The sequence below is a fragment of the Pezoporus flaviventris genome, unplaced genomic scaffold (genome assembly GCF_033815535.1).
Source record: "Pezoporus flaviventris isolate CSIRO_AGI_PZ_B2104156 unplaced genomic scaffold, CSIRO_AGI_Pfla_v1 ptg000215l, whole genome shotgun sequence".
Taxonomy (NCBI): domain Eukaryota; kingdom Metazoa; phylum Chordata; class Aves; order Psittaciformes; family Psittacidae; genus Pezoporus; species Pezoporus flaviventris.
The window spans coordinates 273,015-413,188 of NW_026892763.1; the positions used below are offsets into that span (position 1 = coordinate 273,015).

Sequence of the window (140,174 nt, forward strand, 5' to 3'; positions counted from 1 at the left end):
CTTATGAGGAATACTGGGTAGGGTTTCCTTGTCCTCTGACACTGGGATGTAGAACAAGGAAATAGAGCTGTGCAGTAAGTTAAATCCTGTTTCTTACCTGGTTTCACATAAGGTTGAATCCTGACCCGAGATTAGACCCACAGGTCACTGTAGTAAGGGGAAAGCATTCATTCAATCTGCTCTGGAGACTATAACATAGGGTAGAGGTACCTAAACTGGGAATACAGGAGGTAGCTGGGTACCAACACAAGCTTGCTGCACAGAGTAGAGCAAATCTCTGTGTGGATCTTTCCTGCTTCCTGGCAGGATAAATGAGCCCAGGAAATCTGAAGCCTGTGGATGTGCAGAGATCACGGAGGGGAATGCGACGGCTCATTTTCTGGTCTGGGATTGTGAATGAGGTTGTGATGACACAGTTGTGTGGTGCAGTGACACGCTGGAGAGAAGGGCTGGATCCACATAGACCTGGACACGCTGCAGAGGTGGGACTGTGTGAACCTCATGGAGCTCAACCAGGCCAAGGGCAAGGTCCTGCTCCCGGGCTGGGGCAACCCCAGCACAAACCCAGGCTGGGGGAGATGGGATGGAGCCTGAGGAGAAGGACTTGGGGTGCTGGGTGAGGAGAAGCTCCCCATGACCCAGTTTCAGTGTGCGCTTGAGCCCAGAACCCCGCTCTGTGCTGGGCTGCACCCCCAGAGCGTGAGCAGCAGCTCAGGGAGGGGATCCTGACCCTCTGCTGTGCTCTTGTGAGCCCCCACTTGCAGCACTGGGTGCAGTTCTGAGGTCCTCAACATAAGGACATGGAGCTGTTGAAACAAGTCCAGAGGAGGCCACGAGGATGCTCAGGGGCTGGAGCAGCTCCTGTATGGAGCCAGGCTGAGAACATTGGGGCTGTTGAGCCTGGAGAAGAGAAGCTGCGTGGAGACCTCAGAGCAGCTTCCAGTGTGTGAAGGGGGCTACAAGGATGTTGGGGATGGACTCTTCATTAGGGACTGCAGTGACAGGACAAGGGGTGATGGGTTCAAACTGAAACAGGGAAGTTCAGGTTGGAGATAAGGCAGAAGCTCTTCCCTGTGAGGGTGCTGAGGCGCTGGCACAGGGTGCCCAGAGAAGCTGTGGCTGCCCCATCCCTGGCAGTGTTCAAGGCCAGGTTGGACACAGGGGCTTGGAGCAAGCTGCTCTAGTGGAAGGGGTCCCTGCCCGTGGCAGGGGTTGGAGCTGGAGGAGCTTTAAGGTCACTTCCAACACAAATCAGTCTGGGATTCCATGATTTTCCCTCTCTGCAGTTACATTCCCATGTTCTTTCAGTTAAGCTTATAAAGCAATTTGACCTGGGAAAAATGTGCAGAGCAGTAAGAGGATAAGAGTGTTTATCCTCCACAAACTGTTGTAAAATATTTCCTGTTTTTTCCACTGTTATAAAATCTTTCTTTTTCTTTTGTTTTTCTAACTTCTATTTGCATTTTTCAGTGAACTAAAAAAAAAAAGGAAAAATCTAGAAAATGGGATTGAATATTCCAAAAGAATTAAAAAAAGAAGAGGCTTTTCGAAAAAGCTGAACTTTAGGACAAAACACCCTGAACTTGGACAATTTTAGTTTCAAAATGTCCATGGAAAACCTCCCAGGAAGGATTGAAAACTCTTCAAGCTGGAGCTGCCCTTTGGGGATGAGAGGCAGCAAGCTGTGACAGAGCTCTCCTCACGGATCAGAGCCGATTTGCTTGCCTTACCTTGCAAGTTCTGCCTGATGCCTGAGGAACGTGGCTCACACAAAGGGTGGTAAGCCCTGCACTGTGAACCCCTGACATAAAGGGTTTCCATGGAAGGGGATGCTGAGAACCTTGGTGAGAGGAGGTGGGATGTGCCTCAGGTTTACCTGGTGATGTGGAGCTCAGTGGAGATGGACTCACCTTCGGAGGCAGCGAACAAAGGCAGCCCTCTTGTGCAGCAGGAAGGCCAGGATGAAGAAAAGCATCAGTCTAGCTGTTTTGACAATGTTCCTTGCAGATGTGAACGCTTGGGATGGAAGAGAGAAAGGAAGAGCATGATGCTCATGATGCTGTGTGCACACTGGGTATCCCTGGCACCGCGGAGCTCTGGTGGGAGCAGCACTTGTCATGGGTGTTCAGGTAGTCAGGAGTGTACAACCCTGGAGCAACAGATGCTCACTTGGAAGTGGTGACTCCCCACAACTGGACACCGTTAAGATTGGGCTGGATAGGGTGGTGGGACATTGAGTCTAGGTCATGCTGTGCCTGGAAAGTTTGGAGCAGGTGATCCTCGAGGTCTCCTCCAACCTGATGTCTATGATTCTATGATTGTCTCTAACTTCTGCTCCCAATCTGGGTCTCCTAATGACCTCCAGCACGCCCTGCTTGGGAGCTACCATTGTTCCTATCCTTCTGAGAAGCAATGAAAAGCCTTGAGGTATACAGTGTAGAGACTGAAGTAATGTTGCATAGACCTGGAACCAGCAAGTGTTTGGGGCTGCATGGAAGGAGTTTGTGGACATAATGAATGGGCAGGAAGGTTTCCTGTGTGGTTCCTGAGAAGGACACACAGATGAAGGATGTAGGGTGCCCAGAGAAGCTGTGGCTGCCCCATCACTGGCAGTGCTCAAGGCCAGGTTGGACACAGGAGCTTGGAGCAAGCTGCTCTAGTGGAAGGGGTCCCTGCCTGTGGCAGGGGTTGGAACTGGATGAGCTTTAAGGTCCCTCCAATCCCAATCCAAACCAGGTTGGGATTCTGTGAAGAGTACAGCACTGAAGGAAAAGGTAATGTGAGCTGAACATCTCCTTCAGCTAATGGCTGGTGCTTCACTGTGCCATTAGTGTATGGATAAGTCATGTAATCACAGAGTGGTTTGGGTTGAAGGGACCTTAAATCTCATCCAGTTCCACCCGCTTGCCACGGGCAGGGACACCTTCCACTAGAGCAGCTTGCTCCAAGCCCCATCTAACCCTGCTTTGAGTATCTGAGAGGTGAATACCACAATGGGTTGATACTTGACGAACAGCTGATTTGGCAAATCAACTGTTACCTGCTCAATGGAGTGTGGTTTCTGCCATGCCAGTTACTGCCTGAGCAGTGTGGCATTGGCCTGGTGAAATGAAGAGCAGAAAGACCCAAAAGTCCTTCAGCAGCAGAAGTGATGAGCAGAGAGGGGAGCTCTGCTGGGTGCCTGGGCTGAGAGGAGAGGAAGGTTCTAGAAGAAGGACACCCTCATAAAGCAGCTTCCTGAAGTGTGTGCTGGCTGCTGGGCCTCGGGGCTTAATGGAATCGATCTGCAGCTCGTGTGGGTGCACTGGGAATGGTCTGGAGAGCGGGGAAAGGCAAGTGAGTGCAGCTGGAGTGATGGAAAAGAGGTGAGGAGAGGAGGGAAGAGAAGGGAAAGGATGGGAAGGGAAAGAGAAGGGAGAGGAAGGGAAGGGAAAGGATGGGAAGGGAAAGGAAAGGAAGGGAAGGGAAAGGAAAGGAAAGGAAAGGAAAGGAAAGGAAAGGAAAGGAAAGGAAAAGGAAGAAAAGGGAGAGGGAGGGAAGGGAAAGGATGGGAAGGGATGAGAAGGGAAGGGAAGAGAAGAGGAGGGAAAGAAAGTGTATGACAAAGGTAAGGTAAGGGTAAGGTAAAGTAAGGTAAGAGAATGGTGAGGTAAGGTAAAGGTAAGGTAAGAGAATGGTGAGGTAAGGTAAGATAAAGGAGGAGAGAAAATAATCCAACGTGGCTAAATAGCAAGGGACAAAGAGCTGCCCGAACAAAGTCTGAACTGATCTTTAAGTATCGGATCAGAGACTCGAGGAGCTTGGAAAAGACCTGTAAGATCGTCGTCAAGCTGAGACGGGCAGTGGGATGCGCAGGGAGGTCCCAGCGCACGGTACTTACGGTGCTGAGGAGGGGGTGGCCCACTGTCAATGCTGCCTCCGAGCCCTTCCAGCTGGCAGTCCGGAGGGGCCCACCCGAAATCACAGTGGCAGTTGTCATTGTTGTTGCACACCTGAAAGCAAGCACGTGCTTTATGGCATGAAACCCAAAGAGATCATGATGGGCCCTGTCTGTCTCTGGGGATAGGCTGTGAGCGCAGCAGAGCCAGGCTGGCTGAGATCTGTGTCTGAGATGCATTTGTTGCTCTGCTTTAGCTCCACTGTGGCAATGTTCAGCCTGTTTTGGGCAGAGGTGATGGACTGGGGGCCCTGGTCCCAGGCTGTTGGGGGCTGTGGGCTTGTACCCATCATTAGGTGACTGCTGCACCCGTGAAGTGAGGGCACTGCAAGTCCCTGATCCATCACTGAGGATCCAGCAAGAGGTGCTACAACGACAGCAAGGAGATGACAGCGGAGAGAATGAGTAAGTTGGTGTTTTCTTGAAGTCAGGACCGTGACTGCCTTGGTTGTGTATTCATGTGTCTGTCCGGGCTGGATTACTCAGCTCCTGCGTTTCTTGGTGCTCACTCATGGTCTGTAACAGTGGAACCTCTCATGGGGTGCAGCAAATTGTCCCCTACAAGTGCCTGAGAGGAGGATGGAGCCAGGAGGGGCTGGGCTCTGCTCCCAAGGAACAAGGGATGGGACAAGAGGAACCGGCCTCAAGCTGCACCAGGGCAGGTTTAGATGGAGCTGAGGAACAATTCCTGCCCCAGAGGGTGCTCAGGCATTGGAACAGGCTGCCCAGGGCAGGGCTGCAGGCACCATCCCTGCAAGGGTTCACACCCCGTGGAGACGAGGCCTCAGTGCCATGGGGCAATGGTGGCCTTGTCAGTGCTGGGAATGGTTGGACTGCATGAGCTTGAAGGGCTTTTCCAGCCTGGCTGATTCTGTGATTCTAAGAATGTGGTGGGATGACCCTGGCTGGACAGGGGGCAGGAATAATGGGAGGCTGGAAAGGGGCAGCTGCTGGAAGTGATGCCATAAAGAGATCCACATATGAAACAGTTCTGCCAGCATTAATGTCCCAAATGTAGGTTGTCTATAAGATGACGTGCAGCCAGTGTGGTACAAAATGGGCCATCTCTGTGCTATTTGTAAGGAAAATGGATTTCTAGACCTGAACATGGGTTTTTTAGATGCTCTTTGCAGTTCCACCCATGTTACATTCCGTAGCACTGACGGGTGCAGTGAAGGATGAAACGTTGTGATGTGGAAGTGTTATTTAAGGGAACAAAGAAGTAAAAGGGTAAAAGGAACCAAGAGAAGAGTTTTGGGTGGTCAGAGCTCAGTCATGGGTGCAACCCAAACGAATCTCTGTGTTGCTGAACCAGGGATGATTCTGGACTTCTAATAGTGCTTTTGAGAGGCCAATTGACACTTCATGCTTTTATAGTCAAAGACCACTCTGAGGTGTCCTACGTACCCCTCTGCCATAGCATTTGGTGTCCCCACAATCATTGTTGAGGAAAGCTGCACCAACACACGTCCTGTTCATACAGATCTGCAGGTAGAAGTAGGTTGGGATTAGTGGGATGATAAAAGGGCGGATGAAAGCAGTGAGAAACAGTCAGTCCTTTTGTGTTGTTCCAGACTTTTCTTTCTCTAAACAAGCATTAGGGAAGCATAAAATGAAGCTCTGGGGTTCCAGGGCCAAGGTAAAGCAAAGGAGAGACAGAACAAACCCCGTGAGGGTGACAAAATGCACAGCAACCACTTGTACCAAAGGAACTGAGTATCTAAGAGCTGAACATGGTTGAAGGTAGGGCCAATGCTAGTGGGAAGGACCATATGTGCCTGTTCTGTTCATACCCTTTCCCTAGGTAACTGCCCGAGGCTGGTGGAGGGTTCTGGATGGATGGGCTCTTGGGCACAATCATCCTGATCTTTGGATAGAAATCAACACATTTCCCCCAGCTCCCAGCACTTTGTGGCTCTGGTCTTGTCCTGTCCATGATGTGAACCAGACCTTGGAACTCCACTGAATAACCTGGAGGTATCTTCCAAATTTAGCAGGCACAAACTCATCTCCTCTGTACAGAAGGAGAACGAAGGAGATGCAGTTTCTACTTTTGGCCTTGCAAATGAGTTCTTTTTTTAATGACCCTTTGCATTTGGTGATGTGAAACCCACGTCTCCTGAAAGGACAACGCTACCAAAGCCGGCCCTCAGGAGCTCCTTCCCTTTTGGTGGAACTCAGCACCTCTGTTTTCCTCCAGAGTATTTTCCCTGCCATGTAATAGCAGGAAACTCATCCTTCAGTATGTCAGCAGCTCAACAGGAATTTGGTTTTCTATGTGGGCCAAAGGGAAGGAGTGAGTCCTGCTCTTGGAACAACACTTCAGATTCTTTTGTATGTGCAACAAATAAAGGTTGGCTTTGGCAATAACCTCAAAAGAAGAACAAAATGCATTTCTTTTCTCTTCTAATGGGGACAAAAATACCAATTATTGTATTTTTTCTCTTAATCTGAGGGAAAAACCCACAAAACCAATACGAGATGTTTTTTTTTCCAGCTGCCAAAGGAAGCTTTACCAGAAGGCACGATGGGGTTTGGATTGGAGACCATGAACGTCTCCTTTAGGATCAAACTCCTCACGTTTCATCTCCACCCCTGTACTATCCACGTGTCCTGGTGCTCACATGGTACCTTGTTCCTGCCGCACGATGTCCCATCTTTCACTGCCCCCTCGTCGGGAGTGTCTGGATCCAGATGGAAGTCGAGCCCCCAGCAGAGCACGTTGTCGATGGCGGTCTGCACCACGGTCTCACCATCCTCCCTGACTGGTACCCTCTTGATGTTAACACACTGCACCCTTCCGCACAGCACGTTCCTGGGGCAGACAGACGGCTCTAAGGGTTTGTAGGGACAGCTGGGATGTGGTGATCCATGGTGCTGGTGCACACCCTGGTATCAGTTTAACCCGCTCCAGCTCACATGCTTGGAGCAACCCTGGGCATGGTCAGAGGTTCCAGATGTGCAGGGACAATCCTGTTGGACATTTTGCACCCAAACACCCCTTTTCTGAGGTTAGGACACTTAAACAGCATCCACACTGACTCTTTTAAGCCAGTTGGTGTCGGTGCCTTGGGCACATCAGCGCAGCCCTTTGGTGTGTCACTCCAGAAGCTGCAGAGATGCTTCCATTTGTCGTTTTGAGTCTCAATTTCATGTGTGTTTCCCGTTTTATATGCTCCTGATGGAGTCCAACAGGGACAAGTGTAAGGTCTTACCCCTGGGAAACCTAATCCTGGAGTGCAGCCCAGGCTGGGGATCTGCCCATGTGGAGCAGCTCTGGGAAAGGGCCCTGGGGCACCCCAGCTCCATCGCAGTGAGCAGCTGAGCAAAGAAACCCAATGGGGTGCTGGGGGACATCCCCAAGGGCATCACCACGGGGATGAGGGTGCCCTTGTGCCACTGTGCTGGGCGCTGCTCAGGGCACCCCTGGAACATGGGCTCAGGTTGGGTCCTGCTGCACAGCAGAGCTGTGGATGGGAGCAAGTTACTCCTGGGGACATTGCCACTGGACCCCAGTATCCAGCACTTACTCTTCCAGGCATTTTGTGAAGTGTGTCCCGTTCCAGCCACAGTTCCCACACCGGTCACCTCGGACATTCACCTCCAGGAAGCAGCTCAATGGAGCACATTGGGCGGCTGTGGAGCAAAAGGAGATGTTTATGGAGGGACAGGGACTATGGCATCCCTTTATCCCTCTGGATCATTTCTGTGAGTGCATTTGACCTGCCATGGTTTATGTTCTGGTCCTTTTCTGGACCAGAATAGTCAATGTAAGAACGAATGGACTAAACAAAGAGGTTTGCCACCAAGACATTGACCAATGGTCACAACGGACCATGGTCATTTATACAGAAGAATATGGAGCATAAATTGGATTCAAAACCTTAAATCTCTTCCAATCCTGTTTTTCTCTGTAAGTCTTTAACTGGCTGCGTGGCACAGGTCACTATATCTGCCATTGACCATGAAAGCAGGATCGCCACCATTATATTCCATATCAGAAACACTTAATTCCTGTTAGAGGTCAGAACCAGCTCAAAGATGTGGGTTTCAATAAGGCAGAACCATTTCTAGCCCAGGGGACTCCAGTTTTGTCAGAACATCTTCATGTCCATGGAATACCAGAGGATGGAGGGAGAGCATGGAGAGCCTGAGGTCAGGGCAGGGCTCCCAAGTGCTCAAGCATCTAAAATGCTCTCAAAGTAAACCTCATTGCCCACATGTTCTGCAGAGATCACTGCTGGTGATCTTTACATGGTGGTAGCGCCATGTAAAGGCTGGTGTGGCAATGCCTTTGGGTCCCATGTCGAAATGAGGACAAAGATGTTCTGCCTTATCAGTATCTTTGTCTTCCCCAGCAATGCCTTCCATGAGAAATGCTACTGGCTTCATTTGCAGGGGTTCTCCAAAGTGCTCATAAATGGGGTAAGGCCACAGAAGAACCTGGTTTTACTTACAGAGGGCTTTTGTATGCTCCTATTCTTCCTTAGGAGGGTGGTGAGACTATGGAACAGAGAAGCTGTGGCTGCCCCATCCCTGGCAGTGCTCGAGGCCAGGTTGGACACAGGGGCTTGGAGCAAGCTGCTCTATGGAAGGGGTCCCTGCCCATGGCAGGAGGTTGGAAGTGGATGAGCTTTAGGGTCCCTTCCAACCCAACCCATTCCATGATTCCATGAGCTCTCTTGCCTTTGCCAAATAAAGCTTTGCACTGGGCCTCGTGGCTGTGGCAGCTGCCTTCATAGCAGTGGTCATTGTCTCCACATACGGTTCCATCTTGCTTGAAGGTGTCCAAGGGGCAGACCGCTGAGGAGCCGTTGCAGTACTCGGGGAGGTCACAGATGTTGGCCTCTCCTCTGCAGATCTTTCCTGCTCTATGAAACTGCAAAGAAAAGCCCCAAGATGAGCTTTGGTGGATTCATTTTCCACGGGGTCTGGCCCAGTTTACTGACACCCCTGTGGCAAGAGCTTAGGAAATGCCCCAAAGGGGCAGCATGAAGAACAGCAGCTTGAATTTGCAATGAGTGAGACAGAATAAGGACTGGAGGACTGAAGTCCTTGCTGCCCTATGGAAATGGAGCCCTTGCACATGGAGATTGCTCATATTCCAGCAGAGAAACTGGAATTCTTGGTTTGTTGAATCCACAAACACCACGTTGCTGGATTTCCCGAAGACCTCAACATCAGCAGGAACAGAAAGGAGGTTTTGGAACCTCCTTGCTTTCAGCCACACTTGTGATTGTTGGACGTTGGGTGCGTGGCACCAATGCTTGTGTTGGGTCAGTAGGTTCTGGCCTCACCCTCCCTCTTTGCTGCTGTTGCTGATGGCTTTGGTCTGACCCAGTTTGGTGCTTCTAAGCTCTTTGTTTCCTGCCTAAGCATGAGCAGTCTCCAGTCAGCTGGATACAGCCCCAGGTCCTGCCTTAACCAGTGTCCCAATCCTCATTGAAAGCATTAGAGAACAACCTATGAGGGGTTCCTCTGGTTGAGTTTGGGACGTAGGAGGGGAACAGGATGACCAGGAAGGGTTTGTTTCCTAAGGAAGTCAATGTAACCGTTGCCTCTTGCTCTTGAGGTCTGACATTGCTTGTGAGGGGAGAAAGGCTTCTTAGGAGGGGCTGTTGGGACAGGACGAGGGGTTATGGCTGTAAACTGAAAGAGGGAGATTCAGGCTGGACGTGAGAAAGAAACCCTTTACAGTGAGGGTTTGAAACCCTGGCACAGGTTGTCCAGAGAGGTGGTGGATGCCCCATCCCTGGAGACGTTCAGGGCCATTGGATGTGGCTCTGGGCACCCTGCTCCAGTAGCAGATATCCCTGCTCGTTGCAGGGGGTTGAACTGGATGAGCTTTGAAGGTCCCTTCCAACCCAAACCATTCCATGATGATTCTGTGATATTTTCAAGCCAGATATAGTGAGGAATAGAGGAAATAGGTGTTAGAGCACCTCAGAGCTGGGAAACCCAAATCCATCAATGCTTTCCCATCCCTTACAAAGCCAGTAGCAGTTGTTGCACTTGAAATGTACCTGGCAATGGTGACAGCATTCACCTCTGTAGCAAGAAGCCCCCGGCACAAGCATGCAGTTGGAGGGGGAGCAGCATCCTTCGTGGAGGCATTCCTGGAAGGACACAATGCCGTGTCATCGCAGTATGAGGGTTTCTTATGTGCATCATTTTCTCTGGCTTAAGAGACCAGAATTAAAGGAAACGAAGGGGGAAATGGTGTTTGCTGGTGCTCTACAAGCTCTGGACCTTCTGGAGTTGAGGGAGATGCATCTTATGGAGATGCTTTTAAAGCAATTCACATTTCCCTCTAAACACGAGCGCTTCCATCTCATCTCTGTGGTGGGATTTGGGTTCTCCTGGTATAATTCCTTAAGGCAGGTGATTCTCTTTACCAGCAAGGTGCAGGATGCTCAACCCAAGCCTGGATCTAACACACCCAGAGATCACTCTGTGGGGGAAATGGCAGTGCAAAGGCTGGGGCTTGACAGCACCTTTGTACAAGTAATGATCCCACAAAGGGCAAACAGGAGTTTCCACTGGAAAACTCCAACATCCCAAAGTGGCACAGCCTGGAGCTGGAGCTGAGGAGGTACCAACGTGCAAGCGCTTCTGAAAAGCCCTTTTCCCACTGACTTCAGGGTAAATGAAGAACACAAATAGCAAGATGGACATGAGCAGAGGCAGGAGGAAAAGCCCTCCCCATGCGGATGAGGTATGGAGAGGTCTCTGAACACCTCGACGGCAGGGAATTGCGCACCTCATCGCTGCCGCAGTCGCATTCCTCCCCTTTGTCCAGGATGCCGTTGCCGCAGTGTTCAAGGAGAACTGGTTTTAAGGGGGGGATGTTGAGGAGACAGGGTTTATTTCTCCTTCTTACTTCATTGTAGTACTGGTCTGAGCTGCAATTGCTGAATGCCAAGCAAGTTCTGTAAGAGAAACCATTAATATATGTAACCACAGCATCTGCATGATGAATTGATGGAGTTAAAGAACAAGTCGATTAACTGGCAAAGAGGAATATGGACAGAGAGAGGGAATAAGCCTTTTTCATCTCCCTTTTTCATGTATACATCATGGAATCATGGAATGGTTTAGGTTGGGAAGGGAGCTTAAAGCCCATCCAGCTCCAACCCCTGCCACGGGCAGGGACCCCTTCCACTGGAGCAGCTTGCTCCAAGCCCCTGTGTCCAACCTGGCCTTGAACACTGCCAGGGATGGGGCAGCCATAAATGAATGAGAGCATGGGAGCTACTGTAGCCAAACTGGAAAGAACTCAACCCCAAGGCTGCATCAGATGATCCTTGAGGTCCCTTCCAACCTGGTGTTCTATGCTTCCACCGAACATGGTGAATCATTGAACTTAGGAATTCTGGAGGAACTACGGGCTGAAGTGAGAGGTTTGGAAACCTCTACATTTAATGAGTAGGTTCAGGTAACAGGGCTCCTATTGGAACGGATGGCAGCAAAACTGAAGGATCAGAGCTATGAAACACAGTGCTCTGTCTTGCTGAGGTTTTCACTCAAGTCTTTGTGTGCTTGGTGCTCCTATCCCATGACTTCCATGTGCATGGGACGGGAGGACCATCCTAGGAGGACCTGGCAGTGTTCAGGTCTTGGGTGACATGGTTTAGAGTGTGGTGTCCCTGCCTGTAGCAGGGGGTTGGAGCTGGATGAGCTTTAAGGTCCCTTCCAACCAAAACCATTCCATGATTCTATGAGATATCTTGCCTGTGCCCAATGAAGCTGTGCATTGCGGCACTTACCCCGGGCTTGATCTCATGATGCATCCTCTTTGGGTGCAGTTGCAGCTGCAGTATTTGGTTTTAAACTCTTTGGAGTCATCATGGGCGAAGCCCAAGCTGTGCCCGATCTGGTGGGCGAGCGTCATCACCTCATTGACGGTGTCATTGCCAGGGAACTGCAGGTGGGAAGAGAAACCAGAGCCACGTTTTCCCATGTCAGTGTATGGTGATGTGGGGACCTTCAGGTCCAGATCTGTCCCCCTGCACTGGGCACTGGTGAGGCTGCACCTCGAATCCTGGGCTCAGTTCTGGGCCCCTCACTGCAAGAGAGACATTGAGGTGCTGGAGAGGGGCCAGAGAAGGGAATGGAGCTGGTGCAGGGCCTGGAGCCCAAGTGTGATGGGGAAGGGCTGAGGGACCTGGGGGGTTCAGTGTGGAGAAGAGAAGGCTCAGGGGGGACCTGATGGCTGCCTACAAGTGCCTGAGAGGAGGATGGAGCCAGGAGGGGCTGGGCTCTGCTCCCAAGGAACAAGGGATGGGACAAGAGGAACCGGCCTCAAGCTGCCCCAGGGCAGGTTTAGATGGAGCTGAGGAACAATTCCTGCCCCAGAGGGTGCTCAGGCATTGGAACAGGCTGCCCACGGCAGGGCTGCAGGCACCGGCCCTGCAAGGGTTCACACCCCGTGGAGACGAGGCCTCAGTGCCATGGGGCAGTGCTGAGAGCGGTTGGACTGGATGAGCAGGTCTTTGTCATCCGGTTTTGCCTGGATGGACAGGTCCTTTCCAACCTGCTTGATTCCGTGGTTCTAAGTCCAGCATCGCCTCCTTTAGGTGCAGTTTCGGTGTTACTTCCTAGAGGATGCAAAGCTGAGCCCAGGGGTTATGGAGGATTACCTCCAAGGTTTCACTGTCAGTATGGAAGGTTTCTCTTGCCTTTCAGGCAGTGCAAACCCATCGGATCTCCCCTTACCGAAACAACACCCATGGAATTCGGCTTGCACATTGTCCCCTTCCAGGCAAATCCCCGTTCCTTGTAGTTCTGGCCACTGCAGGGGAAGATTTAAACGTTAAAGGAACACGGAACAGCTTTGTCTCAATAATGGGATGCATCCTCTGAATTGCAGCTGGGAAATGATGCTTGGGGTGACAAAAAGCTTCTTCTTAAAGAAAAGCCCAGCATCACTCATTCTCCTATGGCAACCCCATATGGGGTGGTACCCGCAGATGCTAGGGGGGGATATTAAGGAGGCAGAACCATGGTTGATAAACTCATTGCTTCCCCACTCCTTGAAGAGTGACCTAAAGGCTATTTCAATAAAATACAATTATTCAGAATGATTTCTAAAAGGTTTGGCAATATAATACGTTGAATTTGAAAAAGAGAAGTATTCATTACTTTTATGTATCTATGTTTGACTCTCCAAAAGATTTCTTGCCCCCAAAATGAAGGAAAAAGGAACAGACAAAACAGACACAAGGTGCTAGGTCTGAGAAAGCAAAAGAGTGAAATAAGTGCTATTAAACGGCGTCATTCTAGCAGAGAGGTTTGAGTTGTAAACGGTGTAACAATGGGTTATTACAGCTCAAAAACCAGCGGCTCCTCTAGGTGAAAATGAGTAAGAAGTGAAAATGGGATGAGGATAACTCAGTTGCAGTCAAGTGTATGGGAGCTGGAAATGAGCCGAGCGCTGTGTGCGCGTGGGGGGGAACTGTAAGAGAGGGCAGTGAAAGGGAAGAGTGAATTCTTGTAGCAATTTACATGACAAAACCCTGCTGATTAGTACATTAGGTGAAGCCGTTGTGCTCTTTTCCACCAGATACCACCAGCACAAAAGACTTATCAGCAGACAGGTGTCAAAGCGAGAAGAGATGGGGATGCTCTTGGTGCTTATCTCCCCGTGGCCGGCCTGGGAGCGCGGTGATAGAAGGCACATCTCTTACAGCAGGAACTGGAGGTTGTCGAAGTTGAGGCGAGCGGCGGCTTCCTTCTGGGACCAAGTGGAAAAGGACCTGAGCGTCCGGGCCAGGCTGCGGGACGTGGCCACGCGGTCCGAGCCGGTCCACATCTCCACCGCGCTGATGACGATGCTGAGCTTCAGGCGCCTGTAAACCTGGGGAGAGCAAGAGCTGGCAGGGCTGAGAGAGCTGGGGGAGAGAAGGCTCCTGATGAGGGGGGGCCTGAGAGCAGCTCCAGTGCCTGAACGGGCTGCAGGAAAGCTGGAGAGGGGCTTGGGACAAGGGATGTAGGGCCAGGCCAAGGGGAATGGCTTGAACCTGCCCGAGGGGAGACTGAGCTGAGCTCTGAGGCAGAAGCTCTTCCCTGTGAGGGTGCTGAGGCGCTGGCACAGGGTGCCCAGAGAAGCTGTGGCTGCCCCATCCCTGGCAGTGTTCAAGGGCAGGTTGGACACAGGGGCTTGGAGCAAGCTGCTCTATGGAAGGGGTCCCTGCCCGTGTGCTGTTTTGGAGGGCTCAGAACAAGGAGGAAGTGAAGAGATGGGAGATGGTACTGAGCTGCCAGAAATCTTCCAGTAACACTGATGTGTGCTCCCGATCAGGTGGTTTAAAGGGGTGATTTCAAAGTGATCTTTAAAGTGACTTCACTCCTGTCTGAAGCAATGTTTTAACATTGAAGTGGGTTTTACAGCGCTGTGGAACACAGATTGAATCATGGAATCAACCAGGCTGGAAAAGAGCTTTAAGCTCATCCAATCCAACCGTTCCCCAGCACTGCCAAGGCCACCACTGCCCCATGGCACTGAGGCCTCGCCTCCATGGGGTGTGAACACTTGCAGGGATGGTGCCTGCAGCCCTGCCCTGGGCAGCCTGTTCCAATGCCTGAGCACCCTCTGGGGCAGGAATTGTTCCTCAGCTCCATCTAAACCTGCCCTGGGGCAGCTTGAGGCCGGTTCCTCTTGTCCCCTCCCTTGTTCCTTGGGAGCAGAGCCCAGCCCCTCCTGGCTCCATCCTCCTCTCAGGCACTTGTAGGGAGAATCCCTCATCTCTTTCCCAGGGGAATTTGCCAATGGGGCAGTGACTGTATTTAACCGCATCATTAGAACTCACCGTGTTCAGGAGGTTGCTGATGGAAATGAACATGTGAAGCATCAGGGTTTCATTCTTCTTCTTAATTTTAAACTGAAAGGGGAGAAGGGTAACGGGTTAAAACTGAAACAGGGGAAGTTTAGGTTGGATCTAAGGAGGAAATTCTTCCCTGTGAGGGTGCTGAGGCACTGGAATGGGTTGCCCAGGGAGGTTGTGAATGCTCCATCCCTGGCAGTGTTCAAGGCCAGGTTGGACAGAGCCTTGGGTGCCATGGTTTAGTGTGAGGTGTCCCTGCCCATGGCAGGGGTTTGGAACTGGATGATCTCGAGGTCCTTTCCAACCCAAACCATTCCATGATTCTATGATTCTATGCAGAGGCTGCGTCCCGATGCTGGGCCCCAGGGTCTGCCTCCAGCAGAACCCCACGCTCTGATTCCTCCTGCTTACCAGCTCTTTGTTCGTGATCAGAGCCAGCTCCAAGTATCTGGCAGGCACGGACACTGGCCTGAGAGCACCGACCTCCTGCAAGAGACCAAATGTGGTTACTGAGGAGCTTGGAAAGCTCCCACCTCAGTGCAGAGAACCAAAGAGGCATCGCTCAGCCTAACCCAGACTTCCCCTTTGGGACAAGAGCACGGGGCAGTTACACATTGGAGAAGGACTGAGTGCAATGTGGAGCTGGGGTGAGAGCAGAGAGATGCAGAGACAGAGCAAGGCTGTAGAGGGGGGTTCTTGGTAGCGGGGGGATTCCCTGGCATTGCTGAAGTCGAATCAGCTCCCTACAAGGATTCAGAGCCCTTCCGAATCCTTATCCAGCTGCACTTGGGTAACGGGTAACCTGCGGGGTTGTCCTGTCCTGGGAGCATGGTATTGCCCCGTACAGCATTATCCCATCTGTGATGGAGGGAGCGGACCTTGAGCCACGGAGAGCACCCAGAATCAGCAGGTTTGGTCAAACAACAAGGGGAAAAAGGAGCTGACCCGGCACAAGCCTTGGTGGCAGCTTCGGCACTGGCTGGGATGGGAATGAGGAAGACAACTCCTGAGTCATTCCAAGGGGTTTTCAGGTAGAAGAGAGGAGGAGTTGCTGTCTCTCAAAGAGACAGCTCCCTAACCCCTTTGGCTGCTGCAGAAGCACGCGTGGCTAACCAAATGCTGTCGCTCCAGTCATTGTAAGCACAGGGCCTGGTGGCTCTTCCCTGGTGAACGAATACCACTTCATTATTACTACTGTTATAAACCCTCCTCTTTCCCCGATGGCTTCTCGCTAAACCCAGCGCAGCTGTAGCCATGTAGAAAGCCGTCTTCCCCCCATGGGAGCTGGTCAGGAATCCTTTCATCTCAGTGCTTCATGTTCCTCTCAGGAGGCAGCATCCCTGAATGGCGCTCTATTTCTTGCACCGAGTGCAATACAAGGCCAGGCTGTCACTATAAATAACCCATGCTCGTAGGTACAGACATAACACGGTATCTCAGGTCTTTGGGAGGCAGGAGCGGCGACGGCAAAGTCCTCCCCAGCTCAAACAGCATTCACCAATCCCAGCAAATAACCTGCTTTTGCATCCAAAGGGAAGCAGATCAGGAATATCCAATATCGAATGGTGCCAGAACGAGCTGAGTTTGTTGCAAGCGTGCAAAGTGTGTTTCCGAAGAGCAACAAAGCAGCAGATGGGTGAACCCGGACATCACTAAAGCTCTTTTTGGGTGGGATTTGAGCGAATTGGGGCGGTAGAGTTTAGATTCAGTTACTAGAAGGTGAGTACTAAAGACACGGAGAGGGCGGTTGTTGGATCTTTACTGTTGAGATGCGTGGATGGGTTAAATGAAGTCCCAGGGGAGTCAGACCCGGAGGAGAAACTGTTCAACATCTATCCCAGCAGCCTGTGGCTAACGCAGCGTGCCAGCAGGTTTGGGGACAGCTCCATCAGGGAGGTGCAATGAATCTGATGGGACTGGAAAGGATTCTCCTGCTCAGTGAGGGAAAAGAAGAGCAGACAAACAGAGTGTAGGAGCAGGGACTGTGTCAGTTCAGCCTGGAGAAGAGAAGGCTCCTGAAGGGGAGACCTGAGAGCAGCTCCAGTGCCTGAAGGGGCTGCAGGAAAGCTGGAGAGGGGCTTGGGACAAGGGATGTAGGGACAGGACAAGGGGAATGGCTTTAATCTGCCCGAGGGGAGACTGAGCTGAGCTCTTAGGCAGAAGCTCTTCCCTGGGAGGGTGCTGAGGCGCTGGCACAGGGTGCCCAGAGAAGCTGTGGCTGCCCCATCCCTGGCAGTGCTCAAGGCCAGGTTGGACACAGGGGCTTGGAGCAAGCTGCTCTATGGAAGGGGTCCCTGCCCGTGGCAGGGCTTGGAACTGGAGGAGCTTTAAGGTCCCTTCCAACCCAACCCATTCCATGGTGCTATGGTGGGATCACACCCAGCGTTCAACATAACGGGTTCCTGCACACAGGAACGCGCAGCATCAACCCGAGCAGCCCATGGGTCCTTACCTCAGTAGCGTGGATCTTACTCCCATTGGCGAGCTCCCCATCCAGGGGCAGATGATCCTTGTGCTCTCCAGGCACTTGGCACAGCCGGCGCGAGCCGCCTTCCAATGCCCTTCGGAAGAGGAGGTGTTGGAACGTTGTGGAGTTCCTCAGGGGCTCGATCTCGTACCTCAGGTCTCCCATCTGCAGAACCCCGCTGTGGGTTTGCAAGCAGAGGGCTCAGTGAGAGGGGTGGACTCCAGGACCCACCCTGATGTTCAGGGCTGTTGGGATCAGCCCGGATTTTGTGTTGGTTTCCTTTTGAAAGAGGGGTAGGGGAAGATTTAGCTCTTTCTTATCAGTGCTCCTATGGGCAGGGATCCCATGAGAATAAACAAGGAGCTCACCTAAAAGATGCTTGATGGGATAAAAGGGTCATGGCCGATGTTTGGGACACATAAGAGCCTTGAGAGGCCAATCATGCGGCTTGGGGGAAGAAGGAAGAAGCTGCTGCTGAATGCTATGTGTTAAATGAGAGTGGGAAGGCAATAAAAGCTCTTTGAAGGAGAATCCATCTCCAAGACGTGTTTATCCTCACACAGGCAGTGTTATAGATTGCATCTCCTAATAAGTGCATCCTAAAAGCCTGACTTAGCTTGGACACCTTTTGGGGTGCTTGTTGGAGGAAGAAGGTGCAGGTAGGTCTGCCACATCTCAGCCTCATGCCTGGTCTTGGAAGAGAAGCTCACTGGGTCTTGTTTGAGTTAATACAGCCCTAAAATGATCCTAATTACTGGGGTGTGCATGCCAATAGGAAAACGTGGCCTCGTCAAACACTGAGCTGGAATCCCAGAAAGTTTTGCTCAGGAAATTGTGCCTTAAAATCCCTATGGAGACAGCGTAAAATCTGTAATGATAAAAGATGTCTCGGCTCTGGTTGAAGAGCTGAATGTCTGTAGTGAGATGCACCATGAAGGAATGAGGGCTCCTGCTTTAGCAAGGCCCCATAAATCCCTCTCCCAGTTAACCACGTGCTGCTGGGCAGCCTGGTCTGGTTGGGGATGGCCCTGCTCATTGCACGGGGTTGGACGAGATGAGCTCGGGAGGTTGCTTCCAACCCAACCCATCCCATGGTTCTATGCTTCATTTGGGGCTGACCCCGCATTCTCCCTTGGGAAGAGCCCTACCTCATCCCAAAGCAGGTGCTGATGGAGACGACGGAGCCCGGGAAGCCTTCCACAACCCCCTCGTAGTAGCAGTCATCCTGCAAGGTGCAAATGTGGCTTCAGGCTGTGGGAAACCTCCCGTGCCCCGGTCCAAAAGGCCCCTACAGCAGTAAAGGGACAGAACCCCCTGCCCACATCCATCCTTGAGCTCCTTGAAGGGGCTGTTCGTATGCACAAGTAAAGAGTGAAGGCATAGAATGACCTGAGAGCTCATCATCTGGGTTCAAACTGAAACAGGGGAGACTGAGCTGAGCTCTTAGGCAGAAGCTCTGCCCTGGGAGGGTGCTGAGGCGCTGGCACAGGGTGCCCAGAGAAGCTGTGGCTGCCCCATCCCTGGCAGTGCTCAAGGCCAGGTTGGACACAGGGGCTTGGAGCAAGCTGCTCTATGGAAGGGGTCCCTGCCCGTGGCAGGGGTTGGGAATGGAGGAGCTTTAAGGTCCCTTCATCCCAAACCGTTCTGTGCTCCTATGATTCTACAATCATTGCATCATGATGATTTTTGGGGGGTTATTTTGTGATTTCTCACACAACGGAGGTGGACTTTTGATGGACTAAAAGTACTTTAAAACCTTTCATAATCCGGCAGGGAAATCAATGTGCTGAGGACTCTGAAATGGTTCTTCCCATTTTTTATCAGTCTCTTTACCATTTCCTTCCTTTTTCTTTAAACAAACAGCGTAAAAATAACCTATGTTTTCGCAAACAGACAGCCACCCCTTGCTTAGACCCACGAGCATATTGGAATGAGCTGAGGAGGGTCATCTAGCCCTGGCTTTTGATGCAACCCTGACCTAAACTTACCTGAATATATGGAAACTCAGTGATCAGGTCTCCCTCCTCACTGTACTTGAACACTGGGACATCCCTGACTAACAGATTCCTGGAAAGCAAAGCAGGAACATTCCCTGTCATGGCCCCAGGCGGAAAATAACAGAGGAAGGAAGCTGGGGAAGAGCCTTACTTGGCCTGTCTCAGATGGACGATGTGGTGGTTTCCTTCTGCTGTTATCAGATAGGACCGGCGCCCCTGGTATGGTCAAAGCACCCGTTAATGCCGCGTATTCATCCAGTGGGAAGCGTCCCAGCCCATGGCAGGGGTTGGAACTGGAGGAGCTTTAATGTCCCTTCCAACCCAACCCATTCCATGATTGGGTTGGGAAGCTGGAGCCATCTCCTCGCCCTGTTCTCCCTTTGGCACCCACCCACAGCCCATTCGGATGCAGTCCCTGCTCCAGAGCTTCCCTAGGGTTGGAAAAGCCAATGACCTCCGGGAATGCTCCGTCCTTCGCCTCCAGCCGCCGGGGCACGGTGACTTCGGTGTAGACGATTCTCGCTGCTCCAGTGGGACGCGAGCCTGGTTCTGCGTGGAGGGAGGAAGGGGGTCAGTCACAGCAGCGGCGATGGTTTCCCAGCGCAGGAGGAGGGCTTTAGGGGAGAGCACTGAAGGATTGGGTCTGGTCAGCTCTTCGTGCCCATCTGTCCTCAGTGAGGGCTGCAGGAGGTGCCTGGGCAGCTCTTTGCTGTCACCGCTGGCTCCTGATGAAGCTTAGGATGCAAACCCACCAAAGAGCCCCAGCAGCTCCAGAGAACGCGTTATAAAGGGGGGGAAATGAGAGCACTCCTGTGGTTATGGGGTGCTGAGCACTCTGCCCACCTCCCTCCAGGCTTGTTCCCATCCTGCATCCCCTGCCCGTGTCCCCCCCCACCTTCATCTCTGCCCTTGTACCCACATCCTCCACCCTTATCCCTAGGATGCATCCACCAGCCTGCACCCCTCATCCCACATCCCAATGCCTGTGTCCCCACATCCCATGTGTCCCCCCATGTGCCTCCCCATGCGTACCCCCCATCCCGATGCCTGTTGTCCTCTGTGTCCCCACATCCCATGTGTGCTCCCCATGTGCCTCCCCATGCATACCCCCCATCCTGATGCCTGTTGTCCTCTGTGTCCCCACATCCCATGTGTCCCCCCATGTGCCTCCCCATGTGTACCCCCATCCCAATGCCTGTTGTCCTCTGTGTCCCCACATCCCATGTGTCCCCCATGTGCCTCCCCATGCATACCCCCCATCCTGATGCCTGTTGTCCTCTGTGTCCCCACATCCCATGTGTCCCCCTCTGTGCCTCCCCATGAGTACCCCCCATCCCAATGCCTGTTGTCCTCTGTGTCCCCACATCCCATGTGTCCCCCTCTGTGCCTCCCCATGAGTACCCCCCATCCCAATGCCTGTTGTCCTCTGTGTCCCCACATCCCATGTGTCCCCCCATGTGCCTCCCCATGAGTACCCCCCATCCCAATGCCTGTTGTCCCCTGTGTCCCCACATCCCATGTGTGCCCCCCATGTGCCTCCCCATGCGTACCCCCATCCCAATGCCTGTTGTCCCCTGTGTCCCCACATCCCATGTGTGCCCCCATCCCTGACCATTCCATGATGTTCACCCCATGCACATCCCTCTGCCCCCTTCCCATCCCACCCCCATGCCTGCCCCAGCCCCTTACCTGTGCAGAGCAGCAGGCTCAGGGCCATCACCCACGTTCCTCCTGTGCTCCCCATCCTGAGCCCGCCCTGTGGGGATGCTCCATCGTCCTCATCCCCCCCCGGCCTCGTCCCCCTGTTCCATCCCCACCGCCATGCTTGGGCCCTGCTCCCCGTGCCCCTCAGCCCCTCTCTGCCCCCCACCCTCCAGCGCCCTCAGCCCCCCCATTCCCTGGCTGCTGCTCTCGCCCCCATCCAGCCCCTCTCCTGCTCCTCGCCCTGTCCCTGGGGTCCCCCCTGCCCCGTCCTCCCCACAACCCCTCACAGCCCCCGGCCCTGTGCCTCCATCTTCCCCCTGCCCCCAGGCTCCATCTGCCGCCTCCGGCCGCCCCAATCCCCTCCCGCCTGCACTAATCCCATCCCCTGGCATTCCCGGGCATCCCACAGCCCCCCTCCCGCAGCTCCCACCCCTCCCATCCCCATCCATCCCCATCCATCCCCATCCCTCCTCCAAGCACCACCTCGGCCTGTCCTGCCACTGGTGCCACACGCACACTTCCCACTGCCACCGGTGCCCCTCCACCCACACCCACACACACCCTGCCCTCTCCTCCTCCTTCTCCTTCTCCTTCTCCTTCTCCTTCTCCTTCTCCTTCTCCTTCTCCTCTCCCACCTCCACCAACCTCCTGGGTCCTCCCCTCCGTCCTCCCCCCAGCATCAGACTGAAACAGGGGAAGTTCAGGTTGGAGATAAGGCAGAAGCTCTTCCCTGTGAGGGTGCTGGGAGACTGGGGTGGGATGAATGGAGAAGGTTTGGATGCCCCATCCCTGGCAGTGTTCAAGGCCAGGTTGGACACAGGGGCTTGGAGCAAGCTGCTCCAGTGGAAGGGGTCCCTGCCTGTGGCAGGGGTTGGAGCTGGAGGAGCTTTAAGGTCCCTTCAACCCAGCCCATCCCATGATTCTGTCTGATTCTGTCTCAAAGCAGAGGCAGGCAGGGAAGACCGAAGATTTCATGGAACCAACCAGGTTGGAAAAGCCCTTTAAAGCTCATCCAGTCCAACCATTCCCAGCACTGCCAAGGCCACCACTGCCCCATGGCACTGAGGCCTCGTCTCCACGGGGTGTGAACACTTGCAGGGCCGGTGCCTGCAGCCCTGCCCTGGGCAGCCTGTTCCAATGCCTGAGCACCCTCTGGGGCAGGAATTGTTCCTCAGCTCCATCTAAACCTGCCCTGGTGCAGCTTGAGGCCGGTTCCTCTTGTCCCCTCCCTTGTCATGGCCACTGGAAGATGCCCAGCTCCTGGTGGGGTTTGCAGCTGGGTGGATTTCCAAGGAAGCAATGAGGGAAGCTGCAGTAAAGCCTCACTTGGGAATGGCTTCCCAGCTGCTCCCTGGGCTCCCTGGGGTTTGGGCCATAGGGTTTCACTTCTGTGTACAAAAAAGCCCTTTCCCCCCTGGCCCTGCCTGTTCCCGACCTTCACAGCATCATGAATACAGAGCAAATGCCATGGAGCTCTCCAGGGGTGAAGGAATGCAGGCGAAGGCAGAGAAATCTATGCCAAGAGCAGAGGGAGAAGGCAGATGTTTGCGTCCCCAGGTGCTGCGGGTGCAAACAGCTCAAATACGGTGTTAAAGCCCCAAGGAAATGATGAATTCCCGCTCCGGCCCCTGGGATCTCTGCTCTGATGTGTCCTGGTGGAGCAGCTGGGTGAGGGGGGCCCTGCCTGCACATAGAGCCAGTTCTCAACCTGCAGTTCCTGTTCTAGTGAATAAGAAATGAAGGTGTGCGTTGCTCTGCTGCAGATGCGACGTTCCCAACCCAGATTCCTGGCTCTTGGATCCATAAACAGCCCCGGAAACCTTTGTGTTTCCCTGCTGTGATGCTGCAGGGAGATCCCCTGTGAGCTGACCAGAGCTGATCCGATTGAAAGAGAGAAGAAGAATCCAAGGCAGTCACTCTGACGCGTGCCAGCATTTCCAGGTGCAGAACATCCCACGTGGAGAAACACAAGAGGCAAGATGACTTACCCGGGAATAGGGCTCTGTTTTCCATGCTGGCTATGGAGGAGCTCAGCTGCAGAGCTTGGCTGATGGATGGGAAAGGGGGAATGTCAGCTCAGGGGGACAGGGGATGTTGCTTGTGGTACTCAGGGGCTTCTTTGGAGGCTTTTGAGTGTCCCCAGCAAGCATTGTGCTTTGTAGTGGGGAAGAAGGCGCATGAGGGTACCCTTGGGTGCCCTCTCCATAGAGCATGGTGGTGGGTGTGGAAAGCTGTCATGGGATGATGGAATGGTTTGGGATGAAGAGGGAAGAGCTTCTGCCTAAGAGCTCAGCTCAGTCTACCCTCGGGCAGGTTCAAGCCATTCCCCTTGGCCTGTCCCTACATCCCTTGTCCCAAGCCCCTCTCTGGGTTTCCTGCAGCCCCTTCAGGCACTGGAGCTGCTCTCAGGTCTCCCCTTCAGGAGCCTTCTCTTCTCCAGGCTCCATCCAGCAAACCAGTGCTCAGAGGCTGCAGGTTCTGCTGCTCAGTGTAATGCTTATTCACGGTTTTCTGTTCCACCTAAACCAGAGATGAAGGTTTGGAGCAGAAAATGCATTATGTGACTGCAGCGCCTTGTAAAAGGCAGCTGCGTGACCCTCTGGGTATGAGTGTGGTGCTATTGCTGCTGATAACAAATGATAGCAGCTGGGAACGGTTCCTAGCTGTTAGGTGGAGTTGTTATATTGCCAAAGGTGATGAATGAGGGAAGGGGAGGAAGCTTTTGCCTCCTGTCTTGGTAGCTCTATTCTGTAATGTTATTCAGAATGCTGTACCCTGCGTGCTCTGACCTTGGCCTTGAATGCGGATGCTCAGCCAGGAGAAGAGAAGGTTCCGGGGTGAGCATCTCACCCCTGTGGCTGCAGGAGCTGGTTTCCATCATTCTTTGGGGTTATGAGCCATCACCCAGGACCATCATGGGCATTTAATGGCAGCTGGTTGCATCCTACTCACTGGCTCTGGGGGAAACCCAAATACATCCTTTCTCCGTGGGTTAATAGCTCTTTTCCTGATGACTAGCCAAGGGAAGAGCTCAGCATTCCCCCTTTCCTCACAGACCATGCGCTTCCTCTGGATTGGAATTGTTAATCCCTTCCCAGTATCCCATCCCAGGGCTTTGGGAGCCTTTTCAAGCTGTAGATGAATGAGGATGAGTTAGGTGATACCTCTCTGGGCTTGAGCATCTCCACAGTGCCGGGCTCTGCACCATTCCCTGCTCACTGCTGTGGCTGCTTCCTCTCATTGAGGCACTTGGAAAAGCAATGCGATCAAAATAATAGCTAAAATCCATATATTTAGGGCTTTTTTACTTGGCAACAGAATGACTTGTCGAGAGGAGTAAACCAATCCTATATATATCAGGAGGGGATGCTGGAAGCGTTAGGTGGGGATAATCTCTGTTTGATGACGGTGCAGCCAATACAGGATTATTCCATTGAGTTTTTCTAATTATTCTCCAAGAAGAATATTCAAACATAAAGAGGTTTTGGGGGAAAAGCATGGCAACAGTGAAAAGTTTGGGAACTGTTACAGTGAGAGCCTCTGAGCAGTCATTCCATGAGGAAGAGATGGATCATCTCGTCTGTGAACTCAGACAGGCAGCAGGGATCTGATCTGGCATCAGACAGAAAGTGAAATGGTGGGAAATGAGTAGCAATGAAGTGGAAACAAGCCTTAAATATAAGAGTAATAAGAAAAGAACATTTATTGATCATTATGAGTGGTTCTTTGCTGCTAAACTCTGTTAGGAGGGGATCTGAGCTGAAAACTCCACTCTGGTTGGCCTAGAAGTGATGGAGCTTTGTGCTGTCCGAGACCCAAAGGCCACATTGGACAAGGTGGGTCCAGGGGTAGGTTAATGATCCATGGTGCCCACTCTCTAACACAATCTAATCCTGAGAGTCCCCAAAGCTCATTAGAGACCTCTAGGTCCCTTGGAAGCTCTTCAGGCACCTGAACTTGGTGTGGTTCTTAACGCTTCTGCAAGATCCCTGGTGCAAACCTCTTCCTTAACACATGTGTAGGTCTCCTCTCATGGGGACAGGGATCAGTGCTGGCTTTTCACATGCTAATGGCCTCATGGGCATCCCTGTTCCCATCTGCATCCTGTGGTGCCTCCTCATGTGGAGCAAGAGCCTTTGCCTGAGCTTGGTGGCCACTTTAGGCAACCAAGGCGATGCCATGCCAATGTCTTCAGTGGCTCTTCCAAGCTCATAGCTCCTGCTTGCATGATGATGATAGGGAAGATGCTCTGCACGCTGGGGACTCATGTAGTGGGAGTCTCATGATTCTGTGATTGATCCTCACCCAGGAGTAACAGCCCAGGGTCACCTCTATCACTCACAGGGAACGTAACTCCATCCACCCTGGAAGTGTTGAACGGAGGAGTCAAAATAGCACATCCTCCGTGGTGCAGTGGGGAGGGCGATGTGTAAAGAAAGGTGGCACTGCTCTAGTTCAGCTTTATTCAGTGCATTTCTACCCTTTAGTGCATTTTCATTTTTATTTAATGCGTTCACAGCTTTATATAGTGCATCCATGATTTAGTCACTGAAGGATAGAAACCAAAGAAGAAAATGATAAATTTTACAGCAACTCTACTCAAGCCTTCACAGAAATAGGCTGAAACACATTAACATGAGATACAGCACAGCTCAAGGAAGCAGAACTCCAAAGATGATGATACCTTAATGAACCAGAGGGCTCAAGTAATAGATAGCACGAGGCTTCCACACTTCCACACATTCATTTTACCCAAATAAACAGAACTTTTTAGAAAGGGGAGAGATTTTCTGGAAAATGGACTTTTTAACAGCAGATTTTACCTCCTTGTTGCGTAAGGTGTAAATGATGGGGTTTAGCAAAGGAGTCAAAATGGAGAAGACAACGTTGCTCATGATGTGGACATCAGCGGGGATGTCCGCTCTGTAGGACACATATGCCACGGTGATGGAGGAGTAGTAAGTGCCCACCACGAGCAGATGGGAAGTGCACGTTGAAAAGGCTTTCACGCGTCCTGCTTTGGAGTTGATCCTCAGTACAGAGAGGATGATGTGGACGTATGAGACGGTAACAAGCAACAGAGGGACAACTGACACCGTCATAGCGATGGAGAACCCCAAGAAGGTCTGGAAGTCGGCACTGGAGTCCAAGCATGCGGCTTGTACCACTGCCAGGTGGTCGCAGAAGCAGTGGTGAACCCTGGTTGTGTGCCCATAGGCTAGGTGAGATGTCTGCGTGACGACGGGCACGGGGATGAGCAGCGCAGTGATCCAGGCACTTGCTGCCAGTTGGATGTTCATCCTGGTGGTCATCTTGGCTGGGTAATAGAGGGGGTTGCAGATGGCTTCGTAGCGGTCGTAAGCCATGACCACGAGGAGAAGCGCCTCGGTTACGGTCAGGGAGTGAAAGCTGTACATCTGCAGGAAGCAGGCCTGGAAGGAGATGGTTTTAGCGTTGGCCAGGAACATCAGCAGCATTTTGGGGATGGTGGTGGTGGTGAACAGCACGTCTAACACCGAGAGGTTGAGCAGGAAAAAGTACATGGGCTTGTGGAGCGTGTGGTCTACCACAACCACGGTGATGATAACGGCGTTACCAGCCAGGATCAGCAGGTAGAATAGCAGGAACACAATGAAGAGCAGGGGCTGGGGCCCCTGGAGAGCTGAAAACCCCACCAGGAAAAAGACTTTGGTGGAGGCATTGCTGATGCAGCTTTCCATGGTGGGACTGGTCAAAATGCCTGCAAGGATGAAAAGGGAGCAAGGGAACAGGGTGATGTGCAGGAAGACGTTTGTCTAAAGAGCTTTGCAGAGGTTCTGCAAGGAAAATACGTGTTGGATGAGCTCTCACAGAGCTGAGCACACTGCAAGCCATGGCTCATTCCCTCTTGTCTCTAACCCCAATTAAGATGATTTGAATTGGCTTTGGATGATGCTGGAGGAGCTCTGCTCTGGAGCCAGGCTGGAGAGGGGCTTGGGACAAGGGGAATGGCTTGAACCTGCCCGAGGGGAGACTGAGCTGAGCTCTTAGGCAGAAGCTCTTCCCTGGGAGGGTGCTGAGGCGCTGGCACAGGGTGCCCAGAGAAGCTGTGGCTGCCCCATCCCTGGCAGTGTTCAAGGCCAGGTGGGACACAGGGGCTTGGAGCAAGCTGCTCTATGGAAGGGGTCCCTGCCCGTGGCAGGGGTTGGAGCTGGATGGGCTTTAAGCTCTCTTCAACCCAAACCACCCTGGGATTCTATTCTATGACTCCATGCAATGTGAGGCAATAGTTCATCCTCAACACCTTTCCTGTTTCCTGAGGGAAAGGGGCATCTGGGAGGATACAGCTCTTCTGCCCTATTCCGTACTGAGGAGGAGCGGAGCCGCATTACAGACATGCCCATCTCTCCTTGCCAAGGCAATTCAGGGCATCAGCTCAGCAGCACTCAACCATCCATCTCTCCTTTGCGAGGTTCTCACAATCCTTCCTCCCCAAAGCCGTTCTCAGTGCCCTTATTCATACCCATCTTACCTCTGGTTGGCTACTTGTGGCTCACTGGTTTTCCCATGGCCATTGCAGCACCCGCTCGATTCCCGCTGCTCTTGCTGCAGTTCGGATGGAAATGTTGAATTTTCCCAGGTTGTTTCCTGCTGTATGAAAGGAAAGGAAGTTTCACAGTGGTTTCTTGGGCTGGTGTAGGTCAGCGTTGTGTCTTTTACATTAACAAATGGTTTAGACATTCGTGAAGTTCAAAGACACTGTAATAGCACAAACCAGGAGCACGTATCCACCAGTGGCTTGAGCTGGGGTGGAAGGGGACTCTGTGACAGCTTTACAGCCCTTCTGTCTCTTTATTTTACATAGAGTAGTTTTACAATTGCATTGTCCATATAAACCTGTGATCCTGATTGGATTTCTCCAGGAAAGGAGCTTGCTGTTCTTTCCCTTTATTTCACATTATGGGCTCATAAGATTCCTGAGTTATAAGGATTTTCTTTCCTGTTGACAGAAATACTTCCTTTGTTGCTCATAAAGGTTTAATGCAGATTGGAAAGGACTCTGCTGCCCAAACTGTATGGAATATCCTTGTTTGCTGTGGCAGAATAAAGTAGCCTTTTGGAAGCTTCCAGCATCTCCTATTCAAGCCATAAAGCACCCACTGCATTTCCATGGGCACAAATTCCTTTGTAATTTGTCTGTTTTCTTTAACATCAGATAAATCAAAATGAATGTTCAGAAGGAAAGAACACCCTTGTTTTCATGAGGTTTAAGCTAAAAAAAGAAGCTTAATGAAGTTTTAATGCCTTTTCTTGCTTTCCTCATCCCAGTGTAAGAGAAGGGAAATAAAGCTCTCTTGGAAGTGGTTCGTGCTTGCCCACAAGTAGTTGAGACGAATGGTTGGTCTCCAGCAATTTCCTTATATTATTAAATCTCTGCTAATTCTCAGGTAGTTTTACCTTTCCCCCAGAAAGTCATCTCCAGAAGCAGATGGGGAAGATCCATTTAATATTACAAATAGACAGATTTGCTGCTGCACTGAGATTTAAATGCAATCAATATCTGCTTACTCCCTACCTCTCATCTCAACTCTCCTCCTCCATTTCTCCTTCTTGTTACTGTGTGTTCCAAACTGCTCAGCTCCAAGGATGTCATTTGTACAGATAATGCCGTGCTATTAAAACCCCCTAAGAGAATTTATTGTGTTGAATTGAAATTGCCAGCGTGGAATATCCTTAAAATGGTCATTAATTTGAAGCTGTTTCCTGACAAATTCCCGTTTTTCGGAGCCTGTTGACATGTTTTACAATCATCTGAGAAAACAGTAAATCAAAGCGAAACACTTCATTAGGCTGAATAATCTTGTAATAAAAGAAGAGCGGCAACAATAACTCACACTCTGAAGTTACAACGAGGTCTTCCCCTTCTTGAATGCCATCCTCAGTGGGAAGTGGAAAACTCCTGCGCTACATCAACGGGCAGAGCTGCTGCTGCCACTGAATACGTTTGAATGTGCCACTAGAGATGCTCCTCAGAGACGTTCTCCATGAGGTTTTCTTGCCTCGAGCTGGGAGACCCACATGTCGTTTTCCTGACGGAGCATCTCCTGATGGAGCATCTCTCCCTGTTGCTCACTGCAGCTCACAGCAGATGGAGATCGTAACGACACATTTGCACAGGCAAGAGCAGCAGAGGAAGAGTTTTCGCTACCCAAAGTCTGTCGTGTGATGGACGTGGGCTGTTGTGTCAAGGCTGGTGGAGAAACACTGCAGGAAGACCAGCCTTTCCTTCCCAGATCTGGAGGAGCTTCCCATGCTTCAACACTGGCCTTTCCTTTGGCGTTCCCTTTCCAACGTGTGGGTTGCACTTGGAAGGGTGTGAAAGTCCCCATCTCCCCCTTCACACCACCCCAGGCACACCCTGAGGATGCAGTGCATGGCCATGGCAGAGGAGCAGCTCTCGGGTAGGGCCAGCAGCAGCTCTCCCAAATGTGAACACAGCCAAATTCAAACGCAACCACAGAAGATCCTGACCTGTATCTGTTCTAGCTCTGTCTCCCTTCTTCAGGTCAAGTGCATGGTGCATGGCTCAGCCTGTGCAGGAGGAGTGGGCAATCATAGAATGATGGACTTGGTTGGGTTGAAGGGAGCTTAAAGCTCCTCCAGCTCCAACCCCTGCCACGGGCAGGGACCCCTTCCATAGAGCAGCTTGCTCCAAGCCCCTGTGTCCAACCTGGCCTTGAACACTGCCAGGGATGGGGCAGCCACAGCTTCTCTGGGCACCCTGTGCCAGCGCCTCAGCACCCTCACAGGGAAGAGCTTCTGCCTTATCTCCAACCTGAACTTCCCCTGTTTCAGTTTGAACCCATCACCCCTTGTCCTATCACTGCAGTCCCTGATGAAGAGTCCCTCCCCAGCATCCTTGTAGCTCCCTTCAGACACTGGAAGCTGCTCCGAGGTCTCCACGCAGCTTCTCTTCTCCAGGCTCAAGAGCCCCAACTTTCTCAGCCTATCTTCATACTGGAGGTGCTCCATTGGCTCACTGGTGCTCCTTATGGTTTCAAGTCCTTTCCCAGAGCCCAAGCCCTCATGTCCCACCTTCACCTTCCCTCGACCTGCACTTTTGGGGTCAGATTTTCCAAAATAGCCTATATGCAGATCAACACCATCCCCCCTCACCCCTCACACACTCATCTGGTTTCTACAATCACCTCTTGGTGCAAGAAGACCACGGGCATGTGTCCCCTTATCCCATGCAGGAGGCAGGATCTGGCCCTGCTCCATGAGCATGAGAGCAAATAGCAGTGCAAACAGGACATAATGACTCTGCTTGTTTCCATGCATCTTCTGACACGGACCTTCTGGAATGATCTCCCACTTGAACTTCTGATTGCGTCAAGTGGATGTGGGGCCCCTTACGGCAGCGCTCCTGGGTCCTTGTGTTGAAGATACTGCCCAGGAACACCAGGGAGAAGTTCTGTTTCCAAACATGTTTGTTTTGGAACGCTAGTTCATGCGGTTGGGTGGCAACGCGAGGGAAACCAGAGCAAATTGGTCTCTCGGTGGCTTGCAGATCCCTCGGGATGCACAAGTGGCTGTCAGCATAATTAATGCCCAGGGATGCTGTAATCAGAGTTTGCGTGTTCAGCGCTGGAACCTCGGGGAGCACAAGCCTCAGATTGCGTGGAATCATAGAATAGAATCCCAGCCTGGCTTGGGCTCAAGGGAGCTTAGAGCTCAGCCGATCCCAACCCCTGCCACGGGCAGGGACCCCTTCCATAGAGCAGCTTGCTCCAAGCCCCTGTGTCCAACCTGGCCTTGAACACTGCCAGGGATGGGGCAGCCACAGCTTCTCTGGGCACCCTGTGCCAGCGCCTCAGCACCCTCACAGGGAAGAGCTTCTGCCTAAGAGCTCAGCTCAGTCTCCCCTCGGGCAGGTTCAAGCCATTCCCCTTGGCCTGTCCCTACATCCCTTGTCCCAAGCCCCTCTTCAGCTTTCCTGCAGCCCCTTCAGGCACTGGAGCTGCTCTGAGCTCTCCCCTTCCCGCAGCAGAGGGGCAGGATCCCCTCCCAGAGCTGCTGCTCATGCTCTGGGGGTGCAGCCCAGTTGTGCTGAGCATCCCTTGGTCCTGCTGTTGGGGTGGTTCATACATCAGCCCTGCATTCGCTCTATCTCCATCCCCTCTCACCCTGCTCAGGCTGCGAGTGATCCTATATATGATCAAATCAATGTTTTTGGAATAGTGAGCCCAACTTCTCCTAGTCTAAAAGATGATTTCCCACCCCATTGATCCCGAATTGCAGAAGTTCTGCGCAGGGAAAAGCTCATTTCTCTGTGTGCACAAAACGCTGGATGTCACCCTTCAGCTTCCCCATTTCCCTGGCTGTGCACAGTTGATTCTTAACAAAACAGCTGAAAAGGGGAAGATTAATAAATGGATCTGCTCTGACACATGTAGATTTAATCACTGTTTAGATGCTTTAAGAATTCATTTCCCAACAGCACATGAATACCATATAGGTCATCCCCATTCCTCAAGCTGTAAAAGCAAGAGCAGAGAGGGGATATTGAGGCAGGGTGAGAATGCAACCTTCCTTTCCTTATGGTCTTTGTGTTCTTTCTATGCATGAGGCACGTGCCATGCATTTAGAAAGGGACGAAGGACCCGGGGATTACCCAAAGCCCCGTCAGCCTCGTGCAGGTCGTACCCTGCATCCTTCGGGATGCTCCTGAAGTGAGAACCCCCAGATTCATAAGCAGGGCTGAGGATTTCTGTGCAGTGGGTTGAGAAAATGGGTGTCGGTGACTTAATTCACTTGGAAATTCAGCTGAGCAGCCCTGGCTTTGCTGATGGGGAAACTGAGGCTGGTGGGAAGCCGGGATGTGCCTAGGACCTGCTCAAGGCGATCCCAGCTCGCACAGAACCGGGAGCAGCAGGAACCCAGAGCTACTCTTTGGTTTTTCCTTTTGCCTCAGTGGCCCAAAGGAAAGTCCAATCCGTGATTGTATCTCCTCTCTTTACCCAGAGGTGTGCACAGGAATTAAAGTCATCCCTCGCCCCAGGACCCTCTGAAGAGCTGCTGGGCTGTGGGGTGAAGGATGCTCAGGGCTTGGGGTATCCCGACTTCAGGACACTGCAGGTTCCCTGCTTGCATCCTTCTTCTCTGCTCTAACACTGCCACCCCCAGGCACACCAGCACACAGCTTTGGGGAGCCGATGTCCCCAGGACCTGATGGACACCTCCTCTTCTCGACCAGTGGCAGAAGAGGTCAGGCAGCCATCCATCCATCCATCCATCCATCCATCCATCCATCCATCCATCCATCCATCCATCCATCCATCCATCCCCTCCACAATCCATCTCCATATGGAGATGCTAAATACCAGAGGATGTGCTGGCTCTGCATGCTCCCACCAGCTTTTCAGCAGGTGAATAGCACCCACTTAGTTATTTTGGGGGATACAGGGCCCAGAGTGCTATGAGACAAGGAAGGGTTTGGGGTTGTATCGCAGTGGTACCTAGCAAAGGGACTTGGACAGATGTGCTGGTGGAGCAAGGCTCACCAGGGTTTGCAAGGTCTGCTCTGGATTCATGGTGCAGACCTTGGTTGGATTGAATGGAAAAACCTCTAATGTCACCAGCCAGGCCTCCCCATCCAAACTGGGCTGTCACCTGCATGGGGCAGGGCATCACATCCTCAGAGCATCCTTTTTTCCCCTGTTGAACCCAAAGGAGCTACCTGGAGGTGGGAAAGTCCACTTGGTCAGCTTGAGCTCTGCTGTGAGGCACGGGCTGGCCAGGGTCCTGCAAAGCTTGTGTGAAGATCATAGAATCCCAGACTGGTTTGGGTTGGAAGGGACCTTAAAGCTCATCCAGTTCCTATCTCTGACTCCAGGGACATCCAATGAAGCCACCACAACTTGCATCAAGCAAGCAGGAGGAGGTGGATCTCTATGTTGGGGTCCCATCTGCCCTATCTTGAAGCTCCCTAATATGGGATGCTATGAGATAAAGCAGACACAAGTCCAAGGAAGGACCTGGAATGCCAGTGGAAGAGAAATTGAGGCTTGCTAAATAGTTAATGACTGTTCTGACTCAGGGAACGTTGAGCTGTTAATGGTTATACTCTCGGGGCCACTGTTGGACCATCTCCTGGGTGAAGTGGGCTTCTGGCCACCGGGGTATAGGTGTCCTCTTCTTAATTGCTCCTGCAGCCTGTCAGGGTTGCTCACAAGCAGGGAATGGCTCAGAGGTGGACATTCTCCTCTCCTGCAATTGGTCTGGTTTAATGAGAAGGTGTCTTTGTGCCTTGGGGGTATTCTGATGGTGCCACAGCTGAGCTCAGCCCTTTGAAGAGGAGGCCAAGCGTCCTGCTCATGGGAGTCTCTGTTGGTGTAAAATGGAGATCAGTGATGGAGAACATCAGCTTTGCTGTGAGACTGCTGATCACTGGGAAAGCAAGAAAAAAAACCATTAAATTTTAATACTTTGAGGCTATTCTGTGTCACCCAAAGAGAAGGTGCTGGGGAGACCTGAGAGCAGCTCCAGTGCCTAAAGGGGCTGCAGGGAACCTGGAGAGGGGCTTGGGACAAGGGCCTGTAAGGCCAGGCCAAGGGGAATGGCTTGAACCTGCCCGAGGGGAGACTGAGCTGAGCTCTTAGGCAGAAGCTCTTCCCTGGGAGGGTGCTGAGGCGCTGGCACAGGGTGCCCAGAGAAGCTGTGGCTGCCCCATCCCTGGCAGTGTTCAAGGCCAGCTTGGACACAGGGGCTTGGAGCAAGCTGCTCTATGGAAGGGGTCCCTGCCCGTGGCAGGGGTTGGAGCTGGAGGAGCTTTAAGGTCCTTTCCAACCCAACCCATTCCATGTTTGATTATCCAAGCGTGCCCAAAACTCCTCTTCCATCATTTCTGTCTCTGTCCATTCTTCTCCACTGTAGGTGCCTACTTCGCTCCAAGCTGTAGCTCACCTTTAGGGGAACCTTGATGTGAAAATCCATATGGATCACAGAATCCTAGAATCCCAGGTTGAAAGGCCCTGAAGGATCATCTGGTCCAACCTTTCTAGGCAAAGCATGATGCATGAAGATGCATCCTTGCATTAAGATATATCTGGGATGTTGGGTAGACTCGATCCATCATTGCCTTTATCCCTCGATCAACCTTTATTCCAGGTTGTTTTTTCTTGTCACTTGGCTGTCCTGGTGAGGACATGGTAAGAAACCACAACCATCCTTAACCTGCAGTGTTTGCCTCTATGGGGAAACCCAGCTTGAAGTGTGCTGGAGACCATCTGCCCTTCCCTGTCCCCTCATCCTTGCAGCATCGCTCTCCAGTTTCAGTGATGTGCAGCTGGTGGCATCACAGAGAGCAAAATCCCCAAGTCCTTCTCTTCCCATGAGGGTTTTCCCATCTCATTCCTTCCATGGGCTGCATTTATTGGAATGATGGTATCTCCCAGTCACACGGAGTGCGGACTTGGTAATCCTAAATGTCTTTCCCAACCTATTTGATTCTCTGATTCCCTGATTTGGGCTGAAATTCTCCCAGATGGGTTTTTATAACATCAAATTGACTTTTTAAATGACTTCAGCCCAACCAGGACGAGTCTCATTGCTGGGCCATAGAGCCTGGTTTTCCTTCCCAAGATTTTTCCCTTCTAGAAGCCAACTGCAATTCTTCCTCATGCCTTAAGATTTGACTGGGTCTGGCCTTGCTGGGATTATATTTCACTTGATAGGCGATAGCAAACACCTTCCAAGCTAGAGAAAAAGTGGTGAAAAAGGGAGGAATTCAGTGCTTTATCAGGCCTGAAACAACATTTATGCACCGAGCAATTTATTCGGCCTCCTGTAGTAAACACAAAGTGCATTGTAATTAGAATTGAGCTGATAACAGCACAGTTCTTCTCAGGATTCCTGTCTGTAAGTTAATGTAAAGCTTCACTCCAATAACAACTGCAAATCAGATGCTTCCAAGAAGCAGGAACTCACTGAATTATTCAGCACCCAGTGGTGCCCGCAGTGAACCGGGTGCGGAGTCTGGCTCAGGAGCTAATTGCTTCTCATCCTAAGATCCTTCTGAGGAGAGGCTCTGCCCCTCCTCATGGCATTGCTATCAGCAATTAGGGCATTCGAAGCAATTAAGACTAATTGGAAGCCTGCACAGATAGAGATGCTTTAGGGAACGGCAGGAGATATCAGGACCTTGCATCTCCTCATTAGGTGTGGGTCAAGCTGCTCACACTGGACATGGTCAAGGGGTTGTTTCCCATACATTAAGTTCAATTAGGTTGGATGGGGCTTGGAGCAAGCTGCTCTAGTGGAAGGTGTCTCTGCCTGTGGCAGGGGGTTGGAACTGGATGAGCTTTAAGGTCCCTTCATCCCAAACCATTCCATGACTATATAATCCTATGATTCTCTGATTGAATAAATCTGCTGCCATCACAAATGCCATTAATTTGACTGGAGGACTGTGTGGACAATGAAGGTGTTGCAAAGCACCTTCTGCATTTTAAAGCTGTGTTGAAAGGGTGACAGGTTTCAGTTGACATCCTCGACCAAGGAAAAACCTCGTTTTCCACGATGTGCTTTGTAAAGAAAAAAAGAAAGGAAATAGAGAACCAGATGTTTCAGGGCACTCTTGTGATTTATATGCTCGTCTTTTAGCCATATGCCCTTATATCAAGCCATTAAGTCTCGTAATTAACACCTAGCACTCAGATGCAGCGAGCGATGGAAACCTGGACCGGCCTGCGAAGGATCATGACTTGCAAGCTGGTTTCTCTTTTAAAACTGAATTCCAAGCAGCGTGCCGGGCTCTGCCCATAACTCAGTGGCTGACACCAGCTCTCCGAGGAGTGAAGTGCATCAATAGGCTCCAAGCTCGCCCAGAAGTGCATCTTGTGCAATTATACGGCCCCATCAACGCGCTGAGCTCAGGCAGCCGCCGAGCGCGGCGTTAATCCCCCCTGGAAGGCTTTCAAGTCCAAGCACATCCTTCAGGAAGCGTTATTCCTTCTGCGTTGTTCCTAAATACAACCACCCCCATTCTCCCCTTTGGAGAGGGGTTTTTTCCTGAGGCTGGAGGCATCTCACACGTCAGGCGATGCTCTCCCAGAAGAGCCGTGCCCATGGGAGCGGGCTGGCGACAGCACAAGGGGAAAGTTGGACTTTTCCCCTTTCTCTTGCTTTCCTCTGCCTTACCCGGGGCAGGATTTCTCCCTGGCCCTTCCCAGCTGTTGCTGCAGATGTTGAAACCCAGCTCTGCTGCAGTTTGCTCTCTATAGCACTGCCCGCTCACGCGGATTGCTGTTTCATTGAATACATCCCTCTTGGCTGCTCTAGAAGAGCTGTGGGGTGAAGTTCAGCAGCAGGACAAGGAGGACACTTCCCACTGCATGCGCACAGCCCGCAGGATTCCTCTTTCTCTGGGACAGGAAGGAAAGTCCTTGCTTCAGGGACAGGAAAGGGAACCATGGTTTTGTCCTTGGCTTTCCTCTTCTGAACCCACCCTGCCTCGGCGCCCGCGTTGCTGACAGATCTCACTGCAGCTCCTCCATGCATTAAAAGGCAAGGCAAGGATTCCAAGGCAGCCCCCCATATATAGGAAGTGGCTGTTTACTGTTGGTGGCCTCCAAACACTCAGTTTAGAGCCCATCTCTGCAAACAATTCCTGCAGGATTCCAAGCATTTGCCCTTGGATTTTGGCTGGCTCCCTGTACGACGTCAGCAGAGCTCAAATGGGAAATCCCAGCCCTAATCCAGATGGTTTTTTACCTAACCCCGCATTCAGAAAAACATTGGTCTTAGCCCCACATGTGGAAATGGGTGCCATTTCCCATGCAGGTCATAGGGCTGTTCCTTAACTCCTGGACCAAAAGCAGAGCTGGAGTAACCAGCAGAGCCTGGGCAGATATGAGCTCACTAACGTAGCATCTTCCAGGCTGGGAGACTCAGTTTCTTCATGTGTGGACCCGTATAATCCCAGACACGTGAGGTTTTATGATCCCTTTGCACAAATCAGGGTTGGACCAGAGGATCTTTGAAGGTCCCATCCAGCCCGAACTGTTCTATGATTCTATGGAACCGAGTGCTCCTATTGTTGGCTGCAAACTGGTTTTGGTTATTCCAAGAACTAGTCCTTCCACCACGTCCTCCAAAGGATTTAACACCACTGAACGGACTGCAATGAGGTCGGTATGAAAGCACTGCCTGTGGCTGGTTCGGGTTGATCCCTGAGATGCTCCTGATGCTCAGCTTTCAATAGGACGGATCCTTTCGCTCAGCCGGGATGCTCCTGGGGGTCTCAGGTGCAAATATGTGAAGGTCAAATGCTTGCAGTGACCTAAAAGCTGAGAGAGCTGCAGGAAAGCTCTTGGTCAGAGAGTGGCAGCAGCAGGCAGGAGACGGCTCCGAGCCGGCACCCACGGGGCTGCTGCACCGGGAGAAACGTGTTCCTTCTCGGGGCTTCTTTAGGATCATGGAATGGGTTGGGATGAAGGGACCTTAAAGGGACCTTAAAGCTCCTCCAGTTCCAACCCCTGGCACGGGCAGGGACCCCTTCCATAGAGCAGCTTGCTCCAAGCCCCTGTGTCCAACCTGGCCTTGAACACTGCCAGGGATGGGGCAGCCACAGCCTCTCTGTGCCAGTGTTCCAGCTGCATCCCTTTCCCACACGACACAGCATCAATCCATATATACCTGCATAAAGCTCTTTGCATCCTACAAGGGAAAAGAGCACCCTTTGGGGCTGCACGAAGAGCCTGTCTGAACACAGAGATGCAACCCAGTGCTGAGCCGTTGAGCTTGGACCAGCAACAAGATGATGCTCCTCTGCCTTTGAGGGTACAAGCACCCAGGGTCTGGGACGGAGCAGCAACCTGTGCACTGGCAAAACTCGTGCTGGCTCCCAGGAATGAGGCGCTGAGGAAGAGGAGTCAATAGATGGTGCTCTTCTTTCATGCAATATCACAGTGTGGTGGTGATGCTGAAAGGGGTGTCCATGCTGCTTTATAGGCACGGGGGGTGATGAATCCCTCATCTGGACCACTTTGAGCGTCTGCCCCTTGCTCCTCTCTAGGTAAAGTCTCCCCTGTTATCCCCTGCTTATCGAGGGGCTCCCACCCCCAAATTAAGCACAATTTGTGCATCCCGGGGGACAATCCTTGCATGCTCTGAATAGAAAGGAGTTTTGTCGCTGTGAAACATTAATAATGCATTCTTTAGATCTAATAAAGCCTTCCTGAGATACTGCAGAGCCAACGGGAGCTGATGGAGTTTCTGCTGCCTGACACAGCCCTGCTTGGGAGGACAGCTCAGGGTCACTTGGGCAAAGAGCATCTTTGAACACGCTGGTTCGGCCGACTCCTACTTAGCAAAATGTGTTTCTGCTGCTCGAGCTAATGAAGTGCTTGCTTAATTGCTATTTAATGAGCTTGAGCAGGAAAGCAGATAATCTTCCTTTGGAAACATCAAGGCCCTCTGCCCAGCGTGCCGTGTTTCCCATGGCTTGGTCATCCCACCCTTCAGACCCTAACAAGAAATGGCAGGGGAAAAGTGTGTCCGTGCCTTTCTCTGCTGCTAATAGGTCAGGAGCTGAAAGTATCCCATTTGGAGATCCCATCTGGGAGCTTGTGGTGGCTTTGGGGATGGAGGGAGAATGGGGAACCCACCTCCTCCTGGTACCTTATGTTCCCCTCGGATGTGACTTTGCAGCTGACCCTGCTCCCCACAGTGCAGCATCATAGAACCACAGAGTGGTTTGGGTTGAAGGGACCTCAAAGCTCCTCCGCCTCCAACCCCTGCCACGGGCAGGGACCCCTTCCACTGGAGCAGCTTGCTCCAAGCCCCTGTGTCCAACCTGGCCTTGAACCTTGTCCCAAGCCCCTCTCCAGCTTTCCTGCAGCCCCTTCAGGCACTGGAGCTGCTCTCAGGTCTCCCCTTCAGGAGCCTTCTCTTCTCCAGGCTGCCCCAGCCCAGCTCTCTCAGCCTGGCTCCAGAGCAGAGCTGCTCCAGCCCTCGCAGCATCTCCATGGCCCTTCCTCTGCCCCAGCTGGAACAGACACCCTTTCCCAGGGGGTCCCTGATACCCCAGTGTTCATGCTGCAGCTTTCAGGTTTCACCCAGGTGAAACCTCACCTATGGAGGCATCCCCATCAGGGGCTTCCCGCAGAAGGGATTCATTTTTAACTGGCTTTTTCCACATTCACACCATTAAACCCACTGTTCCTTATCCTGAGAGGTGATAGTAACTGATGGATAGAGACATCTTCTGTGGGCCTGCCTGGGTTTCGCTCGGTGTGCTCTTTCTGTCATCCCTCCAGCATTTTAATTGTGGCCTTCACTCACCAAGCTGCATTTCTGCTGCTTTATCTAGTAGAAACAAAGAGACATTTTTCACCCTGGCCTCAAAGCCTCTGACTGTGGCCACATTGGCAGTCAATGGAGGTGGATTTAGGTGGCTTTCAAGCAGCTGCTCTCCATGGAAGATTTGCCAGCAAAGTGCAGAGCATCCACCCCTGCCCTCTGCAAACAGCTCACAGACCCCTCAGCCACAGTGAATGGCTTCTCTCTGGGAATCATAGAACCATGGAATGGTTTAGGTTGGGAAGGGAGCTTAAAGCTCCTCCAGCCCCAACCCCTGCCACGGGCAGGGACCCCTTCCATAGAGCAGCTTGCTCCAAGCCCCTGTGTCCAACCTGGCCTTGAGCACTGCCAGGGATGGGGCAGCCACAGCTTCTCTGGGCAACCAGAGAAGAATCCCTATGGGAGAAATCCCAGTTTTCCTTTGACAGCTTTAGCTGGGGCTGTTTGTTGACTCCTCTGGTTCTTATCTGGAAATGCCTCAGTGGTTGGTGCAGAAAGGAATAGGGAGAGCTACTGAGAAACAAATAATCCACGTTTATGGAAAGACCCTGATCACAAATCCCAGGATAACACCAGAGCTTTGAACGTTAAAGGAATAAATGCGGATAAAGCGAATGGAATGGGTGAATGGATAAGGAAACCACTGCGGAAGGATGGGACCCTTGCATGGAGGGGATGGGAGCTGTCGTCCGGACTGGGGCTGGGTAAGCAGTCTGCAAAGCTCTGTCTCAGCAAAGCACAGGGGCTGCCCTGTCCTTTGGGATCGTAACTTCAGGAGAGCCCCAAAACACCCTATAGAGAGGGGCTGCAACAGTTTGGGTTCAAACGCGCTCCGGCTTTTGGAGCTGCAGCCTAAGCCCCACCTCCCCACAGCCCTCCCCACCTCCAGGCTGGAAGTTAAAGTGAATGGCCCCAGCAGGCGCTGCCAGAGGGAAAGTGCTCCCGGTGCAGTGGGATTGGGATCGGGAGCGCCCTGGAACTGTGAGTATGGCAGCGGCAGCCGGGGCGAGGAGGGAGCTGAGGCTGAGGCTGGCACGGAGCTGCAGGACGGGATGAGGGATGAGCCGCCGGGGAGTTGCTCACGCTGCTTTCCCCTGGGGTGTTCTGCGAGACTCCTTGAACCGCCCGGCTCCGGAGCTGGACTTTTCCAGCAGCTTAAAAGCTGAAGGGGAGGAAACCCAGGAGCGACGGCAGCGTCCGTGCGCCTCTTCCATCCATGGCGCTTTCCGCACTTGCGTTTCCTGGCTTCCTCCCTGCTCGCTCTTATTTACCCGAGCCCTTTGTGCCACTGGGGCAGCTCCGCTTGTTCTTCCCTTGGCAGGGACCTTGCCCAGCCCCTGGGGCTGCCACAGGTCATTTCTCTTGCTGCTTCTCCTATGGCAAAGCCTCTTCTCACCCCAGGCCTTGGTGGGCGCTCGGTGGGTGCCAAGCAGGCATGGACCTGACCTGGCAGTGCTGGCACCTTGGGCGAACCCAGGCGTCTCCAGCAGTGCATTGCTTGGACCGGAGCCGATTGACACCCATCCAGAGCAGGACTTGCTCCTGCTTAATGGTTGCACTTGGTGATCCTGAAGGTCTTTTCCAACGCAGCTGATTCTATGGCTGGTTACGGAAAGCTGATGGGAGCTCCTGGCTCTGGGAAAACTGGTGGCAAGGAGCAGGAAAGGGTTAATGGTGGTGGAAGAGCCTTTGCGCAGCTCAAACAGGCCAGTGATGGGTTGCATTCCTCTCGTTTGTTGTGCGGTTGTAAACCTCCTGGGCATTTGCTGCTCAGGGGAGAGCCTGGGGCCAAACCCTGTGTTCAGGGCTGAGCTGCCTGCTCCTGCAGCATCCTGCTGAGCTTTTGTCTATTGACCCAGGGGGGAAAGCAGGCTTCTTGGGTTTGCCTGGGTCTTGCAATGGTGGAGCTGATGCATCCCTGAAACCCTGATTTCCAGCAGTTAGAGATGGGATTGATCCAGGATCAGAGATATCAGACTGAGCTGAGCTCTTAGGCAGAAGCTCTTCCCTGGGAGGGTGCTGAGGCGCTGGCACAGGGTGCCCAGAGAAGCTGTGGCTGCCCCATCCCTGGCAGTGCTCAAGGCCAGGTTGGACACAGGGGCTTGGAGCAAGCTGCTCTATGGAAGGGGTCCCTGCCTTTAGCAGGGGTTGGAGCTGGAGGAGCTTTAAGTTCCATCCAACCCAAACCCTTCCATGGGATTAAAAGCTGGAAGAAGGCTCTGTGCTTCACACAACCCAGCGGATCACGCGTTGGCCGTGCTGATATGGAGAAAACTCCAGGAACAAACTCACCAACAAAGTTTTCAAGCTGACAAGCAGGTATTCCTTATTGGGGCGCCCGGAGACACGGGGGAGAGCTGCTCCTAACGCGTGTCTCCCCATTGCCACACAAGCCGTCCTTCTATAGCCCCTGGGCATACATACATAGTCATGAGGCCACGGATGGATTACATCGTTTTCCAGAGAGTTCCTCACACGCATACAGAATTGTGGGGGTGGTCTCTGAGGGTCGTTTGCTTCCTCCAACGATCTTCATCACTTCTGGCAGCCTTTGAAGCACTCGCAGTAGATGCTCACACCAGTTTAATTGGTTCGTTAGCACCAGAGACATAACAATCCTCCTATCCTCCTACTGATCAGGCAGTTTAACTGCAGCCCACCCTGGACACCTGCTGTTCCCAGATGCTCCTTATCCTGTGTCCTGTCCTTCTAGACTGTTTTTCTTAGACTATGTCAACTATAAGGATTTATCTTGTGAGAATTCTCAGTGTGTTCTCCAGCTGTGCTCTATTTTTCTCTGTATCATGCACCTCAGTAATTTTCCATTGCTACTGTTACAAAGCCATCAAACTTAACATTACTTAAATTTAATTCTAAAGGTTTCTAGATTCCATTTGGTGATTTTGTGCCCCTTGTTTCAGTGCTCGGTGCTTCTGTGGGGTTTTGGTTGTCCCAGGTGGGCATAGGGACAATGAGGTTGGCTGCGCAGGGATGCTGTAGGGAGACATCCCACCCTGGCCGGGGGCTGCTGCACCCTCTGCTTCCACCCCGTGTGGTTCAGTGTAGAGCCATAGAATCCCAGACTGGATTGGGATGAAGGGAGCTTAAAGCTCCTCCAGCTCCAACCCCTGCCCCGGGCAGGGACCCCTTCCATAGAGCAGCTTGCTCCAAGCCCCTGTGTCCAACCTGGCCTTGAGCACTGCCAGGGATGGGGCAGCCACAGCTTCTCCGGGCACCCTGTGCCAGTGGGATCTGCCCAGCCAGGGGCAAGGCTGCCCCATCCTTAGCCGTGCATCCAGCCTGCAGGGAGAGGGAGCAGGGGTTTATCAGGGAAAGCTCAGGGCGCAGGCTCCGGGTTGCTCAAGGATCCTTTACGTCCCTCTACAGAGGCTGTAGAAGCTGTTACTGCTCCAGCTCCTGGGCAGGTTTCTCTCTTTGCTGCCTCTGCACGTCATGCGCAAGGCGATTGCAAGGCGCATGCAAGGATTCACCCTGCATCTCCCGTATCCCTGGTGCTTTTGGGCAGTTGATGTGTCAGAAGGGCACATCCCTCCCTCCCTCCCTCCTGTCCCACCTGGGTATGTGCCTCTCTGCAGGCTTTGCCATGGGCTTTCTCCAGTGGAACCCCTGCAGTGCACCTTAAAACAGATGGGATCTCTAGAGCATGATGCTCTCAGGTCCTGCTGCTTCATGCCCAACCTCTGGATGATCTTAAGGTCCTTTTACATGATTTTTAGGTACTTTCAGATAATCTTGATGTCCTCTCCAACCCCAACCATTGTATGGTTCTATGAGCTCTTCACTGTTGCACTTAGTGCTCCAGGTCCAAAAAGGAAAAGGCCAGTCGAGGATGTTGGAGTAAATCCAAGAATAAGGACAAATGGGGCAAAAAAAGGGACATTTTGGGCAGGTTATGAGCAGCACCAGGGATACCCAGCTACAGGCAGGCCAGAGCTGAGCTGCTTCAGGAGCTTATCAAGATGCACATCTATATTCCACCCTCCCAGCAGTCTATGATAACCTTCCACAGCTCCCATTCGAGGCAGTGCAGTGCAGCTTGCCTGCTGCTGCTGGTACAGCTCCAGCGGGCAATGGAGCATCCTTTCTTCAGGCTCCCATCAGGATCTGCTTTCTCACCAGTGCTCCAACCACACTGATCTGCACCAAAAGGCCTTTCATCAGCTGAGTGCAGGTATTTCATGACTTACACTTTCTTTTCCACTCCCTCCCTCCCTGCACCACTCTCTGGTGTCTTGTGCTCAGGCAGAAGATGCTGGCAAGGGGAAAAGCATTAGAAAGGAGCATCTCCTTCCTGCTGTGGACCCCATCGTTGCATCTGTCTGCTATGAGAGCCCTCCTTCTAGTTGTTGTTTGTTATAGAGTCATGGAAGCATGGAATCATTTAGATTGGAAAAGACCTTTAAGAACATTGGGTCCAGCCATTAACTCAGCACAGCCGAGTCTACCGCTAACCCACGTCCCCAGGTGCCACATAGGATCATATTATTTGGTTATTTTGCAACATATCCTCATTTATCCTCATTTTCCCTCCTACTCTTCCCATTTCCCACCCATGCTGCTGGTTTAGGTGGCATTTCCAGGCTCTGAATGCTTCATCCTGGCTCACCCCAGCACTCAACTCAACTCAGCCTTGCTTGGCTGCTGGCTTTGCTGCCTCCCCTTTGCAGCAGCTTTGGGTCTCTGGGGACCTTGGTCTGGTCAAAAATAGATCCCAACCCCATTTCCTCTGTGGTCCCTGGCTCCAGTTGGCTCCCAGTGCTTCCCTGGGGATGCTGTAGCTGTAGCTCAGCTTTAACCAGACCCACATGCATGTGCCCTGGCTTGAGCCATCCCAGGCGTTAAATTCTTGATGTCTCAAGCCGTTACCTTGCTAAATGTGGACTTTGGAGCTCCATGACCCGCCTCAGGACCTGCCACAAGCCCCCAGGCCCTGAAAATGTTCATTTTAAAGAGAAATGGAGACAGTGGTGCAAGACTGCAGAGACCTCAGAGCAGATGAGCTCTGAGGCAGAAGCTCTTCCCTGGGAGGGTGCTGAGGCGCTGGCACAGGGTGCCCAGAGAAGCTGTGGCTGCCCCATCCCTGGCAGTGTTCAAGGCCAGGTTGGACACAGGGGCTTGGAGCAAGCTGCTCTATGGAAGGGGTCCCTGCCCGTGGCAGGGCTTGGAGCTGGAGGAGCTTTCAGGTCCCTTCCAACCCATTCCAGGATTCTGTGATTCTATGAAGGGGAATTTCTGGCCTGAAACATGTTTCCAGCCCTGGAATATCCTCTGGGAAGGATCGATCGTGTGTGGATGGCTGGAGAAACCCTGGCAGAAGGTGGCTCCCAGGGATGCAGGAGAGGGCTCGCTGCTGGCCAGGCACTGCAGTGCAGGCAGGCAGCTTGGCTGAGGCCAGATGTGGCTCCAGCTGCAGGCCTGTGGACTTCCAGAATATAACCTCCTTTTTCCATGGGCTTCCTTGCTGTTTCTGAGCATCCCAGCCTGGAACTGCTCCTGGGGGAGCAGGAGCAGCTTCTTCCAAAGGGTGTGAATAAACCTGGCACAGAGAAGCAGCCACATCCCTCAGTAATAACATGGACTTTCTGCAGTCCATTGATAGCAGATAATGGGAAAAGGACACTTGGCTGCCACGTGAATGAATCCTCCTTGCTGCCCAAGCTGTCAATGCTGCTTCCCTTCCCCGTGCCAGCTCCAACCTCCAATGGTTGCACTGGGTCAGGGTTTGCTCCAGTGCTTGCTCCTTGTGCCACCATCGCCCCATAATGTGACCCACAGCGTTTCCTCCGGGATGTTTGGGACTCTCTGCCTCTCTGTTGCTGGCTAAGGGAGTTTGGAACTTCTCCTGTGCTCTGCTTTCAGTTCCCTCTTTGTTGTAGCAGTGTTTAGAATAGATGGGATCCTAAGAAGCTGCTCTAGCGGAAGGGGTCCCTGCCTGTGGCAGGGGTTGGAGGCTGGAGGAGCTTTAAGGTCCCTTCCAACCCAACCCATCCTATGGCTCCATGATCTCTATGCAACCACCCTTCGGTCAACCCCTATCCCGTGTGGGTGGCCAGCATCGTTCCCAGCTCACAGTGAAGTAAATCCTGCTGCTCTTCCCCACGGATTTTGGGATGTTTTGATTGCTGGTCTATGGATGAAACTGGAAGGAGAAAAGAGCTGCCTTTGGCTATCCCATGGGAATAAACGGGTGGGAAACAGGCGAATTGGTGTGTAGGTGCTCTGCATGCAATCCTTGGGGTGAGCAGCTCCATGGCCCTGGGCAGACCATGGGTGCAGATGGAAAATCTTACTCTTGATGGGTTTGTTACTCAGAAGCTATAGGCAAAGCATAGCAAACATCACCTGGATTGCTCCAGGAAGACTCTGCTCCGTGGAGCTCTTGAGGCTTTCGCTCAGGCTTTGCCTACACTGCATGAAGGGTTTCTGCAGCATCTCCAGCTCTTCAGTTTGCAATGGCTTCCCCTTGGAAAGGTTGGGTTTCCTCATTGGAGCAGGTCAGACACTGGAACCCCTTTGGCTGCTGCCTTTTCCTTGCTTTCATGTGTTTTCCTCCAGCTGCTCCTTGAAAATGGCACCGCAAAGTCCTCCAGCTCTTTAGACGTAGTCACTAATACCGCTCCTCAGCCTTCACTCCCGTCCTAGCTACTGCTGAACCCAGGACATAGAGATAGAGGGAAAGAGCTATTAGGAAGGTATTTACGGTGTACAAAACCCCAAAGTAGAAACGTAGTGGTTTGGGATCACCTTCCCCCAGACTTCTATTGGCAGATGTTGCTCCATGGACTCCAATACCCTGTCTGCAGGCAGGCCCCCACTGGGGAACAGGCGTTTCGTACATCGTATTTCATACTTCATTCATCATTTGAACTCCTATCCCGTGGTTCGGAGCTGTTCGGGGCAGGGAACACTTCCCAGACACAAGAGGTGGTGTTAAAATAGGAAATCCCCACCGAGGACACAGGGCATCAGTTTCTGTAGCGCACACCACATCTGGTCATCCCCTATAGCAGAGCAGGCTCAACATCTGGCATGGGCCACAGGGAGAGGGATAACTTGTTATTCAATACATCGCGATGGGGCTGGAAAGGATTCTCCTGCTCAGTGAGGGAAAAGAAGAGCAGCCAAATAGAGTGTAGGAGCAGGGACTGTGTCAGTTCAGCCTGGAGAAGAGAAGGCTCCTGAAGGGGAGACCTGAGAGCAGCTCCAGTGCCTGAAGGGGCTGCAGGAAAGCTGGAGAGGGGCTTGGGACAAGGGATGTAGGGACAGGCCAAGGGGAATGGCTTGAACCTGCCCGAGGGGAGACTGAGCTGAGCTCTTAGGCAGAAGCTCTTCCCTGGGAGGGTGCTGAGGCGCTGGCACAGGGTGCCCAGAGAAGCTGTGGCTGCCCCATCCCTGGCAGTGTTCAAGGCCAGGTTGGACACAGGGGCTTGGAGCAAGCTGCTCTGTGGAAGGGGTCCCTGCCCGGGGCAGGGGTTGGGAATGGAGGAGCTTTAAGGTCCCCTCATCCCAAACCATTCTGGGATTCTGTGATTCTATGACAACTGCCAGCAGGGACAGCCCCATGGTTCACATGGGTCAACAAGGAGCTGTGGGAAGGTTTAATGGGACGTTGCTCTTGCGGAGAGCAGGAAGCATCCCACAAGAGCTTGGGAAGCAGCAGGAGCAAGATGTCATGGAGGGTACCAGACCCCTGATGGCTCCATGGGCACCCTTTGAAAATGAAACTGAGTGATTCATGTCCCTGTGCAATCCCAGCCTTGTTGCCCGTGTAACTCAATGAGATTGTGGATCTCATCCCCATCACGACCCCTGCGAGTCCTTCCCCCTGTGCTCTGAGCCAATTCTGCCCTCGGGTGCTTTCCCCTCTTGCAGGGAAGGCCACCTCAGCCCCTGCAGCGGGCACTCTCCTCTTCCCAAGGGTGTATGATGATGGCAAGTGCCACCACCAAGGTCATCCAGCACGCGGGGGCAGTCCCAGGCTCTGCTTATGGCTCTGCTGGCCTCCATGTGCAGAGCAGCAGGAAAGCTCCTTCAGTGCTTCAGAAATGACCACCCAAAACAACCCAGCTTTGCTTCCACCATGTCCTCAGGCTGGATTGGTGCTGCCTTTGCCCTTAGCAAATACACCTTGAACCATGGAATCCTGGAATCCCAGTGGAAGGGACCTCAAGGACCATCTGCTCCAACCTTTCCATGCAAGGCATGACCCACACTGGATGTCCAGCACCCTGTGCAGCCCCATCTTAGCAGTGTCCAGCCCTGGGGAGTCACCACTGCCCTGGGGACATTATTCCAGTGGCTGCTTGTTCCCAGTGGGAATCTCCCAGCAGTAACTTGTGCCCATCACCCCTGGGCTTTCCCATGGGACTCCTTGTCCAAAGGGAGCCTCCATCTTCCCTGCAGCCCCCCTTTAAACACTGGAACATGGGGATGAGGTCTCCCCTGAGCCTTCTTTTCTCTATGGAGGTGGTCCAGGGGCAGAGGTCCCCAGTTGCAGATGTGGGGCCAGGTGAACTCCGCATCTGCATGACAGCACCCACAGCTCCACATCACCCTTTGCAGGGCCTCATCTCCATTGGGGATGGTTTTGGTACCCCCAGAGGAGCTCCAATCCCTTCCCTGCATCTCGCAGTGCTGGAGCTGGTGAGGACCCCTCCAAGAAGGGCTCCAGCACCTGGCAGCATCCTGAGGTGGGCAGGGAGCTCTGAGACCTCATCACCGGAACAGGGAGCAGGGCTCCATCCTTCCCAAGGCAGAGGGGCTCAGGGCTGGCAGGGACCTCTGGAGAGCAGCGGGTCCTGCCCTGTGCTCAGCACCCGTGGTTGTTTCCATGGGTTTCAACACCAGTTTCCCCTCTCATTCTCATCCCTGCACTTCTCCGTCGCAGGTTTCCTCCTGCTCTGTGCCGGTGAGGTTGCTGGGCTGTGCCATCCCTGACACATTCCTCATTACCGGGAGCACCAAATTGGGCTCATTTCATTTGCTCTTCGGTTCTGCCAATCGGTGCAAGATAGAAACAGCTCTAGGGTGCATCTCCACGTCCCTCTTCTTTCCCAGTCCTTTTCCAGGCAGGGAATGATGGGCATACACTGTCTTTGTCTTCCATTGCCCTACAGAGCATCTTCCCCCCCATCTTCCAAACCAGCTTCACGTTTAACATGCTTGTAAATACCCACAGTGACACCATTGGTGTTTTACTGCCAGCAAACGGGAATTATTCAGCAGGAAGACAGATTCTGGGATATTTGCTGGCATTCTGTGTCCCTGCTGGGATTTAATTTGCTCTGTTGCATTTGCTGTTATTTACCCAAGCTCTGCTGAGCCCAGCACGTGCTTGTCCCTGTTCAGCTCACAGGGGCCGTGCTGCTGGTGGTAATAAAGGGCTTGTGGTAGGTTTATGTCCTTGGGAATGGGACAGGATGCTGGTGCCACTGGGACCGGTCCCCTGATATCCCAGTCAGGACATTGTGCGCATCCCAGTGGAACTGGGAGGTTTGGGGGTGCTTCCCACTTGTCATGTAGGGGTAGGAAAAGGGGGATGGCTTTAAACTGACATTGGGATGCCATGCGTGCAGGCCCTGCCTGCAGGATGAGGAAAGAGGTTGCTGCAAGCTGCCTTCAAACGCCAGGGCAGCATCCTCTGTCCTTCCCTCCAGCCAACCCCATATACAGGCCTTCTCCATGTGGGTCTGGTGCTGCTGGCAATGGGCTATTTCTGCCTCACTGGAGTCGGTGCCACCATTTAACTTCAGTCTGAGTGGGACACTCATCAGGACAATGTGGCCACTGGAAGCCTCTTGGTGACCAAAGGGAATGCCCTTGCCCCATACAGGGATGGGAAGGGATGTCCAAGAAGCACAATGGTGGGCAAGGAGTGATGGCAAAGGCGTGCTTCTCCCTATACACCTCCCCATGGAGATGCCTTAGGAGCAGGGGGTCTCCTCCTCCTCCTGGGATGGTCTTCACCATGGATGGGAAGCAGACACAGCACAGGCAGTGCCTGCTCCCATCACAGCTTCGCATCCCTCTGTCTCAGAGCAGTTCTGCTCCGAGAAGCCCTCTGAGCATCTTCATCCACACACTTCACCATCCATCCTCCTTTCTCCTCCTCACCACGAGCCCCAGGGTGAAGCAGCTGCTTCTCATGCTCAGCTTTATCCAGCACCTCAGCTCCGTTCATTCACACACGTCCAAGGGGAGAGGGGTTATCTCAGCCCAGCGAGGGTTTCACGACACCAAACTGCTCTGTTGAAGCTCCCAGGGGTGCATTTCACCTTTTCTCCCCCAAATCTGGAGCGTGAAATTCATCTGCCAGGGAGACACGGGCACAGAGCCTGGGGCCAGGTAGGATGCAGGCAGTGGTGGCAGGATCGGTGACTGCGAGCAGTGTCACCAACCCTGGCACAAAGCCCTTTAAAGCCATTGCTGCACCCTAATGAAGCAGAAAATTGCTCCTTGACGTGCCTGCAGGTAAACTCTGCAGTGAAATTGCTTCTCCCAGCAAACCCAAGGGTTTTCGGGAGTCCAGCGAGGTGCATGGGTGGCTGGGTTTCACCCATCCTGTTTCAGTGCAGGGGCTTGGTGGAGCAGCTCATGCAGCAGGACCCCAACCAGCAGCCATGGGTTTCACTCACATACTGCAGGGAATCCTAGCATCATGGGATCGGGCTGAAGGGACCTTAAAGCTCCTTAGGTTCCATCCAGGCAGGGACCCCTTCCATAGAGCAGCTTGCTCCAAGCCCCTGTGTCCAACCTGGCCTTGAACACTGCCAGGGATGGGGCAGCCACAGCTTCTCTGGGCACCCTGTGCCAGCGCCTCAGCACCCTCCCAGGGAAGAGCTTCTGCCTAAGAGCTCAGCTCAGTCTCCCCTCGGGCAGGTTCAAGCCATTCCCCTTGGCCTGGCCCTACAGGCCCTTGTCCAAAGCCCCTCCCCGGATAACCCTGGTGTGTGCAAACACAGCCTCCTCGCTCTCAGGTTAATTATTAAGATAAGGGATGGTGACTTCTGCCTTGTGTTTGTAAGGGTCCTGGCCCCGGCACTCACAGACCCAGGGTCAGCTCCTCCCTGCGGTGCTGCAGATGCGGCATCATCACTTCCATCAGTCCATCAGTCAGCAGTCCTCCTCTGGGAAGGAGCTTACTCACCTCCTGCAGTGGGCAGAGCCACCGGAGCTGCTCCCGTCACAGCACCCTCAAAACGCCTGCTCCATATGGGATAAGCTTGGTCTGACACCCCGGTTTTGAGCTGGAGGGGGAGGTTTGGCGTGGAGCAGATGCTCAGCTGCAGGGATGCTGTGGAATCGTTAGAAACTCGTCGCAGCATCTCAGCTTTATGGTGCTTTATTGCTCAGGACAAAGTTCCTTCGTGCCTGAAGCTGAGTGCACAGTGCAGGACCTGCAGGGAGGGAGGAAGCAAGGCTTCCTACAGCACCCTTTCCTCCCCGGTATGGCCAGTGCTGTTCTAAGCCAGCCCCTGTTGCCCCATTCACAGCCTTTGCCTGTCCCAGTTTACCCACTGCTCCCCAGACCCATTATAGGGACAGGCAGTGTCTATTCCCTGGCTTGTTCCTGGGGAAACTGAGGCACAGCGATGGGAAACAGCTTGCTCTGGAATGGAGGTTGGGATCTGATGGTCCTGGTCCCGCAGGGCTGGGCTGGGAGTGGGCTTGGGTCAGGCTCTCCAAGACAAGGGATGGCATTCCCAAAGTGACTATTCCTCAGCTGTCCATTAGTGAAAACAGCTCTACCAGTGCTGTCTGCTGTACTCTCCTAGCAGGAAGACTATGAAAGCTCATTAGGGAAGAGGCTGGATTAATTGGATGCCAGGCTTGGAGCAAGCTGCTCTAGTGGAAGGTGTCCCTGCCCATGGCAAGAGGCTGGGACTGAACGAGCTTTAGGGTCCCTTCAACCCAAACCAGTCTGTTCTATGATCTGATTCTCTAATCCCATGTACAGCAGCTTCCTGGACACCCAGAGGGGTTAAAGGATGTGCACATTTAAAGCGGGGCCTCAAAAAGATGGGCAAGGGGACCAAAATACTCTACAGACCCCAGGGTTTGTGATTTGCAGGTCTCATCGAGTGCATCTTTGGTGAGGAGGCAAAGGCATTCATATGGATAACCAGTGGCACTAAGCCTACAGAGGTTACCAGCTCCATGGCCACTCCCATCCCTGGAAATCCAGGCTCAGACTCCCTTTGCTTCCTCTCTTATCACCCTGACACCCTTCTTCTTTCTCCTGTGTCTCCCCTGAGCATTCCAGAGGCTCCAGCAGCAAACTCAGTGGCTGTAAATGATTCATCCCAGCTCTGCTCCTAGAGGCAGGCAATCCGGTCTGGAGACAGGCTGGTGCTTTAGCTCAACCCTCCAGAGGTTCAGGGCAGCTTCTCGGATGCTTTAATTCACAATCGAATTTACTGCATTGATCCCATCCTGTATTTTGTTGCAGCAACATCTTGTCCCTGGCAATGGGGCTGAGGGCAGCAACTGCTGCTTGCAAAGGATGATGTAGGGGTTCTAACTCAGCAGCGCAGGTTCCCCTCCTGGATTTACCTCCCCTGTGCACTGCACTTAATGCTTGTATAAATGCCACTGTTAAGTCTCCCCTTGCTAGAATATACATCACCCCGTGCACTTGTTAATTTGTTTGAGGCTGTGCTACTTGCTCCTTTGCTTTCATTAGGGGGGAAAAGGAAGGACTAATAATGCAAAGCCTTTCCCCCCATTTGCTGTAGAGCCTGGAGATGCCACTGAGATGGAAACATCGATTACAGTGTGCTCAACAGCAAGCCTAATGGGTTTAACGTGCCTCCAAACAATGCAGCTTCCTGAGCAGGAAGCCTGGTGTTAAAGCCCAACAAAGGCATCGTCCTCCCGAGCATCATTCGTGCCACGGATGTAGCTGGTCAGCGGTGCGGGGAGGGGGATGGAGGATTCCTATGGATTCCCTTTTCTTTGGGTGGTTAAATTTAGGTGGGAGGGACCTTCCAGGGAGGTGAGAAAACACCAGGGGTGGAAATGAGAGGCTGGAAAGGACGGCTCTGACCATAGAAACAGGGAATGGTTTGGGTTGAAGGGACCTTAAAGCTCTTCCAGTTCCAATCCCCTGCCAGGGATGGGGCAGGCACAGCTTCTGTGGGCACCCTGTGCCAGCGCCTCAGCACCCTCCATCAGAGACCCCGCGTATGGATGGGTGCAGAAGAACTTGCTGAGCCCTTCTTCTACCTCTGAGCCCGCAGGGAAGTCCCCCAAACCCACGCTCAGGCAGGCAGAGTAATGGTTGTGTGTTGGGAAGGCAGTTTGGCCAGCCAGCACCTCCAAAGCTGCTTCATCTCACTTCTGCACACTATGCCCCTTGCAACCATCAGCCTCGGGAGCTGAAACCAGTTACATCCCATGAGGACATGCCGCAGCAAATGGGACCTCAGCCACAGCTGGTGAGCTTGGCATCGCCTTGGTGGGATCTTCATGCCTGGGCTGATCCTTCACGCTTGGCACAAGACTGCTCCAGCACCGTCCAAGGGCTGAGCTAATGCTCGGATGGGGCTTTCTTCTGAACCCCTTTTCCCATCTCTCCAACGCCATGGGTAGTTTTCTCCCTCCATAGCATTGACTTCAACTGCAGTGTCACCATGTGATGCATATTGCAAATGGACCTGGAAAGCTGAGGCAGCTTATACAGAGCTTATATAGAGCACCCTCACAGGGAAGAGCTTCTGCCTAAGAGCTCGTCTCAACCTCCCCTCGGGCAGGTTAAAGCCATTCCCCTTGGCCTGGCCCTACAGGCCCTTGTGCAGAGCCTGGATCCTGGTCTCAGCTGTAGCTAACCAAATCAAAGGAGCTGCCATGGGACTGTGGAGTCCCATAGGGAAGAGAATAAGGCTCAAAGAGGTTTGCACCAGCACAGTGGAGACCAGAGCCTGCCCCAGGCACTATATGAAGCCCTCAGGATGCTCTTTGCAGCCAGGGTTCAGGGTGGGAATAGAGGGCTCTGGAGATCTGCTTACTAATTTAGATGGTTGATATATGCATGTGGTCAATAACAGACAAAAAGAAACCAAGATGTCTTGTGTGATTGAAGGATATAACGGGTTTGATCAGAGCAAATAGAGTCCAATAGCTCGGGACAGTAAAATGTTACCCCCTTTCCCCTATGGAATCCTGATTACAGGCTCACTGAGTGGCTGAGGTTGGAAGGGAACCTCTGGAGATGAAGGCAATCCTAATCCTAATGCAGCCCAGCTGCCTTTCCTGATGGCTTGTGTTCAACCCCAGGTCCTTCCCTACAGAGCTGGTTGGCCAAAGGACCGTGCTGGTGCCTCCCCAGGGGCAGGACTTTGCCCTTGTGCTGGTTGGACTCCATAAGGTTCTCCCTTGAGGTCCCTCTGAAGGGCAGCACGACTGTTGGCTTTATCAGCTGCTGCTCCCAGTCTTGTATCTCCTGTGAGTGAGGTGCTCTCTGCCCTTCACCCGGGGCACTGATAGGGATGGTAAACAGAACTCACCCCAGTAACAGACTCAGAGCTGCTTGGGTTGAAGGGACCTTAAAGCTCCTCCAGCTCCAACCCCTGCCATGGGCAGGGACCCCTTCCATAGAGCAGCTTGCTCCAAGCCCCTGTGTCCAACCTGGCCTTGAGCACTGCCAGGGATGGGGCAGCCACAGCTTCTCTGGGCACCCTGTGCCAGCGCCTCAGCACCCTCCCAGGGAAGAGCTTCTGCCTAAGAGCTCAGCTCAGTCTCCCCTCGGGCAGGTTCAAGCCATTCCCCTTGGCCTGGCCCTACATCCCTTGTCCCAAGCCCCTCTCCAGGTTTCAGTGCCCAAGCAATGCTGTCCTTGCACACGTCAAGCAGGGTTTAACCTCCCAGGAGTCCCAGTGAGGGTCGTGCACCGACTGCTGCTTTGCAGAAGCCAAGCACAAGGAGAAAATGAAAGGGGGGAATAATCACTAATTGCTTATGAGGAGCATGTGCTGCTGTGTGGGTGCTCACAAAGCACAACAGGATTCGGCTGTGCTGAGCAAGGCGGATTCAACTTATTCTTGTGCTGAATGGTTTCTTTTGGCAGGCGGATAGAGCTGAGCTGGCAGGATGACAAGTACCGGCACCAAGAGCAGCTACGTGGAGCAGTCCCGAGGAACACTCTGCAGGAACCCATTTCTCAGTATCAAGGTAAACCCCTCCTGCTTTCGGTAACACCTCCTTGTACTACACAGGGTATTACCTGGGAAAGAGGAGTTTGGCTTTCTGCAGAGGAAGCCACGAGGATGCTCAGGGGCTGGAGCAGCTCCTGCATGGAGCCAGGCTGGGAACATTGGGGCTGTTGAGCCTGGAGAAGAGAAGCTGCGTGGAGACCTCAGAGCAGCTTCCAGTGTGTGAAGGGGGCTGCAAGGATGCTGGGGAGGGACTCTTCATTAGGGACTGCAGTGATAGGACAAGGGGTGATGGGTTCAGACTGAAACAGGGGAAGTTTAGACTGGATCTAAGGAAGAAGTTCTTTACTGTGAGGGTGCTGAGGCACTGGCACAGGGTGCCCAGAGAAGCTGTGGCTGCCCCATCCCTGGCAGCGTTCAAGGCCAGGTTGGACACAGGGGCTTGGAGCAAGCTGCTCTATGGAAGGGGTCCCTGCCCGTGGCAGGGTTGGAGCTGGAGGAGCTTTAAGGTCCCTTCCACCCCAAACCGTTCCATGATTCTATGATAAGCCAGAGCCAGTCTATATGGAAGTCCCCCAGGCAGAGGGTTACCAGAGCTGCAGAGGCTGGAGGCACAGCACAGGGTGCCCTGCAGCCCCGAGGGTTCACCCCCATCCTATTTCCATCCAGTCAGCCGTTCTTTCAGTCACCAGCAAGATGGGCTTTAAAGGAAACCCCACTGTTTTTTTCCCTGTGGAGATGTTCTAAAGGGGTTGAACTTCAGAGATCCAAGCTGCTGAGGTGCAGTCAGCTTGGTCTGATAGCAGAACCAACACCTCCATTGCTGTGCAGAGGTATCTGTGAAGGCAGATGCAGAGGAAACTCTTAGGGGGGAGTATTTCAGGCCAGACCTGGGCAGAGCAATGCCCATCTCTGCTATTGCTTATGGCTGTTTTGGAGCCTACCCTGAGAAGGGCAGAGGTTTTGGTGGGGACCAGCCCTGCTCCTGATGGACACCCCACTGCTTGCTTGCTGCTTGGGGAGCTCAGCAGGGAGATCCTGATGGATCTCTCTAGGTCAAAGCAGCTTTGCAGGGATCATTGCAATCACAGCAACCTCAATGAAGCCATGGCCAAGCCTTATCCTGCCTTTGCCAGGCATTATCCTGGGTGCAGCCCATGGCCAAGGAGATCAAATCCTCCTTTCCAATCCTATCCTTTGCATTTAAACTGCTGCAGGACCCGTTTCCAGCCCCCAGGCAGAGCTGACCTGGCCACGCATGTCACCAAGCACACCCCAGTACTCGGCACAGGATGTTTTTCCCCAATCTCCTTTCTTTTTGTGTGGTTTTCTTTTGTGCTTTCAAGAAGTTAGGTCACCGTGTCCGGTTTCTAAATGACTTCCTCAGAAAACATCACTTCAAGGCCAGGGTTTGAATTGCTCTTGCAGATGCATGAAGCCATTGCACAATGTGGTTTATGGGCTTGACATGGCTGGAGGACCAAAAATCACAGCGCTGCAGTTTATATATATAGATGTATCTCCAGAGAGGGAATGTGACTTGAAAACAGATTGCCACGTGTCAAAATGCAGCGAGAGGCTGCCCTTTAGGGAATGACCCATGGTCCCTGAGCTTTTAGAGGTACTGGGCATGAATCCCTATAGTCCATCAGAGCAGGTTAAATCAGGTTTGCTGCTCCTTCCATTGAAGTCCAGCATCTTGTCTTGGCTTCGAGCAGCATTAAGCATCCAATGCTGGATGCACGAGTTTGGGAAAAGCTGCGTCTGCAAAGACATGGAGAAGTACTTTGGGATCCTCTGATGGAGACTGCTGCAGAAGGAGGAACCTTTTGGGAAGACTATGTGGTTATTATGGTAACAGCTTATCTGCAGATGAAGGGGAAGGAGGCTGTGAGTGGTTCGTTGCTTGGCAGCAAAGCATAGTCCACAGTGTGATCCACTACAGTCAGCAGAAAGAGGTTTTGCCCAATACAACTGGGATATCTGTAAGACCTGAAAGGCCACTTGGACACTGAAGACTGTGGCTGCTGGGGTGGTCACTGCCGGCTCGTCTGAGGTGCACGTTTTCAGGCATCGTGCCATTGATGAGGTTGATGAAGCCCTTTTTGGTAGGGGCACGGGTGGGAAGGTGAGGGACCCCACAGGGATGGCATAGTCCCATGGACATCTGCTTCCCATCCCTGCCAAACCCTGCCTGTTGCCATCCAGCACCTTGAGGATGTGCCCAATAACGTCTCCCTCTACTGTGCTCTGAGACCGTTCTGCATCCAGCTCTGGGCTTAGAGCAACTCCAGTGCCTGAAGGGGCTGCAGGGAACCTGGAGAGGGGCTTGGGACAAGGGATGGAGGGACAGGCCAAGGGGAATGGCTTGAACCTGCCCGAGGGGAGACTGAGCTGAGCTCTTAGGCAGAAGCTCTTCCCTGTGAGGGTGCTGAGGCGCTGGCACAGGGTGCCCAGAGAAGCTGTGGCTGCCCCATCCCTGGCAGTGTTCAAGGCCAGGTTGGACACAGGGGCTTGGAGCAAGCTGCTCTATGGAAGGGGTCCCTGCCCGTGGCAGGGGTTGGAGCTGGATGAGCTTTAAGCTCCCTTCATCCCAAACCATTCCATGATTCTATGCCCTTGGTCATAGACATCCTCCCTCACTGGCAGCTTCAGCCCTTGATGTTCTCTGCTCTCTGCTTTAGTTCAAGAGCAAACCAGAGCTTTCCCCTGCCCCAAGCCTTTATTACCAGTGGGTCTGCACAGTGGCAAAGGCCTTGTGCCCAGTTACACCCAACTGGTTTGGATCAAACTGGAACAAGCCGCTTCGCCGCGGACCCCTTTTCCCCTCGCTGTAAGCACGGCCCAGCGCCCAGGCTGTTATCGTGTGCTGAGCCACAAATCCCTTCCTTAAAACAGCAGCAGAAGTCTCCCGAACACATGGGAGCAGCGTGATGGGGACTTCCCTGTGGCAACGGCGGCAGGAGCGGGCGGCTTTCGGAGCCCTCGCGTGGGGGATTCGCTGCCAAGCTGCACGATCCACGCTGGAAACACAACGGAGGCTTTGTGAGGTGTCTGCAGAGCACCAAGAGAGGAGATGTTGGGGTCGAATCCCCGGGTCTGCAGTTTAGGGGCTGCTGAGGATTGGGGTGTTCTCAGTCTCTGCTCTCTTACACGTATGGAGTGGGAGCAGTGATAGTCACCGACGAGATACAGGGCTTGGTAGGGCAAAGCCTGCAGAAATACAGTAAAAATATGTAGAGAAAACACATATTTTATATATAAAGTATATAGAATATATATCTAATTATTTATAATATAATTAAATATCGTTATAATATAAATTATAATTAAATCATGTTATTTAAATGATATTTAATAATATAATTAATAGAATAGAATTTAAGATATAACTTAATTATATATTTTATACATTTATAAATAAAAATACAGAGAAAAGCAGAAAATCAATGAATTCCTCCAAAAATCGGTGATGGCAGAGAAACTCCTCCTTTGGTGTGTGGTAGAGGGGAGATGCACCCATCCCAGGGCTGACTGTGGAGGATGCAGGCACTGGGTTGGGACATCACTGCCCATGGGTGAAGGCAACTCAGCAAAGACCAGGGATGCTGCTCTTCCCTCTGGGAAGATGCCCTCTCCGTGGTGGGAAGTGGTGGTGGCACATCCCCAGAGGAGGAGGGTTGCTCTTCTGGCCCTGCAAAGGGGTTGTCTGTGGTAGAGGTACCTTGGTACCCAGCACCCTCTGCCCTTGCTCTGGTTGCTGTGGTGGGAGTGATCTCAACAGAGAGCCTAAGCAGGCCCTTATAACAACACCTCCGAGCTGTTTATTAAAGCAAGCCGTTAATGAACCTCTCCCTTTCTTCCTCCTCAGCTACACCAGTGCCTGTTTGGATTCTCTGGGTTGTTTTAGTTCAACTGATGCAGCAGGGAGGTGTTAGGAGCATGGCAGAGCCGCTGGTGGGGAAAGAGCTGGGCTTGGGGTTGCTCGTGGCTTTCTGTGGGTGCATCCTGCTGTCAGGATCCAGGCCTTGGGAAAGGGTTGGTGTCTGCACACCCAGGTCACCTTCAGACCCTCTCCTGGGGTAACCCATCAGATCCAGGCTGGCTGATCTCATGAGTCCAAGTCCAGGCATGGAAGGACCCCAGCCTCAGGTCCTTGGGAGAAGTCACAGATGGCATGGGATGGTGACACAGGGGATCTGCCTGCCCTGTGGTGTGGACTGTGTCCCACATCCAGCTGGGAAAGGCATAGGGTGGCATCTGAGGCTGCGTGGTCAGCCCTAGACCAAATACCATGGTCCAAATACTATGGCAGGCCCCATAGGAGCCCTGTGATAGATGCACTGCTGGGGCTCGGCCACCCACCACCATCATCCCATTGCGATGGGACACACTGGGAATCACACGCTAGCAATCACCAGCTCTCTGTGTCTCACCATGGAAGTATTTCCCAGCCTAAAACTGCCCCGTGGTGAGCGTGGTTGTCCACAATGGCTCCCTGAGGAGCAAGAAGGAGACTTACAGGGCTTTAACTGCAAGACCGTCCATTCTGCTGCGTTAGCAAAGTAGATCACCACCACGGGGAAATGGGAAACACACAAACTCTGGGAGATCTTGCAAAAGAGCAGGGTTTTCCTATGTGATTTCCCAGAACCAGTTGACTCGGAATCCCTGTGGAAGCTGGAGAACAATGGTCTTTGCATTCCTCTTTGTTTCTTCCTTCTCAACCATTTCCATCTTGATTTTGACTTTAAATTCCCTCCCTTTCTCTGGGGTTCTGTGTCTAAACCCCTTTGTGCAGCATCTACTGCAGTTACCACGAGGACATCGGGGTTTCTTACAAACCTCTTGGCCTTTGCTCTTTCAACACACGCAGTGCAAAGTGTTAAATGTTGGCTCCTCTCGTGCTGGGGTTTTAGCATGCATTGTATAAAAGGCAAATGCTGAAGGGAAGAGATGGAAGTGTTTAATTAGAACCTGCTATTGATGGCTTGATCTCCAGCAGCTCCGCTGAGCAGCCCCTGGGTATTTCCTTCCCTTCCTTTCATCCTGCTCTTGGATGCCTTTGCAGCTCTTTCATCATCCCTGCTCCCTCCGTGGGACCTGATGCATGCCTGAGGGCTCCTGCAGGGCTGTTTTTAACCACCCCACCAGCTCCTGGTGTTACCCAGGACTCCTGCTCTCCACCTCCAGTTTCCTGAAGCTGCTTCAGTCCCCTCAGGATGCCCCAGCACCAATGATGTCCTCATACCCTTGCATTGACCCTGCCTTTTGCTCGCCCCTATTGCTCATTCCCCAGGACCTGTGGGGTGGATGGCATCTCCAAACCCAAGCAGACTGCAGGCACTCAGGTTGTGGTGCTCTGCGGGCTGCAGAAAGTGCAGGATCCTCCTTCCAGTGCAGGGTTTTGGTCTGGATGAGCAGAGCTGCAGGCAGCAGCTTGCTGGGAGGAAGCCAAAACCCTCTGGTGATGAGCATCGTGGTGTGGTCGCATTTCTGGGCTCCTTCCAGCAGCTTCCAGTACTTAAAGGGGACCTACAGGGAACCTGGAGAGGGGCTTTGGACAAGGGCCTGTAGGGCCAGGCCAAGGGGAATGGCTTGAACCTGCCCGAGGGGAGACTGAGCTGAGCTCTTAGGCAGAAGTTGGAACTGGATGAGCTTTAAGGTCTCTTCCAACCTGAACCACTCTGTGATTCTGTGATCTGAAGAGCAGGACCATTCCTAGCAAGCATTTGGGGTGGGGTGAAACCACCCTGTTTTGAAGGCTCAGTGAGTTTGGTAGGACGGATGCAGCCTGTTCCCTTCCCACTGACCTTAGTGTCAGAGTATGGACCCTGGCCTGTTTCGGTTACAGGTATAGACTCATCCTTTGGTACTTAGCCAAAACTAAGCTTGCGTTAGAGTGGAGGGGACCTGAACCAGGGCTCTTGGTGTCACACTCCTCTTCCAAGCCTGCCCTAGGTTTGTGAGTGGACAGGATCCACAGCCTGTGCTTTGAGAGGGTGGGCAGGGATGCTCTAGGTTGGGAGGTTTGTTTCCTGGGAGCTGATACGCACGTGTAATGTGATTTTAATGGGTTGCCTTCATTCAGAACAACCCCGCTGTTTGCTGCTTCCCCTGGGAGCAGGAAGGAGCAGGCTTTGCTGACAGGAAGGGTTCAGATGAAAGCAGGCTTCCTTAGCCCAGCCGAGAGCTCCTGGGGCAGGAGTTCACCGTGGTTGTGCATGTCCGGATGACCTCTGGCAACGTGGAGGTGCCTGTGGCTCCGAGGCAGAGCTGAGCTTGTGCCCTGCGGCAGCTGGGAGAGCTCTAACTCTGTTTACTGGGTCACGCTGCTGTCAGTGATGGTGTCTTCTTCCAGGCGCAAAAAGCATCTCTCCTGCCCATGCAGGTCAAGAGCCAGATGTCCTGAGCAGAAACAGGGATGTAAACAAGCGGCTCTGTGCCGCAGGACAAGCTCAGCACCGCGTGTGCAGCCGGAGCACATGGATCTCTCCAGCAGATCTGGAGCGCCTGAGTCTGCTCCTTCCTTCCCGGGCAGAACAGCAGCCGTGCTGTGATGGTGATGCCGACACCAAGCCACCGCGAGTCCTTTGCAGGGATTTAGCGCTTTAAAGTGCCAATATAGGGGAGAATAAAACACCGGATTCCCATTCCCGACCCATTTTGACCTCCTGAGCTGAAGAGGATGGGGGGGCAGAGGTGGGCAGCTGATGTAAACCATCATGCCATGAAGACCCTGGATACCCATTGGGCTGTATGCTATGAATGCCTGGGTGAAATACGAATCTAGCTTCGGAATTTCCATCTGAACTCGTGTATTCAGGAAGCAGTGGCTGGGAATAGCCAGGCTGTCCTGCAGGAATGCAGGAGTTTTAGCAAAGCTGGCTCTGGGAAAGCTTCCCTTTGGCTGGGTGACATTGTCCTACTCCAAACATAGGTTGTGACATGAGCCTGGAAAGGGGAAGATCCTGCATTGCATGATGCCAACGCATCACTTGTGGTGGTGGTACCCGTACTCCCGTGCGCCAGCTCTCCGGGAGCCAAGGGAGCTTCACCATCCTCTTTGTGCTGTAAACTGTCCCTCTGCCTGCAGAGCAGTCCGGTTTGGCAGTGACCACGCTTCAGCCCTGGATCAGAATGAGACACAGCGGAAATCAGGGCCAGGCTGAGCAGCTCCTCTGGGTGAAACTGCTCTCTGATGGGAGCTGGCTGCAGAGCACACAGAGCCAGAGCAGTGCCCTGCCCTGGCCAGGGACTGGGAACAGCGCTGCCAAAGCAGTGCCTGTGGATCTGGGGTTGTATCCAAGGCTGAGGGCAGCAGCTCTGTGAGGACCCAGTGCAGAGAGAGGGCTGCACCCCAGAGCGTGAGCAGCAGCTCAGGGAGGGGATCCTGCCCCTCTGCTGTGTGAAGGGGAGACCTGAGAGCAGCTCCAGTGCCTGAAGGGGCTGCAGGAAAGCTGGAGAGGGGCTTGGGACAAGGGATGTAGGGACAGGCCAAGGGGAATGGCTTGAACCTGCCCGAGGGGAGACTGAGATGAGCTCTTAGGCAGAAGCTCTTCCCTGGGAGGGTGCTGAGGCGCTGGCACAGGGTGCCCAGAGAAGCTGTGGCTGCCCCATCCCTGGCAGTGTTCAAGGCCAGGTTGGACACAGGGGCTTGGAGCAAGCTGCTCTATGGAAGGGGTCCCTGCCCATGGCAGGGGCTGGAGCTGGAGGAGCTTTGAGGTCCCTTCAACCCAAACCACCCTGTGAGTGGTGCCGGGCTGAGAGCAATCGAGGGCTCTCCCCTTCCCCGCTCCAGGAGGAACAGGGAGGAGGATCGAAAGAGTGCAACTCCTATGGGTTGAGACAGGAACAGTCCAGCAACCAATGTACAACACAGATCACCACCGCTACTATCAACTACAACAAGGATAAGGGAAAATAACAAGGGAAGAGAATACGATACCACCAGCCAAGAAACGAGTCCGTGTCCTTCCAGGTAACTCCCAGTTACCCCCCTCCCCGGCCATGACGTGCTGTGGTATGGAATACCTCTTTGCTAGCCTGGGTCAGGCGCCCCATCTCTGCTTCCTCCCGGCTTCCCCTCCTCCCTGGCAGAGCATGAGCCTCACAAAGTCCTTGGTCAGGGTAAACATCACTTAGCAACAACCCAAAACATCGGCTTCACCAACAGGCTGGAAGTCAAAACACAGCACTGCACCAGCTAGCACGAAGGAGAAACATGACTGCTACTGCTGGACCCAGGACGGACTGAAAGGATGCCTGTGAATGAGCCATGCAGCAGCAGGAGAGGAGATGGCTTGCCAGCTCCTTGCCTTTGCTAGTCCTTTGCAGGGCTGTGGGTGAAGGGGACGTGGTCTCTGTCCCTATCAGGGCAGTTCGTTTGGCACTTGCCGAATGCTTTTTGTGTGAGGGCAGGAAGAGGGATGCTGCTCTTGGTAATGGTGGGGCAGCTTAAGCCATGTGTTTTCCTGGGCAGCTGAGCACATCCCGAACCCTGCAAGAGATGAGGTCAGATGTTTTTCTGGGAGGTGACGCTCTCTGACACGATTTCCTCCCCGAAATAGAAAAGAACCGTCACGTTTTCCCAAAGGAGATGTGCCCTTGGGATCCGGAGCTTCACAAGAAGGAAAGGAAATCAGGGAGTCCAAATTATCCCCCCGAGCTTCTCTCCAGAGGAGCTGTTTGCTGCTGTGTTTGGAGGGGCTCGCTCCCATGCCAGGAGAGCTGCTGCCAGCACTGGGAATGGCTGCGTGCCTCGGGCTGGACAGGAGCAGGAGCGTTGTGCAATGTCCCAGTTCCACTGCTGGATCTCGGGGTCGAAGCCAACACAAACTTGCAGCGTCCCAATGAAGCGATCTGTTGGCCAAAGCCACTTCCAGCTGAAGAAACAGCACCCTCCTCGCAAACACTGACCCTATGGGCGCTGCTGGCAGAGGGCTGTTTAGTGGCCATGACCTCATTTCAGAAGACAATTGATGGTGGGTAATTCAAAGGCTCACGGGGAAAGGTTTATGCCCAATGAATCGTCAAATCATAGAACGGTTTGGGTTGGAAAGGGCCTTAAGATCATCCAGTTCCAACCCCCTGCCATGGGCAGGGACACCTCACACCAAACCATGGCACCCAAGGTCTCATCCCGTGATCATGCCTTTGTGTAGGAGCTGCACGGGGTTGTGTTGCAGCTCACAGTAACCGTGCTGGATGCTCTCTTTTTGTCTTGGCAGTTCTTTGTCTTCTGCCACGGGTTTCTGCAGCTCTCCCAGCTCCTGGTCTCTGGTTATCTGAAGAGCTCCATCTCCACCATCGAGAGACGCTACGGCCTCTCCAGCCAGACCTCGGGGCTGCTGGCGTCCTTCAATGAGGTGAAAACCAGCTTGCTTCTCCTGGCGAATGCTCTCCCCACGCTCCTGCTGCCCCCCGGTGAGACCTCTTGGTCTGTGTGTCCTGCTGCAGGTGGGGAACACGCTGCTCATCGTCTTCATCAGTTACTTCGGGAGCCGGGTGCACAGACCTCGCTTCATCGGCTGCGGAGCCATCCTCGTCTCCCTGGCTGGGTTCCTCATGTCTCTGCCCCACTTCATAACGGGACCCTACAAGTATGACCAGTCCGTTGCCAGTAGGTACTCTAGGAGCTTATCTTGTGCCTTTGGGGACAGTAAAAATGAGACCTTCCCTGGAGGGTTTGGGAGCTGAAGACTGTAGGTTTGCCCTCAAGGAGTTTGAATTGTCTGGGGTTGAAATCATCTAGGTCCTAAGAGGCAATGGATGGTGGAAAGCAGAGGCAGGGGTAGCTGGAACCATGGGGAAAGGCATGAAAAGAATCAGAACATAGGCTGTTCCTCTTTCTCCTTGTCATCTGCACATCCACACAGCAGACAAACAGCAGGTACTGGGAAGGTCTTCTCCAGCCATTGGGGCTCTCGTCTTCCATATGTTGAACCGAGTTGTCCTCATGCATATGAATTGCTCCCTTATTGTCCTAACGTAGACAAGATAAAGTCTCATGAGCTCTGTCACCTTTATGGGAGGAAACAAGAGGTGTGGGAAGGAGCTTGTCTCATCCCGATGGGGCAGCTCTGGGGGTGAAACAGTGCTGTCTGCCATGGGTGAGTGCTGGATTCACACCTAACTTCTGCCTGTGGGGCATCTCACCTGGCAGCCTCAGTGTAGCTGGGCTGTCTGTGGGTTCAAATTGAAACAGGGGGAGATTCAGGCTGGAGATAAGGAAGCAGTTCTTTACTATGAGGGTGCTGAGGCGCTGGCACAGGGTGCCCAGAGAAGCTGTGGCTGCCCCATCCCTGGCAGTGCTCAAGGGCAGGTTGGACACAGGGGCTTGGAGCAAGCTGCTCTATGGAAGGGGTCCCTGCCCATGCAGGGGTTGGAGCTGGAGGAGCTTTGAGATCCCTTCCAACCCAAAGCATTCCATGGTTCTGTGAATGCTTTCAGGCTCTAGACCCCACCAGAGAATCAACCTCCTGTGAGAAACGTGCAGCTCTGAATCGCTCGTGGAGGAACAGGTCATGGATTTGGGATTTTCTCCTTGAAATAAGATGAAGGAATGAGAAAGGAAAGAAAGGAGACAGCCACTGCCTTCTTACCCTCCTAAATCCTGCTGTGAAGCTCCAGCAAACCTTGCAGGAGCCTCCACTAACCACCTTTTCCCTGTCTCATCAGACAGAGCTCAGCTGCAGTCACCAAAGCCTTAATGGGTGATTTAATGGGTGAATAAACCATGGCTGCAAACAGGGGTCAGGAGCTAAGGACAGTTTGGAAGCCATCAGCCATGCTTTGCAGCAGCATTGGTGCAGGTGCTGTGTGAGCACTCAGGGCTGCATGTAAATGCAGCACAACCGTGGCAATCCTGCTGTAAAGACCACTATCCTTCCCCCAGGGGTTTAAGGAACACGAAGGTGCTGGAATCAGCACTTTCACTTTGACATCCCTTTCTGAGGAAAATGGGTTCTCATTTCCATCCCTGGCAGTGTTCAAGGGCAGGTTGGACACAGGGGCTTGGAGCAAGCTGCTCTATGGAAGGGGTCCCTGCCCGTGGCAGGGGTTGGGGCTGGAGGAGCTTTGAGGTCCCTTCATCCCCACCCATTCCATGATTCCATGTTTCTATATCTATGTGCTTGCTGCTGTCCTAGGGAAGCTCTTCTTCCATAGAGAGCTCCTTAGTCCTGCTTCCCTTCTCATCACAGGCGTGTTCAGCAACACCACCGACCTGTGCCAGGCCGGGGTCCCGGGCTCCCAGGGGAACACCAGTGATGCCGGCTGCACCCCCCATGCTGCCAGGGAGAACCACGAGGTTCTCCTCGTCATGTTCATCGCCCAGGCGCTGCTGGGCATCGGCGGTGTCCCCATCCAGCCCTTCGGCATCTCCTACATCGACGACTTCGCCAGTGAGAGGAACTCCCCCCTCTATTTGGGTAAGGCTGGGGCTGCTGTGGGCAGGCAGGATGAGAGCTGGGCTGGGGCAGCCTGGACAAGAGAAGGCTCCTGAAGGGGAGGCCTGAGAGCAGCTCCAGTGCCTGAAGGGGCTGCAGGAAACCCAGAGAGGGGCTTGGGACAAAGGTTCAAGGCCAGGTTGGACACAGGGGCTTGGAGCAAGCTGCTCCAGTGGAAGGGGTCCCTGCCCGTGGCAGGGGTTGGAGCTGGAGGAGCTTTAAGCTCCCTTCCAACCCATTCCATGCTTCTATGATGAAGAGGGCAAATCAGAATTAGGTTGATAATTAGGTGCTAATTGGTGTTAATGAGAGCAGGGGGTTGCTGTATCCCTTCTGCTCTACCCAGTGCTACAAGGTTCCTGCAGAAACAGTTCATCTGCTTCAAGCTTGTACAAGCTGCAGAGACCAGGAGTACTGGGAAATACGGTTTAGGGGACACGATGGAGTGATAAGATGGAGAGGAACATCATAACCATGTCTTCCTCCAGAAAGGCTTCAGCACAGAGAAGAGGAATAATCTGATCTCTGTTGTTCACAGCAGCTATGGGGTTAAGATGCAGCAATGAAGACTTTGGTCAGATATGGGGAAAATCATAGGAAGCTCAATAGGCAGGGTCAAGCACCTAGGAAGTAGGGAAGTATCCTTCAGCAGAGGGGGTGCTGGAGAACTGCTTGGTGTCTAAAAGAGATGGCTCAAGGGTGCTGGGATGGTCTTTGCAGGTCTTGCTGGCCCTTTTCTAGCTGAATTGGATAACAAGGGTGGCTGAAACCCAGGTTATTACCATCAAGAAACTGGGAGTACTACATTAGATTGTGCTCCGGTACATGCTTCAAACCTCTGAACCCTATTTGAAAGGCTCATCTGTTACGAGGGGGATCTTGTATGCATTTGGGTTTTTTATCAGTATTCCATACGGGAGAGTTTGCTGATAACTTTTATCACCTTACCCTTGTAAACACCATTGCATTTCCTGCCTTTCTTGTGCCAAGGGGCACATCTTGTTCCTGGGTGTATTTCAGTCTTTGTAGGAAGCTGAAGAAAAGGGGAAGGAAGGGTCTGAGTTTTGCAAAACCTTTCCTGTGAAGGGAACATGGAAAGCACGGGGCTGTTGTCCTTCGAATGGTGTGAGGTAGGAAAGCTGCCAGGGGAGCAGCTGTGCTGGAGGAGGATGTGGTGGACCTTGGTCCAGCCCTATCCTGCCTCAGTATTCCCTCTCTGCTCTCACCCCTCTGCAGGCATCTTGTTCTCTGTGACTGTCATCGGGCCAGGGGTGGCCTTCATGCTGGGCTCTGCCATGCTGCGCTTCTACGTGGACATTGACAAAGTCACTGGAGGTGAGCGAAGGTGTCCTTGGAGACCCAGCAGCATCCTTCACACTGCATCCCATGTCCTGAGCCAGCTGCTCTCCGGGCATCCCAATGCCCCATGGATGAGGGTGCAACCAGGGTGTCCAAAGGAAGCTGGAGAGGGGCTTTGGACAAGGGCCTGTAGGGACAGGACAAGGGGAATGGCTTGAACCTGCCCGAGGGGAGATAGAGTGTCGGGCATGGAGCTGGATGAGCAGTGCGTATTGATAATACAGATGCATTTAGGAGCTTTGTCTCCTTTTAGGGCCTCTGGTTTACTCCTGCTCACTGCCTTCACCAGTCGTTTTTTGCCCTGGACTTTGTCACTATATACCTATATGATGTTTGCAGCACAAGAGCACACTCTAGTCTTGAGCTGCCTCCTCCTATGAGGGTTATTGCTGTAGCTATCCATCCTCTTCAGTGGGTGAACCATGGAGAGGTGTCTGCAGTCTTGTCTTACCTGCATCACCTGATGGAGCAATGGGATGAGGGTTTGCTGTTTGCCTGCACACCCTGATGCTCAGTTCTTCTAAACCATCTTCTGCAGATGGACCTTGAGTGAGAAATGTGTCCAAGTAGTCAGAACTGGAGAACACCCAGTTTTAGAGCTATCTTCAGCCTAAAGATGTTTTCACCCCACTGGGACCAGCCAGCGAGCTGTGGCTGCATCATGCTAAACCTAACTGAGCTCCCTAATCAAATTTAACTATGAAAGAACACAATTGGTGTTTATTCAGGAGGAGATTTAAACCCCCAGTTTGCTGAAGGCATCGTGCAGGGAGGAGATGCTCCAGTTTCTTTGGCCTATCGCTTGCTCCCACCATAGATGGGGGATGAGATGCGGCCGCATCCGCTGTGCCGAATCCAGCGAACTGATTTCAGTTTTAATTGCACCCCTCCAGTGAGCACAGCTCACTTGTGTTAAACCTCACCGTGAACAAAGAGGCTTCTGGGAGCACTCATTTCCTGGGGTTGCTCGTGACTAGAGCCTAACCACAGGTATCCCCTTTCCCTGTGCAAATAGATCTTGGTTCACACTCGCCCCGTTGTGAATTTGCATCCTGGCTCCTGCATGTTCTGTGTTATTAACGCCAAGTACCTTCCCCACAGAAAATGTTATTTTTGGCAGTGTCCTGAGGACGACAGGAGAGGAGGATGGGATAAACTGGGGGAAGAAGAAGGAATATAATCCGTATTCCAGCTTTTTTAAAGAAGGGGTTCTGTTGGCTGAACTGCAAACCAGGCCCTGGCTGATGGACCAGACTGGTGGGAACAGCTCCATGGTCCAGGTCCTGCTGTGAATCAGGTCCTTGTGTGGGTAGCCAGACTGCAAAGAAATCTAAACCAGTGGTCTTGGATGCTGAAAGTGAACTCTACTTAACTCCATTTTCATCCTAATAAAGGATTTTCTTGAAGGGAAGTCAAAGAGAAAGGAAAAGGAAAGAGAAAGGAAAAGGAAAGAAAGGGAAAGAGAAAGGAAAGGGAAAGGAAAGGGATAGAGAAAGGAAAAGGAAAGAAAGGGAAAGAGAAAGGAAAGGGAAAGAAAGGGAAAGGAAAGGAAAGGGAAAGGGAAAGGAAAAGGAAAGGAAAAGAAAAGGGAAAGGAAGTCCTATGGGCAGATATTATGACTTAATCCCCTTGAGTATTTCCAAGCTTTGTCACAACATGGTTATCCCTTATCTGAAAAGGCTGTGATGGGGATGCTTTCCTTTGCCTTTCCAGCTCGAGGACATCCCTGTCCCAGTTGTCTCCATCCAAAGGGCTCAGTGGGTTTTTAGACGCTAAAAATGGTGATAAAGAAGAATGCAATGTGATTTAACACCATGGAATGACCTGGGGGCAAAGGCTGCTCAGCCCCCAAAAGTGATGCTCCCCAGACTGGGAGCCATTGCTTTGGAGCTGGATGATGTTTGGGACACCCATCACCATCGCTTCGGGATCCCTCCATTCACCTTTGATTTAACACCCATATCTCTATCTGCGTTGCAGGCAAAGTCCAGCTCACAAACAAGGACCCGCGGTGGGTCGGAGCCTGGTGGTTGGGTTTCCTGATGGCAGCCAGTCTCGTGGCCCTGTCTGCGGTGCCTTATTTCTTCTTCCCACGGGAAATGCCAAAAGAGGTAGGAGAAGGGCTGCAGATTCCCCTTTTTGTATTGCACACAAGCACCTCGTCTGTTCATGTGCGTGTTTGTCCATCACCATTACCTGCTGTGGGAAACGCGACTGTGGATGTGGTTGTGATGTTTATAGCTGCATCCCAACGTCAGTTGGGAGCTGTGATTTGGTCTCATCTCTCATGTCAGAGGCCCTTGTGTGCTGGGCTCAGTGAAACCCAACGTGGTGCAAGTAGCTTAATGGATGGGATAATATCCTTGCTGGCCACTGGAGTAGTGCCTATGTGTTGATCCTTCTGCATAGGCAGGATGGGGCTCAGAGCACCCTGCTCTAGTGGAAGGTGTCCGTGCCCATGGTAGGGGGCTGGAACTGGATGAGCTTTAAGGTCCCTTCAACCCAATCCCATAGAATTCCATGATTCTATGAGCAGTCCATCTCCTTAGAGTGTGTGACCATTTCCCTGAGATCTCTTCTCTGGCCAAAAGGATTTTAGATGCTTTCCATCCCCTAAACCCCCTGGCTCTATAAAGTCCTCAGTGATAACTGACAGGGAAAAACCTTTAAGAGCCTGAACATGTCACTTCAAGCCAACGTCTGCCTGCCTGCAGCTTGTTCAGGGGATGCTTGTCCCTGCCTCTTGCTGGGACAGTCCTTTACTCCATGCTTACTACGAGGGTTTTTACTCCTCTGGAGCCTTCCTGAGGGCTTCAGTGCTCACTCCAAGCTGCAGAACAGCTCAGGAGGTTCCCAAGCACTTCACTGGCTGCGGGTCCCTGCGGGTCACGAGGGGTAATCCAAACCAAAGCACTCTTTAAGAGGAGGCATCACGCTCCGGTTTGGAATGTTACAGCAGCTGCTGGGACGCGCTTAGTAGGTGAAATTGCACTCAGTTGATACTCCAGCCTGTGTAACTGCCTTTCACACGTGTTTTATCTTGGAGCAGTGTCGAAACTTGCTTGTCTAAACAAGCCCCTGCACTGCCCGGTGCAGAATAATCCTTCATTTCTGCTTCTGCTGCTTGAATTTCCACAGGGATGAGTGATGCTTACAGGGATTTGGGTTCCACGTGCCTGGGAGAATGTGGCTGCTTGTACCAGTTACAGTTCTGGGGGTATTGTAATCTACTCCTGGGTTATGAATCATAGAATAGTTTGGGTTGGAAAGGACCTCAAGGTCATCCAGTTCCACCCCCCTGCCATGGGCAGGGACACCTCACACTAAACCATGGCACCCAAGGTTCTGTCCAACCTGGCCTTGAACACTGCCAGGGATGGAGCATTCACAACCTCCCTGGGCAACCCATTCCAGTGCCTCAGCACCCTCACAGCGAAGAGCTTCTGCCTTAACTCCAACCTGAACTTCCCCTGTTTCAGTTTGAACCCATCACCCCTTTTCCTATCACTGCAGTCCCTGATGAAGAGTCCCTCCCCAGCATCCTTGTAGCCCCCTTCACACACTGGAAGCTGCTCTGAGGTCTCCACGCAGCTTCTCTTCTCCAGGCTCAACAGCCCCAGTGTTCTCAGCCTGGCTCCATACAGGAGCTGCTCCAGCCCCTGAGCATCCTCGTGGCCTCCTCTGGGCTTGTTCCAGCAGCTCCATGGCCTTCTTATGCTGAGGACACCAGAACTGCACCCAGTGCTGCAAGGAATGCTGTGAGGTTTGCAAAGGTGCTGTGGTCCTGCAAGGGGATGGGGTGTAAACTGAGGTTAGAGGATAAGGGTGATCCTGCTTTGTCCTCGTGAAGCTTGGTTCGCTTTCCAGTCATTTGCAGATGATCCATGTTAGCAGAATGTGTTCAGTGTACAAGGGTGGCACAGTGCATCTCGGGAGAAAGGTTCTTTATTAGGGCTGATGGCAATCTTCGTTTCATAAATGGCTCTTGAGGGAAAATAATGCTCTTTGAAGTGAAACAACTGCACTTTGATTTTGTGCAAGTGCTGCTCTCTGATCAGCCTGAGTGATTGCGAAGAGCTTCAGGGAAGGATTGCTTGGCTGTTGGTTTATAAAGGCAGCAGGAAGGGTTGTGAGTGACTATGGGGAGTGCTCCCACATGGCTGGGCGCCCGTTTATCCCTTTGCAGCCTGGATCTGCTTCCATTTCTCCCCATTTTACCATTTCCATCAGAAAACTGTTGGAAACCCCTTCTAGTAAAAAATAATGACGAGGCAGTAATGGAAGTGATGGCAAAATTCGAACCCTTGAAGGATGGGGGATGCCAGGACCAGCAGAGTCAGCTCATGACCATCCCATGGGGTTATCAGTGCTGGAGCAGCAGTAAAGGGCTCTGCTTAAGACAGTAAAACAACCCAAAAAGGCTCATGTCCAAACGTTGCCAGATGTTCTGTGTAAAACATCTGTCTGCCGCAGGAGCACTCAGAGCATTGCAGGGAATCTGCATTATCATGGATGATTTTCCATAGGTATTGCAGAGTGAAAACTAGACATCATTTTCCTTGCTTGCCCTGGGGGTAAATCAGTGTTTGCTAAGGGTAGGAGCATGACTGCTCCCCCATGGTGAAGGGCAGCCCCCTTTCCTCTCCAGTGAGCTGGAGGCAGCAGCATCTCAAAGGTCACTTCATTACTGCACCCACCACTGAGCCTCTTGCAGCCAGGGTTCACCTCCAAAAGAGCATCAACCAGGGATATATGACAAAGCCCTGCAGAAGGGATGGGCAGAGTTGTTAAGACGTGATGGAGAACAGAAATGTGTGTCTCCAGGTGTAAAATTCAGCTCTGGTAAAGCTTTGACCCCAGTTTTCATAGATCCATAGAATCCCAGAGTGCTTTGGGTTGAAGGGACCTTAAAGCTCCTTCAGTTCCAGCCCCTGCCACGGGCAGGGACCCCTTCCATAGAGCAGCTTGCTCCATGGCCCTTCCTCTGCCCCAGCTGGAACAGACACCCTTTCCCAGGGGGTCCCTGGTACCACGGTGCTTGTGCTTCAGCTTTCAGGTTTCACCCAGGTATCTTCTCACCACAGAGAGCAAAGCTCTTGTTTCTTCTTGTGCTCGGCTCCGGTTTGGGATGGAGAGGGGCAGATGTGGCACTGTGGCGAGGGAAGGTGGGATCCCTGTGCTGTCTCTGCAGCACGAAGCCCCATGCCCTGACATGCAGCAGAGGGGAAGGGAGGGATGGGCTCAGCAAAGGGCTTTACACACCAGCACATCAGCAAGAATGGACATTGTGATAACCTTGGGGTCAACCCTGTCTAAATACAGCTGTAGCTTCAAAGACAATCAGCATTTCCTTTGCTGCCTTTGCTTTCAGGGCTTCTTCCTGTCTAAAGCAGGAATAAAGCAACCAGCAGCCACAAGCTGCAAGCCCTTGAAGCATCAGCTGGGTTTTCCCACCGTGTCTGTAAAGCCCCAGCACAGCATCTTACCCACACCAAATACCCATAGGCACATCAGCCATAACAGCACGTAGGAAAAGCACAGATCTGCTCTGTCCAGAGAAGAAGCTGAGATGATTCTGCACCACCAGCTATAGGATTCGTTCTTGGAGGCCAAAGGGTCAAGCTGTCTTTGTGTCTGTCTGCAGAGCCCTGCCTGTCTCAGTAGGTGAGGAGCCTGCCTGGGAATAACATGACCACATGGAGCTGTGGATGCAGTCCGCTGCTGCAGTCCACCAGACGAGATCCCAGTGGTGCAGACAGGCCCATGGCTCAGCCCTTCTCCCTGCCAAAGGGATTATTCCTCTTCTCTGACCCTCACCCTGCCTTCATTTGTCCTTTCTCCTGTCTTTACATAACTTATCAGAGCCCTTAGTGGTAAATCCATACCAAACACCCTCCCCTCAATGGGCATCGTGCAGCAAGCACTGACTAACAGCGCATCCCTCTGCCTCTTTCGAAGCTCGTTTGCCTCCTCCCACCAGCCAAGACAGATCTCCATTACTTATTCTACGACCACATTTCAGCTTCTCTTTTATTTGATAGCCTCTTCCTTTGAAGTTCCGGAGATGATTTGTGCGCTCAGGGTTAACATCGATGATCGTCAGAGTTCTCTCTTTTGATCTTGCTTTGCATAAATCAGTCACTCCAGACACAGAGCATTTTTATTCCTCTGCTTTGATACTTGTCAGTGAGTTTCTGGCACCAAAGCATCCCAAATAAGCCCATTAAGGGATGATCACAGCAAAGCTATGAAGTTGTCATAGAATCATGGAATGGTTGGGTTGGAATGGACCTTAAAGCTCAGCCAGTTCCATCCTGATCCCAGGCAGGGGATGGGAGGATGAGGCTGTTACTGGACAAACTACTTCAGTCAATACCATTATTTCCCAATAATTCCAGTTTAATCCTGCCTCCATGAGCCTGAACTCTTTCCCTGGGACTGTGCCCTGGATTATGGGGAACTACAGCATTTGAGCACTTTCCAGTCGCTGAGTAGCCAAAGTTCAGCTCATTCTTTACTCTCTGTTGATGTTGTGTCCCAACCCAGGCAGTTGTATTCTGACTGCTAAAGACTTTCGCTTTAGGAAAGGCCTTTTCTTGGGCACTGTGTCTGTTGCAGGCTCATTGCCTGTTGCACTGCAGCAGGTAAAGCACCTCTCCAGTCGCTGTATCTCTACAGGTGATGGAAAAGGGTTGGAAAGGGGAAAGGTGATCTCAGGAGCACCTCAAACAGAAGCAGGAGCATTGCCCTTGCTCAGCATTTCTCCTCTACAAGATCTGTCTTTTCCACCCCATTATCTCCCAGTTCAGGTTTCATTCTGTGACATTCCACAGTCACACCGAACCAGCCCGTGCAAAGGGGGTGAGTGAGAGACGCTTCCTCCTCGCCCTGAAAAAGCCTCCCTGTAATGTCAGCCCTTGTCATCTGCAAACAGATGCCTCGTGAGAAAGCTGGGATGGGTTTTATGGGAAGCAGGTCTACGTGTCCCGGCCATGTCCAGGCCCTGGTGCTGTCACGCAACCCTCTCTGGGTATCAGTCCATCCATCAGTGCTTCCCTATTAAGCTGCACTGGAAGAGATGTTTGGACATCACCATTCCTGATGGAGGCGGCCTTGCTTGGCATCAGCTCCTGTCCCTCCAGTCCCAAAGCAGGTTTATGATGAGGAGAAGGTCCTGCAGGTACAATGCAGCCAGGACCCCTCCTGCCCTGCCCTGAGGATGCCCCGTGGATGCTGCTCTTGGCTGCACACAGCATTGCACCAGCATGTCTGAGCCTGCAGGGAGCCTCCTGCCCTTCACCGGGCTCGCTGGGGACTTCCCATCCCCTTCCCAACCCACAGAGGGTGTTTCAGGGCACAAACAGCTCTGTTTGGGGCTGTTCTGGGTCCTGGCGTGGTGGGAAGGTGCTGGAGCTTCAGTGCAGGCAGAGACATTGCGCAACGGTGCTGGGGGAGTGCAAAATAACATCTCCGGTGTCTGCGTGGGGACAGATTGCAGCATTCACCCAAACCCTCCCCTGTTTGTTCAGCAGTGACCTGATGTGCTTCCAGTGGTGCTGACATGAGAGATGATGGGGAACGCTCCTCGGTGCCCGCTCCGGTTGGGGTTAGCAGGGAAAGGTTAAAAAGAGGGGACAAGGGAATCTGAGGCTTAGCCCTGGGATGCTCTGAGGCTGCCTCCTTAAACCTCAAGGCAAAGGCAGCCTAGGTATACACAGAGCATTATGTAGGGAGCTAACAGGGGGACAAGGGCAGGCTGTGGAGGTGCTGTGGGCAGGAATGGGATGATCTCTATGTCTAGATACTATAGGGAGCTTTATAGATGGGCATAACCGGTGGCTGAATGCAACCATCCCGTTACACGTGAGCAAGGTGCCTGTGGGCTGGTTGTTGAGGGCTCTAGGAAGCCAGGTCCCTGGTGGAACCCACGCTTGCTGCAAGAGGCACAGGGATGCGTTGTGGGGAGCGTGACCTTGTCAGGAGGAAACGGATTCCTTCGCAAGCCACGGGCTTTTGCTTTTTGTTTGCTTCAGATGAAAATAGCTCCTCCCTGACCTTGTTTGGCACCGAGCTGGGAGCGCCAGGGGATGCGCAGCCAGAGGGAAACGCTCCAGAAGCCTCACATTGAGCAAGGAAAACCTCTCAGCCACAGAGCACGGCTTTTATCCCCTTCTCCAGGGCTGTGTTTGAACAGAACAGGGCTGCAGCACCTCTGGCTGCCCTTCTCGCAGGTGCAGTGGCAGCAGGGGGAGAGCAGGAGCCTGGCTCGCAGGGAAGATGCTTTTCCTGCAAAGCAAGTCCTGGTCTCAACCCTGCTCGTACCTCGTTTATTCATGTCCATGCAGGGAAAGAGGGCTGCATGCCTTTAATCCTGGGGATGAGAAGGATCTGGGGAGACCTCGAGAAGCTCCAGTGCCTAAAGGGGCTGCAGGAAAGCTGGAGAGGGGCTTGGGACAAGGGATGTAGGGACAGGCCAAGGGGAATGGCTTGAACCTGCCCGAGGGGAGACTGAGCTGAGCTCTTAGGCAGAAGCTCTTCCCTGGGAGGGTGCTGAGGCGCTGGCACAGGGTGCCCAGAGAAGCTGTGGCTGCCCCATCCCTGGCAGTGTTCAAGGCCAGGTTGGACACAGGGGCTTGGAGCAAGCTGCTCTATGGAAGGGGTCCCTGCCCGTGGCAGGGGTTGGAGCTGGAGGAGCTTTAAGCTCCCTTTCAACCCAACCCATTCTGTGATGCTACGAAAGACAAACTCCAGCTTCCTTTCACTTTAAATCAGGTTACAAACTCTCCTCTCTGCTCTAAAACTGCAGTGTTTTCCAGAAATACATCCAAGCTGTTCACTGTGGCTTTCTCAGCTTCCAGCTCTTTGTCCTTCAGAGAGGGATCGCTCTGCTGGGCACCCTCTGCTCATCCAGAAAACCACAAAAAGCCCCAAATCCCCGAAATTCCCCGCTCTGGAATGCCTCTATGTGAGCATGACCCCTGCAAGTGGGATGTTCCTGTGCACATCTGGCTTAGCACCCACTCGAGGAGCAGCTGCTGTCTGCGCATGGAGCCAAGACCTTGAGGAGGAGGAGAACTCCTCTCCCCAAGCTGGCTTGGACCCCTGATATATTTACTTGCTGCCTGAAAGGGTCAGGAAATGCATTCCTCTGGGATGAAGCAGGGACATTCACACGCTGGGAAACCAGATGCAGAAGGACCGGGATGAATCCTGCCTCCTCACTGTGGGCGGGGAGGAGAAGGATGGTGGGTCTACCATCAGAGATGCTCAAGCCCTGCTGCTGTTGCTGTGCTCCTGCCACAGAGGATTTCAGCATTACTCAGAGCAGGCAATTGGGCCAGCTGGAGTTGGAAGGTGCAAGAACATGGGCTGGTTGCTCAGCACTGCCCCGGCTGCAACAGCACCATGCCAAAGAAACCCAGACAAATGTGGGAAGCACCTTAAAACATGGCCCCACGCTTGGGTTTTTCAGGATGATTCCTTACAGGATGGGTGTGTGTCCATCAGTGAACGGGCTCCCATTGCCTCTCATGTTTTTGTAAAGGGATTTTGTCTATAGCCATCACATCTACCCTCGTGTGGGGATGGTGAAGGCTTTTGAGGAAGGAGGATGAAGCTGCTCCATGCTTTCCATTAGGAAGAGCATCCCTAACCTGAGCTCAACCTGGGAAAAGCCAGAGAATCCCAGCCTGGTTTGGGTTGGAAAAGGCCTTAAAGCTCCTCCAGCCCCAACCCCTGCCACGGGCAGGGACCCCTTCCATAGAGCAGCTTGCTCCAAGCCCCTGTGTCCAACCTGGCCTTGAACACTGCCAGGGATGGGGCAGCCACAGCTTCTCTGGGCACCCTGTGCCAACGCCTCAGCACCCTCCCAGGAGTCACGTTTGAGAGGTTCATTAAACCCTGATCTCCAGCAATAGAAGCCATGCAATGAGCGTTATCTCTTTCCCCCTGTAGAGGCTGCTCCACGAGGGAAGGTGGGAGCTGCAGCACGGGATGTTTTGCCTTCCTCGCTGCTTAATAATCAGCCTTGTTTCCAGAGGAAAAGGGACCATTTTAGCCCAAGAGCTGCCCAGTTCTCTCTGTGAATGCAGGACATCTAATTTCTGTTGAATGAACTCATTTGTCTCTCAGTAAACTGGTGCTGACTGTTACCACAGCGCTGCTGCTGAGCCCATGTGCGATGCCAGAGCCTGAGCTGCTCCAGCCAGTGTGGATGTCAGAGACTGAGCTGCTGCCTCTGGCCCTTGGGCTAAGAGCACACTGTGGTTTTCCATGAAAACCACACTTCTAAACACTTTCTGCTATTGCATATGGATAATAGCACGTCTAATGTCATTAATGCCCTCCATCCCAGTGATTCCCTAGCAGCCTGCAGAGCAGGGGATGCGATAGCCAAGGGAGGACTCCTCTTCTCCCTTGGCTTGCTGCTTGCTGGCAGGGGAACGATGCCCTGGGGTGTTGGACCCTTGCCTTGGACATGCAGTCATCTAATGGGGCTGCAATGGATCTTGGATGATTCAAGCCCTCCATCTCCCATTAGCATCTCTTTGCTTCTGAGCAGCAGCACCAGGTCCTTTGGGCACCCAGGTTAGTGACCCACGGAGCTCTAAGCACTGGATGAGGCTAAATTAAGCAGAGATACATGGATTCATCAGACCTCCAGCAGCAAAGTGTTGCTGTTCTGCATAGAGAAGGATAAAAGGGAGAGAGCTGCAGGATCTGTCCCCTTCCATGGACCAGTGTGGGCAAAGACACTCACACAGCAGCTTATCATGGTACATATGGAGATGTGGGGGAAATGCTCATCCTCCACCCAAACCCAGCATCCAAACCTTTGGTTGGAGGTCTAGGATCATTGCTCCTTCAGTTCCTGTGCTTTCTTCCACCCTCCCCATAGGTAAAGCAGACCCTCTGGGGAAGAAAAACACCTCCCTAAGGTTATCCAGCTTTCTGGATGCACAGACTTATACCCCTTGAGTTCCCGTGTTCATGTGAGCTGAGGACATGCTGTGCCCTACGTGGGTGATGGCCTAGCTTGATATTTAGGAAGTGGGATTAATTACTGTGGGGAAGGTGGCTCTTATCCCTGTAACAGAGCTGTATGCGTGGATGCTCCCACCCCACGGGACATGGACAGTGCTGGCCAAGCCCAAAAGCGTTTCAGGCTCCATCTCCAGGGTGAGCTGCTCTCTGGCATGACTGGGGAGAGATAAAGGGGGTTCAATGGCAATGGCATGGTCAGCACAGTGACAGCCTCTTGTGTGTCCCCAGGTGGCGAAAGGGACGGAAAGCGACAGCAAGAAGAGCGAGGATGTGCTCAGCCAGCTCAGGTCGAGATCTGAACACGTGCAAAACCTCTCTCTAACCAAGTTCATCAAACGTAAGTGTCTGCATCCCCGGCCTCCTGCTTGGATGGGTTCTCTCCGCTTGCACAAGCACACGTCCTGGCAGTGGGCAATGCAGGGACTTGCAGTCATGGGACACCTCACACTAAACCATGGCACCCAAGGCTCTGTCCAACCTGGCCTTGAACACTGCCAGGGATGGGGCAGCCACAGCTTCTCTGGGCACCCTGTGCCAGCGCCTCAGCACCCTCCCAGGGAAGAGCTTCTGCCTAAGAGCTCAGCTCAGTCTCCCCTCGGGCAGGTTCAAGCCATTCCCCTTGGCCTGTCCCTACATCCCTTGTCCCAAGCCCCTCTCCAGCTTTCCTGCAGCCCCTTCAGGCACTGGAGCTGCTCTAAGGTCTCTCAGTCTGTCTCCATAGCAGAGGTATAATTAGATCTGCAGGTCTCTTCCTGATCTGCTCACAGCAGATGCTTTCCATCTCCTCCACACTCCTCCATTCCATCTCATGCTGATCAAAGCATCTGGGGTTGGTAGCTTGCAGTGTTGCGTGGCTTTGTGGCTCGTCTAGGCAGTGGGAAATGGAACCCAAAACCTCATCAGAGCCCCAAACCAGGCAGGAAAAGGGTGCAAGGTGCAAGCCATGGGAAGAGAGAGAGCCCCATTTGGAGGCCTTTTGCAATATGGGGGCACCCAGCCCGTCTCTCAGGTCAGTGAGAATCAGACCCCAGCATCACCCCCAAAATCCTCCCCAGACTCCCTCTTCCAAGGCTGGCCACAACACCCAAGCCAGGCGCCCTCCCTGTCCTTCCAAGGACAACCAGGGTCTGCTGTGTGTTTGTCTGGGGTGGTTTTAACCACCCCAGTGCAATGTCTTGGTTAGCCCTGAGCGGGCTCTTTGTGCTGCAGGGATTCAGCTGGGCTTTAGCCTGCTCCGAGTTGTTTTACTTGAAGGAAACACACTGCACTTTGGCAATTCCTGATGGAAAGTGACCTTCTGAAGCAGCTTCCTCCCTGTGTCCTCAGTATCATCCCTTTAATGTATTGGGAATTCTCTGTATGATTGAGGTCAGTGCGGGGCAGGCACGGCCGCAGCAGCGCGGGCAGGTCTGCGTTGTGCTCCTTGCACTGTTTGCTCACTACCTTAACGCTGAATTAGAGGAGCAAGCTGAGGGTTTATCCCCTCACCGACCTTGTCGCATTGTCATTGAGAAACCCAGTGTGATGGGAACAGATTTATCGCCCTCGGATGGGCTCTTTGCCTCTTTAAGATGAACACAAGTGAGCTCCTGGGTGCAGAGGGAAGGAAGGGAAGGGGTTGTGTGGGGTTGAGCCGCAGCGTTGCTGTTGTCAGGGCTGTGGAGCTGTGCTAATAGAAATCCATTCTTTCTGAGAATTCAGCCCCCAAAGCCCAGTCCTAAAGCAAATGAAGTGTCCGGATTTTTGTTGTCATCGTAGACTCACGGAATGGTTTGGGGTGGAAAGGACCTTAAGGTCATCCAGTTCCACCCCCCTGCCATGGGGAAGGATGCGTTACCAGGACCTCTAACACAAACCTCTTTTTAGAGCCAGAAAGTGGGCAGGAACTAGCGTGTGATGGATAGATGGGGACAATTGGGGTGAAATCTCAGGACTTTAGTGCTAGCTCACCTACAGGTGACTGGAAAGAGGATTTTGCCTCCCATTTTATGACTTTTTTTGCTTATTCTGTTTCTTCTGTCCTATTCTGTTTCTGTTCTTTTTGGATGCTGGAGAGGGACTGGACAAGGGGTGATGGGTTCAAACTGAAACAGGGGAAGTTCAGGTTGGAGATAAGGCAGAAGCTCTTCCCTGTGAGGGTGCTGAGGCGCTGGCACAGGGTGCCCAGAGAAGCTGTGGCTGCCCCATCCCTGACAGTGTTCAAGGCCAGGTTGGACACAGGGGCTTGGAGCAAGCTGCTCTATGGAAGGGGTCCCTGCCCGTGGCAGGGGTTGGAGCTGGATGGGCTTTAAGCTCCCTTCATCCCAAACCATTCCATGATTCTATGATTGTTTCTCTCACCAGACATCCTTTCCTCTCTTCTATTCTTTTCTACACACCGGTTTATGAAAACAACATCTGGAGATTTTCCAGCCTGAGTCACCTTGGAATTTTATACCTTCTGTTGTTTGAAAAGAGAGGCAGAACGGAACACACGTGATGGGGAAATGCTGTAGGACAGTCTGGTCCCTGTGCCGTGCTCATACGGAGCCTTTTGTACATCACACCCCAGTACAAAAGGGTTACCCATCCATAAGGAGGACGGTCCCAGTTTGCAGTCTCAGCAGACTACAGGTGATGGGGTTGTGATGTGGAATCTTTGAGAGGTACCTCCTTGGCTTGCCTGGTTGCATCTGGCATCTCTGCCTGCAGCATGGGGGGCAGAAGGGCAGGAGATGGGCATTTAAGAGATGGGCTGTATCAGTCCATCAGCAGAAATGACACAAAGCAGATTCCTATCATATCTGACAGGAGAAATAGCAACCTGTGTATTAATTCAGCCTTGATGCGCACACCTTTTCACTGCTTGTAAATAGTATGTTAGTTTTATGGGCAAGGGGCTAAGCCTTGTGATGGAGATGGCTGTTGGCAACACTGCATCTGCTTGCTGGTCCATCTGCATCTTGAGGGGAGCTTTAATGGGTGGTACCAGAGCTGCCCAGTGCTTTGGTGCTATCCTTGGAAGAGACAGCCCCAGAAGTGCCCAGTGCTGATGGCTGTGGGTCCCCTGTACGGGATGGGAGGAAGGAAACCCTTAGGATACCAGCAGGGATTGGATCAAACAGGGACTGCACGAGATCTCAGGTTTTCCCATGGGATATTTCTGTCATGTTATCCCCACATCCCATGTAAGACAGAGTCCTCCCTCTGAGCCACCCATGAGGGATGGCTGCAAACTCAGCCTGGGACCAGAACCATGAGGAAGGCAGCATCTCCCATTGGGAAGCATCCCTTTGCCTGTCAGCTGGAGGGAACAGGGATGTCAAAGCACTTGAGGATGCTCCTTGAGCAGCATAAGGCTGAAAATCACCTTTAAGGGTTCATCATTCTCTTAAGGGCTCGGCAGAGGCAAGCGTTAAGTTCCTAAACTGACCTGGAGCAGAAAGATGTTCAGAAATGTTGTTTAGTCACTTAGTTCACCTTAAATGATGCAAAATGAAGCGTGATTATGGAGCAGGAAATGCGTTTTGTCATTTGTTCTGTTGCTTCATTGCACATGGAAAGAACTGAGAGCAAAAGAAGGGAATACTTGCCATTTGCTTTATTGGGAATGAAGTGCGGATGGGTTAGAGCCCATCCCACGGGGTGCTTCGTGTTCTCCCTTTCTCTGGAAGCCTCTGGGCTTTCGGTCTTCCTGGGGCAAGGTGTGACGAGCAGAGAGCAGTTTGCACAGCCCTGGGAAGCCTGCCTCAAGGGCAGGAAGAGCTTTTCCCTCCCCGATCAGCAGTAACAGGATGGAGCCACGTACAGGATAAATCCTCAGGCAAAGCACTGGGGACGGATCCAAACAATGAGGGCAGTTACCCGAGGAGGGAGCAGCATCCACTCGCAGGAGTCAGTCAGAAGCAGGAAAGTCAAAGCACTGTTGGGACTGCTTTTGGCTCCCGCACAGATGCTCTGGGTGACATTGGGTTGCACCCCGCTCTTTGTACTCACCAAGTGCTCCGTTTGCAGGCATTGGACCTGCTCGCAGTAATCAAAAAGGTAGGATTTAGCCTCAAGTAATTTCCATTGCTAATTTCTGCTGAAAGCACCTTGGGAGGATGTGCAGCTTCTGTTGCACGTACTGGGAATTAAGCCATTAAAGGTGATCTTCAAAGCAATTAAAACACTGGGCTTGTGACTTGTTTGGGGGTTTTTATCTCTGGTGCCTAAAGATGGTTTCAAGGATATTCTTGTGTTATGATTTCAAAGCTTCCGTTTGCTTTTAGTATCTGCCCAGCTTCTTCTCTGGAGCTGTAAGGCTGAATTAGTAACTAGGTGGTGGTTGCAGAGGATGGTTTCTCACTATGAAGTGGGGAGCCTGCTCGCTGTTGTAGCTTTACAGCTGTGGTCTGGGGTGGCAGACAGGATGTAGTCTGCCGGAAAAGGTCAAAGCACCCTATGGGAAAGGAATTGTTTTGGTGTAAGATTTCCATTGCCCCCCACAAAAGGCTGGATTAGTTCTTGGGAGATCTTTCAGCAAGCAAGGTGAGGTTTCACATTTGCAGTACGTCTGAAGTATTAAGAAAACTAAGCAGGTATATGCCTCAAAAACCAGAAGTGGTAAATGCTCCATCCCTGGCAGTGCTCAAGGCCAGGTTGGACACAGGGGCTTGGAGCAAGCTGCTCTAGTGGAAGGGGTCCCTGCCCCTGGCAGGGGGTTGGAACTGGATGATCTTAAGGTCCTTTCCAGCCTAAATCATTTTATGCTTCTATAGCTAAGGATAAAACCACCTCCCTCTTTGGGGTTCACATATGTAGCCCAGAGATATCATTGCTGGTCATAGCTGAGTGGTACCCTCCCACCTCTCCAACATATCAGTATTTCAGGGTCCTTGAACATGTCTTGCATGCTTGGACCCTCTCTTGTGCCCTGCTTTTGCTGCTCCCCAATGTCTTTAGCTGCTTGCCTATCCCTGAGAGCAGAGTGTTGAGCTGGAGAGGCAAAACTTCCATGAACAAGAGCTTTGCCTTTGAATAGGGACCATCCATGGATGGACCTTTGCTCTTCACAGGAGAGGTAAAGACCACTGCCTGCTCTAGTGGAAGGGGTCCCTGCCCATGGCTGCGGGTTGGAACTGGATGAGCTTTAAAGTCCCTTCCAACCCAAACTATTCCATGCTTCTATAACCTTTTAGGACAGCTAAAACAAATACACAGCTTGGGACAACTCCCAGGCAAGCAGCCGCAATCTCCCAGCGGCTCCCTACTGGAGCAGATATAAAGATTGTCCCAATTGTTTGTGAGCTGCTAAGAATTAACACCATTAATTTATGGCCGGCCACTGCATTAATCCTCCCTGTTAATTCCTTATCTCTGCCTCAGCATATTGCCTTTCATCTGGGAAACTCATCATGTGTTTGTCTGGAAGTTGCCCTTATGCGCGCCCTTTGCTTGCGCGCTGCGAAGCCGGATGCGGAGCACGGGAGAAGGAGACGGTGCAGGGGGAGCAGAAAGTGGGTTTGGGATGTGCACGAAGCAGAAATCACTCCAGGAGGGAGACCTGCAGCTTCCCAGCTGCTGGGTGTCAGCATCAGGCGTCCCAGATCCCATGGCACTGGCAGGGGGAGCTGTCTTTGCTGAGCACGATGAAGATGTCTTTCCTCAAGCACTAAGGGTTCAGCCACAGGGGATTTCACTGGAGCAGTTCTTGCCTATCCAAAGACATCCCCAAATACATATTTTTTAATGATGGAAACAGAAAGGACGTTGAAATTGCAACCGCAGCAAACAAATAAATTAACTTTTAATGACTTCCCAGCTCCTTTGGTATTTGTTTTAGCAGAAGCACTGCCAGAAAGCTCCAGGGAGATGAACCGAGGCGCTGTTCACTCAGGGCATGCGTGTTTGGAATGACCCCTATAATCATTCGGGGCCACAGTGCTCAGCCCATGGGTGGTGGGGCAAGGACAAGCAGGTTTCCAAGTTGCTCTCAGCCATCCTGGTACAGTCCAGCCTTGGAAGGCCGGAGATATGAATACAATTCATAGAGGTTCAGCTGAGGCTGAAAGGATACCATAAAGTCACTTGAATTTCTCCACAGGCATCGTAAGACCCTGGCAGCTCTGAAGAAGAGCTTAGCAGGAGACACTGCTGCAGAATCATAGAATCCCAGCCTGGTTTGGGATGAAGGGGCCTTAAAGCTCATCCAGTCCCAACCCCTGCTGCGGGCAGGGACACTTCCACTAGGGCAGCTTGCTCCAAGCTCATTCTTATCCCTACATCCCTTGTCCCAAGCCCCTCTCCAGCTTTCCTGCAGCCCCTTCAGGCACTGGAGCTGCTCTCAGGTCTCCCCTTCAGGAGCCTTCTCTTCTCCAGGCTGCCCCAGCCCAGCTCTCTCAGCCTGGCTCCAAAGCAGAGCTGCTCCAGCCCTCGCAGCATCTCCATGGGCTCCTCTGGATGCGCTCCAGCAGGTTGGGCAATGACCACGTGAACAGTGCCCTTCTTTACGAGCTTCAGCCTTGAGCTGCTCAGGCAGTGGGACCAGATGACCACTGCAGGTCACTTCCAACTGAAAACCTTACCTTGTTGCTTGCAACAACTAATTCTGCCATTAATTCACCCATCCCACGGCTGGTTCCTGAGGCAGGTGGGGTAAGGGATCATCAGCTTCCATTCTCTCACTCTGGTTTGCAATTTTCAGGTCTGTTTTTGCAGTGTTATGATGCCTCATTCTGGCTTTTTAATGTCCAAATGGTCAATCAAGCCCTGAAATGGTAAACTCTGAAAGCACTCATTCTGCCCTCTTGTAAATGAAATGTTCAGAAGAGCTCATCACTCCTAAAGAATTAGTTTGGTGCATAAAATGTGGGAAAATCCAGGGTTTTGCCGCTTCCCATGGGTTATTTTGCTGTTCAGCTCCTCTCCATGCAAGAGTTTTCCCTTTTCCTTTCAGATTTCCCTCTGGTGCTGCTGAGGAACCTGCGCCATCCCGTCTTCCTGCTGGTGGTGTTGGCTCAGGTCAACCTCTCTGCCATGGTTGCCGGGTTAGCCACGTTCATGGGGAAGTTCCTGGAGAGGCAGTTCTCCCTTACAGCCTCCCTGGCCAACATGATCATCGGTGAGTGTTGCTGTCAGGGCTTTGAGCACCTCTTAGAGCATAAACTGGAGGTTACTGTTTAGTGCAGAGGAGGCCACGAGGATGCTCAGGGGCTGGAGCAGCTCCTGTATGGAGCCAGGCTGAGAACATTGGGGCTGTTGAGGGTGGAGAAGAGAAGCTGTGTGGAGACCTCAGAGCAGCTTCCAGTGCCTGAAGGGGGCTGCAAGGATGCTGGGGAGGGACTCTTCATCAGGGACTGCAGTGATAGGACAAGGGGTGATGGGTTCAAACTGAAACAGGGGAGGTTCAGGTTGGAGATAAGGCAGAAGCTCTTCCCTGTGAGGGTGCTGAGGCACTGGCACAGGGTGCCCAGAGAAGCTGTGGCTGCCCCATCCCTGGCAGTGTTCAAGGCCAGGCTGGACACAGGGGCTTGGAGCAAGCTGCTCCAGTGGAAGGGGTCCCTGCCCGTGGCAGGGGTTGGAGCTGGATGAGCTTTAAGGTCCCTTCCAACCAAAACCATTCCATGATTCCTAAGAAGGAACATTTCCTGCGGAGCCAAGACAGAGGTGACACAAGGTCCTTACCCATAGTTTCTCAGCTGCTATCTGCTTCCCTTCCTTTACACTTCTTGCTAGAAGAAAACCTTTTAAGACCTGCATAGATGTTTGTTATCTCAAGCTGTTCCGTATAATCAAGGAAAGGAAACCGACTCTCTGCTTCAAGGGAGCAAAGAAACAACGGATGTGAACCGTGCGTGTTGCTGTAGCGGGGCTTACTTTACATCAATCATTGGGTTAAGGGTCTTTAAATAGTCGCTAGTAAATAGAATGAAAGCCTGCAGAAATGTAGGAATGCATTTGAAGGCACTTTGGAGGAAGAGGCCGGTCGGACTCTGATCGCGCCTGAACTCTCCAGTGTGTTTTCTGTAGTCAGACTCATTGCTTGTAGTTGTTGATCTACTTGTGTGCCGTCGGTGGTGTTAGGAAGGAAAAGAGTAAGTGCTGAGCAGGATATGTGCTCAGGAGATTAGCCTGCTTTTGCTTGCATTGTAATATCCAGAATATCCTGTCCGAGGCCGAGGTCTCCCTCTGTGATCTTCTCATGGTAATAAAAGTACAAAGGAGAGCACTCTCCTCTTGTAAAATCAGTTGGGGAGTTCAGAGATCCAGACGGGGAAGTATTTTAAATACACTTTAGCACAAACAGCAGGACTCCTCATAAGAAAGAGTTTTCTGAAGTCCACAGCAAATAAATCAGAGGAAAAGGAGCGGAGCAGACTGGCAAAGCCCAAGCTAAATACAGGCAGAAAGGTTCAAGGCAGCAGCAGTGGTGTCCTGCACTGATGTGCCCTGCTGAACTCTTCCCAGGCTTGATTTACCCACCCCATTAAAGGGTAAAAAACCTATTTCTTGGCTGGATTGTTCTAGCTTTTGTTCCCAGCTACTAAATCTTGTTCTGCCTTCGTCTGTCAGATCAAAAAGCCTTCTGCAGTTGGAAAACCCTTCCTCGCGTGGGTATTTATTGGCTGAAAGCAATCTCCCCGTTGATTCTTTGTTGAATTAAACAGGTTGTGCTTTGATATCCCGTTATAAAGGTGGGGTCTGTAGAATGCCAAGTGTGCGATGGAAACCTTCACAGTTTTACACTGATGACAACTGAAGTGGGCAGATGGCTGCGTTACACAGGGATTTAATATCTTCTGCGGGTTCACTTGATGTTTTCTCCTTGTCTACACTGAAAAATCACATTTGCTGGGTGAAGCATAGGTTTTGACTGGTCCCTACATCTTCCACGCATGGATACATAAAACATCCAGTCTGCTGTGGGATCCTGCTGGTTTTGCATCTTAGCATCATCCCACCGGTCCTTGCAAAAGCCTTGGTACCCATCAGAGCACAGATGCTACAAACCAGGACCCCAACAGCAAATCTTCTGGGGCTTTGTTATAATGAAGGGACTGATATGGATCAGAGGATGGAGAACAGGGTTCAGGAGCTGTCTTTCCCTCAGGTGCTGTGAACATCCCTGGGGCCATGGTTGGCATCGTGGTCGGTGGTGCCATCCTGAAGCGGTTCCAGATGTCCTTGAGGCAATGCAGTGCTATGTGTGTCCTCGGCATGTTCCTCTGCCTGCTTGTGGCCTTTCCCCTCCTCTTCCTCGGCTGCCCCACGCAGAAGGTCATGGGTGTTACCTACAGTGAGAGGTACTGACAGGATGGGAATGGGGGGGGGGTGTCATTCCCAGGGATGTGGGTACACCCCAATTCCCACCTGCACTGGTTGGGGTGGAGGTGGGAGTTAAGTAGAACACCCAAAAATGGGCTTATTCCCTAATGAGAAACAGTGAATGGTGATAAAATAAGGCTAGAGATCAATGCTGCTGTGAATGAACACTCATTTCATTGCATCCTTACTCCTTCCATCTTCATGGCCTGGTTGTGAAACCCCAAGTGAACGTTTTTTGGCACAAACAGCCCAAGATTAAAAATTCATCTTGGAAAGTGCAGCACTTACTCAGAGGAGAAGAGTTTGGGCAGGGGCCAGCCCTGGGATCACACCTTCAAGGCTGTGGCTGCTTCCCTAGGGGCAGGACCTTCTTGGTCCAGAGTGTCTGTAAAGTCCCACGTTCAGCATCCTGTGGTCTTGGTGGAAGCTGGTCTGAGCCCTCAGTGGGAAGCTCACCACCTCTGTGGTGTTGCAAATACCCCAAGAACCCAGATTTGGGGCTCAGTGTGAAGGAAGTGGGGGGTTTTCTGCACCGTTTGTGGTCAGGATGCTTTGTACAGGCAGAGCAAAGGCTTGGAGGCTTGTAGTGGAATTTCTGTGGGTCTTCACATGTAGGCCAAGGGGAATGGCTTGAACCTGCCTGAGGGGGGACTGAGCTGAGCTCTTAGGCAGAAGCTCTTCCCTGTGAGGGTGCTGAGGCGCTGGCACAGGGTGCCCAGAGAAGCTGTGGCTGCCCCATCCCTGGCAGTGTTCAAGGCCAGGTTGGACACAGGGGCTTGGAGCAAGCTGCTCTATGGAAGGGGTCCCTGCCTGTGGCAGGGGTTGGGAATGGAGGAGCTTTAAGGTCCCTTCAACCCAAACCGTTCCATGAGCAATCAATGTTCGTTGAGCAATCAAATGTTTCTCTGCTAATCCCAGTATACCCGGTGTATATTTTCAGTGTATCAATGATACTCAATACCATGCATTAACGTTTTCCTCCTGCTGTAGCTCCGAATTTGGACACCACGCCTTGGAGTGCAACCTCCAGTGCAACTGCCCCGAGAAAGCCTACAACCCCATCTGTGGCTCCAACGCTATCGAATACATCTCACCCTGTTCTGCTGGCTGCAGGGGTGTGAATATCGATGCAGACAACAACTCAGTCCTGGTAAGTCATTCAGGTGCTGCATCCTTGTCCGGGCATGGGATGGATAATGAGGGATGACCCATGCAGTGCTCAGGTCTGGTTTTCTGATGTTAGTGTTGGACAAGCTCTGCATGGCCCTGTGGGATAGGCAGGAGAAGGTTGGGAACATCCCAGGAAAAGCCTGGTGTCTGTTAGCACTCTCCAGTATAACACAGTCCTTGGCCAAGGTATCCAACCTTTTGGGACACCTAAGTGTCCTTCCCCATCAACTGCTCCCTCATTGGGTCTGGTTTAACTCCACAAACCCCAGCTTCAATATCTCCCTGCTACCCAGCAGCTTGAGTGGACTTCATGCAAAGGCCATGCAAAGATCATGGAAGATGCAAAGACCTTCTGCTTTCCCCTCACCCCTAAATGCTCATCAGCAAGGATGAGCTTTAGGGGCCCATCCAACACAAACCAGTCTGTGATTCTATGATCCAGTTCCACCCCCCTGCCATGAGCAGGGACACCTTCAACTGGAAGCTGAAAACACTCAACTGATACCTACGGTTGCAGAAGCAGCCGGGTTGTCTCCATCATATAACTTGGTTTAGCTGTGTCGTATCTATAGATGAAGAGAGGGGAGGCAGCTCTTGCTCTTGCTTCTGGGGACCTGGGGAGCAGCTCTGTGTGCTCTGAGCCAGGCAATGGAGGGACCATTGCCCCAGTACACACAGCACTGATATTTAGTCAGTGACTGCTGTGGGAGGGCCTTGGTAAAGCAGTGTTATTCCACCTTTGAGCCTGCGGACTTGCAGGTTACAAAGTCATGATCCAATGTGCATCCTCCCTGTAAATGCCGGTTCTCAAACCGGATCATTTAGGGGGAAAATCCTGGTGTGGGAGCTGGAGCAATGGGGCTTGCTCTTGGCTTTGCCTTGGTTTGCAGACCTGGAAGTGCTATTGTCCTGCCCTGTGCTTCTCTCTCCTCTGCTGCTCCCTGCCTGCCACCCAAACCCCGATGGGGCTGAGTATTCACAGTGCCAGTTGTCAGCTGAGTCTCCAGGCGATACAGTTCAACAAATAAATAGGAAGGGAGGCTTTGCCAATCCAAATACCTATCTGAAACACATTAGCAATCCATACAGGGTGAGTAGTTTCCCGCTGGGCTCTTGGCACAGGGTGTAATGGCAGCAAGGGACTGTCTGGGCACGTTTTAGCAGCGTTTTGTTAATTAACACCACTTCATTCTAATAACCATTATTTTGTGCCAAGGCTCAGTCCCAGATGTACTTTTCTGCATCCCTGTGCCTGTGTTTAGAACAGCGGGGCTTTTTCAACGGCTTCTTCCTTGCCAAAGATGCCTCCAGCCCTTGGACATCCTAAAGTCCTGAATGTGACCCACTCCTGCATTCGTTATATGTATAATTACGTGGAGCCGAACGCTACAGCAAAACTGGGGCTCCCTGGATGGTGCCATCAAATACTACTTGGTAAAGCCAACATTAGCTCTTCCTTTAGCACTGAGGTACTTTGCTGGGTCTTCTTGCCACCTATAGAATCATCTTAGAGTCATAGCATGCTCTGGGTTGGAAGGGACCTTAAAGCCCATCCAGCTCCAGCCCCTGCCATGGGCAGGGACCCCTTCCACTGGAGCAGCTTGCTCCAAGCCCCTGTGTCCAACCTGGCCTTGAGCACTGCCAGGGATGTTAAAGCCATTCCCCTTGGCCTGGCCCTACAGGCCCTTGCCCCAAGCCCCTGTCCAGGCTTGGAGCCTCCAGCCAAACCAAAGCTGTCTTTGAGTCCCTTTCATTCCTGACTCTGACTCTTTGCAAGGTGCTGGCTGCACGGATCAAGCGAGTTTTAATTTATCTAATTGTGTTTCTGTGAACTGCCTTGGCCCAAATTCATCTCGGCTATCGCAAGCACTCGGCTGTGCCGGGTCCCCTGGAGACCCTCCTCTGTGCCCATGGCGGCAGAAGGAGCCCAGAGGATGAGTTTGGTTTCGTTCGTTTCAGATGGCTGAAGAGGATAAATCCCTTAATTTAGATTCTAAATCCCCTTTCCTCCAGGTGGGAGGAGGGATTTTGTCCCCTTCCATCCCAAATCTCCCCCTGTGCTCTCAGCCAAGAGCAGTTCCTTGTGGGTCTCCTATGGGCATCAGCCATGCCCCTTCCCCAGGCAGTGATGTGGCTCCTGCCTCTGGGGTCACCCTTCTGCAAACTGCCAGCCTGGTGTGAGTCTGGCTCCTGCCAGCAACAATAAAATCCCACCCATTTCATGTGAAGGTCTTTAAAAAGAGGTTTCTTGATCAAGAAAAAGAGAATTGTGATGGAAATCGGGAGGAAAAAGACAAAATCCCCTGTTTCTTGCCCCGAGGCATCTTCCCTTTGCTAACGCTGTGCCAGGAATTTATGACCCTCTCTCAAAGGTGAGATTTTGCATTTTCCACATGCAAGTGATGTTCTGATTTAATCCTCCCCTGAGCCTGGCTCTGGCTTTGGTTGCAGCTCTGCTCTGCATGGAGCCACTGGATGGAGGGTTTTGCAGCAGGAGACAAGGTGGGTACAGGGGATGGAGCCCATGCTGCTCCCATGGACATTTCCTCCTCAAGATCATAGAATCAACCAGGATGGAAAAGAGCTTCAGGACCATCCAGTGCAACCATTGCCCCAAGGCCACCACTGCCCTATGGCACTGAGGCCTCGTCTCCACGGGGTGTGAACCCTTGCAGGGCCGGTGCCTGCAGCCCTGCCCTGGGCAGCCTGTTCCAATGCCTGAGCACCCTCTGGGGCAGCTCCATCTAAACCTGCCCTGGTGCAGCTTGAGGCCGGTTCCTCTTGTCCCATCCCTTGTTCCTTGGGAGCAGAGCCCAGCCCCTCCTGGCTCCATCCTCCTCTCAGGCACTTGTAGGCAGCCATCAGGTCCCCCCTGAGCCTTCTCTTCTCCACACTGAACCCCCCAGGTCCCTCAGCCCTTCCCCATCACACTTGGGCTCCAGGCCCTGCACCAGCTCCATTCCCTTCTCTGGCCCCGCTCCAGCCCCTCAATGTCTCTCTTAAATACAGATGTAGCACAGGTGGGTAAACTCACATCAGGCTTTAATGTTTTATCAGCTGTGTTTGTTTCATACCAGGAGTCCAGATTTATTCAGGATGCCAAAGCATTCATATGGCAGATGATGACATTGAAATAAACCTGTGTGTAAGCATCTTCAGTGCATAGCAGACATGAAACAAGCATAGAAGGATTGCTGCCGGGAGTAGGGAGGCATTGCTGCAGCTCACACCAGCAAGGCAAGGATGCTTCTGGGTTGGGAGCACTTCCAGATGCCTCTGGAAGCACAGAGAGATGAAGCAAGGTACCACTGTAGGTGACACTGGAGGACCCCAGCTCCATCGGAGTGAGGGTGCTGGGGAACATCCCCAGGGGCATCACCACAGGGATGAAGGTGCCCTTGTGCCACTGTGCTGGGCGCTGCTCAGGACACCCCTGGAGCATGGGCTCAGGTTGGGTCCTGCTGCACAGCAAAGCTGTGGCCGGGCTGGAGAGGGGCCAGAGAAGGGCCTCAAAGATGCTCCAAGGGCTGGGCAGCAGTGAGGAAAGGCTGAGAGAGCTGGGACTGCTCAGCTGGAGAAGAGAAGGCGCAGGGAGACCTGATCCATGTGCCAGGAGGTAAAGGGGGCTGCAGGGAAGATGGAGGCTCCCTTTGGACAAGGAGTCCCATGGGAGAGCCCAGGGGTGATGGGCACAAGTTACTGCTGGGAGATTCCCACTGGGAACAAGCAGCCACTGGAATAATGTCCCCAGGGCAGTGGTGACTCCCCAGGGCTGGACACTGTTAAGATGGGGCTGCACAGGGTGCTGGGCATCCAGTGTGGGTCAGGCTGTGCCTGGAGAGGTTGGAGCAATGATCCCTGAGGTCCCTTCCACTGGGATTCCATGCTGCTATGATTTGAACCAAGGTACCACGGTGGTACCAGCTTCCCCATCACCTGTGTGGGGATGTGACACCCTGGTGATGCCCTTGGGACATTGTGAGCCTGGGACCTCCTTTCAGCGATGACAGCACGTTGTAGGCTGTCAGTGGGATGGGAACCTGTGTTTCCTCAATCCATCAGCTTGTTATTCCCATCCAGCTTTATCATACGTGTTTCTTCCTCCCCTCAACCCCTCTTTGAAGTGCTGAGTGCTGATTACTGCTGGCCATGCACAGACAGCCCCATGGCAGCTGGCACCTACCCCTGGTATCTCCAGGTGAGCAGGCTCTGGTTTCTCTCCTCTCTGCAGAACTACACCAACTGCAGCTGCATCTCCGACCACGGGCTCATGGGCTCTGCCAGACCCGGGACCTGCAGCACCGGCTGCTCCCGCCTCTTCCTGCCCTTTGTGATCCTGTCCTGCCTGGCAGGGATCCTCGCCAGCACGTCCCACACGCCGTCCTTCATGCTCATCCTCAGGTGAGCACCTTGGGTTGGCCATGGTCTGGGTGCAGCCGCAAAAGACATCACAAAGTGCTGTTTGGGAGCCCAAGAGGTCCTTGAGTTGAGGAAGGTTCTCTCCAGCTGAATCAACCCCATATTGCACCTGCTCATCCCATTGTTTTTACATGGTTTTTGCACGTGTTGGTGCAGGGAATGGGGCTTCCCTGCTCCCATCAGGGCAGTGCATGTGGTTGTCCATCGAGGCTATGCCTGGCTCTGGAGACTTGGCGTTGCTGGGCAGGACAGAACCACCAAGCATCTCCGGTCTCAAATGCTGGAGCAGGAGAGACCTTCAGGACTTGCTCTTGAAGACCCAGCACTAACAGAGCTCCTGCTTCCCTAAGACTGCAAAGGCTCCTCCAAGGTCTCTTTGGTTATTGCTGCTGATCCCTGCAGACTTAAGCAGCCAAGTGAGGATTTCAGGCTGCTGGAGGCTGTATCGTGGAGCCACGGTGCTGTGGGGCCAATTGCTCCTGTAGGGATCGTGGTGTTCAGCACCATGCCAGGCCCCCACAGCCCCCCCACCCAGCAATGGGGCCGTGGGGCTCGCAGGAACCCCACATGGCCCTCAGCACCCTTATTCCTTCAGATCCAGCAGCAGAGCCTGTTCCTTCTCCCCACCACGGCTGGTGCCTCAGGAACGAGATGCACCATTAACTCAGCACTGCAGAACTTCAGCACTTTTTAATGCACCTCTGTGCTCAGTTAAGAAGTTTCATTACTTTCCTTTCCTTCTGGTGGATCTCCCTTGGGCACAGCATCCCTTCCCAGTGCAGAGAAGCAACTAGGACCGCAGTTGCCCATACCCTTGTAAAGGTGCCTATGGGGCAGGCTGGAGCCAGCCTCAGCACAAGCTCCGGGCTGGGATGGGCAGGAGAGGGAAAAGCCATGGATTAGTCTGTACATGATCTTCCCAAGCACATTTCTGTGGTCAAAGCCCTCCAAAGAGTTGCTTTTTAGGGATAAGCTGTGGTTAAAACCTGGTTTTAGCTTGACTTATTATTAAATCATATAAACCCCACCTTTAATGCCATGAGTGAGGTATGCGTACAGCAGGCAGTCAGAGAGGAAAGGGAAGCTGAGTCCCTTGAAGTGATGCCCCATCCCTGGCAGTGTTCAAGGCCATGGGGGTGGAACTGAATGAGCTTTAAGGTCCCTTCCAACTCAAACCATTCCATGATTCTATGCTATGTGTTGGCCTGGAGGTCTTCTCCCACCCAGTCCCCTCCCATGCGTGACCCCATCAGGAACCACAGCCTGAAATACTTCCAGAAAACTGGGGTACCACCAAAACACACACTGGGACATCCTCAAGGAAAGCCACTTCCTCAACGGGTAAATCTCCCTTGCAGCCACAAAAAGCATCCCTTCTATTGCTTGTGTTTGCAGAGCCAGCAGCTAAATTGGGTTTTGTTTGTGACTTCCTCTTTAAACAAGAAGCAAGAATACTTCACTGAGCTCCTCCCTGTCTCTTATGGAGCTCAGCAGGTTTTCCAGGCCAGGAAAAGGCGTCTGGCCCTGATGAATGAAGCTTCATCAGGACACTGATGTAAACGGGAACTGCCTGGGGTCCTGGGCTGGGTTGAAGGATGGTTTGGGGGGTGAGATGCCATCAGGCTTCATGTGAGAGCCAGGAGGGAAACATCCATCTTTGCAGCACGATTTCCATTCTGTGTTTCAGGAGCATCCAGCCTGAAGACAAATCCTTTGCTGTCGGGATACAGTTCATGCTGCTGAGAGTTTTAGGTAAAGGAGAGCGTGTTGAAGTGTCAGCCTGGAAAATCGTGGCAGCTCCGGGGGTTGTGCAGCCCCAGGGCTGCAGGAGTGGTGCTTAATCAGAGTTTCAGACTGGATAAAGCCTGTTCTAACCAGGGAAGATGCGGCCTTGCAGGGTCTGGGGGGCTGCACATGGTGGGGAGGGAATGAGGCATCTCCATGGGGTGATGAATAAAGGGCAGGGAATAAGTTTAGATCCACGCAAGCAGCCCTTGGCTGTGTGAGGATACTGCCACGTTTGCCCTCAGCCTATCAGGGTGGCTGCAAGCCGTGTCTTGTGATCCCACTACTTAGTTTTCCTATGGTGAAAATCCATGTTCACCTGGAGACCCCCCAGAACGTGCCATTGCAGTTGTGGGATGGAGCATCCATGCGCAGTGCATGAAGGAGGTGAGCATCATTCCTTTGTCAAAGAGCAATGAGAAAGGTCCTTTATCAAAGAGCAATGAGAAAGAAGGACCATCTTGCATCCCAGTGGGGTGCAAACACACAGCCAGCCCTTGGTGCTCTGTGCAGGACCAGTGCCTTCGCAAAGACCATCCCCAGCCACTTCATAGCCCCTCACATGGGAGAGTAACCAGGGTTGGGTTTGTCGCAGCAGAGTTGCTTCTGTAACGTCCCAATGCCCCCCTTAACCCTTTCTGCTTCCAGCGTGGATGCCAGGACCTGTTCTGTACGGCAGCGCCATCGACACGACCTGCATCCTCTGGGAGAAGAAGTGTGACAGGAAAGCAGCCTGCAGATACTACGACAACAACCTCTTCAGGCAAAGGTAGGGGTGTGCATCAGGACAAAGGCTGAGGGTGCAGAGGGACAACGCGGCATCAGGCCACCTCCTGCATGGGATGAGTTGCAGCATATGCCATGGTAAGCAAGCAGGGAAACTCGCATCCCCCCCGGCCCACTCTGACTCCCAGCAATGCCTAGGAATGGTTTGGAAAGTCATTGGCACAAGTGAAAACCCTGAACAGGACCTTGTTAACTTGCTGCTGTAGACCACAGAGGTCCAATTCCAGAACTCCCTGCATGGAACTCCAGGCTTGCAGCAGTTGCTGAATGTGCCCAAGGAGCCAGTCCCCATGTTCAGTGTCCGCTGGGTGCCCGGGCACACTGGGTATTGGTGCTTGATGTGCACAGGAACACGCTTCCTACCCTGATTTATTGTGTTTCCACACCACAGGTACCTTGGTCTCCAGTTTTTCTTTGAGGTTGGTGCCTTCCTGTGCTTTGTGACCGTCTATATGATCCTCAGACGGCAGGAAAGGGAAGCCAACAGTGCAGCAGGGACAAAGGCAGACCCAGAGAAAGAGAAACTGGCAGGCAACTCCATAAAGAGCCCAGAATCCAAAGTGTGACACCAGAAATCCATGTCCTTGGAGTTGAAGTCGTGTGAATCGTGCCACACCTGAACTGTGAAGGATGGATGGTTGGAGCGGTGGACAACGGGGCGGCTTCCTAATGTTCTGGGTGGGATGGACTACATCTGTAGTGCCATGGACGTCTGCCTCCTCCACCTCAGTGGTGCAGCTTGCTCCTTCACGTGGATCAGTCCACACACATTAACCTTTGGACACTGCAGCCTTCTGGATTCATGTCCTCCAAAGCACTTGCTCCTACTGACGGTCTTGGTGACGCCAGCACGGCGCAGTAACCACGGAGCTGAAGGATTCCGTGGGGTTTTTAAATAAATCATTTGTAAGAAATGGTTTTGTACTGGGTCCATCCATCTCCATGAGGGATGGGCTGTCCTTGTCCCCAAAACGTCACTGTGCTTGTTCCTTTTGCTCTTGCAGTGTTAGATGGTCTCTTGAAGGCTTCATCCCACTGGAGCTGACATTGATGGGGTGCTTGTCACAGGCTGTGGACCATGGCAAGGACAAACTTGTCTTCTTCACCCTGCTGCTGTGCAGAGGCTGCTTTGAAGGTGAGGGGAAGGGATGAGGATGCTGGGGATGGGAGGATGTCAAAAGGAGCCACAGGTCCAGCCTGGGAGAGAAACTGCAATACCTGTTCAGTGCCTTGTTCAGCCTGGAGAAGGCTCCTGATGGCGAGACCTTAGAGCAGCTTCAGTGCCTAAAGGGGCTCCAGGAAAGCTGGAGAGGGGCTTGGGACAAGGGATGTAGGGACAGGCCAAGGGGAATGGCTTTAACCTGCCCCAGGGGAGACTGAGCTGAGCTCTTAGGCAGAAGCTCTTCCCTGTGAGGGTGCTGAGGCGCTGGCACAGGGTGCCCAGAGAAGCTGTGGCTGCCCCATCCCTGGCAGTGTTCAAGGCCAGGTTGGACACAGGGGCTTGGAGCAAGCTGCTCTATGGAAGGGGTCCCTACCCACGGCAGGGGTTGGAGCTGGATCAACTTTAAGGTCCCCTCCAACACAAACAACTGTGATTCCATGATTCTACCCACAGACTTTGGCAGTTTGGCCACGTTTTGCAGCAGTAATACTAATATTAATAAATCTTATTTTTTTATCATCAGTACTTATTCAGGGGCTTCCTGAAGCACGGCAGTGTTAAGGCTCTTTCCCATTTTCCAGTTTGACAAAGGCAGGACTTTCCCCAGGGATGCAGGACCAGAAAGGGAGGTTGAACCCATCCCTCCCACAGACAGAGCCCACAGCCCAGCCAGCCTCGCTGTGCTCCTCGAAGGGGTTACTGTCAGAGGCAGCTCTAATTACGGGGTGAAAGTCAAGTGCGGTGTTATTTTGGGGCGGTTTCCTCTATTTCCTGCATTCTTCCCATCTCAAGGCTCCTTTCCATCCAAGCATAAATCCTGTCCCTGGTCTCATGCCATCAGTGTGCAGCCGCAGACCATTGGGTAACTTGTCATTTTTGGCTGAAGAATGGAGTTCAGTAGAAACCCCCAAACTACAAAGTTCAACCCAAATGTGCAGGACAGAGAAGACATACACAGAGGAGAAAACACATTAACTCCTCACACCCTGGCCAGCAGTCCTATGGTGAGGGGGAAAGGCCGGTGGTTAAGTGGCTGGTTTAGATAATTCACCAGACTCTTTGCACAGCCATTGTGAGACCAAATTAACACACATCAGAATAAGAAACTGATTTGATTTAATTTAATTTAATTATATTTTATTTTATTTTACTTTATGTTACTTTATTTTATTTCATTTTTTTACTTTATTTTATTTTATTTCATTTCATTGTATTTTACTTTATTTTATTTTATTTTACTTTCTTTTATTTTAGGGGTTTGGGGGGGGCTATTTTTTTGCTGAGCATTTTGTTCATTGAGATGAGAGACTCTCCAGCCCCTTTCTCAAGTACCTAAACACAGAGAAGTGACTTCTGGCTTAAAGAAGGTTGTTAGAAGACCCACAAAAGAGTGAATGCTGAAGAGATGTAGGTGGACCCACTCAAGGAAGGACCAATAGCGTATGCTAGCCACGAGCATCAGAAAGCCAAACTTAGGGGAGTTTTACACTGTTGTTTTCGAGCCATGATGAGCATCTGCTCCTAAACCAGGGTGTTAGCAGGCATGGAATAGAACTGAGGTTCTGTCCTGGGTTCAGCAGCAGCAGTCATTTTCCTCCTCCTTAGTAGCTGGTGCAGTGCTGTGTTCTTGCCTTTCAGCCTGGGAACAGCGCTGATAACACCGCTGTTTTCAGTTGTTGCTCAGTAATGTTCACTCTGACCAAGGGCTTTGTGAGCCTCATGCTCTGCCAGGGAGGAGGGGAAGCCGGGAGGTATTCCATACCACAGCATGTCATGCCCACTGTATAAACTGGGGGCAGTCACCTGGAAGGGAGATCACTGCTCGGTCAGGCTGGGTATCGGTCGGTGGGTGGTGAGCGGTTGTGTTCTCTCCCCTTGTTATTTCCCTTATCATTATTATTATTGGTGGTAGCAGCAGTGGTTTGTGTTATACCTTAGTTGCTGGACTGCTCTTATCTCAACCCATTGGAGTTACATTCTTTTCGTTCTCCTCCCCATCCCTGCAGAAGTGGCTGTGGGGAGGAAGGGGGGCAGTGAGAGACAGACTGCGTGGCAGCCGGGCTTAAACCACGACAGGTACTATGGACAGGAGTTGAGAAGAGATGGTCCATGGTGCTCACCTCCAGCTCTTGGCAGCCCATGAATGTGCAGCATCCCCACTGCATCCCGTGGAGAAGAAGGTTCTTTCCTGGCTCAGCACAAGCCTTTGGCTCGCAGGCAGTTTCCTGCCTTGCTCAGCACAACCTCAAGTGGCTCCAGGGTATTTCCCACCCACCACAAATGAACACCAGCCCAATCTGCTTTGTGTGGCATGAAAACCCAAGAGCAGCACTGTGCTGAGCCGGGAATACCCTGGGATGGGCTTGCAGAACGACTATATGAAGCCAGAAGGGCTGCACCTCCCTACCATTAGAGCGGATGGCTTCAGATGGGGACCAGACCGTGCTTGAGCACCAAAGCAGCTCACTGCATGGGTCCAAGGGGTCCTGGGCGCTGTGTTTTGGTGTGCCAGTGCAATCCGTCTGTGGATGCAGACCCTTTGCTCATCTGGGTCTGCTGATGGGCAATGATGGGGACAGGCTCAAGGGGTTGCAGCCAGTGGAGCCCTAGAGTTCCTCTGTTCTGAATCAGAGGGACCCAGTGCTGGTTTGGGCTGGGGTAGGGTTAATTTTCTTCGCAGTAGCTGGTTTAGGGCTATGGTTTGGGTTTGTGCTGCAGTGTTGGTAATTCAGTGAGGTTTTAGGGATTGCTGAACAGCGCTTACACAGAGGCAAAGGCTTTCCTGCTCCTCACCCTACCAGTGAGAACAGGGGTGCACGAGGAGTTCAGGACAAGTGACCCCAACTGACTCAAAGGATATCCCATACCGTATGATGTTGAGTCAGAGAATCCCAGACTGGTTTGGATTGGAAGGGACCTTAAAGCTCCTCCAGTTCCAAGCAGTGGCAGGGACCCCTTCCATAGAGCAGCTTGCTCCAAGCCCCTGTGTCCAGCCTGGCCTTGAACACTGCCAGGGATGGGGCAGCCACAGCTTCTCTGGGCACCCTGTGCCAGCGCCTCAGCACCCTCCCAGGGAAGAGCTTCTGCCTAAGAGCTCATCTCAGTCTCCCCTCGGGCAGGTTCAAGCCATTCCCCTTGGCCTGGCCCTACAGGCCCTTGTCCCAAGCCCCTCTCCAGCTTTCCTGCAGCCCCTTCAGGCACTGGAGCTGCTCTCAGGTCTCCCCTTCAGGAGCCTTCTCTTCTCCAGGCTGCCCCAGCCCAGCTCTCTCAGCCTGGCTCCAGGGCAGAGCTGCTCCAGCCCTCATAGCATCCTCGTCATGCTCAGCTTATAAAGCTGGAGGAAGAAGGAAGGAAGGGGGGACACTGGGAGTGATGATGTTTGTCTTCCCAAGTCAGATTTATGTGTGACGGAGCCCTGCTTTCCTGTAGATGGGTGAATACCTGCCTGGCCCTGGGAAGATGGGAATGAATTCCTTGTTTTTCTTTGCTTACTTGTGTGTCCTTTACTTTCCTACTAAGCTGTCTTATCCCACCCACAGATTTCATCACTTTTACCCCTCTGATTCTCTCCCCACCCCACTGAATGGAATGAGTGAGGGAATGAGTGCCCGAGCAGGGCTTAGCTGCTGGCTGGGGTTAAACCACAACAGAAACCCTCAGCGGGATGACTGTGCAGCCTTTCACAAAGCCCCCTTGTTTCTTAACTTCACATCTACCACAGCAGTGGTGTTGCTTATAGAAAGGAGGGGAAAAAGAGAGGAAAACCCCAGCCTCATACAGCAGTTTGTCCTGTAAGTTTGCTCACAAACAGCATTACTCAAAGATGAACAAGTTCAATCACGTCCCTTGCAGCTGTGGTGCTCTTTGAGGTGGCAAGGCAGGATACACCATCCCTCAGACGTCTTGCTCATGATGGATGCAGAAGCCACCAGCAGCATGTCCTGGCCAGCTCACTCCCTCTTCTTGCTGCCGGGCTCGGGACTCCACGGCCATTTTCCACTTGGAAAACTCCTATCACATCACATAGAGATTTTTCACAGGCAATACACAGGGTACAGCCCGAATTCTTGCTTTCCCCATTACCCCATCGCCAGAGGAGGGCTCCCTGTGGATAAGCATCCAAAGCAACCAGCGTGCCTTAGCTTTGTGGTCAACTATAGGCCTGTTAGTATGCTTTTGCTGTGGTAATTTCCATTAACTTGGGCTGGAGTTTCTATAAAGAGAACTAAACCCACGTTCCCCCCTTCCCCTCCTCTGTGGTCTTTCAGAGCACTGTTGAAAGGGACTGACTTGCAAGGGAAGATTAAAAGAAGGCAGTTTGGGAAGGCAACCTCCTGCTGCCAGCAGGAAGGGAGATAAAACCCAGGGAATATGAAAGGTTGTCAGCTCCAAGGTGGGAGGAGGAGTGTTTGATGGAGAGCAAGGGGCAGGCAGGTAGGACTGCAAAGGGAGGAAGCAAAGGAAGGTGTAGCATCAGCAGAATCCAGCCTGTGCTCTTATGCTTTGCCAGGTTTTCCCTAGAGGAGATATTCCCCTGGAGATAACTTAAAATAGACTTTACAAAGGACTTAAGGGTATATGGTAGGCAACAGCCATGAATTACATAAGGGAGGTTAATATGAGTCAATCCAGCTGGGACATAACTCCATTGACTTTTCTGTCTTGCTGCTTTGTGGTCCAGGAAGGCTAAAGAAGATAACCCAACAGCAAGGCAGGTATAGGAAGGACATCCAAACCAGGAACTGAATGCACTGGATGTGTCCGTGCAGCACTTTGTACTAGGAGGTTCACAGACACGGAGGTCAAACAGGGCCTTTAGTGCTGGTGGGAGCTGTACAGGGTCAAAAGGATGAATTAGAACCGGAGGGAAAGCTATGTCCCCAGCTACAAGAAGGCTTTGCAAGGTGCAAAGGGTTGGGTGGATGGCGTCAGCTCCAGCAAAGGCAGCAAGCTGGTGAGCAGAGACACAGAGCTCTGCAGGAAAACATCTTCAAGGCTGGTTTTGTGCAGTTATGGGTTTTAAATCACCCTCTTCAGGTCAATCCATTACAAATTCGTCTGTGCTCTACGGCATCCTTCCATCATATGCTGACACTCCTTATATGTGTGTCTTGTTCTCCAGTACAATGCAGCCTCCAGTTTAAGCAGTTACCAAACACAGCATTGTAGAAGGTCCTCAAGAGCTCAACTGTCCCATTTGAGGGTCAGGGTGACAGAAAGGCTCTAAGAGACCTCTTGAGGTCACCTAGTCAGCAAGAGCATCACCAATACTAGGTGAAGGCAGCCATGACTTTGACTTAGAAGAGCCTCCAAGGTTGGAGACACCACAGCATCCTGGTGCCAGGGCTTCACCACCTTTCTGGTGTAAGATGCTTTTCCTAGTGCCCAGCCCCAACAGCCCAAACCACATCCTGTGGCTGTTGCCCCTTGTCGTGCTGTTTGCTGTGGGTGAAAAGAGTTCAGATGCTTTCCAGTACCTGAAAGGGGCTACAAGGATGCTGGAGAGGGACTCTCCATCAGGAACTGTAGTCACAGGGCAAGGGGAGATGGGTTCAAACTTAAACAGGGGAGATGTAGGTTGGATACAGGGAAGAAATTCTTTACTGTGAGGGTGGTGAGGATTCTATGGCGATTCAACCCTTGGTAGCCAAGGCACTATGATGCTGGTAGAGCAGTGGTACCCAAGACAGTGAGAACACCCCAATGTACCTCACTCAACAAGTTACCCTCTATCATCTTCAAACCAGAAGGAGTTAAGACATCAAAATAAAGCTGGACCATCCATCTCAGAGCTGGCCTCCCCCTTTTGCCCAAGCTGCCCAGTGGTCAGTGCACTGGGAAGCCCTTCAGAGCAGACAGCTCAAATCTTCACTGCAGAATTAACTCACTTCCCCATGTCTTTCCTCAGGGGAAAACCTGATAGTGTCCCTCTTAACAGCAATTTGGGTTTTACTTATCCATTACACTTTCTGGAGTAAATAAACCCAAGAGATTCAACCTTTCCCTCCTCGCTCTTGTTCTCTAAACCCCCAAGAGATCCATCACCGTCTCCTCTGGTCTGTCGCTGTTTCCTTCATCCATCAATGAAGGTGCAGCACTTGGCTGGGCTCAGCTGGGACCTCCTCAGGCCCAGCCAGAGCAGGAAAGCGATGATGCTCAGTGCTAACACCTCTGGAGGGCAGTTTCACCTCTCAAACCCCTATCAACAGGGAGAACCCATAACACTGGAGCATCGCTGTGTCCAGGACAGCATCTGCACGCCCAAGGCACTGCTTGGCTGCAGGGGAGGGGGGGAAATGTCAGAGATGGTGTGAGAGGGAGTGTGGGGATCAGCACAGCACTTTACAGAGGCTCACACTGGAAGAAATGAAGATAGGGATGAATTTGAAATGTTTCCCAGGATTTGGGGCGTTGGAATTAGATGGGGGTTGGAGCTGGAAGAGCTTTAAGGCCCCTTCCAACCCAAACCAGTCTGAGATTCGATGATTTGAATTTCCTCAAAGCCAAGGCCATCACCTCCATCCCTGATGAGGGACAGCCCAGTCCTTCCCCACAGCCCCTCGCCCGAGGCCACCAATTCCTCAGGCAGAAGATGTGACACCAAGAGCTCGTTGGTGCCGGACTCACTGCCAAGGAGTGACAAACGGCAGCACAAACGGTGAGAGCAGCAAGTCCTGTAATTGCTCTTGTCAACGGTATAAAATTGAGACAGCTTTAACACCCACAGCAGTCCTCTGCATCCCTGGCCAGCACCCAGCCTCCATCCATCCGGCAGTAAAGGCAAGCTGGGTGCCTTGAAGTCCCACCACGCACAGGTAAAGGCTCACAAAGGGGCAGCTCGGCATTTCCAGTGGAGAGGACCCCTTCCTGGCTGGGATAACCCCTCCCACAGTCTCTTACACAAGGCAGGGATGGGGACCAGCACCTCAAAATGGGGTTCACAAAGCTGAGGTGCATTGCTGGGAGCTGCTTGAACCCAGCAGAGATAAAGGAAGGTTGGACTTGATGATCTGAAGCATCTTTTCCAACCTGGTTGATTCTATGACTCTATGAAGCACCAGGGAGGTGAGAGGGAGATGCCTACAAAGCCATAGCACCTCTCTTTTTCATCCAGTTAACCCATGAGTACAGCTTTTTCTTGGGCAGAGGAACCCAAACTCCAGACCTTGATTTCCATGAGGGTTTTCAATGCACTGCATCCTACAGACATCTGCATTGGTGCTGTTCCTGGCATTTTAACCCCTTCCCACTAAACAGCCGTATTCCAACGCAGGAATATTCACTCCTGGGCCAAATCTCTGCAGGCTGGAGAAAGAAAACATCAGGAGAGTTGGCCAAAGATTTAGTGAACCTGGTTCATCACTGTCTGTCTGAGCGGGGAAGGATCCAAGGCATTTATGGAGCTGGGCACTACTTTATAGCTCAGCACAGTGCTCATTCCTCTGGAAAAGAGCAAAGCCAAAGCTATTAAATAACCTCACATCCCTTCAGTCTATTTATCTCAGCTACGTCCCTCCTTGGGGTGCTCCTGGCCACGGCTCTGCTGCAATCCAAGCCCAAAGGGGTTCTCCTGCTTGTCTGCTGCTGTTAAAGGAGGAGGGTTTTCAGCAGAGGGGATGGGGATGGGGATTCAGTGACTGTTGCAGAATGCCAACACAAAACGTCTATCAAACCCACTCAGTGTTTCTATTAAAACTCACTCAAACTGCCTCTGGCAACCCAAAATCTGTTCCCAAAAGGCTCAGTGAACAGACACAAAGAATCCCTGTGCCTGGCCATAGGCTAGGGCTGAGGTACAGAAAGGAATCCAGGCCCAGGATGGGGAGGAGGAAGGCAAATAGTTCATGTATTTGCATATCAATGGTAGGAATACCCAGTTTAGGAAGGTCTGGGAAGTTCCCGATGGGATACGGAAGAGAAGAGCCAAGGAATCACTGAATTGCTACCAATTACCCCACAATTTGCTGGGATTGGGGATTTCTAAAGGATCTTAGAAAGAGAAAAAGGAGAAATCAGTCAGATCCAGACCCAGCTCAGCCCCCAGCACCAGAAAGGTGGTGAAGCAACTACTAATCCATGTACCATCACTTGGATAACAGTATCATGGATTGTCATAGATCACATCAAGCACTTCATTTCTCCTTTGGACAAGGAGCTGCTTTACCTGGGGAAGCTGTGCTACCTCTTAAGGAAGGATTTGGGCCTTATCCTACCCTATTCTTGTAAAGTAATTATCAACCATATGAAATGATCATGCAGGGAGGAGTAAAAAGAAAGGGGAAGAGCAAGTTTCATTAGAAAGCTTCACTTCCAGGGGTTACAAGTAGTTATCACCTACCCAGAAGGACTGATCCCTCAGCATCTCACTGCAGTCTGTCCTGTCTCTGATACTGATCAATACTGTAATTAATGGCTTGGATGATGAGAGAAAGAAGAGCCAATCAAATCTGTGCCTGCGGGTGGGAGCACTGCCCATGGCAAGATTGGAATTCAAATCACTTGTGGCAGATGGGAGGAACAGCCTGAAATCAATAATGCTGGGATTTAACATGGGGAGTAAAACAGCCCAGCTGAGGAAGGAGGGCTTGGGTGCGAAATGTGCCCTATGAGAAAGGGGATGTGGCAGCCACCTTGTACAGAGGAGCTGGAAGGAGAGGGGAGATCAGTTGTTCCTAGGAGAAAAAGCTATGAGTTGGGGTAAAGATGGAGGTGGAGGAGCAGGAAAGAGCTTCACGTGCAATGAGGTGCCCCAGCGGGGTCTAAAACCCTGGGTCCATCAGTGGAAGGCTTTAGGAAACACAGAGTCGTAGAACACCAGGATGGAAGGGACCTCAGGGCTCACCTGCTCCAACCTCTCCAGGCACAGCCTGACCCACACTGGATGCCCAGCACCCTGTGCAGCCCCATCTTAACAGGGTCCAGCCCTGGGGAGTCACCACTGCCCTGGGGACATTATTCCAGTGGCTGCTTGTTCCCAGTGGGATGATTTTCCTCTTGTGTCCATTGGGAATCTCCCAGCAGAAACTTGTTCCCATCACCCCTTGGCTTTCCCATGGGACTCCTTGTGCAAAGGGAGTTTCCATCTTCTCCCCTTTACCTCCTGGCACATGGATCAGGTCTCCCCCGAGCCTCCTTTTCAGGTTGGGTTTCACTGAACACATGGAGAAATACTCATTCCACTGTCAACCCTCTTAGATATCCAGTGCAGTTATATTTGTATGTTCACTTCTTTGGGGAAAAACACCAATAAGACCAGATTTTGGATGCAGGAGAGTTGACCTGGAAAGGGAAAGAGGAAGAAGAGACCTAGATCTTGGACAGTAAAGTCCTCTTTATTCCAGTTGTAGTTCGGTTGGGAATGGCTCCCTGTCCCTGAGCCAGGGACTGAGGATTTACAGAAGTCAGTTTAAATCAAAGAATGCTTAAATCTTGCCTAATTCCATTACTAAAGACAGAATGGCACCAAATGGGAGGAGGGAGTATCCATGCCTTTAATCCAAACTCCCAGGGTAACTCTAATACAGATAAAGCCTTTTCTTAGCCCAAAATATCTCTGAAGCTGTTGAGCCTCTTCCAACCCTCCCTTCCCAGGCTCTACTGAAGCTCCGAAGAGCAGAGAAACAGCGGGGAACGTCTTGGGACCCCACGGGGATGCTTGGCACTGCTCCGGAGCTGGCATCCCCGCAGGGATCATCCCTGTGTTGGTGCTACCAGCTCTGTGACAGTGGGTGAAGCTGGCAGGAGACACGTTCAGTACAGTCACAGGAAGTCTATCCCCAAAGAGCAGCTTTTCTCACCTGCGCATTCCGTGGTGGGTGGGAGAGCTGAAGCCAAGGCTTGTTTGGGCGTTCAGAGGATGTAGGATTCAGCCAGATCCTGGGAATGCCCAGAATTACACCAGGTGTGGCTGAAAATGGAAAAGGGAAGAAAATGTCAGGTTTTAAAACATCTTCTGTCAGACGGGGAGCAGCAGAACTTGCTCTTGGGGTTTCATCCGTGGTGCAGCGCTGAGACAGGTTATAGAGCAATGCACAGCACTGGTGTGATGTGATGTAGGCAGGAGATCATCAAGAAAAGACTGTCCCCTGCAGGAAGCACTGCTGGTGTCTAATGGTTGGCTTTGCTCTGTCCTTTTGTTTGATCACTGACCCACCACCAAAGTGAAACAGGGAAGTTCAGGTTGGATGCAAGGCAGAAGCTCTTCCCTGGGAGGGTGCTGAGGCGCTGGCACAGGGTGCCCAGAGAAGCTGTGGCTGCCCCATCCCTGGCAGTGTTCAAGGCCAGGTTGGACACAGGGGCTTGGAGCAAGCTGCTCCAGTGGAATGTGCCCCTGCCTGTGGCAGGGGGCTGGAATGGGATGAGCTTTAGGATCCCTTTCAACCCTAACCATTCCATGATTCTATGAGCATCATCCCTGTTAGCCACTTATCCAAATGCTCCCTCCTTCCTTTCCTGCTCCTGTGTGGCATCTGACTGTCCCTTTAAAGAAGTTCTTACACTGCAGTACTGGTTGCTTGGATCACCATTTCCTTCCAGGGCTGTGACACCGAAGGCCACAGAGGACCTGCCATTTACAAACCTGCCTTCGTTCGGCTGTATCTCAGAATCCTGTCAGGAAAAAGAGGAACGAGCAAGCTATCCATCAAAGAGCAACCATCCCATCAAGGGATGCAGCCTTCCCTGGGCGACCTCCCTGTCCCTGGGCCAAGAGCATGGCAGGACAGCTGCCTTAATGCGAAAGAGTGCTGGGATTTGGTTAAGATGCTCTGTCTTTGTTATAAGAGTTTTAAGCTCCTATCATCCCTTTAAATTAAACTGGCATTCACTCGCAGTCCTCTGAGGAGGAAGTACAGCTCCTTGCACTTTGAGGCAGAAAATTATCTCCCCATCTCACCCAATTGAGTGTGTTTCCTTACTTATTGCTGAGTGTCTTCCCCTCCTCTTCCAGTTGTGCTTACGTGAAGGTCCAAGACAAACAGAGCAGAATAAATCTGGAAGCCCAGTCTGTGTTTAGAGGCAGGTTGGGTAATAGATTACTCATGAAATATGGAACTCGTCTTTGAGGGTTTAAGGTAGGCACAAGGAAGCTGTGCGGGAGCTTGTTGGTGGAGGCTCTGGAGTTATTGTGGTGAGGGAACAGCATCCTTTATCCTCCCGGTCTGAGGGGGGATATTCCCAGCTCCATCTCCATCTGTTGCTTTCAGGGCGCTGAAGGACAGGAGCGCTTTCAGACAGCGCTGATAGCGGCTGCTGTGACATCCTAATCCCTCTCACCTCGCTTTCCTAGTTAAAATGTCATCTGCTAAAGAGGGCAGGAGCTGAGATGGTTCCGAGCCGTGCATGCGGTTCCACCTCCCTGAGCAAACCCCAGTGAAGGAAAAGCATTCCCCAGTCAAACTTCCTGTTGGCACCTGCTTGCTGCTATACCTGCTGGTAGAAAAGGTTCCCTTTTCCACCTTCCCATCCCCTGCTTCCCCCAGTCTGTGACTTAACCATATCTGTGACTGGATGTAAGCAATCAGCCTCATACAGTTGTGCTTATGGGACCCTGTGCTTATCTTCTTTACCCTCAGCTTCTGATTTCCTGTGGCTGCTCTGGGCACAAATACAGAGATCTGCAGAAGTCACTGCAAGCAGGAGGATGAACAGCCCCACAGGAGGATGTGGGTCTCTGTCAAGGCAGAAGCACAGTGGGGTTCCTACATCACCCACTCCTTCAGCCTAGATAGATGCTTCCATCAGGCAACCCTGGAGAAAGCAGAAAGATGTGGATAAAGCAGGGACCTGGGGCTGAGGGCCTGCCATGGGGGGCAAGGACACAGCGTGAAGGACCTTGATAGCACAGAGACAGTATCTACACCTCCATTGGCGGAGATATAGGAGAAAGATAAGCAGGTCAGAGTCTATGGAGACCCCACAGAGATGGAGGGGATGGAGAAGGACCACTGGAGAGGAAGTGGTCATGGTAGACGAGGACAAGAGAACTGGGAAGCATCAAACATTCTGAAGTCCTGGTCTTCATCACATGCAGGTGATCCTGAGCAGGCTGGGGCACATGGGCCTTGCTGCTGGCAGATACACGGGTAGCAGAGGAGGAGTGTGTGAAATCTAGGAGCAAAGCATTGAAACACATGGGGATTAAACCAAGTACCACCTTCCCTTCCAGACAATCTCATTCTGAGTCTTGGTGCACTGATCTCCTCTGTCTGGAGCAGAAAAGGGCAAAGCTCTCCCCTCCAGCAGAGATGTGGCACAGACAGGTCTGAAGACCTGATGATCTTAAAGCTCTTTCCCAGCATAGTTGGTTCTATGATTCTATGACGATTGATTCTATGTTCAGGCATGCAAGGCAACACGTTGCTCTTGGACCCAGGTGATAACAACAGGCAAGCAAAAAGGAAACTACAGCTTTACTCTTTCCAGGAACCTGGAGCAAAGCTGTGATTAGCAGCCTGGTGTGCAGCGTAATTCCCTGAAAACCCAGCTGCAAATTCTCCTGGAATCCTCATAGCTCAAGGGAGCAATCGTAGATGTTCTGGGAACAGAGGACAAAGGGCTCTGTGATTTGTAACAAAAGCCAGGACTCAAAGGCAGCTCAAGCAGGGAGCACGCTGCAAAGCAATCACACCTCCCAACAATGCGATGCCTCATCTCCGGTGTGGTCCCCACCATCCTATTCCCATTCCCTGGACCACAAACCTGTTTTCCAGAGGCTGGGAGGCATTGCAAGTGCAAGCTGTGCACAGAGCAGAGCAGTGAGCCATGGGCCAATGAGGTCCATGATGGTTTTCAAGCCAGAAGCATCTTTCCTCACCCCCATATACAGATGCTGAGATGTGATTCAGTTTGCACATTAAAACCCCTAAATGTAGACGTCCACCTGCCTCAATGTGCTCTCATATTTCAGCTCGCATCACATCCTAGACTCCTCTATACAAACACAGCTGTGGAAAATCATTTAAGCCACTGGGATCCTAAATATTAATGCATGTTCCCGAATACCCAATCCAGCAAGGGCATCCCACATCATGATGGATGCACACGACCTGCTGCAGGGCCACCAAGCAAAGGGCACAGAAAAGGTTGTGATGGACCAGCTCAGGGAACACCAAGAGGGTTTTTGCCTATGAGGCCTCTCTTGGAGAGGACAATAAGAGGAGGATGCCCAAGGGTTAATGTGGGCCCTGCTCTGCCTCCTTCCCCCAAGAAGTTTTGTGTTTGTTTTTCTCCATAAATGTAAAAGAACCGATTTCCCAGAGGGAAACAGCTCCTTCCGCTTGTTCCTGGGCTGGGAAGTGAGAAAACTGTGCAGGTGCTGGGAAATGCATGGGAAAGGACCATTCCGCAGCACACCCCTTTGAGACCAGCAGCACATCCCACCGCGGGGTTCCCAGCCCACTCCTCTGATCCATGTAGCTCTCTCCTGTGCTCCTCTTTCCACCTAATCGTGCAGGATGTAAAGCATTCAGAGGAACACAATATCCCTGCAGGCTGCAGGATGAAACCCTTCCAAAGATAACAGCCCTGCTGGAGCTGTTAAGGTTTCATTTGGCACCGAGCAAACGGCCAGGTCTCAAAGGACACGGTTCTGTAAAACCTGGATGTCCTCAGATCCCATCGTGTTGGGCATGATGGGAAGCAGCACACACAGATCTGAGCCCTGGAAGGTGATGGAGGCTTCCAAACACACCTCTTCTGGTCCATGCACTGCTGCAGCTTTCATTTCAAAGCATCTTTTGAGCCAGAGGACCCTACCTGTGGCCTGGGTATAGTTAAATAATAGAAAAGGAGGGAGAAATGAGGCAGAAAATTTATGTATTCATAATAAATAGGGAAGGAGAAAGAACTGGACAAAAGCAAAGGCAAGAGTGAAACAAACAGATGAAATGTGAAGTGGAAAAGGACAGAGGACACCGTGGAGGAGAAGGCTTGAGGTCTTCCTTGGCTTCCTCTGCTGGGGCTCCATCGTGAACTGGAGCATCGCTGGCTCAATTTGGGGTCAGATGCAGCAAGCACTGTGCACATTATGCCATGGGGACTCCTTGCATGAGACAGAGCAGCCTGGGGAGTAAGAGCTGGAAAAGCCACATCGGCTTTTAAATCCAAAGTGCCTTCACAGCTGCAGGAGGAGTTTGAAGCCTTCTGCTTTGTACAAGTGGCTTTAACTCCATCCATCAATAACCTGCACACGCTGCTGCAGCAAAGTGTGCTCACCCCTGCAAGGCAGAGCTCTCTCTGGCACAGCAGGGCACAAGGTTAAGTCATAGAATCCCAGCGTGGATTCTTCACCCTCCCAGGGAAGAGCTTCTGCCTAAGAGCTCAGCTCAGTCTCCCCTCGGGCAGGTTCAAGCCATTCCCCTTGGCCTGGCCCTACATCTCTTGTCCCAAGCCCCTCTCCAGCTTTCCTGCAGCCCCTTTAGGCACTGGAGGGCAAGTTCACCCTGGTAAACACTGCAGTGCTCAGCCCATCACTTGGCTCAAAGCCACCTTTTCTCTGCTGCTTCTCTTCCAGAGTAGCCCCAGGATTCCCAGTGTGTGTTCTCTGTGCGTGTCCAAGAGTCCCTAAATCCTTCTGCCCACCATAGGGTGTGTGTTTAGAGGTGATGCAGCAATCAGGCAGCTCAGGGAGGCACAGGGGGCATTTGCTGAAGGCTACAAGGCTAAGAAGTCTTCAAAAGCTTGGCTGAAGAGCTCAGTAGCATCTCCTCCTCCTCCTAACATCCTCCTCAGGCTCATTCAGTGCCTTTCTCCAGTGCTGGAGTGTTCCAAAGACAAATATCTGGGGTCCTGGGGGGAAGGAGGGTGCCTTCATCATGTGCAGGCCCCCACACGCCAACACACAACACAGTTGGTGCTCCTCTGAGCTCTTATGCACATCAGCTGCTTGCCCTCTTTTATCCCCCAGCACTTCTGCAGCTCCCTGCCACCCGTCTCCACTGACCAAAGGGCTCCATGGTACCTCGGTGCCACGTTGTACTCCTTCCCAATCGCCTCCTGTTCCACGCCTGGGATTTCCCTGAAGGTTCTCACTTCTCCTTGGCTTGATTTATGCAGCTGCATGAGATAAATGGTGCTTGCACCATCCATCCTTGCTCTGACAGCCGAGTGCTGTGCACTGCGCATTCATTTCTCTCCCCGCTGACCTCGCCTGTCTTGGAACGTCCTCGAACAACAGGGAAGCGGGAGCGCTGCAGTTACTGTCTGCATTGAGCAGGGAACATCACAAGACAGCAATGCAAGTGCCCTGGTGATGGGTTGTCATTCTTGTAGCTAACAAAATGTGGGGACAGGCTTTTTCATAGGGCCTCTGGTGATAGAATCATGGAATCAGGGAATGGTTTGGGTTGAAGGGAGCTTAAAGCTCCTCCAGCTCCAAGCCCTGCCACGGGCAGGGACCCCTTCCATAGAGCAGCTTGCTCCAAGCCCCTGTGCCCAACCTGGCCTTGAACACTGCCAGGGATGGGGCAGCCACAGCTTCTCTGGGCACCCTGTGCCAGCGCCTCAGCACCCTCACAGGGAAGAGCTTCTGCCTTATCTCCAACCTGAACTTCCCCTGTTTCAGTCTGAACCCATCACCCCTTGTCCTATCACTGCAGTCCCTGATGAAGAGTCCCTCCCCAGCATCCTTGTAGCCCCCTTCACACACTGGAAGCTGCTCTGAGGTCTCCACACAGCTTCTCTTCTCCAGGCTCAACAACCCAAACTCAGGACAAGGGGTGATGGTTTTAAACTAACAGAAGGGAGATTCCTCCCAGAGGATCTTGGCAGGAAGGATTTTTCCTTTCCAGGTAATCACCTTCACCCTCAGCATGTCCGGAGAGCACAGGACCTTGCAGGAAAAGGATGGAACATGCCTGGGGTTTCTAATAGATGCTCTGAACCCAATGCGTACCGGGGAAGTAAGTTCAGCAGCCAGGAGTTGGGTCATGTCATGACACTAAAAACCAAACCCTTTGAAAACCAAGTCTGGATTTCCTGTGCTGTGCAAGGCTTTGCCTCTATTAAATACCCAATAAAGGATTCAGGACTCATTCTTGGAGCTTCCTTCATCAGGGACTGCAGTGATAGGACAAGGGGTGATGGGTTCAGACTGAAACAGGGGAAGTTCAGGTTGGAGATAAGGCAGAAGCTCTTCCCTGTGAGGGTGCTGAGGCGCTGGCACAGGGTGCCCAGAGAAGCTGTGGCTGCCCCATCCCTGGCAGTGCTCAAGGCCAGGTTGGACACAGGGGCTTGGAGCAAGCTGCTCTATGGAAGGGGTCCCTGCCCGCGGCAGGGGTTGGGGCTGGAGGAGCTTTAAGCTCCCTTCCCAACCTAAACCATTCCATGATTCTATGATTCCCAGAGAGAAGCCATTCACTGTGGCTGAGGGGTCTGTGAGCTGTTTGCAGAGGGCAGGGGTGGATGCTCTGCACTTTGCTGGCAAATCTTCCATGGAGAGCAGCTGCTTGAAAGCCACCTAAACCCACCTCCATTGACTGCCAATGTGGCCACAGTCAGAGGCTTTGAGGCCAGGGTGAAAAATGTCTCTTTGTTTCTACTAGATAAAGCAGCAGAAATGCAGCTTGGTGAGTGAAGGCCACAATTAAAATGCTGGAGGGATGACAGAAAGAGCACACCGAGCGAAACCCAGGCAGGCCCACAGAAGATGTCTCTATCCATCAGTTACTATCACCTCTCAGGATAAGGAACAGTGGGTTTAATGGTGTGAATGTGGAAAAAGCCAGTTAAAAATGAATCGCTTCTGCGGGAAACCCCTGATGGGGATGCCTGCATAGGCAGGAGCAGGCTGTCACTTCTCTGCTGACCACTTTGATGTCCCTTCACTCCCAGGACCACTTGGGCTGCTGCCTTTGGGTCGAATCATCTCAAAGCCTGGATGGTGGAATGGGTCTGCGGCAGACTCATGACACTCATGGGTCTTCCCAACCTCCAGCAGACCCTGGTCCATCCTCTCTCGTCACCCCTACCACCAAACAAGGACTGCTGCTTGCTCTTCTCAATCGCTTCAGGCCTCAAGAGCGAGGACATTCGGATGCAAGCACAGAAACAGCGCTCAAGCGATAAGAAGTCTCCCTGTTGATGGCCTCATTGCTTCTTTCTTCTATAGCCCTTCATCTGGAGAGCCAGGCAAGCAGTTTCTCATGCCAATAGATCAGGTCAGTAAAAATAACCCTTTCCAGCTCCTCTAGGCTAATGTACGTGTGGTGTTTATACAGCAGGAGAGAAACTCCTCATGGAAAGAGATTGTGCTTAAGTGGATGCCTCCCGGCCAGTGATGGAGCTGGCTGAGTGTCCAGTATCTGACAGAGGAGGGGCAAGGCTTCCCCTATAGCCTGCAGGGAGGGATAAGCAGAGCATGGGCCACACACATGATCTTGAGGCAGGATGAAGCAGCCTCCAGACCTCTCTTTCCCTCCCTATGCCCAGGAGAAGGAGCAGATGATTGGAGATGCCGGTGGCCCAAATCCTACTGGGTGTTCAGAGGGCAACATCTCCATGGGCTCTATTTTGCATGGACAGCTTTGAGCGACAAATCCAAGTCACAGCCAAGTGTGAAATATTCAGAGGTTGCCCAAGGAAATCATTTCAAAGCTATTTGTTTCCCTGCTCCCTTCCAGCGCTCAGCTGCAAGAGGACTTGGGTCTCCATCTGGAAGTGAATATTGCTCGCTGCTTCCCAGTCTCTCTATCAGTCATGTACCAGTCATCATTAAGCCTCAGCATCCATCAAGTGAATGGATATAATAAGCTGAGATGGTGTGAGAGCAGAAGATGCGAGCAGCTTGTGGGAGGAGAACCCAGCAGAGAAGATAAGAAAAGAGCCAGGGTAATATCAATTGTATTCAGATTTCTTTGCAGAGAGCAATGAGGTTCTGTGATTCCATGTGCATGAAAAGCCTTCCGTGAACATGACTGTGCATGAAAAGCTGTATGTAAGAACAGAGCAGCTTGGATCAAGAATGAATCCTCTTGAATGGGGTGAGCAGCCAGGATATGGGACCTACAAGAAGCCTCTGCCCTTGGTGGCTGGCACTTGGGGTCTTGCCAGGATGCTCAAGGGCACAGAATCATGGAATCATGGAATGGTTTGGGATGAAGGGACCTCAAAGCTCATCCAGTTCCAACCCCTGCCATGGGCAAGGACACCTTCCACTAGAGCAGCTTGCTCCAAGCCTCATCCAGCCTGGCCTTGAACGCTTTCAGGCATCTCAGACAGCTCTGGACACCTCTGGTAGGCAACCGGACCAGTATCACTTGGGCAGGGGGACCTGAGGCACCAAGGGATGAAAGCACAAGCTCGGTAGCTACAACCCCAAAAGCAGCATCGGAAGCTTCTCCACAGCCCACAGATTTATGACCTTTCTGCAGCTCAGTTTCCCTGCAGCCCACATCACTGCTCGGGAACGGTTGAATGGACTAAATCATCCAGCACGTTGGTTCATCTGCAGTAACCCCCTGTGCAACTGCACTTAGTGCTGAAGGCTGTGTCTCTGTCAGTAGGAGTGGGAAGCACAGCCCAGTGTCTGCAGAGATGAGCTTAGAATCATTGGAAAGACCCTTAATTAAGATCATTGAGTCCAGCACTTACCCCATCAGTGCCAAGGCCACCACTGCCCCATGGCACTGAGGCCTCCTCTCCACGGGGTGTGAACCCTTGCAGGGCCGGTGCCTGCAGCCCTGCCCTGGGCAGCCTGTTCCAATGCCTGAGCACCCTCTGGGGCAGGAATTGTTCCTCAGCTCCATCTAAACCTGCCCTGGGGCAGCTTGAGGCCGGTTCCTCTTGTCCCATCCCTTGTTCCTTGGGAGCAGAGCCCAGCCCCTCCTGGCTCCATCCTCCTCTCAGGCACTTGTAGGCAGCCATCAGGTCCCCCCTGAGCCTTCTCTTCTCCACACTGAACCCCCCAGGTCCCTCAGCCCTTCCCCATCACACTTGGGCTCCAGCCCTGCACCAGCTCCGCTGCCCTTCTCTGGCCCCGCTCCAGCACCTCAATGTCAATCAAAGACTTCCACTTGGAGCCAAAATCTCCAAGATACCCCAGAAACAGCTGCTTTGCACCAAACGATAGCGGAGCTTTTATCACGTTCTGACTGCACCACAAGGAGCTTCACTTGTGTGTAAATCTTGGAAATCTTTGCCTCGAGTGAAACCAGACTGATGACTGTAAAACACGGTGCCGTTTGTAAAGAGCTGCTTTATTTCCCTTTAGAGATGCTCAGATCTATGCTCTGGTTATCGTGACTAATAGCAGGCCCTCCCCAGCAATCGCCTGGCTCCAGCAGCACACGGAGCTGGCCATAAAACTTCCAGACTCGGTCGTTTCCTCTGTTATCACCACCAGCACTCGGGTTCAGTGATTTCTAATGGTTGGCTTTGTGAACAGAGAATGGGACCTGGTCCCCTTTGTTTGTACAGCCGTCAATTGCTCCTCACTGGTGGGGTCTTTTCACCTCCCGGTCAGTTATTTCTGATTCTCTGTCAGCTTTGGCAAATGCAAAGGGCTTCCGGCGCAGATGAATGGTGAATGACACATTTGGGTACCCCAGGAGCATCTTTATTGTCTTCCTCTTGTCGTACATCCCCAGTCTTCCTGTCTGTGACAGCGACGTCCTCGGTAATATCAGGGCTGTCCCCATGGCTCCCTGAGTGAAGCCGTTCTGGAGAGCCACAACCCATTCATCTCCATCATCTCGCAGCATCAAGGTCCACGTTAATCAATGTGGATGTGGAGCTGTTGGAGCGAGGCCAGAGGAGGCCATGGAGCTGCTGCGAGGGCTGGAGCAGCTCTGCTCTGGAGCCAGGCTGAGAGAGCTGGGCTGGGGCAGCCTGGAGAAGAGAAGGCTCCTGAAGGGGAGACCTGAGAGCAGCTCCAGTGCCTGAAGGGGCTGCAGGAAAGCTGGAGAGGGGCTTGGGACAAGGGATGTAGGGACAGGCCAAGGGGAATGGCTTTAACCTGCCAGAGGGGAGACTGAGCTGAGCTCTTAGGCAGAAGTTTGGAAGTTCATCCCAAACCATTCCATGATTCCATGAAACCCCTCTTGGCTGTTATCTGCCTGTAACCCTCCCTCCCTCCATCCACAGGCGCTCAGCCCCAGGCTGTGCTCTCTGTGCTCTCTCTGGCTGTAACAGCTATCTCAGCCTGGCTCTCTCTTGCTGTACTTTCAGTCCATGACTTCTTGTCCTGTCCCTGGACGAGCTGTTTATTCCCCCCCTCTTTGCAATGACCTTTTACATAATTGAAGACTGCTCTTCTGCCTCCTCCTTCCTCCAGATTAAATGACACCGACTGCTTCCCAAGGGCTCGTGTTTTCCCAGCCTCTGCTTATTGCTGTTGGTGTCACATGAACTCTTTGTGCTGTCCTTGGGGCGAGATGTTGAAACCGGGCTCGGTGTTCCAGCTGTGGTCTGGAAGCGGAGAAGAGGCGAAGCGCCACATCTGCTGCCACCTCCCCACTGTGCCGGAGATCACCCAGAGCTCTGGTCATGCCTGAAAACAGCAAATAAATCCTGATGGATGCCATGGGCTGGGATTGCTCCCGGAGCCGACTTGTGAGGATCACCCAATGGGTTGGGTTGAAGGGACCTTAAATCCCATCCAGCTCCAACCCCTGCCCCGGGCAGGGACCCCTTCCATAGAGCAGCTTGCTCCAAGCCCCTGTGTCCAACCTGCCCTTGAACACTGCCAGGGATGGGGCAGCCACAGCTTCTCTGGGCACCCTGTGCCAGCGCCTCAGCACCCTCCCAGGGAAGAGCTTCTGCCTAAGAGCTCAGCTCAGTCTCCCCTCGGGCAGGTTCAAGCCATTCCCCTTGGCCTGGCCCTACAGGCCCTTGTCCCAAGCCCCTCTCCAGCTTTCCTGCAGCCCCTTCAGGCACTGGAGCTGCTCTCAGGTCTCCCCTTCAGGAGCCTTCTCTTCTCCAGGCTGCCCCAGCCCAGCTCTCTCAGCCTGGCTCCAGAGCAGAGCTGCTCCAGCCCTCAGTGAGTTTCCAGCTGAGCTCTCCCAGTCCCTCCCAGTCTTGTTTGCTGCAGATCTGGTCTCCCACACCCCAAACACCCTTAATGGTTTGCACTGTGTTTGCTACCAACAGCCCATGGGCTGAGCACCAGAAACATCTGGTTGCAACCCAGCTCTGGGATGTGCAATGGGGAACCATAGCATTGTAAAGTCATGGAATCCCAACGGAAGGGACCTCAGGGCTCACCTGCTCCAACCTCTCCAGGCACAGCCTGACCCACACTGGATGCCCAGCACCCTGTGCAGCCCCATCTTAACAGGGTCCAGCCCTGGGGAGTCACCACTGCCCTGGGGACATTATTCCAGTGGCTGCTTGTTCCCAGTGGGAATCTCCCAGTAGTAACTTGTGTCCATCACCCCTGGGCTCTCCCATGGGACTCCTTGTCCAAAGGGAGCCTCCATCTTCCCTGTAGCCACCCTTTAACTCCTAGCACAAACACTGCAAATAGCTCCTGAGGCTGGAGAAGGTTGCAGAGGAGCTGGGAGGGTTTTTAGCTGCAGCTGCACTCTTTGGAAAGTCATTTTGAAATGATGGATCTGTTCCTCTATCCAGGCTAGGGAAGAGCCAAGAAATAAATGGGAGAGGCTGCAGGGAAGAGCTTTACCAATGATTCAGGAGCTGGGATAGCACGAACCAGAGATAAAAGAAGCCCTGGCTATGGAGATTATTACAACAAAGGTTAAGAGGCTGTTAAAATGCTCTCTCTGCTTCCCAGTGAAGACAGAGAAAACCTGATGTAAAGGGAGGCTTACCTTTAGCTAATGGCTAGAAGATACCATGGCCCAACACTGCACATTCCAACTGCAAAGAAGCCAGTTTTAACATTGAGGGGGGCAGAACTGACTGATCTTAAGGTCCCTTCCAACCCAAACCGTTCTATGACTCTCCAATTCTATGATCACCACCTGGTGATGGACATGGGCAAGGCTCCTGCTCCCTTTTCCCCACTGCTAACACCAGCTCCCCTCTTCTTCCTGTTAGAAACACAGCAGCCTTGCTTCAACACGGTGGATTAAAGAGCCACACAGCAAAGTCCTGATGTGAGTTAGATGGAGCGGGGCCATCTGCCCGCCTCGATTCTTTTGCCAGCATTCGTTTCACTGCTCCCTTACCTTTTTTACAGCTGACATCTCCATTTCGAGTCATTCCAGCCGCCGTTTTCCTCTGCATCCAAAGCCAAACTCCCCCACAAGGCAGAGCACAACTTTGCTCACGACTTCCTAACCAGGTCCTGACCGTGTCCATCATCAATTAAAAGGGAGATGAAACCCGCCAAGAAAGTCATTAGCGGTTGAGCAGAGGGTCAGAGAACAGGTCATTGACTTGCTTTATCCGGCTCCCAAATCCTCCCAAGAATAGAGCACTTTAGATTAATTGGGGGGAAAATGGCTTGGAAAGTTGCAATTAAGTTGATGTCATAACTTCGAGAGGACCAGGTGCTTTGCTACAGCTCTAGTTCTCCTCTGCCTGCCTTTAATTGGTGTTCTAGTCCCAGTTGGCCCTATTGAGAAGATGCTGCCCATAAGGGAAGTATAATTAGCATTGGTTTGAGAGGTGCCAACTTTTAAAGAGAAAATGAGGAGGAACTAAACTGCGACTTGGGGGTTTTAGGCTTTTTTAACCTCCTGGAAGCGTTGGGTAATTGTAGCTCAACGCAGGAGTGAGGTCAGATAAACAGGGGAGAAGAGCGTGATGCTTAATTGCACAGGCACTGGCTTAGCGCAGCGGTGCCCTCTCAGCTACATCGGTGACACCAAGGAGCTCATTAGCGGGGTTATCATGTAACAGTGATCTAACAGTGTATAATCATTCTGCAGCCCACTGAGATACGGAGGTGAACTCATCTAGAAGGGAAAATGATACAGCTGGAAACAAGGATTTCTGCAGCACAGGAAACCAGGATTTCTCCTGATGAACAGGAAGGAAATACAGCCCATCCGTGTCTCCTTTGGATGGATCCTGATGTTAAGAACACTGTGTGAAAGGCTTTTCCCAGCCTGGGTAACTTACAGCTTCCCAGCATTCACCTTGCTCTGCAGAGGCAGAATCTGACCCACACAGCCAGATTGAAGTTTCTGATCAAGCAAGCCCATGACAGCAATATCTCCTGCTTCAGAGGGAAGCAGATATCGCTCTCTGTGCCTCTGCCTTGACTGGCGTTTGCAATACGTGCCAGCACCAGGACAAGTCTGTAAGGTCCTGAGCTGATCCCTGCTTCCCCCATCCTCGGGAGATGCGGCCTTGCTGAGCACAGAGCAATTCAATGCACTGAGGACCCTGTGCAGGGAAAAGGGAGGAGAAATGGAGTTTCTGGCCTTCTAACATGATATCTGCTGCATTAGAGCCAACGATCCTTCCCTGCATTGAAATTGCAGGAGTGAATGGGGAAGTGTGGACCCTGATAACTGCAAGCTTGCAGGGAGCAGTTCCCTTTGCTTGCCCCAGGCCTTCCCCATCCCAGCACTGCCACCACTTCTTTTTGGGTGTTTCTGCCCTTCATCAGCATCAAAGTGTCCTTTGCCATCATTCACTTGAGCTTTGCATAGTTAACTCTTTTAATTTTCCACCAATAAATCATTCCCTTCCAACCTTTAATCATTTTCAACGCTGTCCTCAAGAGTTCCTTCAGGATGATGACACCCATCAGGGACCCAGTTTATTAATAGATGGCAGAGCCCTTCCAGCGCTGAGAAACTGTCTGAAAAGTGCAAAGGGAAGAGAAGATCAGGTTTAACCGTGGGATGGGGCAGCCACATTTGCCTCAAGAGGAAAAACTGAGCAGCAAGTGGGAGAGAAGCCTGCATTCACCTTGGAAATGGCATGAGCAAAGGGGCCAGAGGTTCATGCTGGCACGCGTCTGGATACGGGCCCTCTAGATCTGGGGCAGCCCCATAAATTGCAGGTCAGACTCACGGTGCAGAGGTAGTAGCAAGTGTAACACCACTCACAGCTTTTTATGGCATGGAACAGTCATGGGGATCTCGTTTTGGTGGAAAATGTGGGTACAGGTTGGGTCCTGCATCTTGACACATCAGTGCAGGTACCTGGGAAGAAGTGCCCCTGTGCTACTCAGTGCAGATACAGTCATTGCTGTTGATGGATTCTGCTCACCCTAAAGCAAGCATCTGCCTATCAGTAACCCTGTTCTCCACTGGACTCTGTTCAGCTGCCTTTAGCATCCTGCTTTGCCTCCAGGGCTCTTCCACACCTGGGGCACCTCCAGCCCGGCTCTAGGCACCCAGAGATGCCATTAAATCGCTTGTCTCAGTCTGGCAGCCTGTCTATGAGCATCTGAAACCATGTGAGAACCCTGGGGTATCTCAGACATCCAGCTGCAGAAGGGGGGCAGACACAGACCCTGTGGGGACATGTCCCGTGCTGGACTGGCTGGACCAGGTGGGATCACAGAACCACAGACTGGTTTGGGTTGGAAGGGACCTTAAACTTCACCCAGTTTCAAGCCCCTGCCACGGGCAGGGACACCTTCCACTAGAGCAGCTTGCTCCAAGCCCTTTCCAAGCCGTTCCCCTCGTCCTGCTCCTACAGGCCCTTGTCCAAAGACCCTTTCCAGGTTTCCTGTAGCCACTTTAGGCACTGGAAGGCTGCCAGTGTCCCATCTCCCCTCTTTACCTCCTTCTGTCTCAGACACACTTCATTTTGGCTCACTGGGGAGCTGCTCTCACCTCCTTGGAGCTGAGCTGGTGCCCATCCACATGGTGCCATGACCAGCAGTGTGGGGCTGCACTGAGCACTAGGAGCAGAAGGTCAGAACTGGGAGCCTGATCGGATTTCCCCTGCAATAACTCATCCTTGGAGTTATTCCCCTTCTCCATAGACATCCCCAGCTCCCCTTCCTTCAGAGAGGAGGGAACTCAAAGCAGGGCTTTGCAATGAGAGGATGTCACGTCCCTGTGCCAGGCCAGGGATGGGGTAAGGACATGGAACAGGTACAGCTCAGAGGAAGATTTATTAACCTCTTGTTCCCTTTTTCCAGCAGCTTCAAAGTCACCTCCGCGCTTCTGCATCGCATCCAAAAAGTTGCCGGTGCCGATAACATCTGACGTGGCTCTGATTTACCGACAAACTGCTGGGGAAAGCAAGCAGAGATAAAGGAAGTCAATTCATCTCGCTATTCCATGCGGATAGATCCATGCCCTTCGGTGTAAATCATCCAAGCTGCCTCTGTTATGAGCCCTTTGGCTGCAAGGAAGGTCCCTGCTCGACCTTCTGGGTAACATCACCGTGGCCTGGCTCACCCTGACTTCCCTTTTGAATGGTGTAACTGGGAAAACAGGGGTTTCTTTGGAACACAGGGACACTTGGGAAGGGAGAGACACGCTCCGGGATGACCTGGACAGGCTGGAAGTGTTGTTCCAAACCTCTTGCACTTTGATGAGTGTGAGAGGAGGAACATATTCATGCAGATGTTTTCCATAGGAATAAGACCACTGACCTTGCACTTGACAGCTATGCGGGTATTAAACCATTTGTGGGCTCAAGCTGCTTCGCATGGAAGGTGTCAGAAGCAGTGTATGAAGCAGTTATGCTTCTTTTTGGTAAAAGGAAATGAAAAAGGCCTCAGATGACAACAGCCAGGAGGAAAGCCCCATGGAAAGGTTGAGGATGAGGGACTGAAATCAGCTGCAGAGGCTGAGGAGGTGCGACCAAGGCTGAAAGGCACTCGAGAGCTAAGGAGAGCCCCAAAGTCTTCTGCAGCACACTCAGGAGAGAGCTTTGGGCGTTCATGAGTCGCTAGTGCTCAATATGGTGCAAGGACTTTGCCTTCAGGACTCAAAGACATTTAGGAGGTCTTGCTCTGCTTGGCTGTTCTTGGTCACCCCTTCCTTGCAGCTCACTTCTAATGGCACCAAGCCAGACCAGTGAAACAAAATGATCCAGGTTAAGAGAATTCCAGCCTCAATAACCTGATTTCCAGCAGGAAAGGGGTGGATGACACCCTCAAAGGCTTGGGCCAGCAGCAGGCTGGTGAGATGGAGGTGCAGGAGGGGAACCTGCACCTCCAATTCTGTGTGTGCTCACATCCACGTGGAGGAAGCAGACGGGCTTTGCAGGCAAAGGGTATTACATCAGTGGTCCTCCCATCCATCTTCTCCAAGAGAACAAGCACCACAGCAAATATTGGCTCAGAGGTGGAGTGGAGAATGGGGCTGTCTGTGTGTATCGCTCCTGGTTGTGCTGTGCTTCCTAAAGACTTACGTCATGGGGCCAGCAGAGAAAGTCAGAAATGGAGCAGGAGCACTTCAGATATTCCTGGGTTGATGCAGGAGAGGTTTTAAGAGGGGATAAGCTGGGGACCTCAGCTGGTGGAGAGCAGGGAACATGCATGGTTAAGGAAGGAATAATCATAGAATCATAGAATGCTCATCCAGTTCCAACCCCTGCCACGGGCAGGGATGCATTACACCAGACTATGTAGCCCAAGCCCCTGTGTCCAGCCTGGCCTTGAACACTGCCAGGGATGGGGCAGCCACAGCTTCTCTGGGCACCCTGTGCCAGCGCCTCAGCACCCTCACAGGGAAGAGTTTCTGCCTTATCTCCAACCTGAACTTCCCCTGTTTCAGTCTGAACCCATCACCCCTTGTCCTGTCACTGCAGTCCCTGATGAAGAGTCCCTCCCCAGCATCCTTGCAGCCCCCTTCACACACTGGAAGCTGCTCTGAGGTCTCCACACAGCTTCTCTTCTCCAGGCTCAACAGCCCCAATGTTCTCAGCCTGTCCATTACCAGTCCTGCAGAAGTAAAGTGCTGTGGGATGGATGTGTCTCCAGTCAGGCATTCCCAGAGATTCCCACTTCCACTTGCACCTCCAGATTCACAAACCTGCTGCGGACCTTGGCCGCACATGGGGAATATCTGCTCTGAGGGGAATGAGGAGGCAGAGGATGTGTCCTCTCCTCCTGGGCTACCTCTGCCCTGAAGGGTGATGTCAACCCTGGTTATACCTCATGTATTTCTACTCCACTGTTACCTTCTATTCCTCTCCAGTGTAAAACTGGGGGGACACACACACAACGATGATGATGATGATGACGAAGATGACTTCTTCTTTCACTCCAAACAGAGAACTGGGGCAAAGACCCCAAGAAAAAGCCTGCTAACAGCTTTTGAGATGGATTCCAAGCTGATGGAAGAGCCTGCGCTGCTCCTTGCAGGAGTGGTTGGACCCCCATCCCTGCCAGCACATGCTGCTCCAAGGATGCACATCGCCTCCATCCCAGATGGGATGCGCGCTTGCTGCTTTAACACCACAATCTGAACTCTTGGCTCCCAAGATCCTCCTTATCTCTTGAGCTCACAAGTGGTCACCATTTGCCACAGAAATGCTGCTGTTTTGCTGGTGTTCCCTGACTCTGACCCTGTTTTCTCCTTTCTCTCTGTACCCTCCAGGCTCTTACCTGGTGCAGAGCTTTCTTGGTAGTATCTGCTATAGAAACGCTCCTGCCTTTGCACATCTTAGAGTATCCAGGGCAAACTCTTGAGTACTGGCAACTGGAGTGTCCTTGGACCCCTTTGGGACACCACAAATACCTTCCAAATACATCCAAACCGTACATGAACACACACATTTTCCTCTTCTCCCATCAGTGTTTAACCAGCACAAACCCTCCCTGGCTCCTGTCACTAAAGAAAGCAGCAGGTCCACAGGAGCTCTGCTGTTTGTATTTGTCTCTGACCAATATTTGCCCGTGGCTGTGTGACAACTCATCTGTTTAACCCGCGAGCTGTTGCAATCGATGCTGTGTCTTGTGATGGTTTGGAGGTGGGCTTGGCCATGGGTTTTGCAGGGACATGGCTCTCCCCAGCGAAAAGACAATATGAAGATGAGATGGGGACTGGTTTTGTGGCATCCTCTTGGGTTATGAGTAAATCACTTCCCCCCTATCATACAAGGCTGGATGAGGAAGTAGGCAGCTGAACATCGCCTCGGTTCCCCTTGCAGGGCTGCACCTAGGGTACACAGCCCAGAAGAAGCCTGTGTGCTCCTGAAGAGGTGGGCAGGGTGGTACAGGGCATGTGAACCAGCACCAGGTACTGGGGTTTAGACAAGGAAGACCCAGGCTGAGGTCTTGGCCCCCAGCCCACCTCCACACACTGTATAAAACACCCCCATCCCCTCTGTTAAGCCTTTTGCACTTGGCTGCTCACCTCTCCTCCTGTCTTCTAGGAGGTACCAAAGGATGATGCTGCTGCAGCCTTGGAGTGCTGCAGTGCAAACCCTGCCCCTGGAACGCAACACCTGCTCCCTCCCATTCATTAAACACAAACCTGCTTCAGTGCTGTGCCTGGGAGAAGGTGGCTTAATCCTTATCACCAGAGGAGAAATCCATCACACCAGCAGCAGTGGCGAAATGGAAATGGGAAGATGCATAATTCATGATGGAGCAGGCACAATTCAGAAGGTGTGCTCAGCAGCAGCCACCACCTTGCTCTGCACGCTCGGGCTGATGTCAGGTCATATGGGATTAGGCAGACATCAAGGGTTTTGGGAACCTTTTGTCCTCCCAGACCTCGTCTGCACATCCAGAGCCCTCCTTCCCTCGAGTTACTTGCAGAACCTGCTTGTGTCAGAAAGAAAAGGGCTTATTTACACATAAATGAGAAAGCAAATCTCCGCAATAGATGTCAGAGGCAGCAAGGAGCAGGGGGTTACTGGCAATTTCCTTTCCCTTTGCTTTGCAAAGGCAGAGACAACCCACAGGTTCTCCCACTCTTACCCCAGCGGGGCAGGGATATGGACTGGGAAACGGCATGAGCTGACACTGGACACTGATCCCTGCAATAGGACAGCTTCACTGTGGGACCGAGATGTGCACAGAGAATAGAGCAGAGCCTTGGTGCTGTGGGTTGAGGGGGCATCCCTGAGCACTGGACAAGGCAAAGCATGCACAGAAAAGCACTTTATTCCTGCCTGGGCTTCCCAAATCCCCTTCTTGGGTTCCTAAATAGCCATTCCCATTGAATAAAAGCAAGTCTACTTGTCTTCATCACATCAGTGGGACCCAAAGCATGGTGAAGATGCAGGGATCAGAAAGGATGTGGATGACCCCATGGAAATGTAAATTTCAGGGGAGTTTGTGCTCCCAAGCCCTGTATGGGAAACCCACCACTTCTTTTGGGCATCTTTCCTGCATTAGGGGAGGCAAACTCTGGGATTCTTCCAATGGGAAGCATGGGAAGGATGAAAACCCCAGTCTGGTTCCCCCCCCCCCCCCCCCAACACTTGACTCAGGCTTAAAATACCTAAATAACCGTCCAGGTTCTTCCCAACCCATCCCAAAGGAGGGGGATTCTCCTCCCCCTGCTCAGATCCAAGCCAAAGGCAGATTGACGACAAGCCATCAGCGATGGACAGTGAGGAGGGAAACGGAGGACTTGGCACGACTGATCCCACAGGAGCTTCCCGGTTCCATCACCCGCAGCCCTGCTCCCCAGAGACAAGTTCTCTGCGTGAGAAAAGAGCTTTTTCTCACCTTTCCCCCCACTTATTACCTCCAAAAAGCTGCTCAGCTCCCGGGGTACTCATTGAGAAAAGCTTGAGCAAAGCAGCCAGGCAAAAGCGGAGCCAGAGGGGAAACCTGGCCCGGTGCTCAATCACAGCGGCCCATTCTGGCAGTGACAGGGGCAGCATTTCATCAGGGAAACGAGCTTCCTGCGCAGCACAAGTCAATTCCCATTAGCACCAGCGCTGGCTCCAGCAGCTGATTCACTGCAGCCGGCCCAAACGAGCTTTGTGCAGTGGCCAGGAGCGCATCGAGCATCCTCTCGGCTGGGCTCCTGCTCTTGCTGAGGGCTCGAGAGCCCTCTGCTGTCCGCTCATCCGGCCCTATGGACTTGGAGGACGTAGGACTGGGGGTTTGCTGCCTCCCCATCAGCTCTGGCCACCTCTCCAGAGCCTAGCGCTGAAGGTCTGGGGTGGACAGGGTCAACGTGGTGATAGATTCATCAGTTCCCCATCGGTGGGTTCGTGTGGCTTCAGGATATATGAGGGTTTAACAAAGGCAGGGAAGGAGACTGATGGGGCTTTCTGGTGTCCAGCACAAAGCCACTGAGGTCTAAGTGGTTCTTTCTCCTGCATGAGCATCACGTTCCCTTGTACCCAGTCTCCATCATCTGCAAGAGCTCCGCTCCACCCGTGCAGGTTTCTCTGTAACAAAGAGCTGCTGAACCACTTTGGGCCATCAGGATGACCCTGGGCCTGGCAGACTCATTGCATTCTCCTTTGGACATGGAGAAAGCTCCTCTGGAAGGTTAGAAAGCTTCTGTACTCCAGCCACTAAGGCTTTCATGGCTTTCAAGGCATTCAAGGCTCAGAATCTGCCTCCAACATCAACACACAACTGGAGCACTCCCCAGTTTGCCTTCTGCTAGATAATCTTAGGCATCATAAATGAATTATTAACACAGTGCTTATCTACAGCATAATAAATGTGTATTAAATGCTCATATTACACGTAGAGGTGCTATGAGAGTTGGATAACCTATACAATTACCAGCCCAGAGGTTGTAATCTCATTCTAGTTATCACAGATATCACTTCAGCTCATTTATATACACACAAAAACCCCTATGAGAGTATTAGTGCTGTGGCTGTACTATCGTTACTGCGAGTCTTGAGCAATGGAGATCATGGTGAGCTGGAATAGAGGGCAGGTTTGGCTGGATTCAATAATTCATATCTGTATAAAACTAAATGGTGAGAGGGAGGATTCCACACAAAGTTGTCCCCAGAGCCAGAACTACTCGCTCGTGCTTGGCTGTGTTACCTTAGGCAGCAATGAGAGTTTTATTCTTTGTTTTACTAGAGGTATATAAAAGCCTCGTTATTCAGTTCCTCTGGTAATACATTATTGATATGTGACATCTCCTTTTTCGCAGCTCTTGCCCTTATCTGGCCCATTTTGGGTGCCTGGTGCCCCTCTGGAATGGGGGGTGCTCCTTGGGTTGAGGGGCTGCCCTGCTATGTCCAGAGAGACAAGGACAGAGATGCTCCAGCCCCATGGCCACAACACTTCCAGATGCAGCTCTAATTATGGGGTGAAAGTTGAGTCTGGTGTGATTTTGGGGCAGTTTCCTCTATTTCCTGCATTCTTCCCATCTCAAGGCTCCTTTCCACCCAAGCACAAATTGCGTTGCTTGTCCCATACCATCAGCGTCCCTGTTGGAAATCAGGGAGGGAGTATGGAGCTATATGGAAAGGAAACTGAGGCTGGGGTCGTGTGTGCATCTGGGATCCAGTGCTGGCTTTCTGTAGGGAATCCCATTTCAGTAATCCATTAGTACTGAGATCTTGTAAAGCCAAAACCTGAGTCTGGGCTCAGGTTGGAGCAGTCATCTCCGCTCCAGCAACTGCTCCTAACATCCAAGAGACCCCAGACTTCACACTTGCTTGCAAATCCAGCTCTGCTTGCAGTTTTCCTGCCCAAACCCAGCTTTTCCTACCCCGTCCAGGCCTCCCTGCCCACTCACACTGGGCCATGTGCTGGGGTCAGCCAAACCATCCTGAATGGGGGGGGGGGGGAATTTCCTGCCTCTTGCCCTGGCGCAGATCACATCCTGAGTGCCAGCCACATGCATCCCACTGATCCCAATCACGGTCACTTCTCCAGCCCTGCACCAAATCCAGGCTCTTGCCTTCACTTGCAGGCGCTGCCTGGTCCATGCTATGTAATTTACCCCCTCAAATGCTCCTGGAAGTCAGCTCTCACCCTCCCTCTTCCTTCTCCTCCTTCTTCCCTCGCCCCTGCTCTCTAGCGCCCATCACATAGGGATCCCATCCACCTTGTTGCACAGCGACTCACAGTGGTGTTTGCACCCCAACCAGCACAACGTTTTGTGCCTTTCCCATTGCCCATCCCCGTGGATGCATTTGATGCCATTAGTAAGAGCTGGGATTAGAGCAGTGTAAATGAATGGGATGCTCCCATGAAGCATATTGCAAAACACCAGATGCCACCAGGCAAGAAGCAGGTCTCAGATGTTGGAGCCAGGCTGTGGCTTTGCTCTAACTGCAGAGAGGAGAGAAGGGGGAGGAAAAGGGGTGAATAACCACGTTTTCCCTCCTCTGAATGTTACTGATTAGCATCCAAAATCTAATGAAAGCGGAACAGGGATCTGCTCTTGTTTGTACCCCGTAATGGATCATGATGCCGAGGCGGCTGGACTCTGGATGGGGAGATGGAGGGTAGTGGTAATGTGACAAGAGCTAATGAAACGTAACCAGACTTTCATATAATTAAAGGCAGTAATTGCTGGCAGGGTGGCTCATGGAGAACGATGGGCTGGGGGTGGGCAGGCTTGATTAAAACTGGGGACTGGCTACAAGTGATTAGATTAAACTCAATTAACTGTAGAGTTGCTGTCTGGCATATGGAGGATAATTCAGTTATGTAAGTGGCAGTGGGATTTGCACTTGGCAACTGTTGTTCCAGTGCAGCAGACCAAGCTTAGGCAACCTGGTCATTGAACAGCACAGATTGCTCATCCTGGGGGGGGGATTGGGTCACACAATGAAGGAAGAACCCTCAGCACAGGGCTGTTGGCTCAGCAGCAGGGAGGAAGTCCCAAAGACGGCTACAAACCCCCACGATTCCCTGGTTATTTGTAACCAGGAGCTCTTTTCATTACGCTTTTAAAGACCGGTTGGATTAAGAAAGCTTTAGAGGAATTCAGCCTGGCCGGCGCTGCATCCTCCCTCCTCCCGAGAGCCTGCTGGCGGTGGTACCCATTAGCGCTAATGCAAGCGCATTAGCACGTTGAAAGGATTCCTGTGTTACAGCATCCCTGATGACTTCATTTCTTCTTCCTTCTTTAGGGGAGTGGAAGCCTGCAGAGTGAAGGCAAAGAGCTGCAAAGCAGCATTGGGGCAGGGGTGAGTCTTGACCTTAGAGCAGCTCCAGTGCCTAAAGGGGCTGCAGGAAAGCTGGAGAGGGGCTTGGGACAGGGGCCTGTAGGGCCAGGCCAAGGGGAATGGCTTGAACCTGCCCGAGGGGAGACTGAGCTGAGCTCTTAGGCAGAAGCTCTTCCCTGGGAGGGTGCTGAGGCGCTGGCACAGGGTGCCCAGAGAAGCTGTGGCTGCCCCATCCCTGGCAGTGTTCAAGGCCAGGTTGGACACAGGGGCTTGGAGCAAGCTGCTCTATGGAAGGGGTCCCTGCCCGTGGCAGGGGTTGGGGCTGGATGAGCTTTAAGGTCCCCTCATCCCAAACCAGGCTGGGATTCTATGATCTGTTCTGGAAGAGCTCTGGAGATCTCTCATACCAACAAAACCACTGGTGCTTTCTGTAGAAGCAGGAAAAGTCGATTTAGGTCAGAAATGACTCTGTATAGAGCACAGCAGCATCTCCTGAGCCATCTGCCAGGCACCGAAGCCAAACTCTGCTTACAGCCTGCCGAGGCTTTAAAAAAAGTAAACTGTCTGGTTTTCGTTCAGAGCTTTCAAACCTCTTCTGCTCTTCATAGGGTCTGTTTAAACATGGCTCCACTAAGCTGCTGCCCATCAGAAATAAGCTCTTGGTTCTTGATGTCAAGGAGAAAATTAACCCTGCTTCTGCCTCTCTGCTGCAGGAAGGCTGAGTTCCTGCATGGGAAGAGGCCCTTGGTTTGAGTCTTCATGTCTAACGTCAGCTTTGATGGGGTGAACGCATCTTCCGTTGCCCGCTGCGCACCCCAAAGGTGCAGAACGACTGCATTGACAGGCTGAGAACACTGGGGCTGTTGAGCCTGGAGAAGAGAAGCTGTGTGGAGACCTCAGAGCAGCTTCCAGTGTGTGAAGGGGGCTACAAGGATGCTGGGGAGGGACTCTTCATCAGGGACTGCAGTGATAGGACAAGGGGTGGTGGGTTCAAACTGAAACAGGGCAAGTTCAGGTTGGAGATAAGGCAGAAGCTCTTTCCTGTGAGGATCTTCAGGTCCCTTCCAACACAAACCAGGCTGTAATCCTCTATGATTCAATGAACCAGCGTTGGTAATCTCCAAACAGATCCTCTGCTCTTCCCTTTGTCTGCTCTTATGGTTAGTTCTTGTGCATTGGTGCAAATTCCCTCTTTTCCCAGCTGTGGGGCCAGCACACTCTCCACTTTAACCCTCCATTCCTTACCCATAGCCCATCGGTTTCTAGATCTCAGCTGAGATCTTCCTTCTTGCTCCTTTTCCTCCTTCCTGCGGCCAGCATTACCCTGCAATCATCTGGATGCCTTTTTGGGGGCCACGGAAGTGCCACAGAGCCGCGTTATTGCCGTATGAATCCCTCCCTGCCGTGTGGAAGGTCTGCAAATCACCAACAAGGCAGGCTTCCGAGTGAAATCTCTTTCATTATGGAGAGATGGAGAATCATTGTCCTCCCTGAATGGGATGCAGCAGATTTATTGTCCTGACTCAGCCAGCAGGTTTATGTGGAGGAGGTAAGGTCAGGACAGGGTTTATAAACGCTGTCGATATTCCTCCTCCAGCAGGTTTTCCCTCTGACGTAGCAGTTCAGCAATGCTGGGTCCTTGTTTGATGCCTTTAATAAAGCCAGAAGGACACAGATGTCGAGAGATAATTCACTCCTCTGCCCTGAATCAAGTGGCAATCCACACCGTGGATTGCATCGGCGCAGTCTCAAGGCTGATGCTGGGAAATCATTCAGTTCTCCCCAGCCCCGGATGTGGACAAAACCTATTTTCTCTTCTGAAATCCTTTGTATCTGCAGCTTTTCCTGTTCATAATCAGGAAACCAAATGATCTTGCTCTGGTTTTGGTTTAAAGAGGACAACGCTCTGGGCTGCTTTGGGACTTTTGCTTCTGAATTATGACATGCTTAAATTAAAACCAAAGCAGTTCCAAAAGGTAAATTGAGCCTGTTCCATTTCAGAACACTCTGCTCTGGGGGTTTTTCGATGGTTTCTTGAAATGAAACGTATCTTTGAAATGCTGCTCGTTGAATGAGCCCAAATTCCCCTTCAGGCACAAGATCATTATGAACAGCTCTCATTAGCTTTCACAAAAGCATATTTAGATGTAGCCAGCATTATCATGGAAATAAGCCCTGGAACATCTCCTGCCAGAGATGGCAAAGCTCAGTGGGTCACCTTGTCTCCATCTTTTGGTACCTTGTCCTCCGTCACGGAGAATATCCATGGATTCTGCAGTCTCTTGGTCACCTTCAGGTGGGCTAACCTATGACACAGCTTTTTCCCAGCTAGAGGGTGGCTCATAGAGGGTATCTTCACTCTGCCCAGGGCATTTGTAGGGGAAAGACCTCTTCTAAAGCCAGCTGGGCTTGGACAAGTCAATTGGCTCTGCCCCAGGTGGAGGGTCAAGCAGAAGGACTTGGAGCTGTGGGGAGACTGAGCTGAGCTCTTAGGCAGAAGCTCTTCCCTGGGAGGGTGCTGAGGCGCTGGCACAGGGTGCCCAGAGAAGCTGTGGCTGCCCCATCCCTGGCAGTGTTCAAGGCCAGGTTGGACACAGGGGCTTGAAGCTGCTCTAGTGCCCATAGCAGGGGTTGGAGCTGGAGGAGGTTTAAGGTCCCATTCCAAACCATTCCATGATCCTCTATGATTCTATGAAGGTTCCTTTAGGTCCATGATACTCCAAGGCAGGCTCTGTGCATGGGCTCTGCAGGTTCCAACCCTAACATGACACCCCAAAAGCAGAGTCCCATCTGCCCTTTGTTCTCCCCCTCTCCTCTCCATGGGACCTGCACTGCAGACCTATGGCTGAAAATACCCTGTGGGTAAAACCCAGCCTGTGGTCAAAGAGGGTGATGCAACCAAAGCAAGACCCTGCACCAGACCAGGGATGGGTGGGAGGCATAGAATCCTAGAATGGTTTGGGTTGGAAAGGACCTCAAGAGCATCCAGTTCCAAGCCCCTGCCATGGGCAAGGACACCTCACACTAAACCATGGCACCCAAGTCTCTGTCCAACCTGGCCTTGAACACTGCCAGGGATGGAGCATTCACAACCTCCCTGGGCAACCCATTCCAGTGCCTCAGCACCCTCACAGGAAAGAACTTCTTCCTTAGATCCAATCTAAACTTCCCCTGTTTCAGTTTGAACCCATCACCCCTTCTCCTGTCACTGCAGCATGGCCGGGGTGTGCCAGGATGGGAGATCTTCCAAAGGCAGAGTCCATTATGCACCAGGTACTGGTACCACGAGCTCAAGCTCACTGCTAAACATCACCAAGGGCTTGTTGCAAAGCTCCCCACAACCAGTGAAAGGACTGCCCTCTAACAACTGGCTTTGGACCACGGCCTCAGCTTCACCCCCAGCTTAGTCAGAGCCACCACTATGGATGTCTATGATGCTTTTTGTCCTCGGATCACCAAACCACGGCTCTTCACCATCCTTTTGCTCTCAGATAACCCAGCCACGGACAGCTGACACGCTTTTGCTCTCAGGTCACTCCAGAGCACACGTTCTATTTATAGGCATCCCAGAACAGCTTGTGAAGAAATCAACACCCACCTGAAGCCTCCCAGTGCCTGATGTTTGCTGATGATGCTCTGTCAGCTCCATGCTGAGTAGCTGAGCCGAGGAGAAGCACAGCTCCCTCCAGATGGTGAGAGCTGCTGTCAGCTCAGATAGGGAAAGAGCAGCTGAAAAGGAGATACAAACTGGCAGGAGGCAAGGTAGACGTGGAAATCACTTGTGATGGGTGAGGTCTGTCACTACCTGTGAGCAGCAGCCTGTGATTACCTGTCATCAAGCAGCCCCTGCTGAACCTAATTGCAAACCTGATCTAACATGTTTTCAACAAGGTTCTTGGCAGCAGCAAGGAAGCAGGCGGCTGCAGGGAAGTGCCAGGAAGCTCTATGGGATTAGGGGACAGCAGGTTTCTGAGGGCAGCAAAAGGAGGTCAGGTCTTGGGCTAACATGGGGCTGAACCAATGCTTTGAGTTGGCAATGCGAGGGGATAGGTGCAAGCTCAGCAGAAGTGCAAGCCCTTGGGAGATTTCCTCTTAATCATAGAATCATGGATCACAGAATTCCAGGTTGGAACAGACCTCAAGGATCATTGCTCCAACCTCTCCAGGCACAGCCTGACCCACACTGGGTGCCCAGCACCCTGTGCAGCCCCATCTTAACAGGGTCCAGCCCTGGGGAGTCACCACTGCCCTGGGGACATTATTCCAGTGGCTGCTTGTTCCCAGTGGGAATCTCCCAGCAGTAACTTGTGCCCATCACCCCTGGGCTTTCCCATGGGACTCCTTGTCCAAAGGGAGCCTCCATCTTCCCTGCAGCCATGCTTTAAATACTGGAACTTCTCTGTCATCCCCCTAGGGCACTAAGAAGCAGAAATGAAGCAAAGCATGATACCCCTTTTGTTCTGGGAACATCTGCAGCTTGTGCTAAGCGTCCTCCTGGGATCCCTGCAGGTGGACACTACCTGAGGTGGCTGCTGCCCATGGGAAGGCCAGGATGCTCAGTGCTTTCCTTGCCTTGCACTCAAAACCCATGCCCATTTTACACGTGCCTTGAAACCCCATCAGGTTCAAGCCATTCTCCTTGGCCTGTCCCTACAGGCCCTTGGCCAAAGCCCCTCTCCCAGGAGGGTTGATTTTCCCTGCCCACAGCAGCTCTTCTGTCTGGGACCTGCCTGCGGAGGTGAGGCAGAGGTCCCTCAATGCTCTGCATGACTCTAGAGCTCCCCACAGCCAGACCACCCATAGATCAATGCCCCAGGCTCATGGGGGGGGCTCCAAACCCATACACACATCAAGGACTCAGATAAGGTATTTCTGAACCTGAGCAGCTTCCCGTGTTTGGGTGATGCAGCATCTGAGATAGGGAGCCCTTTGGGAAGAGGCTGCGCTGCAGGACGCCCCAGGGAATGGGCAGGGTCTGGAAGCAGCAGAGTTGTGTTATCTAGGTTTTCCCTCTTATTTGCACAATTCAGTCTCCTGTTAGCCCGCATGAGAGAGAAGCTATTGCAATCCTAATTAAATGTCACATACATTTAACAGAGCTCAAGTCTCCATCCCACACTCCCAGCTGGCTCCAGCACAGCTGAGATCAGACTTCACAGCCTGTGAAAGGATGGGAGGGCAGTTGCTGTTTATCACAGCTGTGATTGATGCCTGCAGTCAGTTCATGGTAGAACGAAGGGAGTTCAGGCCGTACGATGAGGGTGTATATTTGGAAGATGAAATAGTACCTTGTGAGCTGTTAAGCATCATAACATTAGCTTTGGGGAGTGTAAATAAGAAGTATAACACGAGGGTTGGTGAGTCACCCTACCAGGGAGCTGTTCTCTATCCAATAACGTGCCTGTTTTCTCTTGAGGGAAGAGTTGGAGCTGGGTGACACTTCCATTCAGCCCTTTCACACCAGCATCTGCCCTTCTGCAAGCTCCATAGATGGCTTGAATGAGTGACTCCTTCATTCCCCTGCACCAGATGGGGGAACAGGACCGTGAGCATGGATGGGAAGTGGTTTGGCCCCCAGATCTGCAGGCTTGCTGGTGGCAACGCTCTCCAAACACTGCTGAGCACATCCCATCTCCCCTTGGTGGATGTGGGCTCTTCATAAGAGACTGTAGGGATAGGACAAGGGGTGATGGGTTCAAACTGAAACAGGGGAAGTTCAGGTTGGAGATAAGGAAGTTCTTCCCGGTGAGGGTGCTGAGGCGCTGGCACAGGGTGCCCAGAGAAGCTGTGGCTGCCCCATCCCTGGCAGTGCTCAAGGCCAGGTTGGACACAGGGGCTTGGAGCAAGCTGCTCTATGGAAGGGGTCCCTGCCCGTGGCAGGGGTTGGGGCTGGAGGAGCTTTAAGGTCCCTTCAACCCAACCCATCCCAGGATACTATGAAAATGGCCTGCATGTCCCTTCACCTGTGGCAGGGTTTAGCCTCAAGCAATATGAGCTTTCCATGGACAACAGAGGGCCAACTGCATCGCAATTACTTCTGCTGTTGCAGTGATGAGGAGCTCCCTTGGATGCTCCATCCCATCACTGTGTAGATGCTGGGTGGAAAAGCAGCGTTGCTTTCATGGGCAGCTAATGTCCCTGGTGGATGGAGAGGGCATCTTCAGCCAGGTGGAGCTGCCAGGGAGCAGTTTTGGTGGGATCATTGGTCATACATCCCTGCGAACCCAACTGCCCTTTGGAGCTCATGAGGGATCAGAGCTCAGGACTGATCCAAGGAGGGACTTAGGAGAGACTAAGGATGTGGCTGCACTGAACTTTGTGCAGGAAAGTGAAGGAAACAATGGAAATAAAACCAAAAGCTGGTCTCTAGGAGCTCATCCATGCCCACCATCTCCTAGGCCAAGCTGAGCCAGGCTTTCCATGCTGGAGAAGCAATGGTATGGAGAGCAGGGATAGAAAACCAGGGAGGAGCAGTTCACGGTGCTGTTGAGGCAGAGCAATCAGATCAGAGCTTTGGGTAATGGCACAGCATCATTATGGGCTGGCTGAGGCATGATGCTTACTAATTGACGATGATTAGACCTTGACACATCCCCAGGTGGTGGGGAAAGACGTTGCAGGGAATGAGTACATGAGAGCAAGGTGCTCCCGGAGGTGAGGACTCAACTCTCTGTGGTCTGAGGCCACAAACCCCGGAGCAAAGGGTGATGCTTTCTCTGAGTAATAGCTTCAATTATGAGTATAGCTCCTGCTCTCTTTGTTTTAGGGCAAAAATGGGACCAGTGACCTCTTGTCTCCCAGTTTCTCTCGGGCTGCCTCTCCTCAGCCAGTAATGCATGTTTAGTGAAAGCTTGAGCAATCACAAGCAGCACGCAGCTGAAACTCCTACTGACGAGCTGATACCCATTGTAAACTCAAGGTCTTTTCTCCAGGTGGAAAGCATGGATATCAGGAAACAGAAGCCCATTTAATACCAGCCTGAAAGCAATGGATAAGTCTCCATCCAGCAGTTAAACCCTGATAATGATCTCCTCCCTCAAGCTTTGCTTTCCAAAGTCATAAAGCCCTTCTCTCCCAACAGCATGGAGCTTTTAGGCAGCAAATGATGGCTTTATGGGTGGAGGGGACATAAATAGGACCAATTTGTTTCATGCCTGGAGGGATAGCTCTTTTCTGGCAAACAAATGTCAGGAAGGCAGTGTGTGAAAATACAGCGTTCCCGCATATGGGCTGCTTTCCCTTCCTATCTCACCCCCTCTGAACTCTGCACAACATAAATACTAAGAGCCCTGTGTGCTTTTGGAGCAGGTACAGCGTTGTATTTAGGGGAACCAGAATGGATTTCTCCATAGGTGGAGAGGTCCTGGAGGAGCTTTTCCCATTAAGCCCAGCCTGTTCCCACAAGCCTTGGGTAAGTCCCTGAATACAGAATACACTTCTTCCAACCGTGGGGCACTGGAATCACAAAGAGGGGCCAGGATTGTTGCTTGCACAGCATCTCCCATGGGATGGACTTGAGACTTTCACTGTGGAGCTGCTCAAATCCCTGCGATGGGGAGAACCGGTCCCATGCACTCAGCTGAGTCCCAAAGCTTGATGAAGGAAAGCTTCCCCATTCCCCAGCACATACCGGTAGCTCAGAACAATACCCAGAGTCAGCAGTAAATGGGTTGAATAATTTAGTGGGCTCTGGAACATGGGAATGGCAAAAATAGGAAATCAGAGCTAATAAAGGCAAGCGGCAGTGGAAAATTCATTAAGCATTTTTTCAGACAAGAACATTTTGCCACTCGCAGGGAGAAAAAATGAAGCCAGAAAGGAGGGAAATTTTGTTCTACAGATGGAGGGGTTTGATAGCAACTGTAGAAAAAGCTGAAGAAACATTTGATTCAAGACTGGGAGGGAAAAGCTGTAAAAATGAAGTCTACAACTTGAGTTTTGATTTTCCGAGGCCCAGATCCATCCCTTTGGGTCCCGCCTGTGTGAGCAAGCTCTGGACCGGTGCCTTTCGGGTTGGAATGAGTTCCTACCCCTGAAGGTAGCTCACCTTTAGGGGTTCACCCTGCTTGCAGGCTGGGGTGGGTTGGAAGCTGGGTTCTTTGCACGAGTCTTGAAGCCATCACTTCCTTCCAGGAGTCCCGATCGTCTCGCTGTGATTTATCAGTTATCACCTCCCTCCATCCCTCTGCTTCCCCAAGCCCTTTGCTGTCTCTGCAGGGGATGTTTTGCAGGTTTTATGCCACTGCTGCACCCTTGGAGACGTGGCTCAGACTCAACTTGAGCTGGGCAGGGTCCCACTGACTCCACATCGTTCAAAATGCAATAAAGAAAGGGTGAAAGAGTTGTTCTTCTTCCCTTTAGCTCCCCAGCACCTCTCACATCCCTGCCCAGCCCTGACCTTGGACTCAAAGTCCTGTTCTGCACATTGGTAGCACCTATTACCTGCAGAGCCCCAAGTGCTCTCCTGCATCAGTTACTAACTGCAAGCCACCCAAGCACCACGCTGCATTGGTGCTGCAGCACTTTGGGCTGATGAATCAAAGTCAGGAAGCTCGAGGAGACCCCCCAGTGCTCCCTAAACCCTGCAGCACTGCTGGGAGTCAGGGCAAGCAGATTCCATAGCGTGGTTTAATGGGGGCTGAATGGGAAGAGTTATACCTGAAGCAGGGAAGCTTCGTGGTTGTAACTTAACCCAGAGGCTGCTGATGCTTGTGATTGTTAAGGTCAACACTGGAGGTATAGCAAGGGACACGTGTTCCTCCTCCTCCATGGTGACAAAGCCCTTCATAAAACCACCCAAGATCTCCCTCATCCAGCAGCCACCATAGCCCAATGCCATCTCACAAGGTAACAGTGCTGGTAACATCCCCGTGTCCATAGCTCTCTGTCTCTCTGCACAGGTTCCCTCTCCTGGCAGGATTAGATTCCTTAGAGGTCCCCAGGTCTCCTGTTTCATCATTCTGGGCATAGCAAGTCCATCAAACCTAAGTGAAATTGAGCCCCAGCAGCAATTCCTCTTGAGACCTTTGACAGCAGGAATGCAAAGTGGGATCATTGGAATCATTTCAGTTTTGAAAGGGATAATATGGATTTAAAGGCAAGCAGCGCTCCCTCTTACCCCTTTGATATCCCACTTTGATCCCCCTTGTCTCTGCCTGCTTCCCAGTCCACCCAGCTCCCTTCTGGCACCCCTCCTGCACAGGCAAAGCTCCTTCCCTCTTCTAAAGCAACCCAGGTTCTTCTCATTTCCCCCATTGCTGGGCTGATTCCTGTCCTTGTGGTTGTTCCCGACCAGCTCCCTCCCCAGATTTCTTCCTTTCCCTTGTTGTTCCTGCAGGTTCTTTCCTTTCCTTTCCCTGGGCAAGCAAGACATCAGAGAGGTCTGAAGTTACCTGCAGTCATCTCACAAGGGGACAGCTTGTACAGCACATCCATGACACCCAGGAGGACCCGGGGAGGCGGATGGTTAGGCAGGGAGGGTTCCCATCTGGCTTCGGTGTCTTCTTGGAGATAAAGGATGGGTTTGAAATGCCTTGAACACGAGACTCCCTGACACTGTGACAGAGCTGACAGCCATCCACTGCCTCCAACCCGCTCATCTGTGGCCCTGATGTTAGTAAAGCATATGGTACCCATCCATCTCTCTAACAGCCCATGTCCAAGCTGACTGCCTCACCAAATCCGTTCAGCTCCTGAGCAGCCTCCCTGAGCTCCCGTTTACAAGCAGAAGCAGCAGCACCTGAATCAGGTCTGCATCCTTCATCCCACCCATCTTAGGTCCTGGTTATCTGCAGGAAGGAGGTTCTTGGATTCTCCTCCAGATGGTGGCCCTAAGGCAAGATGTCAACCCAGGATGAGCCCCAGGTGCTGCTTTGGTCCTGAGAGGGGTCTTTAAGGTTTACCTGCATGTATAACTATTATATCCTGCGTATATAGTGTTATGTACTGTTCTTCACTGCATATAACATATGCAACAGTATTTGTTAGCAGGGTTTGGATAAAGAGATGTCATCGAGCAATCGGTTTCCAGTGCAGGGCACTGGGTATCTCAGAGGTTCATCAATAGCAGTTCACAGCCTCTTGTTCACCTGGATTTCTCCATTTGTGCTTCATTTATCAGTAGCTCCCCCACTCCCCCATAACCTCCATCACAATCGCTGACACCTCTAGCACTGGGGAGCCCAAAGTGATGCAGAACCCTCACCACCTCTGCACTATGTGTCTGTGGTTGCCATCAGCGTGCACACATCTATGTTCCAGCCCAGTCACTTGGTGCTTTGGGGGCATTTCTGACACTGGTCTCACCTCTCTGCTGCCCAGGGGCAGAGTCCTGGTGCCTGCAGAGTGCAAACTTCCTGAGAACTTGTTAACAAAAAATCATGGAATCATGGCATG

The 140,174-nt window shown here is 52.3% G+C and overlaps 3 protein-coding genes across 5 annotated transcripts in view; 1 reads left to right on the plus strand and 2 right to left on the minus strand.

The window, feature by feature from the left end:
- LOC133262715 (disintegrin and metalloproteinase domain-containing protein 21-like) overlaps positions 1-20,941 on the minus strand; it is a 21,268-nt gene extending 327 nt beyond the window's left edge. The window contains exons 1-19 of the mRNA XM_061442141.1: positions 20,914-20,941; positions 19,616-19,773; positions 19,376-19,440; positions 19,216-19,294; positions 18,376-18,452; positions 17,213-17,405; positions 15,172-15,246; positions 14,746-14,817; positions 13,624-13,793; positions 12,653-12,728; positions 11,704-11,858; positions 10,698-10,866; positions 9,961-10,053; positions 8,624-8,816; positions 7,468-7,573; positions 6,569-6,752; positions 5,345-5,422; positions 3,881-3,992; positions 1,911-2,016 (exon numbers count right to left, since the gene is read on the minus strand). Coding sequence (XP_061298125.1) covers positions 1,911-2,016; positions 3,881-3,992; positions 5,345-5,422; positions 6,569-6,752; positions 7,468-7,573; positions 8,624-8,816; positions 9,961-10,053; positions 10,698-10,866; positions 11,704-11,858; positions 12,653-12,728; positions 13,624-13,793; positions 14,746-14,817; positions 15,172-15,246; positions 17,213-17,405; positions 18,376-18,452; positions 19,216-19,294; positions 19,376-19,440; positions 19,616-19,773; positions 20,914-20,941 — 2,189 coding nt within the window. The remainder of the gene's footprint in view (positions 1-1,910; positions 2,017-3,880; positions 3,993-5,344; positions 5,423-6,568; positions 6,753-7,467; positions 7,574-8,623; positions 8,817-9,960; positions 10,054-10,697; positions 10,867-11,703; positions 11,859-12,652; positions 12,729-13,623; positions 13,794-14,745; positions 14,818-15,171; positions 15,247-17,212; positions 17,406-18,375; positions 18,453-19,215; positions 19,295-19,375; positions 19,441-19,615; positions 19,774-20,913) is intronic.
- Positions 20,942-25,639: 4,698 nt separating this feature from the next.
- LOC133262727 (olfactory receptor 2AT4) lies at positions 25,640-26,653 on the minus strand. Its single transcript, XM_061442156.1, has one exon. It carries the CDS (start codon positions 26,646-26,648, stop codon positions 25,677-25,679), a length of 972 nt encoding a protein of 323 aa, XP_061298140.1. The 5' UTR covers positions 26,649-26,653; the 3' UTR covers positions 25,640-25,676.
- Positions 26,654-40,140: 13,487 nt separating this feature from the next.
- On the plus strand, positions 40,141-96,651 carry SLCO2B1 (solute carrier organic anion transporter family member 2B1). 3 transcript variants are annotated; one of them, XM_061442150.1, is made up of 15 exons: positions 40,141-40,251; positions 54,356-54,459; positions 63,671-63,808; positions 63,900-64,062; positions 65,645-65,872; positions 67,127-67,228; positions 69,233-69,360; positions 78,521-78,629; positions 85,209-85,373; positions 87,363-87,555; positions 88,568-88,727; positions 92,979-93,148; positions 94,854-94,918; positions 95,600-95,720; positions 96,129-96,651. In XM_061442150.1, exons 2-15 carry the CDS (start codon positions 54,379-54,381, stop codon positions 96,301-96,303), a joined length of 1,998 nt encoding a protein of 665 aa, XP_061298134.1. In that variant the 5' UTR covers positions 40,141-40,251; positions 54,356-54,378; the 3' UTR covers positions 96,304-96,651. The 3 variants fall into 3 exon arrangements, with proteins under 3 accessions (XP_061298134.1, XP_061298133.1, XP_061298135.1); XM_061442149.1 differs by having other exon boundaries at positions 67,127-67,225; positions 69,230-69,360; XM_061442151.1 differs by lacking the exons at positions 40,141-40,251; positions 54,356-54,459; positions 63,671-63,808 and having other exon boundaries at positions 63,906-64,066.
- The last annotated feature ends 43,523 nt before the right edge of the window (positions 96,652-140,174 follow it).

Excerpts from the sequence above, each read along its gene's own strand:
- LOC133262727 (XM_061442156.1), bottom strand. The coding sequence starts at position 26,648 with ATGGAAAGCTGCATCAGCAATGCCTCCACCAAAGTCTTTTTCCTGGTG.
- SLCO2B1 (XM_061442150.1), top strand. The coding sequence starts at position 54,379 with ATGACAAGTACCGGCACCAAGAGCAGCTACGTGGAGCAGTCCCGAGGA. Across the intron at positions 54,460-63,670 it reads ACCCATTTCTCAGTATCAAG|TTCTTTGTCTTCTGCCACGG; the intron begins GTAAACCCCTCC and ends TTGTCTTGGCAG. Across the intron at positions 64,063-65,644 it reads GTATGACCAGTCCGTTGCCA|GCGTGTTCAGCAACACCACC; the intron begins GTAGGTACTCTA and ends TTCTCATCACAG.